Here is a 139,352-nt window from a genome sequence, read left to right as displayed (position 1 = left end):
GAAATTCGTGCTCAGCGCATCGAATAACCCTTAAAAGCAGACTTTGGAGCAGTTTCACCACGTAGTTATTGAGATCCAAAATGCCGGTGAAAAGTCAAGTTTTCCATAACTTTTTTCGGTGAAATTTTTTTGCAAACCGACTTGAAATTCGTGCTCAGCGCATCGAATAACCCTTAAAAGCAGACTTTGGAGCAGTTTCACCACGTAGTTATTGAGATCCAAAAATGCCGGTGAAAGTCAAGTTTTCCATAACTTTTTCGGTGAAATTTTTTTGCAAACCGACTTGAAATTCGTGCTCAGCGCATCGAATAACCCTTAAAAGCAGACTTTGGAGCAGTTTCACCACGTAGTTATTGAGATCCAAAAATGCCGGTGAAAAGTCAAGTTTTCCATAACTTTTTCGGTGAAATTTTTTTTGCAAACCGACTTGAAATTCGTGCTCAGCGCATCGAATAACCCTTAAAAGCAGACTTTGGAGCAGTTTCACCACGTAGTTATTGAGTTCTGACAACATGGCGAAAATGTGACACGTCTGACAGTAACTTTTTCGGTGAAATTTTTTTGCAAACCGACTTGAAATTCGTGCTCAGCGCATCGAATAACCCTTAAAAGCAGACTTTGGAGCAGTTTCACCACGTAGTTATTGAGTTCTGACAACATGGCGAAAATGTGACACGTCTGACAGTAACTTTTTCTGGTGAAATTTTTTTTGCAAACCGATTTCAGATTCGTGCTCAGCGCATCGAATAACCATTAAAAGCAGACTTTGGAGCAGTTTCACCACGTAGTTATTGAGATCCAAAATGCCGGTGAAAAGTCAAGTTTTCCATAACTTTTTCGGTGAAATTTTTTTGCAAACTGACTTGAAATTCGTGCTCAGCGCATCGAATAACCCTTAAAAGCAGACTTTGGAGCAGTTTCACCACGTAGTTATTGAGATCCAAAAATGCCGGTGAAAATGCAAGTTTTCCATAACTTTTTCGGTGAAATTTTTTTTGCAAACTGACTTGAAATCTGTGCTCAGCGCATCGAATAACCCTTAAAAGCAGACTTTGGAGCAGTTTCACCACGTAGTTATTGAGTTCTGACAACATGGCGAAAATGTGACACGTCTGACAGTAACTTTTTCTGGTGAAATTTTTTTTGCAAACCGATTTCAGATTCGTGCTCAGCGCATCGAATAACCCTTAAAAGCAGACCTTGGAGCAGTTTTACCACGCAGTTATTGAGTTCTAACAACATGCCGAAAATGTGACACGTCTGACAGTAACTTTTTCTGGTGAAATTTTTTTGCAAATGACTTTTTGGTGAAATTCGTGCTCAGCGCATCGAATAACCCTTAAAAGCAGACTTTGGAGCAGTTTCACCACGTAGTTATTGAGATCCAAAATGCCGGTGAAAAGTCAAGTTTTCCATAACTTTTTCGGTGAAATTTTTTTGCAAACCGACTTGAAATTCGTGCTCAGCGCATCGAATAACCCTTAAAAGCAGACTTTGGAGCAGTTTCACCACGTAGTTATTGAGATCCAAAATGCCGGTGAAAATGCAAGTTTTCCATAACTTTTTCGGTGAAATTTTTTTGCAAACCGACTTGAAATTCGTGCTCAGCGCATCGAATAACCCTTAAAAGCAGACTTTGGAGCAGTTTCACCACGTAGTTATTGAGATCCAAAATGCCGGTGAATAGTCAAGTTTTCCATAACTTTTTCGGTGAAATTTTTTTTGCAAACCGACTTGAAATTCGTGCTCAGCGCATCGAATAACCCTTAAAAGCAGACTTTGGAGCAGTTTCACCACGTAGTTATTGAGATCCAAAATGCCGGTGAAAAGTCAAGTTTTCCATAACTTTTTTCGGTGAAATTTTTTTGCAAACCGACTTGAAATTCGTGCTCAGCGCATCGAATAACCCTTAAAAGCAGACTTTGGAGCAGTTTCACCACGTAGTTATTGAGATCCAAAATGCCGGTGAATAGTCAAGTTTTCCATAACTTTTTCGGTGAAATTTTTTTGCAAACCGACTTGAAATTCGTGCTCAGCGCATCGAATAACCCTTAAAAGCAGACTTTGGAGCAGTTTCACCACGTAGTTATTGAGTTCTGACAACATGGCGAAAATGTGACACGTCTGACAGTAACTTTTTCGGTGAAATTTTTTTGCAAACCGACTTGAAATTCGTGCTCAGCGCATCGAATAACCCTTAAAAGCAGACTTTGGAGCAGTTTCACCACGTAGTTATTGAGTTCTGACAACATGGCGAAAATGTGACACGTCTGACAGTAACTTTTTCTGGTGAAATTTTTTTGCAAACCGATTTCAGATTCGTGCTCAGCGCATCGAATAACCCTTAAAAGCAGACTTTGGAGCAGTTTCACCACGTAGTTATTGAGATCCAAAATGCCGGTGAAAAGTCAAGTTTTCCATAACTTTTTCGGTGAAATTTTTTTGCAAACCGACTTGAAATTCGTGCTCAGCGCATCGAATAACCCTTAAAAGCAGACTTTGGAGCAGTTTCACCACGTAGTTATTGAGATCCAAAATGCCGGTGAAAATGCAAGTTTTCCATAACTTTTTCGGTGAAATTTTTTTGCAAACCGACTTGAAATTCGTGCTCAGCGCATCGAATAACCCTTAAAAGCAGACTTTGGAGCAGTTTCACCACGTAGTTATTGAGTTCTGACAACATGGCGAAAATGTGACACGTCTGACAGTAACTTTTTCGGTGAAATTTTTTTGCAAACCGACTTCAGATTCGTGCTCAGCGCATCGAATAACCCTTAAAAGCAGACTTTGGAGCAGTTTCACCACGTAGTTATTGAGTTCTGACAACATGGCGAAAATGTGACACGTCTGACAGTAACTTTTTCTGGTGAAATTTTTTTGCAAACCGATTTCAGATTCGTGCTCAGCGCATCGAATAACCCTTAAAAGCAGACTTTGGAGCAGTTTCACCACGTAGTTATTGAGATCCAAAAATGCCGGTGAAAAGTCAAGTTTTCCATAACTTTTTTCGGTGAAATTTTTCTTGCAAACCGACTTGAAATTCGTGCTCAGCGCATCGAATAACCCTTAAAAGCAGACTTTGGAGCAGTTTCACCACGTAGTTATTGAGATCCAAAAATGCCGGTGAAATGTCAAGTTTTCCATAACTTTTTTCGGTGAAATTTTTTTTGCAAACCGACTTGAAATTCGTGCTCAGCGCATCGAATAACCCTTAAAAGCAGACCTTGGAGCAGTTCTACCACGTAGTTATTGAGATCCAAAATGCCGGTGAATAGTCAAGTTTTCCATAACTTTTTCGGTGAAATTTTTTTGCAAACCGACTTGAAATTCGTGCTCAGCGCATCGAATAACCCTTAAAAGCAGACTTTGGAGCAGTTTCACCACGTAGTTATTGAGATCCAAAATGCCGGTGAAAAGTCAAGTTTTCCATAACCTTTTTCGGTGAAATTTTTTTTGCAGACCGACTTGAAATTCGTGCTCAGCGCATCGAATAACCCTCAAAAGCAGACTTTGGAGCAGTTTCACCACGTAGTTATTGAGATCCAGAAATGCCGGTGAATAGTCAAGTTTTCCATAACTTTTTTCGGTGAAATTTTTTTTGCAAACCGACTTGAAATTCGTGCTCAGCGCATCGAATAACCCTTAAAAGCAGACTTTGGAGCAGTTTCACCACGTAGTTATTGAGATCCAAAATGCCGGTGAATAGTCAAGTTTTCCATAACTTTTTTCGGTGAAATTTTTTTGCAAACCGACTTGAAATTCGTGCTCAGCGCATCGAATAACCCTTAAAAGCAGACTTTGGAGCAGTTTCACCACGTAGTTATTGAGATCTAAAAATGCCGGTGAATAGTCAAGTTTTCCATAACCTTTTTCGGTGAAATTTTTTTTGCAAACCGACTTGAAATTCGTGCTCAGCGCATCGAATAACCCTTAAAAGCAGACTTTGGAGCAGTTTCACCACGTAGTTATTGAGATCCAAAAATGCCGGTGAAAAGTCAAGTTTTCCATAACTTTTTTCGGTGAAATTTTTTTGCAAACCGACTTGAAATTCGTGCTCAGCGCATCGAATAACCCTTAAAAGCAGACTTTGGAGCAGTTTCACCACGTAGTTATTGAGATCTAAAAATGCCGGTGAATAGTCAAGTTTTCCATAACTTTTTCGGTGAAATTTTTTTGCAAACCGACTTGAAATTCGTGCTCAGCGCATCGAATAACCCTTAAAAGCAGACTTTGGAGCAGTTTCACCACGTAGTTATTGAGTTCTGACAACATGGCGAAAATGTGACACGTCTGACAGTAACTTTTTCGGTGAAATTTTTTTGCAAACCGACTTGAAATTCGTGCTCAGCGCATCGAATAACCCTTAAAAGCAGACTTTGGAGCAGTTTCACCACGCAGTTATTGAGTTCTGACAACATGCCGAAAATGTGACACGTCTGACAGTAACTTTTTCTGGTGAAATTTTTTTGCAAACCGATTCCAGATTCGTGCTCAGCGCATCGAATAACCCTTAAAAGCAGACTTTGGAGCAGTTTCACCACGTAGTTATTGAGATCCAAAATGCCGGTGAAAAGTCAAGTTTTCCATAACTTTTTCGGTGAAATTTTTTTGCAAACCGACTTGAAATTCGTGCTCAGCGCATCGAATAACCCTTAAAAGCAGACTTTGGAGCAGTTTCACCACGTAGTTATTGAGTTCTGACCAACATGCCGAAAATGTGACACGTCTGACAGTAACTTTTTCTGGTGAAATTTTTTTGCAAACCGATTTCAGATTCGTGCTCAGCGCATCGAATAACCCTTAAAAGCAGACTTTGGAGCAGTTTCACCACGTAGTTATTGAGATCCAAAAATGCCGGTGAAAAGTCAAGTTTTCCATAACTTTTTTCGGTGAAATTTTTTTGCAAACCGACTTGAAATTCGTGCTCAGCGCATCGAATAACCCTTAAAAGCAGACTTTGGAGCAGTTTCACCACGTAGTTATTGAGATCCAAAATGCCGGTGAAAGTCAAGTTTTCCATAACTTTTTCGGTGAAATTTTTTTGCAAACCGACTTGAAATTCGTGCTCAGCGCATCGAATAACCCTTAAAAGCAGACTTTGGAGCAGTTTCACCACGTAGTTATTGAGATCCAAAAATGCCGGTGAATAGTCAAGTTTTCCATAACTTTTTCGGTGAAATTTTTTTTGCAAACCGACTTGAAATTCGTGCTCAGCGCATCGAATAACCCTTAAAAGCAGACTTTGGAGCAGTTTCACCACGTAGTTATTGAGATCCAAAAATGCCGGTGAATAGTCAAGTTTTCCATAACTTTTTCGGTGAAATTTTTTTGCAAACCGACTTGAAATTCGTGCTCAGCGCATCGAATAACCCTTAAAAGCAGACTTTGGAGCAGTTTCACCACGTAGTTATTGAGATCCAAAAATGCCGGTGAATAGTCAAGTTTTCCATAACTTTTTTCGGTGAAATTTTTTTTGCAAACCGACTTGAAATTCGTGCTCAGCGCATCGAATAACCCTTAAAAGCAGACTTTGGAGCAGTTTCACCACGTAGTTATTGAGTTCTGACAACATGGCGAAAATGTGACACGTCTGACAGTAACTTCTTCGAGTGAAATTTTTTTTGCAAACCGACTTGAAATTCGTGCTCAGCGCATCGAATAACCCTTAAAAGCAGACTTTGGAGCAGTTTCACCACGCAGTTATTGAGTTCTAACAACATGCCGAAAATGTGACACGTCTGACAGTAACTTTTTCTGGTGAAATTTTTTTTGCAAACCGATTTCAGATTCGTGCTCAGCGCATCAAATAACCCTTAAAAGCAGACTTTGGAGCAGTTTCACCACGTAGTTATTGAGATCCAAAATGCCGGTGAAAAGTCAAGTTTTCCATAACTTTTTTCGGTGAAATTTTTTGCAAACCGACTTGAAATTCGTGCTCAGCGCATCGAATAACCCTTAAAAGCAGACTTTGGAGCAGTTTCACCACGTAGTTATTGAGTTCCAAACATGCCGAAAATGTGACACGTCTGACAGTAACTTTTTCGGTGAAATTTTTTTGCAAACCGATTTCAGATTCGTGCTCAGCGCATCGAATAACCCTTAAAAGCAGACTTTGGAGCAGTTTCACCACGTAGTTATTGAGATCCAAAATGCCGGTGAAAAGTCAAGTTTTCCATAACTTTTTCGGTGAAATTTTTTTGCAAACCGACTTGAAATTCGTGCTCAGCGCATCGAATAACCCTTAAAAGCAGACTTTGGAGCAGTTTCACCACGTAGTTATTGAGATCCAAAATGCCGGTGAAAATGGTCAAGTTTTCCATAACTTTTTCGGTGAAATTTTTTTGCAAACTGACTTGAAATTCGTGCTCAGCGCATCGAATAACCCTTAAAAGCAGACTTTGGAGCAGTTTCACCACGTAGTTATTGAGATCCAAAATGCCGGTGAAAATGTCAAGTTTTCCATAACTTTTTCGGTGAAATTTTTTTGCAAACCGACTTGAAATTCGTGCTCAGCGCATCGAATAACCCTTAAAAGCAGACTTTGGAGCAGTTTCACCACGTAGTTATTGAGATCCAAAATGCCGGTGAAAAGTCAAGTTTTCCATAACTTTTTCGGTGAAATTTTTTTGCAAACCGACTTGAAATTCGTGCTCAGCGCATCGAATAACCCTTAAAAGCAGACTTTGGAGCAGTTTCACCACGTAGTTATTGAGTTCTGACAACATGGCGAAAATGTGACACGTCTGACAGTAACTTTTTCGGTGAAATTTTTTTGCAAACCGACTTCAGATTCGTGCTCAGCGCATCGAATAACCCTTAAAAGCAGACTTTGGAGCAGTTTCACCACGTAGTTATTGAGTTCTGACAACATGGCGAAAATGTGACACGTCTGACAGTAACTTTTTCGGTGAAATTTTTTTTGCAAACCGACTTGAAATTCGTGCTCAGCGCATCGAATAACCCTTAAAAGCAGACTTTGGAGCAGTTTCACCACGTAGTTATTGAGATCCAACATGCCGAAAATGTGACACGTCTGACAGTAACTTTTTCGGTGAAATTTTTTTGCAAACCGATTTCAGATTCGTGCTCAGCGCATCGAATAACCCTTAAAAGCAGACTTTGGAGCAGTTTCACCACGTAGTTATTGAGATCCAAAATGCCGGTGAAAAGTCAAGTTTTCCATAACTTTTTTCGGTGAAATTTTTTTGCAAACCGACTTGAAATTCGTGCTCAGCGCATCGAATAACCCTTAAAAGCAGACTTTGGAGCAGTTTCACCACGCAGTTATTGAGTTCTGACAACATGCCGAAAATGTGACACGTCTGACAGTAACTTTTTCGGTGAAATTTTTTTGCAAACCGATTTCAGATTCGTGCTCAGCGCATCGAATAACCCTTAAAAGCAGACTTTGGAGCAGTTTCACCACGTAGTTATTGAGATCCAAAATGCCGGTGAAAAGTCAAGTTTTCCATAACTTTTTCGGTGAAATTTTTTTGCAAACCGACTTGAAATTCGTGCTCAGCGCATCGAATAACCCTTAAAAGCAGACTTTGGAGCAGTTTCACCACGCAGTTATTGAGTTCTGCAACATGCCGAAAATGTGACACGTCTGACAGTAACTTTTTCGGTGAAATTTTTTTGCAAACCGATTCTGAAATTCGTGCTCAGCGCATCGAATAACCCTTAAATGCAGACTTTGGAGCAGTTTCACCACGTAGTTATTGAGTTCTGACAACATGGCGAAAATGTGACACGTCTGACAGTAACTTTTTCGAGTGAAATTTTTTTTGCAAACCGACTTGAAATTCGTGCTCAGCGCATCGAATAACCCTTAAAAGCAGACTTTGGAGCAGTTTCACCACGTAGTTATTGAGTTCTGACAACATGGCGAAAATGTGACACGTCTGACAGTAACTTTTTCTGGTGAAATTTTTTTGCAAACCGACTTGAAATTCGTGCTCAGCGCATCGAATAACCCTTAAAAGCAGACTTTGGAGCAGTTTCACCACGTAGTTATTGAGTTCTAACAACATGCCGAAAATGTGACACGTCTGACAGTAACTTTTTCTGGTGAAATTTTTTTGCAAACCGACTTCAGATTCGTGCTCAGCGCATCAAATAACCCTTAAAAGCAGACTTTGGAGCAGTTTCACCACGTAGTTATTGAGATCCAAAATGCCGGTGAAAAGTCAAGTTTTCCATAACTTTTTTCGGTGAAATTTTTTTGCAAACCGACTTGAAATTCGTGCTCAGCGCATCGAATAACCCTTAAAAGCAGACTTTGGAGCAGTTTCACCACGTAGTTATTGAGATCCAAAATGCCGGTGAAAATGTCAAGTTTTCCATAACTTTTTCGGTGAAATTTTTTTTGCAAACTGACTTGAAATTCGTGCTCAGCGCATCGAATAACCCTTAAAAGCAGACTTTGGAGCAGTTTCACCACGTAGTTATTGAGATCCAAAATGCCGGTGAAAAGTCAAGTTTTCCATAACTTTTTCGGTGAAATTTTTTTGCAAACCGACTTGAAATTCGTGCTCAGCGCATCGAATAACCCTTAAAAGCAGACTTTGGAGCAGTTTCACCACGTAGTTATTGAGTTCTGACAACATGGCGAAAATGTGACCACGTCTGACAGTAACTTTTTCTGGTGAAATTTTTTTGCAAACCGACTTGAAATTCGTGCTCAGCGCATCGAATAACCCTTAAAAGCAGACTTTGGAGCAGTTTCACCACGTAGTTATTGAGTTCTGACAACATGGCGAAAATGTGACACGTCTGACAGTAACTTCTTCTAGTGAAATTTTTTTTGCAAACTGACTTGAAATTCGTGCTCAGCGCATCGAATAACCCTTAAAAGCAGACTTTGGAGCAGTTTCACCACGCAGTTATTGAGTTCTAACAACATGCCGAAAATGTGACACGTCTGACAGTAACTTTTTCTGGTGAAATTTTTTTTGCAAACTGATTTCAGATTCGTGCTCAGCGCATCAAATAACCCTTAAATTTAGACTTTGCAGCAGTTTCACCACGTAGTTATTGAGATCCAAAATGCCGGTGAAAAGTCAAGTTTTCCATAACTTTTTTCGGTGAAATTTTTTTGCAAACTGACTTGAAATTCGTGCTCAGCGCATCGAATAACCCTTAAAAGCAGACTTTGGAGCAGTTTCACCACGTAGTTATTGAGATCCAAAAATGCCGGTGAAAATGCAAGTTTTCCATAACTTTTTTCGGTGAAATTTTTTTGCAAACTGACTTGAAATTCGTGCTCAGCGCATCGAATAACCCTTAAAAGCAGACTTTGGAGCAGTTTCACCACGTAGTTATTGAGATCCAAAATGCCGGTGAAAAGTCAAGTTTTCCATAACTTTTTCGGTGAAATTTTTTTGCAAACCGACTTGAAATTCGTGCTCAGCGCATCGAATAACCCTTAAAAGCAGACTTTGGAGCAGTTTCACCACGTAGTTATTGAGTTCTGACAACATGGCGAAAATGTGACACGTCTGACAGTAACTTTTTCGGTGAAATTTTTTTGCAAACCGACTTGAAATTCGTGCTCAGCGCATCGAATAACCCTTAAAAGCAGACTTTGGAGCAGTTTCACCACGTAGTTATTGAGTTCTGACAACATGGCGAAAATGTGACACGTCTGACAGTAACTTTTTCAGTGAAATTTTTTTGCAAACCGACTTGAAATTCGTGCTCAGCGCATCGAATAACCCTTAAAAGCAGACCTTGGAGCAGTTTCACCACGTAGTTATTGAGTTCTGACAACATGGCGAAAATGTGACACGTCTGACAGTAACTTTTTCTGGTGAAATTTTTTTGCAAACCGATTTCAGATTCGTGCTCAGCGCATCGAATAACCCTTAAAAGCAGACTTTGGAGCAGTTTCACCACGTAGTTATTGAGATCCAAAATGCCGGTGAAAAGTCAAGTTTTCCATAACTTTTTCGGTGAAATTTTTTTGCAAACCGACTTGAAATTCGTGCTCAGCGCATCGAATAACCCTTAAAAGCAGACTTTGGAGCAGTTTCACCACGTAGTTATTGAGATCCAAAATGCCGGTGAAAAGTCAAGTTTTCCATAACTTTTTTCGGTGAAATTTTTTTGCAAACCGACTTGAAATTCGTGCTCAGCGCATCGAATAACCCTTAAAAGCAGACTTTGGAGCAGTTTCACCACGTAGTTATTGAGTTCTGACAACATGGCGAAAATGTGACACGTCTGACAGTAACTTTTTCGGTGAAATTTTTTTGCAAACTGACTTAAAATTCGTGCTCAGCGCATCGAATAACCCTTAAAAGCAGACTTTGGAGCAGTTTCACCACGTAGTTATTGAGTTCTGACAACATGGCGAAAATGTGACACGTCTGACAGTAACTTCTTCTGGTGAAATTTTTTTGCAAACCGACTTGAAATTCGTGCTCAGCGCATCGAATAACCCTTAAAAGCAGACTTTGGAGCAGTTTCACCACGTAGTTATTGAGTTCTGACAACATGGCGAAAATGTGACACGTCTGACAGTAACTTTTTCTGGTGAAATTTTTTTGCAAACTGATTTCAGATTCGTGCTCAGCGCATCGAATAACCCTTAAAAGCAGACTTTGGAGCAGTTTCACCACGTAGTTATTGAGATCCAAAATGCCGGTGAAAAGTCAAGTTTTCCATAACTTTTTCGGTGAAATTTTTTTGCAAACCGACTTGAAATTCGTGCTCAGCGCATCGAATAACCCTTAAAAGCAGACTTTGGAGCAGTTTCACCACGTAGTTATTGAGATCCAAAATGCCGGTGAAAATGCAAGTTTTCCATAACTTTTTCGGTGAAATTTTTTGCAAACTGACTTGAAATTCGTGCTCAGCGCATCGAATAACCCTTAAAAGCAGACTTTGGAGCAGTTTCACCACGTAGTTATTGAGATCCAAAATGCCGGTGAAAAGTCAAGTTTTCCATAACTTTTTCGGTGAAATTTTTTTGCAAACCGACTTGAAATTCGTGCTCAGCGCATCGAATAACCCTTAAAAGCAGACTTTGGAGCAGTTTCACCACGTAGTTATTGAGTTCTGACAACATGGCGAAAATGTGACACGTCTGACAGTAACTTCTTCTGGTGAAATTTTTTTTGCAAACTGACTTGAAATTCGTGCTCAGCGCATCGAATAACCCTTAAAAGCAGACTTTGGAGCAGTTTCACCACGTAGTTATTGAGTTCTGACAACATGGCGAAAATGTGACACGTCTGACAGTAACTTCTTCTAGTGAAATTTTTTTTGCAAACCGACTTGAAATTCGTGCTCAGCGCATCGAATAACCCTTAAAAGCAGACTTTGGAGCAGTTTCACCACGTAGTTATTGAGTTCTGACAACATGCCGGTGAAAATGTGACACGTCTGACAGTAACTTTTTCGGTGAAATTTTTTTTGCAAACCGATTTCAGATTCGTGCTCAGCGCATCGAATAACCCTTAAAAGCAGACTTTGGAGCAGTTTCACCACGTAGTTATTGAGATCCAAAATGCCGGTGAAAAGTCAAGTTTTCCATAACTTTTTCGGTGAAATTTTTTTTGCAAACCGACTTGAAATTCGTGCTCAGCGCATCGAATAACCCTTAAAAGCAGACTTTGGAGCAGTTTCACCACGTAGTTATTGAGATCCAAAATGCCGGTGAAAATGTCAAGTTTTCCATAACTTTTTTCGGTGAAATTTTTTTGCAAACTGACTTGAAATTCGTGCTCAGCGCATCGAATAACCCTTAAAAGCAGACTTTGGAGCAGTTTCACCACGTAGTTATTGAGATCCAAAATGCCGGTGAAAATGCAAGTTTTCCATAACTTTTTTCGGTGAAATTTTTTTGCAAACCGACTTGAAATTCGTGCTCAGCGCATCGAATAACCCTTAAAAGCAGACTTTGGAGCAGTTTCACCACGTAGTTATTGAGATCCAAAATGCCGGTGAAAAGTCAAGTTTTCCATAACTTTTTCGGTGAAATTTTTTTGCAAACTGACTTGAAATTCGTGCTCAGCGCATCGAATAACCCTTAAAAGCAGACTTTGGAGCAGTTTCACCACGTAGTTATTGAGTTCTGACAACATGGCGAAAATGTGACACGTCTGACAGTAACTTTTTCTGGTGAAATTTTTTTTGCAAACCGACTTCAGATCTGTGCTCAGCGCATCGAATAACCCTTAAAAGCAGACTTTGGAGCAGTTTCACCACGTAGTTATTGAGTTCTGACAACATGGCGAAAATGTGACACGTCTGACAGTAACTTTTTCTGGTGAAATTTTTTTGCAAACCGACTTGAAATTCGTGCTCAGCGCATCGAATAACCCTTAAAAGCAGACTTTGGAGCAGTTTCACCACGTAGTTATTGAGTTCTGACAACATGGCGAAAATGTGACACGTCTGACAGTAACTTTTTCTGGTGAAATTTTTTTGCAAACCGATTTCAGATTCGTGCTCAGCGCATCGAATAACCCTTAAAAGCAGACTTTGGAGCAGTTTCACCACGTAGTTATTGAGATCCAAAATGCCGGTGAAAAGTCAAGTTTTCCATAACTTTTTCGGTGAAATTTTTTCTTGCAAACCGACTTGAAATTCGTGCTCAGCGCATCGAATAACCCTTAAAAGCAGACTTTGGAGCAGTTTCACCACGTAGTTATTGAGATCCAAAATGCCGGTGAAAAATGTCAAGTTTTCCATAACTTTTTCGGTGAAATTTTTTTGCAAACTGACTTGAAATTCGTGCTCAGCGCATCGAATAACCCTTAAAAGCAGACTTTGGAGCAGTTTCACCACGTAGTTATTGAGATCCAAAATGCCGGTGAAAAGTCAAGTTTTCCATAACTTTTTCGGTGAAATTTTTTTTGCAAACCGACTTGAAATTCGTGCTCAGCGCATCGAATAACCCTTAAAAGCAGACTTTGGAGCAGTTTCACCACGTAGTTATTGAGATCCAAAATGCCGGTGAAAATGTCAAGTTTTCCATAACTTTTTCTGGTGAAATTTTTTTGCAAACTGACTTGAAATTCGTGCTCAGCGCATCGAATAACCCTTAAAAGCAGACTTTGGAGCAGTTTCACCACGTAGTTATTGAGATCCAAAATGCCGGTGAAAAGTCAAGTTTTCCATAACTTTTTTCGGTGAAATTTTTTTGCAAACCGACTTGAAATTCGTGCTCAGCGCATCGAATAACCCTTAAAAGCAGACTTTGGAGCAGTTTCACCACGTAGTTATTGAGTTCTGACAACATGGCGAAAATGTGACACGTCTGACAGTAACTTTTTCTGGTGAAATTTTTTTGCAAACTGATTTCAGATTCGTGCTCAGCGCATCGAATAACCCTTAAAAGCAGACTTTGGAGCAGTTTCACCACGTAGTTATTGAGTTCTAACAACATGCCGAAATGTGACACGTCTGACAGTAACTTTTTCGGTGAAATTTTTTTGCAAACCGATTTCAGATTCGTGCTCAGCGCATCGAATAACCCTTAAAAGCAGACTTTGGAGCAGTTTCACCACGTAGTTATTGAGATCCAAAATGCCGGTGAAAAGTCAAGTTTTCCATAACTTTTTCGGTGAAATTTTTTTGCAAACCGACTTGAAATTCGTGCTCAGCGCATCGAATAACCCTTAAAAGCAGACTTTGGAGCAGTTTCACCACGTAGTTATTGAGATCCAAAATGCCGGTAAAAATGCAAGTTTTCCATAACTTTTTCGGTGAAATTTTTTTGCAAACCGACTTGAAATTCGTGCTCAGCGCATCGAATAACCCTTAAAAGCAGACTTTGGAGCAGTTTCACCACGTAGTTATTGAGATCCAAAATGCCGGTGAAAAGTCAAGTTTTCCATAACTTTTTCGGTGAAATTTTTTTGCAAACCGACTTGAAATTCGTGCTCAGCGCATCGAATAACCCTTAAAAGCAGACTTTGGAGCAGTTTCACCACGTAGTTATTGAGATCTGACAACATGGCGAAAATGTGACACGTCTGACAGCAACTTTTTCTGGTGAAATTTTTTTGCAAACCGACTTCAGATTCGTGCTCAGCGCATCGAATAACTCAAAAAGCAGACTTTGGAGCAGTTTCACCACGCAGTTATTGAGTTCTGACAACATGGCGAAAATGTGACACGTCTGACAGCAACTTTTTCTGGTGAAATTTTTTTTGCAAACTGATTTCAGATTCGTGCTCAGCGCATCGAATAACCCTTAAAAGCAGACTTTGGAGCAGTTTCACCACGTTGTTATTGAGATCCAAAAATGCCGGTGAAAAGTCAAGTTTTCCGTAACTTTTTTCGGTGAAATTTTTTTTGCAAACCGACTTGAAATTCGTGCTCAGCGCATCGAATAACCCTTAAAAGCAGACTTTGGAGCAGTTTCACCACGTAGTTATTGAGATCTGACAACATGGCGAAAATGTGACACGTCTACATAACTTTTTTCGGTGAAATTTTTTTGCAAACCGACTTGAAATTCGTGCTCAGCGCATCGAATAACCCTTAAAAGCAGACTTTGGAGCAGTTTCACCACGTAGTTATTGAGATCCAAAATGCCGGTGAAAAGTCAAGTTTTCCATAACTTTTTTCGGTGAAATTTTTTTGCAAACCGACTTGAAATTCGTGCTCAGCGCATCGAATAACCCTTAAAAGCAGACTTTGGAGCAGTTTCACCACGTAGTTATTGAGATCCAAAATGCCGGTGAAAAGTCAAGTTTTCCATAACTTTTTCGGTGAAATTTTTTTGCAAACCGACTTGAAATTCGTGCTCAGCGCATCGAATAACCCTTAAAAGCAGACTTTGGAGCAGTTTCACCACGTAGTTATTGAGTTCTGACAACATGGCGAAAATGTGACACGTCTGACAGTAACTTTTTCTGGTGAAATTTTTTTTGCAAACCGATTTCAGATTCGTGCTCAGCGCATCGAATAACCCTTAAAAGCAGACTTTGGAGCAGTTTCACCACGTAGTTATTGAGTTCTGACAACATGGCGAAAATGTGACACGTCTGACAGTAACTTTTTCTGGTGAAATTTTTTTTGCAAACCGATTTCAGATTCGTGCTCAGCGCATCGAATAACCCTTAAAAGCAGACTTTGGAGCAGTTTCACCACGTAGTTATTGAGATCAACCAACATGGCGAAAATGTGACACGTCTGACAGTAACTTTTTCTGGTGAAATTTTTTTGCAAACTGACTTCAGATTCGTGCTCAGCGCATCGAATAACCCTTAAAAGCAGACTTTGGAGCAGTTTCACCACGTAGTTATTGAGTTCTGACAACATGGCGAAAATGTGACACGTCTGACAGTAACTTTTTCTGGTGAAATTTTTTTGCAAACCGATTTCAGATTCGTGCTCAGCGCATCGAATAACCCTTAAAAGCAGACTTTGGAGCAGTTTCACCACGTAGTTATTGAGATCCAAAATGCCGGTGAAAAGTCAAGTTTTCCATAACTTTTTCGGTGAAATTTTTTTGCAAACCGACTTGAAATTCGTGCTCAGCGCATCGAATAACCCTTAAAAGCAGACTTTGGAGCAGTTTCACCACGTAGTTATTGAGATCCAAAATGCCGGTAAAAATGCAAGTTTTCCATAACTTTTTCTGGTGAAATTTTTTTGCAAACCGATTTGAAATTCGTGCTCAGCGCATCGAATAACCCTTAAAAGCAGACTTTGGAGCAGTTTCACCACGTAGTTATTGAGATCCAAAATGCCGGTGAAAAGTCGTTTTCCATAACTTTTTCGGTGAAATTTTTTCGCAAACCGACTTGAAATTCGTGCTCAGCGCATCGAATAACCCTTAAAAGCAGACTTTGGAGCAGTTTTACCACGTAGTTACTGAGTTCTGACAACATGGCGAAAATGTGACACGTCTGACAGTAACTTTTTCTGGTGAAATTTTTTTTGCAAACCAATTTTAGATTCGTGCTCAGCGCATCGAATAACTCTTAAAAGCAGACTTTGGAGCAGTTTCACCACGCAGTTATTGAGTTCTGACAACATGGCGAAAATGTGACACGTCTGACAGCAACTTTTTCTGGTGAAATTTTTTTTGCAAACTGATTTCAGATTCGTGCTCAGCGCATCAAATAACCCTAAAAAGCAGACTTTGGAGCAGTTTCACCACGTAGTTATTGAGATCCAAAAATGCCGGTGAAAAGTCAAGTTTTCCATAACTTTTTTCGGTGAAATTTTTTTGCAAACCGACTTGAAGTTCGTGCTCAGCGCATCGAATAACCCTTAAAAGCAGACTTTGGAGCAGTTTCACCACGTAGTTATTGAGATCTGACAACATGGCGAAAATGTGACACGTCTGACAGTAACTTTTTTCTGGTGAAATTTTTTTTGCAAACCGATTTCAGATTCGTGCTCAGCGCATCGAATAACCATTTAAAGCAGACTTTGTAGCAGTTTCACCACGTAGTTATTGAGATCCAAAAATGCCGGTCAAAAGTCAAGTTTTCCATAACTTTTTTCGTTGAAATTTTTTTGCAAACTGACTTGAAATTCGTGCTCAGCGCATCGAATAACCCTTAAAAGCAGACTTTGGAGCAGTTTCACCACGTAGTTATTGAGATCCAAAATGCCGGTGAAAAGTCAAGTTTTCCATAACTTTTTCGGTGAAATTTTTTTGCAAACCGACTTGAAATTCGTGCTCAGCGCATCGAATAACCCTTAAAAGCAGACTTTGGAGCAGTTTCACCACGTAGTTATTGAGTTCTGACAACATGGAGAAAATGTGACACGTCTGACAGTAACTTTTTCTGGTGAAATTTTTTGCAAACCGATTTCAGATTCGTGCTCAGCGCATCGAATAACCCTTAAAGCAGACTTTGGAGCAGTTTTACCACGTAGTTATTGAGTTCTGACAACATGGCGAAAATGTGACACGTCTGACAGTAACTTTTTCTGCTGAAATTTTTTTTGCAAACCAATTTCAGATTCGTGCTCACCGCATAGAATAACCATTAAAAGCAGACTTTGGGGCAGTTTTACCACGCAGTTAATGAGTTCTAACAACATGCCGAAAATGTGACACGTCTGACAGTAACTTTTTCTGGTGAAATATTTTTTGCAAACCAATTTTAGATTCGTGCTCAGCGCATCGAATAACTCTTAAAAGCAGACTTTGGAGCAGTTTCACCACGCAGTTATTGAGATCCAAAAATGCCGGTGAAAAGTCAAGTTTTCCGTAACTTTTTTCGTTGAAATTTTTTTTGCAAACCGACTTGAAATTCGTGCTCAGCGCATCGAATAACCCTTAAAAGCAGACTTTGGAGCAGTTTCACCACGTAGTTATTGAGATCCAAAAATGCCGGTGAAAAGTCACGTTTTCCATAACTTTTTTCGGTGAAATTTTTTTCGCAAACCGACTTGAAATTCGTGCTCAGCGCATCGAATAACCCTTAAAAGCAGACCTTGGAGCAGTTTTACCACGTAGTTACTGAGTTCTGACAACATGGCGAAAATGTGACACGTCTGACAGTAACTTTTTCTGGTGAAATTTTTTTTGCAAACCAATTTTAGATTCGTGCTCAGCGCATCGAATAACTCATAAAAGCAGACTTTGGAGCAGTTTCACCACGCAGTTATTGAGATCCAAAAATGCCGGTGAAAAGTCAAGTTTTCCGTAACTTTTTCGGTGAAATTTTTTTGCAAACCGACTTGAAATTCGTGCTCAGCGCATCGAATAACCCTTAAAAGCAGACTTTGGAGCAGTTTCACCACGTAGTTATTGAGATCCAAAAATGCCGGTAAAAATGCAAGTTTTCCATAACTTTTTTCGTTGAAATTTTTTGCAAACCGACTTGAAATTCGTGCTCAGCGCATCGAATAACCCTTAAAAGCAGACTTTGGAGCAGTTTCACCACGTAGTTATTGAGATCCAAAATGCCGGTGAAAAGTCAAGTTTTCCATAACTTTTTCGGTGAAATTTTTTTTGCAAACCGACTTGAAATTCGTGCTCAGCGCATCGAATAACCCTTAAAAGCAGACTTTGGAGCAGTTTCACCACGTAGTTATTGAGATCCAAAATGCCGGTGAAAAATGCAAGTTTTCCATAACTTTTTCGGTGAAATTTTTTTGCAAACCGACTTGAAATTCGTGCTCAGCGCATCGAATAACCCTTAAAAGCAGACCTTGGAGCAGTTTCACCACGTAGTTATTGAGTTCTGACAACATGGCGAAAATGTGACACGTCTGACAGCAACTTTTTCTGGTGAAATTTTTTTGCAAACCGACTTTCAGATTCGTGCTCAGCGCATCGAATAACCCTTAAAAGCAGACTTTGGAGCAGTTTCACCACGTAGTTATTGAGATCCAAAATGCCGGTGAAAAGTCAAGTTTTCCGTAACTTTTTCGGTGAAATTTTTTTGCAAACCGATTTGAAATTTGTGCTCAGCGCATCAAATAACCCTTAGAAGCAGACTTTGGAGCAGTTTCACCACGTAGCTATCGAGTTCTGACAACATGGCGAAAATGTGACACGTCTGACAGTAACTTTTTCTGGTGAAATTTTTTTTGCAAACCGATTTCAGATTCGTGCTCAGCGCATCGAATAACCCTTAAAAGCAGACCTTGGAGCAGTTTTACCACGTAGTTACTGAGTTCTGACAACATGGCGAAAATGTGACACGTCTGACAGTAACTTTTTCTGGTGAAATTTTTTTTGCAAACCGACTTGAAATTCGTGCTAAGCGCATCGAATAACCCTTAAAAGTAGACTTTGGAGCAGTTTCACCACGCAGTTATTGAGTTCTAACAACATGCCGAAAATGTGACACGTCTGACAGTAACTTTTTCTGGTGAAATTTTTTTTGCAAACCGATTTCAGATTCGTGCTCAGCGCATCAAATAACCCTTAAATGCAGACTTTGGAGCAGTTTCACCACGTAGTTATTGAGATCCAGAAATGCCGGTGAAAAGTCAAGTTTTCCATAACTTTTTTCGGTGAAATTTTTCTTGCAAACCGACTTGAAATTCGTGCTCAGCGCATCGAATAACCCTTAAAAGCAGACTTTGGAGCAGTTTCACCACGTAGTTATTGAGATCCAAAATGCCGGTAAAATGCAAGTTTTCCATAACTTTTTTCGTTGAAATTTTTTTTGCAAACCGACTTGAAATTCGTGCTCAGCGCATCGAATAACCCTTAAAAGCAGACTTTGGAGCAGTTTCACCACGTAGTTATTGAGATCCAAAATGCCGGTGAAAAGTCAAGTTTTCCATAACTTTTTCGGTGAAATTTTTTTGCAAACCGACTTGAAATTCGTGCTCAGCGCATCGAATAACCCTTAAAAGCAGACCTTGGAGCAGTTTTACCACGTAGTTATTGAGTTCTGACAACATGGAGAAAATGTGACACGTCTGACAGTAACTTTTTCTGGTGAAATTTTGTTTGCAAACCAATTTCAGATTCGTGCTCAGCGCATAGAATAACCATTAAAAGCAGACTTTGGAGCAGTTTCACCACGCAGTTATTGAGTTCTAACAACATGCCGAAAATGTGACACGTCTGACAGTAACTTTTTCTGGTGAAATTTTTTTTGCAAACCGACTTGAAATTCGTGCTCAGCGCATCGAATAACCCTTAAAAGCAGACTTTGGAGCAGTTTCACCACGTAGTTATTGAGATCCAAAAATGCCGGTGAAAAGTCACGTTTTCCATAACTTTTTTCGGTGAAACTTTTTTCGCAAACCGACTTGAAATTCGTGCTCAGCGCATTGAATAACCCTTAAAAGCAGACTTTGGAGCAGTTTCACCACGTAGTTATTGAGTTCTGACAACATGGCGAAAATGTGACACGTCTGACAGTAACTTTTTCTGGTGAAATTTTTTTTGCAAACCGATTTCAGATTCGTGCTCAGCGCATCGAATAACCCTTAAAGCAGACTTTGGAGCAGTTTCACCACGTAGTTATTGAGTTCTGACAACATGGCGAAAATGTGACACGTCTGACAGTAACTTTTTCGGTGAAATTTTTTTGCAAACCGACTTCAGATCCGTACTCAGCGCATCGAATAACCCTTAAAAGCAGACTTTGGAGCAGTTTCACCACGTAGTTATTGAGTTCTGACAACATGCCGAAAATGTGACACGTCTGACAGTAACTTTTTCTGGTGAAATTTTTTTGCAAACCGATTTCAGATTCGTGCTCAGCGCATCGAATAACCCTTAAAAGCAGACTTTGGAGCAGTTTCACCACGTAGTTATTGAGATCCAAAATGCCGGTGAAAAGTCAAGTTTTCCGTAACTTTTTCTGGTGAAATTTTTTTGCAAACCGACTTGAAATTCGTGCTCAGCGCATCGAATAACCCTTAAAAGCAGACTTTGGAGCAGTTTCACCACGTAGTTATTGAGATCCAAAATGCCGGTGAAAAGTCACGTTTTCCATAACTTTTTCTGGTGAAATTTTTTTCGCAAACCGATTTGAAATTCGTGCTCAGCGCATCGAATAACCCTTAAAAGCAGACTTTGGAGCAGTTTCACCACGTAGTTATTGAGTTCTGACAACATGGCGAAAATGTGACACGTCTGACAGTAACTTTTTCTGGTGAAATTTTTTCTTGCAAACCGACTTGAGATTCGTGCTCAGCGCATCGAATAACCCTTAAAAGCAGACTTTGGAGCAGTTTCACCACGTAGTTATTGAGATCCAAAATGCCGGTGAAAAGTCAAGTTTTCCGTAACTTTTTCGGTGAAATTTTTTGCAAACCGACTTGAAATTCGTGCTCAGCGCATCGAATAACCCTTAAAAGCAGACTTTGGAGCAGTTTCACCACGTAGTTATTGAGATCCAAAAATGCCGGTGAAAATGCAAGTTTTCCATAACTTTTTCGGTGAAATTTTTTTGCAAACCGACTTGAAATTCGTGCTCAGCGCATCGAATAACCCTTAAAAGCAGACTTTGGAGCAGTTTCACCACGTAGTTATTGAGATCCAAAAATGCCGGTACGTAAGTTTTCCATAACTTTTTTCGTTGAAATTTTTCTTTGCAAACCGACTTGAAATTCGTGCTCAGCGCATCGAATAACCCTTAAAAGCAGACTTTGGAGCAGTTTCACCACGTAGTTATTGAGATCCAAAAATGCCGGTGAAAAATCACGTTTTCCATAACTTTTTTCGGTGAAACTTTTTTCGCAAACCGACTTGAAATTCGTGCTCAGCGCATTGAATAACCCTTAAAAGCAGACCTTGGAGCAGTTTTACCACGTAGTTATTGAGTTCTGACAACATGGAGAAAATGTGACACGCCTGACAGTAACTTTTTCTGGTGAAAATTTTTTTGCAAACCGATTTCAGATTCGTGCTCAGCGCATCAAATAACCCTTAAATTCAGACTTTGGAGCAGTTTCACCACGTAGTTATTGAGTTCTGACAACATGGCGAAAATGTGACACGTCTGACAGTAACTTTTTCTGGTGAAATTTTTTTGCAAACCAATTTCAGATTCGTGCTCACCGCATAGAATAACCATTAAAAGCAGACTTTGGGGCAGTTTTACCACGCAGTTAATGAGTTCTAACAACATGCCGAAAATGTGACACGTCTGACAGTAACTTTTTCTGGTGAAATTTTTTTGCAAACCAATTTTAGATTCGTGCTCAGCGCATCGAATAACTCTTAAAAGCAGACTTTGGAGCAGTTTCACCACGCAGTTATTAAGATCCAAAATGCCGGTGAAAAGTCAAGTTTTCCGTAACTTTTTCGTTGAAATTTTTTTGCAAACCGACTTTGAAATTCGTGCTCAGCGCATCGAATAACCCTTAAAAGCAGACTTTGGAGCAGTTTCACCACGCAGTTACTGAGTTCTGACAACATGGCGAAAATGTGACACGTCTGACAGTAACTTTTTCTGGTGAAATTTTTTTGCAAACCGACTTTAGATTCGTGCTCAGCGCATCGAATAACCCTTAAAAGCAGACTTTGGAGCAGTTTCACCACGTAGTTATTGAGATCCAAAATGCCGGTGAAAATGCAAGTTTTCCATAACTTTTTCGTTGAAATTTTTCTTTGCAAACCGACTTGAAATTCGTGCTCAGCGCATCGAATAACCCTTAAAAGCAGACTTTGGAGCAGTTTCACCACGTAGTTATTGAGATCCAAAATGCCGGTGAAAAGTCAAGTTTTCCATAACTTTTTCGGTGAAATTTTTTTGCAAACCGACTTGATAGATTCGTGCTCAGCGCATCGAATAACCCTTAAAAGCAGACTTTGGAGCAGTTTCACCACGTAGTTATTGAGATCCAAAAATGCCGGTGAAAAATGCAAGTTTTCCATAACTTTTTCGGTGAAATTTTTTTGCAAACCGACTTGAAATTCGTGCTCAGCGCATCGAATAACCCTTAAAAGCAGACTTTGGAGCAGTTTCACCACGTAGTTATTGAGATCCAAAATGCCGGTGAAAAGTCAAGTTTTCCATAACTTTTTCGGTGAAATTTTTTGCAAACCGACTTGAAATTCGTGCTCAGCGCATCGAATAACCCTTAAAGCAGACTTTGGAGCAGTTTCACCACGTAGTTATTGAGATCCAAAATGCCGGTAAAAATGCAAGTTTTCCATAACTTTTTCGGTGAAATTTTTTGCAAACCGACTTGAAATTCGTGCTCAGCGCATCGAATAACCCTTAAAAGCAGACTTTGGAGCAGTTTTACCACGCAGTTATTGAGTTCTAACAACATGCCGAAAATGTGACACGTCTGACAGTAACTTTTTCTGGTGAAATTTTTTTGCAAACCAATTTTAGATTCGTGCTCAGCGCATCGAATAACTCTTAAAAGCAGACTTTGGAGCAGTTTCACCACGCAGTTATTGAGATCCAAAAATGCCGGTGAAAAGTCAAGTTTTCCGTAACTTTTTTCGGTGAAATTTTTTTTGCAAACCGACTTGAAATTCGTGCTCAGCGCATCGAATAACCCTTAAAAGCAGACTTTGGAGCAGTTTCACCACGTAGTTATTGAGTTCTGACAACATGGCGAAAATGTGACACGTCTGACAGTAACTTTTTCTGGTGAAATTTTTTTGCAAACCAATTTCAGATTCGTGCTCAGCGCATCGAATAACCCTTAAAAGCAGACTTTGGAGCAGTTTCACCACGCAGTTATTGAGATCCAAAATGCCGGTGAAAAGTCAAGTTTTCCATAACTTTTTTCGGTGAAATTTTTTTGCAAACCGACTTGAAATTCGTGCTCAGCGCATCGAATAACCCTTAAAAGCAGACTTTGGAGCAGTTTCACCACGTAGTTATTGAGATCCAAAAATGCCGGTGAAAATGCAAGTTTTCCATAACTTTTTCGTTGAAATTTTTTTGCAAACCGACTTGAAATTCGTGCTCAGCGCATCGAATAACCCTTAAAAGCAGACTTTGGAGCAGTTTCACCACGTAGTTATTGAGATCCAAAATGCCGGTGAAAAGTCAAGTTTTCCATAACTTTTTCGGTGAAATTTTTTTTGCAAACCGACTTGAAATTCGTGCTCAGCGCATCGAATAACCCTTAAAAGCAGACTTTGGAGCAGTTTCACCACGTAGTTATTGAGATCCAAAAATGCCGGTGAAAATGCAAGTTTTCCATAACTTTTTCGGTGAAATTTTTTGCAAACCGACTTGAAATTCGTGCTCAGCGCATTGAATAACCCTTAAAAGCAGACCTCGGAGCAGTTTTACCACGCAGTTAATGAGTTCTAACAACATGCCGAAAATGTGACACGTCTGACAGTAACTTTTTCTGGTGAAATTTTTTTTGCAAACCGACTTTAGATTCGTGCTCAGCGCATCGAATAACCCTTAAAAGCAGACTTTGGAGCAGTTTCACCACGTAGTTATTGAGATCCAAAAATGCCGGTGAAAAGTCAAGTTTTCCATAACTTTTTTCGGTGAAATTTTTTTTGCAAACCGACTTGAAATTCGTGCTCAGCGCATCGAATAACCCTTAAAAGCAGACTTTGGAGCAGTTTCACCACGTAGTTATTGAGTTCTGACAACATGGCGAAAATGTGACACGTCTGACAGTAACTTTTTCTGGTGAAATTTTTTTGCAAACCAATTTCAGATTCGTGCTCAGCGCATAGAATAACCATTAAAAGCAGACTTTGGAGCAGTTTCACCACGTAGTTATTGAGATCCAAAATGCCGGTGAAAAGTCAAGTTTTCCATAACTTTTTTCGGTGAAATTTTTTTGCAAACCGACTTGAAATTCGTGCTCAGCGCATCGAATAACCCTTAAAAGCAGACTTTGGAGCAGTTTCACCACGTAGTTATTGAGATCCAAAATGCCGGTGAAAATGCAAGTTTTCCATAACTTTTTTCGGTGAAATTTTTTTGCAAACCGACTCGAAATTCGGTGCTCAGCGCATCGAATAACCCTTAAAAGCAGACTTTGGAGCAGTTTCACCACGTAGTTATTGAGATCCAAAATGCCGGTGAAAAGTCAAGTTTTCCATAACTGTTTTCGGTGAAATTTTTTTGCAAACCGACTTGAAATTCGTGCTCAGCGCATCGAATAACCCTTAAAAGCAGACTTTGGAGCAGTTTCACCACGTAGTTATTGAGATCCAAAAATGCCGGTGAAAATGCAAGTTTTCCATAACTTTTTTCGGTGAAATGTTTTTTGCAAACCGACTTGAAATTCGTGCTCAGCGCATTGAATAACCCTTAAAAGCAGACCTCGGAGCAGTTTTACCACGTAGTTATTGAGTTCTAACAACATGGCGAAAATGTGACACGTCTGACAATAACTTTTTCTGGTGAAATTTTTTTTGCAAACCCATTTCAGATTCGTGCTCAGCGCATCGAATAACCCTTAAAAGCAGACTTTGGAGCAGTTTCACCACGTTGTTATTGAGATCCAAAAATGCCGGTGAAAAGTCAAGTTTTCCGTAACTTTTTTCGGTGAAATTTTTTTTGCAAACCGACTTGAAATTCGTGCTCAGCGCAGTGAATAACCCTTAAAAGCAGACCTTGGAGCAGTTTTACCACGTAGTTATTGAGTTCTGACAACATGGCGAAAATGTGACACGTCTGACAGTAACTTTTTCTGGTGAAATTTTTTTTGCAAACCCATTTCAGATTCGTGCTCAGCGCATCGAATAACCCTTAAAAGCAGACTATGGAGCTGTTTCAATACGTAGTTATTGAGATCCAAGAATGCCGGTGAAAATGCAAGTTTTCCATAACTTTTTACGTTGAAATTTTTTTTGCAAACCGACTTGAAATTTGTGCTCAGCGCATCAAATAACCCTTAGAAGCAGACTTTGGAGCAGTTTCACCACGTAGCTATCGAGTTCTGACAACATGGCGAAAATGTGACACGTCTGACAGTAACTTTTTCTGGTGAAATTTTTTTTGCAAACCGATTTCAGATTCGTGCTCAGCGCATCGAATAACCCTTAAAAGCAGACCTTTGGAGCAGTTTTACCACGTAGTTACTGAGTTCTGACAACATGGCGAAAATGTGACACGTCTGACAGTAACTTTTTCTGGTGAAATTTTTTTTGCCAACCAATTTTAGATAATTCTGATTAATAAACGTAAAATAATACAAATTTTATTATGGCATATTCTGCAGTTTTCTGTGAAAATCTGTAAAAAGCGAAACTGGGGATAATAATTATTATAGTAATGCCCATAAATCAAGGTTTCAGTTTTTTTGCAAACTGAATATGACATCGATTATTAGAGCGAGTTGCGAGCGAGTTATATTGATGTAAGCGAGTTATATTGATATAATCTTCTCCTTGGCGTTTAATTTCCCTACGCCGACCAAATCGGGGTAGGAACCCTCTTGGTCTGAAGGGTGGCTTGGAGGATGTAAACGTGCTCGGGGGCTGCGCCGCAGAAGGGGACCCGTTTGCACGCTTCGGGTTTCGCTGCTTGCAGCGGCCCGGTCCTTCAAGTATCCAGCTCGTTCCAGGACTAATCAGGTTAGTCGCTCTACGTTTGGCCGGTTTTCACGATGACTAACGACAGAGTCCCCTGCCCGTATTGCAAGCAACTGTATTGCAGAGGAGGAGGCCTAACCAGACACAAGAAAAAGTGTCCACTACGGCCAGCTGACTCCGTGCCTTCTACTGCTCCTCCTGACACCGCTTACAACTCTGCAGGAGCGGCGCCAACGCCACCACCGACGGAAAGTTTCAAACCGTCGAAGGAGCGGGTGATGCGTCGCATTCCACACGGAGCACGTACCACGGCAAGGGATTCGCTCAGGACGGCGCTACAGCAGGTCGCCATTAAGAACGATAAGTCTTCTTGGGACAAACTGTTCTCCTTCGCCCCTGCCGCTCTCCGTGCCCCGCCGAAAGCCAAAACAGACCGGACAGAATCTTTGGCGACATTTGTGAAGAGAAACGTGGGCAGCTACGATAACGGAACTCAACTACCCCCGACACCGCCCCCGCCTGCCCCCAAGAAGAGATCTGATGAGGAAGATCTTGTTCGCCGAGTCGGGCAGAAAATCGACGACGGCAGCATTTCTGGAGCTATGCGGCTGATTCTATCAACCGACGCCGTAGTAGCTCCCTCTCCCGATGTGCTACAGGAGCTACGGGAGAAGCATCCAGAATGCCCACCGCCCCCGAACACGGCTCAGCCCGCCCCGCCTGTAGACGCAGCGCCACCCATAACAGCAGCTGAAGTGTTCTCCGCGGTTCACACTTTCCCCCGTGGTTCAGCAGCTGGTCCGGATGGCCTGCGTCCGCAGCATCTCCTGGACATGGTTGGCCACAAGTACAATGAACATTGCCGCCCTCTTTGTGAAGCGCTCGCCGCTGTGTTAAATTTAGCTGTCAATGGAAGTATCCCAGCCGAAGTCAGGCCTTTATTTTTCGGTGGCAAATTACTCGCCCTCAGAAAGAAAGATGGCGGCCTCCGTCCGATAGCGGTAGGACTAACTCTGCGCCGCCTGGTAGCCAAGATCATATGCCATCGAGTGGCCGACCGCATTACTCCAGTTTTATCTCCACAGCAGCTTGGGTTTAACGTGCGGGGCGGTGCCGAGGCTATTGTGCATGCCACCAGAGTCTTTGTAGAATCATCTTCACTGGAGCCGACGGCGGTCTTAAAGATTGATTTTAAAAACGCCTTTAACACCGTCTCCAGAGAAGCTATTCTCGCCGCCGCGGAACGCCACTTACCTGAATACAGCGCGTTTTTCCGATCCGCATACGGTGACCACTCATCACTCTTCATCGAGCAGCTGATGATGTCATCCGAGTCCGGAGTGCAGCAGGGAGATCCTCTGGGCCCGCTACTGTTCTGCCTTGCACTCCAGCCAGTTGTGGACTCCTTAAACGTTGACCTGAACGCATGGTTCTTAGATGACGGTACCATGGGCGGTAAGCCTGCGGCTGTAGCAAATGCCTTTGACCAGATTATAACGAGAGCCCGGGCGATCGGACTAGTGGTAAACGAAGGAAAGTGTGAGCTTTACGTTTCTGGTGGAACGGAAGAAACACGGTGTGAAGTGGTCGCAGAATTCCGGCTGAAGTACCCAAAATTGCGCATACTATTAAACGCCGATTTTATGCTGTTAGGAGCACCGGTTCTCGACGAAGCCATTGGCCCAGCAGTAGTTGAGAAATGCTCCACCCTAAAGACAGCATGCGAGCGTTTGGGGCTTTTACCACGTCATCATGCCCTATTTCTCCTGAAGAATTGCCTAGGAGCACCTAAAATTGTTTATATGCTCCGTTGCTGCAACGCCTGGAGACAACCGCAACAACTGTACCAACTGGATGAAGTTATGCGCAGCTGTTTTCAATCTCTCTGCAATGTGCGCACTAACCACGATGACTACCCGTGCTGGCGGCAGGCGACACTACCGGTGAGCAGAGGTGGCATTGGCATACGACGAGCGGAAGAATTAGCACTCCCAGCCTTTTTGGCATCGATTCACTCCGCGTCCGATTTAATGTCAAAGCTGCTTCCTGATCACCCATCCGTGGACGCTTCTGCCCCCATGGAATTGTGGAAAGCCAGCGCACGCCTTACCGATCTCCCCGAGTCCCAATTTCGGAAATCGCAACGAACCTGGGACCTACCGCTGTGTAACGCGTCATTATCCACACTTCTTGATGTTTTCCGCCACGACGAAGTAAACAAAGCCCGACTCCTGGCTCAGTCTACACCTGAAGCAGGCTTATGGCTAAATGCCCTTCCCTCGGCACACATCGGCAATCTTCTCGATGATGACACCGTAAAGATATCTGTCGGACTGAGATTGGGCGCAACAATTTGTGAACCCCACATCTGTGCTAAATGCAACAAGCCGGTCGACGTGTACGGTCACCACGGGTTGTCCTGCTCCTTTTCTGCTGGGAGGCATGCACGTCATGGTGGCTTAAACAATATCGTTTGTAGAGCGCTAGTGTCAGCCGGCATCCCTGCAAAAGTGGAACCTCGGGGAACGTCCCACACGTCCGATCGACGTCCCGATGGTTGCACCACTTTTGCCTGGAAACGCGGGATGTGTCTGGCATGGGACGTTACGTGTGTGGACACGGTTGCTGTGTCACACCTAAGATCAACATCAACGACCGCGGGATCTGCGGCTGCACAAGCTGAAGAGAAGAAAGTGCGATTCTACGCGTATTTAGATGGTAGATACATCTTCGCACCGCTGGCTTTCGAAACACTTGGACCATGGGGAAAGTCAGCTACCCTTTTAGTGAAAGAAATCGGCAAGCGGCTCCAACAGCACACCGGAGAGCCTCGCTCCCACGAGTTTCTTCGGCAACGCCTGTCGTTGGAAATTCAGCGTGGCAACGCCGCTTCCGTACTCGGAACAATGGAAGCAGCGGCAGCATTAAATGAAATTTTGTTTTTATGATTAACTATTTCTGAAACTGTGATGGTACCGCTTTTAATACGAGTACAAATAAAAGCTGCGGAAACACAAAACGTCGCACCGTAATCGCTGACTTTTAATATTATTGAAAGTCTGGAGCACAGAAAATCAACCACTGATCGGCGCAGCTCGATCGTCAATCGCAGAGTCAATTCTACAGTGTGCATCACTGTGCAGCACGTGCTATGCCGCGCCCACTACACAACTCAAGCCAATCAGAGCGAGACACAACACAGACCGTAATCCATCGGCGTAGCGCCTAGCGCCACAGGCGTGAACGCTAGTGAGCCCTCGTCTCACATGCCTCTGGGGGGATGCCGAGCTCCGTTGAGGCTGGACACACTCCCAAATCCACGAAAAACGACGGTCGCCGGTGTCTATGCGTGCTCGAAAACATCAAATTCTCTTATTCCATTTATCACATCAATTCCATAAGGCACAATTCCATTTAATACGATGTGAATAAAGAGATCCATTTATAAAAATACTATTCCATAGCAATTCTAATACAAAACAGATCAACAGTTAAAAAGATCAACAAAAGTATTAATCAAATGTAGACTAGGATCCTCCATTTCTGACTCGTAAAGGTCACAGGTCCTGTCCACCGTTTTCCGCACTTTGGCCCATTCCGCTCTGTTGAGCAAGTCCGCGCATCCGTAATGCGACTTGTAATCACAATCCGCTTGAGAGTCAGGTGCGTATCAAGTACGACTTAGGAATACTGCTTCATCTTTGGGATATGGTGCGTATCAATTGTACGACTTCAAAGTGAGATCCAATAAAGGTCATGGAGGGACGTCATGTAGACAAGCGTAGTTCGCTTCCTCCCTGGTAAAGGTCATCCTTTGTTAAGATGATCCGTTGAGATGTGCGACTCATTATGGGTTAATGGTCCCAAAAGGTCATGCGACTTGAACTCCGGTACGGTGACTCGGTTGGACATTAGTAATTCCAAAGGTCATCCGACTTCATTTAAAACTTCCATTAAAGGTCGTGGAGGAACTCAGCCGATTTTTAACGACTTTCAAGCACTTCTTCGCTTGCCTCCCTGGTAAGGCTTTCACTTTGACCTTTCCGTCGCACATCCAACTTCAATATGCCTCGAGCGGCCAGAGTGCCGGCAAAGTTTACCGTAGCATCTCTGATGGGGCCGGCTAACTACCGCATTAAATTTACCCCACGACGCTTCCACATTAAATCTTTAACTCTTGTTCGCCGCTTGTGGCCCAGCTTCGGTACGAGAGATCCGGCTTGGTTACCGCTATTTCTCTCGTTAATTTTCAACACTGAATCGCTCGGAGGGATTGCCGGCATAGTTTACCGTAGCAACTCTAATGAGGCCGGCTGGCTGCCGCATCAAATTTACCTCATTAATATTTCCACCTGTTGTCTTTCTCTTTTTCGCCGCTTGTGGCCCACTTTCGTATTCAAGAGATCCGGCTTAATTACCGTAGTTTCTCTTGCCAATTTATAACACTGAATCGCTTAAGGAGGAGGGCCGGCTAACTGCCGTAGCTACTCCCTTGGGGCCGGCTTTATGGACCGAATCAATTTCAACCCCAATCGCTGCTCCACATGATTTCTTTATCCTTTGCGGTTCTGTGCTATAAATGCTGAAAACAACAAATACACAAATACAGTTTATGGTAATATGTCATGTCGCCCTTATATACCACACCATATTTCATTTTTGTGACGTACCGACATATGCCGTAGACGCCCTTTTAATAGTGTGATCCTAGCGATCAGCACTATCCCATTTCATTTGAATCGTCCTCGCCATCTCTTGGCGGGCGTTTCTTGGCACTTTCTGGTTGATTTCGGTCAGACGTTCGGTCAACTGGTTCCGTGGGACCAACTGCCATGACCTTTTCCGGGTCAACTTCTCGCTGACCGCGACCTTTCCCTTGGCGACTTCTTTTGACCGCCTCTACCCGATGGCGTGCGTCATTCTCTTCCAACCGCAGTCTCCGGTTGTTAGGGTCATCCGCCAATCGCCGTTGCACATCAGCGAGATTATCGCGGAGTTGCTGGTTTCTTAGACCGCGTCGTTCTATCTGGTTAGGAGCGCGTTCTGGGCGTCGGTCGCCTTTGTTCACCAAAAACTCATTAATGTAGACGTCTACTCCGTCCACAGGTTCGACGTAGTCGCTTCCCATAGTATCCTTGATCCGGTTAATCCTTTCTTCAACTTGGAAGGCATGGCGCTGTGTAAGATTACCCTTTTCCCTTCTTGTCTTACACTTCTTCAACGCCTTGCGAGCCGTGTGGGCTATTCCGACATGTTCCATAGGCTCTCCCAGTTTCGCCACATGAGGTCGGAAGAGCGGTGGAATATCATCCTTCATGGTGTTAGAAACCAATTGGTTCTGTGTTTTATAGTGTGCCAATCTCGCAGCGAAGACCTTCTGCCCCATCCTTTTTGCGGCATGGTCTGTGGGATCCACCTGTAATCCGATCGATGCTCTAGCTGCAAGCAACTTGAAGGCCGGATTTACGTGTCGTAAGACGAACTGAGCCGCATATTCCTGTCGTTCATCATAGTCTGTGTAATAAAATTGTGTCATCCCGACTGGGTCAGTCGTGTCCAATGGCACGTCCAATAGGCTCAAATCCAGCAAACTGTGTAATCCATTTCGTCGGATGGGGAGATAACAATCTCGCGCAGAGTCACGAGGAATGTATAGTCGACGAAAAGTTCCTTCTTCCACTCCCCTCTTAATCTCTCTCGCGTACCCAGAATCGAGTAAAAACTGGCGAAGCTGATTCAGAATCGTGTGAATCTTATTCGCCTCCGCCGAATCATCGTCAATTCCCTTGTATCGGCAAATTTCCGTCTTTTGTTCGTCGGTGTCGCGCATATCGTATATCATGTCGATTGTGTCGGGGTGTCGGTTATTGAATCTGGAAGTCGTTCGCCGATCGCGTTCATCCGGCTCGCGCAGACTTTCTTGTGCGCTTTGTTTTCCAGGTTCTAACTGCGGCGGTTCATTACTCGCCGGTGTAGCCGGTTGAAGGTCGCTATCCAGAATTACGTTCCGTCGATGGGTCGCGTTATCTTGGGGCGTCAAATCCGCAACTGAGCTGGCCCCTTCCATCGGGTCGTCTTCTTGTGCCGCACTCACGATGGGATTCACCACATGGATCGTGGACTCCATTCTTTGATACTTTGGGGGTGAATCTTCCCTTTCTGCGCTCGATGACCTTTTACTTGCGCCAGACTCAAAACCCGCATAATACCTGGCTCTTTCCTGCCATCGCTTATCTTGTGGGTCTGGCGTTCGATTCCGGGTATGTTCACGTCTTTTATCCCATGACCTTTCCGGTGTTGACATTCGAACATTGCGGTTGCGGAATCCAACTTCCAACGGCACCTGATGACCTTTCTTTTCAGGCTCTGTACGGTATGTCTCCGCACGCCGTTGCTCTTCGCGTCCTCTTGTCGCGGCCAAAATCTTTGCCGTATCGATTTTCCGCTGAATACTTGTCTCGGTTATCTCGTTTCCATGGCGCACCCATCCTCTTCCGCCACGGTAATCTCTGTCGTGAGAACGTTCGCGTGACCTTTCGCTTCGTCTTTCAGAAGTCCGTTCGTGTTCGCGTGAATGTCCGCGTGACCTTTCTCTCTGCGGAGGCGAACGGGGTCGTGTAAACACGTCATCTCGTCTAAATCCTCTAAGCGCCTGTAGAACATTACTCTCGTTCTGGCGGCATAAGTGAAACAATGTGTGGGTCCCCCAACTTGTGAACGCATGTGTAGCACGGGAACTTCTTGTCGACCTTTCTGTTATTCCGTAAACAGTCCGGACACTTGGAGTTATAGCCCGTAGATCTGTTTATCTCCGATGCCGTTCCTGAACTTTTAGGAGTGGCTTGACCTTTTGTGCCATTTTCTTCGTTTGAAATCTGCAATTAAAACAATCCGTCATAGAAACCTTTCTGTGTAACTCGTTTCCATTCTTATCCATTATCAAGGCTTTTCTATCATTTTTACGCCTATTCCGTTACTGAGCTGAGACTTTCCTAGCTCATGCTGCCCTCTCTGTCACTGTAACGTGGTGACCTTTCTCACGTTATCAGCACTTTCTGACTACTGTGACCTTTTCTATTAGTCTTGTTGTCGCTATTTCTGAGGTTGACCTTTTCGCTCTTATTTCCCGTAAAGCTTTTCTCTTTCGTTTTTAACTATTTTATGCTTTTTCTGTAATATGCAGGGTTCATTGCTCGCTGCATATTACACGCTTCTCATTCACTCAGACTCCTTCGCCGGCGGTTGATATGGTTTGAAGTCAATTCGGCCATCCTGTTTGATATGAAGCACGTCATCTGCAATCAATGCTTCTACGGCATTCTTTATCCATTCTTTATCGTTCTCAATATTCAATTCTCCCAACTCATAATGGACGGCCATGAAATTCGAAAGGTCACCCCATGACGCTCCATTGGTGCCGCCAATGGCGTCCAAAGCCACATCTGTAATGGCTATTTTCCAAGCTTCCAGTTCCATTTTTAGTCTGGGCGTGCGTTCCGTGCCCTGTTTCGGAAGATAGTAGATGACTTTGTTATCTTTGTTATATTTACATCCCAGTCTTCCTTCCTTATATGCCCGTTTCAGGACTCGTTCGGTCATATTTAGTGACGATCTTCCGTTCGAGTTTACCGCGAATTGTCTTTTGAGGTCGGTACCAAGCATTTCTTTTTCTCGAATACTCTGGAGCGCAGCCTGTACTTCGTTCCATGTCCGATTATTCACATCTAACGGCACTCCGAGCAAATAATCTGTCGCCTCTTTGGTTTCCGTTTTCTGGGGGGGGTTTTGCCGAGTCCGTTGCATCGGTCGCCTGTTCATCTATCTTCAATTTTGCCAACGAGCCTGATGATGACTGGGCAGATTTCGGTTCAACCGTTTTCTCTTCCTGTGGTAAAGTCTCATGACCTCCCAGTTCATCCGCCGACTTTGACCGTTCTTTCTCGAAGGCATCCTTCAGTGGTGCGAACAATGATTTCTGATACACTTGTCGCGCGGAGGCTGCTTCTGCTTCTGCCGCTGCCTTGTCCATCGGGAGCATGACCTTTTCTTTCTCCCGTTTTTCTGAAGTCCCATGACCTTTTGGTTGAATTTCTTCCGTCGCAGTTACTGGTGTCTCTTGACCTTTAGGCTTTTCTGTGTCCGGTTCCAGAGGCGTTCCAGAGGCACGGGCAGCAGAGTTGTCGTCGTCACTCTCCTCGGATTCGGAATCCATGGGTCCCTTCTTTTTCGACACTTTCGGTACTTGTGCTTTAACCCGTACGGTTCCTTCCTCAGCTGTTAACTGCGCGATTCGGTTCAATATGGGAGTTGTCGGGTCTCCCCTCGATGGCACCCTTTCCGTCTCCTGACTGTCGGACATATTACAGTGGCCTTGTTTTTCCGGCGGTATTAGGCCCACTCTTGTATATCGGATCGGATATCCTTTATGTGCGTTCGTTGTGGACAGGATATTCTGTTTTATCATCCTTGGCAACGCGCGTTCAGTGGCTGTATCGATTTCCTTTATCAATCCTTTTCCGTCATTCCAAACAGCGTTGATGTATTGGCTGATCCGGTGACTCGTTGACCCCAACGGGCTTGTCATTCCCGCGATTGCCCTTTCTACTCGCATTGCGGTATCTTCGTTTGGAGTCGTCAGCGACTTATCCGAGCTTGACGGTCTGAACAGTTTAGCCTAATACGCGAAATTCGGATGTTTCTGGAGAAGTTTTCCCGCATTCCGAGCGTATTCCAATACCACATCGAACTTCTGTTTGGTAAAACTACGGTGCTTATCCTTCCTCAGATATTTCTTTAAACCCGTTCTGAATTTCGACGTTACTGATGTGGTTCTTATTCGTGTAAAGTTTTTCTCCGCTCCGTTGAACGCATCAATAATTTCGTCAATCGTGGTCATATTATCGCTGTCTGGATCTTCGAATTCCGCTTCATCGCCCGAGTAATCAAGTTCACTGTCACCGTCCGGTTCGATGTAGTTGGCCATTGCCAATGCGTCGATTTTCATGGCCTCTTTTCCTTTCTTTTTCAACTTTGCGGGTTCGCTCTTTGCTTTTTTCCCTCTCTCAAGAGCCTCCGCTAGGCTTCCTGGCTCCGCGGTTCTGGGTCTAATCGTTTTCGGGTCCGTGTGTGACCTCGTACTAACCGTCGAAGTACTTGGAAGGCTCACTTCCGATGCTTCCGATTCACGAGACGTCTCTCGTTTTGCCTTTTCTCGCGTTCCTTTTTCCCTACGCTCTTTCGTAGAAGATGCCGAGATGACGACTGGAACAAGCTGTTTCACAGCTATGACCTTTCCTTTGGATGTTGACGGCTCAGGCTCGGTGACCTTTGATTTTGATGTAGCCGATTCGATAACGAATTTCTTAGGAATGATAGGTACGGATGACCTTTCTTCCGCTTCACCGACTGATTCGTCCAATATCTCGACATCATGGGACGACGGTTCGTCTTTCTTCTTTCTTTCTCCCTTTTTCTTCCGGGCGCTCGTACTCTCGCTTTCATCACCACTCTTTTTCTTCTTATCTTCTTCTTCCTTCCGTTTCTTTAGGAATTCACCTTTCTTGACCTTCTCACGGTTCATGGCCTCTTCTAGTTTAGCCGCTTTCCTCGGTTTAACGACCACTTTTGGAGGCTGTTTATCTTCCTCGGGCTCCTGGGCCCTGTCGTCGTCTTCGTCGGCCTGTTCCTCTGCCGAATCATCGTTAGCTTCCTCCTCTTCTGATTCGTCCAGTTCCGATGGTCTCCGGGTACTCTCCGTTCCTGCCTTTTCGGCTACGGAGGCCTCTGCCATCTCTCCGGCTCCACTTTCTTGTGCCGGGTTTTGGGCCTGAATTTCCAAATGTGGTGTTTCTTTAGCCGGTGCCTGTGTAACGATCTCCCACAGGGGGTTTTCCTTCGCGTCATAAAACACCGTTTTATACGCTCCGTTTTCCGTTTTTCTTGTAAGTCGAAAATGGGCTTCGTCTATCTCCGCTCGATGTCGCATCATGCTGATCAGCGTATTCGCTTGAATCAAAGAGTCTTGACGTTCACTTACTGGTATCAAATTCCACAACTGTTCAAGTGCTGCCCGATTGGCGTGTTCGGCACTCTCTTCTGACGCATCCCATGGAGCGTATGGGATCGGATCTCCCGTTATCGGGTCGACGATTACTGCGGTTATGCAATCCGTTGTTCCATCGCCGAAGTGGAGTGTTAGCGTCATTTTCCTGCTTGTTCCATCGGTGTACTTCAGGGTTGATTCGTAATCGTCTAATGTTCGCCTACTCGGGTCTGGGTCTGCTGTTGGTTTCGGCCGAATTCTCTCTTTCGTCAGCAATTTCCCGTCCACTGTGTATGTATATGCTAAGTGGTCGTCATTTGTGCCCACCTTAATACGGATCCATGCGTTTTCTTCGACCGCAACTTTGGACACCACGTGCTTCATCATCTGAATAAGGACTCTCGGATTATGGCGTTCCTCCGGGGGAATGAACTGTAACGCCTCATGGACTTCTGTCTTTGCCCTTTCTCCAATTTCAGTTTTGAATGACTTGTCCGCTAGGGGATTATATGAATCAATCTCCTTATTCGTTCTTTTATCGACTATCCGAGCGGTGACCTTTCGTTCGTTATGGTCAGTTCCAGTGTATTTAACTGTAAAAGTCCGGCACTTCGGAAGTCGAACTGAAGCAGCTTCAGGATCCGGCGGCGTGGGTGGTGCACTCTTTCTACCCACTGGAATCGGTGCTTTACTCGTCGTGACCTTTTTCGTCCGTTGGTCCTTCTTGTCACTTTCTTTTGGACTTGTCGTCGGTGACCTTACTCTTTTTCCGCTTTTTACGGTCCCGCTAGACGGCTCTGTAACCGAACTGGTACGTCCGCGTACTGATCCTGCGGTTGAACTGGTTCGTGACCTTTCTGCTCGTTCGGTTAATTCTGTCTCAATTTTTCTCTTTGTTTCCAGGAGAGCACTGTCCGACATCTCCTCTACTGGTGCTTCGACTGATGTCCGTGATGGCCCCGCCGCGCTGCTTGCTGAGGGTCCCCTTTCTTTGGGAATCGTCTTAAGGAATATCTGTATCTTCTCGATCATCGGCGGCCATTTTCTGTTGGTTAGAGCCGGATGGTACTGTTTCATCGAAGCGATTCTGATCGCCAACTCTTTACGTTTCACTTCGATGCTTTTAGTCTTTTCCTTCATCGCGATATGGACTGCTTCAATGATCGCGTCCAGACTCATCAACCTTCCATAGAATGCATGTTCGTCCTCGACTCGCATGTGGATTCTATAGAGATCCCGGCACATTCGGTTAAAGTCCCCAATGGCCGCTGTATCAGCAGCTGTCAGTCCTTCTTCGTTGCCCACTATCACGTTCAGTCGCGCATCATCTTCTTTCATGTCCAACGGAAGTTTCGGTGAGTAATCGTGCACCGTTGGTTCACCCGGGGGCGTTGCCCGTAGACCATCTGGTCCGACCTGCTCCAAGTTTGGGCCCAGCGACGGCAGTACGCCTCGCGGTCGTGGTGAGTCGAACCTATTTCCTCCTCGCCTCGCTCCTTTTTGTGGCGAGTTCCTGTGAAGTCTTTGCGCTCCCAGTTGCTGCGGTGTTCTCATACGAGGCGTTCCGATGTCTAACAGTGACAGGCCTCCCGATTCTGGGAAAGGCGGCAATATCGGGGATGACCTTTGCGACTGGGCCGCTAGTATTCCGCCAAATCCTCCATGTCCCAAGTCACAAGTCTGCTCGGTGTAGTCTGTTGCGGTGGCGGCATCAACATTCTTGCCGGTCCCATCATTTGCGGTGGTCCCATCGGTGGGGTATACGATCCCGGATGCGGTGGATAAGGGGCACTCATTATTTGTCCCGCATACTGGGTTCCGGCAGGTAAGCCGTGGTGCACCCAGTTAACCGTGTCTTGGTAAGTCGTCTGCTGTCCCGGATCGTGATACACGTAATACTCCGGGCCGCCATAATAACCTCCCTGGCCTGGCTCGTTCTGTGCCGTTCCTGCTGACGACGTCGACCCTTCGCCATATGAAGTGTCGTATCCATATTCCCCTTCCATTCTTTTTGGGGTCGATGTCTTTAATGGATTTCCAATACTTTCCGAATCCGAATTCTCTGAATTCTGTCGTTCCAATCTATCCATTAACTGGCTTACCTTCTGTAATAATGAAACAATATTGATTAGCTCTCATAGCGGTGGTGACCTTTTTACGCCTTCCCAACTCCTATTTTTAGTGAAGTAAAAACCCCTTATACTTTTGGGTTAATTTTCTTTGCGTCCTTTAGTTATCCGATCAAGAAGTTCTTTGTCGGCCGCATCTTCAACTTCACCATTTTGGGTCAACAATTCCGTAGGAGTCAGTTTCTTTTTCTTCTGTTTAGCCTTTCTCTCCGCGATGGCTTTCGCTATATCACGGCCCAATTGTTCAGCTTTTGATTTGACCGCTTCTATTTCCTCTTTTCTCGTTTCTATGAGGTCATTATCATTCATCGTAGCAGTGCGTGGTTTGAAAAAGGATTGTTGCAAATCCTTTTTGGAAGTACGCTCTGGTACTTCGCCATCCTTCTGGCGATTTGGTAATGTGGCAGGAAGGTCACCAGTTTCTGGTGACCTTTCTGCCAGATTCCCAGCTTCTGCGTTCAACTTTATTGTAACCGCTGTCTCAAAGTCTTTATCCTCTTTCCTCGGTCTCCCTCTCTTCTTTTTTGGTTTATCTCCACCTGTATCAGGTAACAGAGAGCGTGGTTCGAAAAATTGACTGGTATCGTTTTTCGTAGCCTGCTCGGCTTCACTGGGTTTATCTTCTTCCGACTTTTTCTTTTCGGGTAGCAGAGGTGGTTCGAAAAATGATTTGCGTTGGGAATTCAAATCATTTTGTGGACTTCGCTCTGATTCCATCTCTCCTTGAGGATCGTCTTCCAACTTTTCATCTGGCAATGGTGGATGCCATGGTTTAAGACGGTCGATTGAGACGACCTTTAAGTCCGCTTCCTTCTTTGGGTTCTGTTCAATGACCTCTGCTTCATTTGCTCGCGGGAAGCTAAGAATTTTCCATACTTTATCGTATTTTGACTTAAAGTCTGACTGGTTCTCCTTCTTCCCCTGTTTCGTATCCTTTGGGAGTCGTATCAATACAAAGTCGCCGACTTTGAAGTTCGGCTCCGATTTCTTCTTGTTATAAATTTCCGCGTTCTTTTCGTACGCATCTTTGATGTTACATCTCGCCACCTCTTCGGCAAAGGTCAAGTTCTTCTTCATGGTCTCTACCCATTCGTCTGGGGTCCCATAATCGTCCGGGATGTTCGTTTTTGTGACCACGTCCTCCGGCATTGTCATTTCTCTGCCGTGCAGCATATAATATGCTGAATATCCGGTCGTGGCGTGTACAACTCTGTTCATCGCCGAAATGACATATGGGAGGTACTTGTTGAACTTTCTTTCGTTTCACGCTTTCAAGTATTGCGCCAGGCCATCCGCAATCGTCTGCATCTGTCTTTCAACGTGGCCTTGACCTTCTGGATGGTATGCTGTTCCAAATGTGTGTTTAATCTTAAACACATTGGTGACCTTTGTCAAAACTCCAGCTGTAAAGTGCCGTCCGCGATCTGTATGTAGGATGTGCGGTGCTCCGTGTACTAGTATCACGTGCTTCACGAACACTTTTGCAAATTCTTTAGCTGTAGCCGTCTTCATTGGTACGGCAATCACGTATTTCGTCAACTGATCGATGAACACCGCTATGTACTTATATCCACGTTTCTTCGTCGGTAGCAACGGTCCTTTCAAGTCCGCGTAGACTCGGAAGAACGGATGTCCCACTTTAATCTCTTGCAGTTTTCCGGGTGGGCATTTCCTTGGTGTTTTACGAAATTGACATCCTTGACAGGCAGTTATGTAATTCTTAACATCTGTGCTCATTCGATCCCAATAATATCGGAGTCGGATTGCTGTCAATGTCTTTTCGAATCCAAAGTGTCCTGCCGCTTTCTCGTCGTGCAATGCGTGGATTATCGCTCTTCGCATTGACAACGGTACCACATATGACCTTTCAAGTTTCCCATTTTTGTCCTTTACTCGGTACAATATGCCGTTCCATAACTGGTAATGCACTTCAAATTTCGATCTCGTTTCAGCATCTGGTAGATGTTCCAATTCGTCTATTATCATTGCCAGATGGGGATCCTTCAACTGTTTATTGCGCAACTGTAAGTTCGAGTCATCTTCCTCTTCCTCATCACCTTGCAGGTTGACAATGCGAACTGTCGCTGTGCTGAGTTCTTTCCAATCCTTGATGACCTGACATCGCGGTAACGGATTGTATCTCTTTTTCGTCTGTTTTGGGAATCTCAGCAACTTAATCGGGCATTCGTTCAGCGCCTGTGTCACTTTGTCCGTTTCCCAAAGGTCATCTCTATTCTCCGTTGTTTCATGAAGTTCCGTGACCTTTCCGTTTTGAGGTTCGGATTCCGCTTCGAGTCCGGTGACTTTTAGGTCACTCACGGTGGGCAACCAACTTTTTACCCGGTTCACTTTTGCTTCGTTTTCAGCCGACTCATTCGCCGTAGCTGAAGTGACCTTTAAGCGTTCTTCTCTCTGTTCCGCCATCTGTAAGAACAGCTGTCCAATTTCAATCGCTGGTTCTTTCGTGTCAAATTCTTTCTTGTAATCTTCAAAATTCGGAATTTCGTCGAATTCTTCTTCATGGCACGTTGGACCTTCAATTGGCGCTCTTGATAGTGCGTCCGCATTATCGCAGTACTTTCCCGGTTTATATTCGATTTTGAACTGGTGACCTTGCAGCGCCATTGCCCATCTCGTCAAACGCGGGTTCATTCCAACTTTATTCGTTTCCGACCTCAATAGGTTAGTCAGCGCCTGGTGATCCGTTCTTACGGTGAAATCCGCATAATCGATAAATGGTTTGAATTTCCTGACAGCAAACACTACTGCCAGACATTCCCATTCCGTTACACCGTAATTTCTCTCGGCTCCGTGTAAAACGCGACTCGCGTATGCGATGGGATGTCCATCCTGTGACAATACCGCTCCAATTCCTTCTTTGCTTGCGTCACATTCAATAACGGTCGGTTTCGCGGGGTCAAACTTCGCCAATACTGGACCTTCACACAACAGTTGTTTCAAACTGTTGAACTCGTCTTCGTGCACTTTCGTCCAGTCTTTCTTTACTTGTTTGTCTTGTCTCAGTAATTCATACAAATGGCAAGTCTTCTGTGCATATCCCATTATGAACTTGCGGTAATAGTTCGCTAGTCCGAGGAATGACCTTAACTGCCTTTCTGTTTGTGGTCGTTTGAATTCTTTAACTGCGGTGACCTTTTCAGGATCCATTCGAATTCCATCTTCGCTGAGTATATGACCCAGGAATCCCATTTCTTTCATTCCAAATTCGCATTTCGTTGGCTTTATTGTAAATCCCGCTTCGACTAGGCTCATCAATAACTGTTTATCATCAATAACTGTTTATTTCGCAACTGCAAGTTCGAGTCGTCTTCCTCTTCCTCATCACCTTGTAGGTTGACGATGCGGACTGTCGCCGTACTGAGTTCATTTCAATCTTTAATGACCTTACAGCGTGGTAGCGGTTTGTACCTCTTCTTCATCTGTTTCGGGAATCTCAACAACTTAATCGGACATTCGTTCAACGCTTGTGCCACTTTGTCCGTTTCCCAAAGGTCATCTCTTTTCTCCATTGTTTCGTCAAGTCCGGTGACCTTTCCATTTTGTGCTTCAGATTCCGCTTCAAGTCCGGTGACCTTTAAGTCACTAACGGTGGGAAGCCAACTTTTTACACGGTTCACCTTCGCTTCTGTTTCAGCCGACTCATTCGCCGTAGCTGAAGTGACCTTTAATCGTTTCTCTCGTTGTTCCACCATCTGTAAGAACAACTGGCCAATTTCAATTGCTAGTTCCTTCGTGTCGAATTCTTTTTTATAATCTTCGAAGTTCGGGATCTCGTCGAATTCTTCCTCCTGACAAGTTGGCCCTTCGATCGGCGCTCTTGATAAGGCGTCCGCATTGTCGCAGTACTTTCCTGGTTTATATTTAATTTTAAACTGGTGACCCTGCAGTGCCATCGCCCATCTTGTCAAACGCGGGTTCATTCCCACTTTATTGGTCTCTGACCTTAGTAAGTTGGTCAGCGCCTGGTGATCCGTTCTTACGGTGAATTCCGCGTAGTCGATAAATGGCTTGAATTTTCTGACAGCAAAGACCACTGCCAGACATTCCCATTCCGTCACATCGTAATTCCTTTCAGCTCCATGTAGAACACGACTCGCGTATGCAATTGGATGACCTTCTTGTGATAGGACGGCTCCAATTCCTTCTTTACTCGCGTCGCACTCAATAACGGTCGGTTTTACCGGGTCAAACTTTGCCAATACTGGACCTTCACACAACAGTTGTTTCAAACTGTTGAATTCCTCTTCGTGCACCTTTGTCCAGTCCTTCTTCACTTGTTTATCTTGTCTCAACAGCTCATACAAATGACAAGTCTTCTGTGCATATCCCATAATGAACTTGCGATAATAATTCGCCAGTCCGAGGAATGACCTTAACTGTCTTTCTGTTTGAGGTCGTTTGAATTCCGATACTGCGGTGACCTTTTCCGGATCCATGCAAATTCCGTCTTCACTGAGGATATGTCCCAAGAAACCCATTTGTCTCATTCCAAATTCGCACTTCGTTGGCTTTATTGTAAATCCCGCTTCGACCAAACTCATCAATACGTTTCTCAAGTTCTGCATGAAGATCGCCCAAGTTTTTCCGGCGAAAATCACGTCATCAATGTATCCGAAGACGCAACCTTTTCTTTTCGCCTTCGAAAGCACTTTATCCATGCACAATTGGAATGTCGCTGGTCCATTGCAGACTCCAAATGGCATTCTTTTAAATCGGTACATTCCGTCTTGCGTTACAAAGGTCGTCTTGTTGATTGACGCTGGATCCATTGGAATCTGCCAGAATCCACTTTGTAAGTCCATTTTCCCATAGTATTTGTTGCCTGCGCACGCATCGAGCAACTCATCCGGATTCGGTAGCGGGTAGTTATTCTTTCTCGTCAGTTTGTTAAGCATAATGTAATTGACGCAAAATCGCGTTCCCATTGTTCCGTCGCCATTTTTCTTCACTGCCAATACGACTGGGAAACTCCATTCGGCATCCGATGGTTCAATCACATCTTGTGCCAGCATCTCTTCTATATGCTTCGTTATGAACTCGCGGCCTGTCCAACTCGTTCTGGCCGGGTTAGATTTAACTGGTTTCGCATCTCCCGTATCGATTACGTGAGTAACCCCTTTCACATCTCCATATGGTTTCTTTGATGTGGGTAAGACCTTCCAGAATTCCCAGAACGCGTTATACACGTCGTTCTTTTGTTCCTCAGTTAGGTCAGGTCCTAGTTTCAGATTTCCAATTATCTTTGTCAATTCCGCTTTCGTCGTATCATCCACCTCTGGGTCTTCGAGTACGTTCTTTACTGTCCCAGCGTTGACCTTTACGTTTTCCATATGTTCATACGGCTCAACGTATCCGAGGAGCTGATTTTTCTTTACGACTCGGTATTTGCTACTGTGTTTCGCGATGACGATTTCAAAGTATTTTCCCCTGTGATCCGTCACTCCTGCCAACGGTTGTACTTCAGTTTCCACTTGTGGGACCGGTGTAAACATCAACTTGTTCTGAGCCGGTGCATATTTTCCCATCTTGACCTTTACCCGTGTGCAGTTTGACAGTTTCAATTTAATTCTTTGGTCACTGTAGACTTTAATCACATCTTTCGACATTCTAGCCTTTTCCACTTTCAATCTTCTGACTTTAATTTCTTTTTCTTTTCCTTCGTCCACTTCGTCATCTTCATCGAAATCCATTAAGTCCTCCTGTTCTGAAAGGTCACTTACACCTGAATCTTCCGAAGTCGTCGAGTTATCGCTTGAACTCGTCCATTCCGAGTCCGAATCGCTGCACTCGTATTCTTGTGCAGCGGCTTGACCTTTATCAGCCGTTTCGAGTGGGCGCTCATCAACTTCTTTATCTTCTGATGAAAGGTCACTCTCGTTTTCCCGCGAATCACTAAGTTTTTTCACTTTTGAATTTTTGAGCAGGGGTTTGTCCCCTTCTTTTGCCTTTCACCCATTTCGTGCAGCGACTCTTGGGTGACTCCTTGCTACCCGGATTCTCGTTGGTGACCTTTCTGATTGATCGGAGTTTGACCTTTCTTCGTCCAATTTTGACTTTTCTATTTTCTCGAGGTTCGTTAATGGCTTTTCGGTCGACTTGACCGGCGGGCATTCCTCACCGTTATCGAGTGACCTTTCCCCGTTTTTTGCCTCAGTTACTGGGTTTTGCTGTTCATTCGATATCCTTTCGACTTCCTCTTTGAACTTCTTCCACATTTCTCCTCTGTCCGTTAACATCTGTGCAATGTCGAAGGCTGATTTCGGACTTTCTTCTGTTTCATTTGATCCTCCTTCAGCTGTCTCTTTAACTGTTTCCTCCTTCTCTGCTTCTTTTATAGTCTCTTTATCAACTCCATCCTGTTGGACCGTCTCGTAACCTTTAGGTCGTTTGGGACCAACGAAGACACAATTTGCCATCAGCTCTTCGGTGACCCAATCATCACTCGGAATCGTTTCATACATGCACCACGTGTCGCCACCCCGTTCAGGGTATTCAACTCCGTCAGGGTCTGGTGCAAAGGTCACCTTTTTCTTCTCCATCAGTCCCGGTAACCTTCTTTTCCGGGTCACTTGCAATTCTCGCATCTCCTTTGTATCAAATATAGGAATCTCCGCTTCGAATTTCCTCCAGTATTTGCCGAATATCTCCCAGTTATCATCTTTGAGTGCTTTGCAGAATACCACCACCGATTCGTGTACCGGTGTACCAAGTCCTGTTGGAAATATAACTGTTCTCCCTTGACCTTTGTACATGTGATTTATGCGGAAGTCCCAGAACAATTCTATTCTAGCTTCTTCCCATAGCTGTACTTTCTCGTTCATTGAGTCTATCTCTCTTTCAAGTTTCCGCTCAGTTAATACCGGGTCAGGAGGATCTTGGATTCCGTTGTCCACACGGTGCTGCCAATGGTTCAGCCATTTTCCTCTCCCCGTAATGAAGTTTTTAACACACGACAACCAAGTCCGATATCTATTCCAATGATACCGCTCGATGTGTGGCTTCCACATTTCGTTTGTCCGCATGATGCTTTTCGTTTTCTTTTGGACTTGACCTTTAAGATCTGATAATGCAGCGTTACATCTCGGCCATTCTGAAAGGTCATCTTGGGATGCATTTTGACAACATTCAGTGCATTCCCGTTGTGGTTGCACTCTACACGGATCCTCGTAGTAACCGTGTCCGCAACTCCCCATTCGTTCTTCTGGAGTTAATATCCTTCGGTTCGTTTGCGGGTTGGCAACCTCCTTCTTTTGTGTTGTGGCTTTTTGCTCACATTCGATTTATGTTATACTCGCTTCGTCGGAGGATATTTCAATAATTTCTGTTTTATTGTCCAGTTGGTGACCTTTCAATTGTTCAAGTGCTTTGTTGCGGATTTCGCTCACGAACATCTGCTCTTCTTCGGCTATTCGTTTCAATATCCGCAACCTTTCACTCTTTTTATCCTTTGTGACTTTAGCCGTCTTTATTCCCAGTGCCTCTGGTACTGGGATAGGCTTTGCCCACTCCATGCCAGGCACAAGCGATTCTTTCGCTGCAGCTGTCGCTTCTTTCTGTGTGGCAGCAATCTCTTCTAGTGTTGGTGACCTTTCGTCATTTTCAGTAGCAGATCGAGGTTCGAAAAAATTCGGGGTACGCTCTGGTACTCTTTGCAAATCTTTTTCTTCGGTTTCATTTTCGGTAGCAGGTCGTGGTTCGAAAAGGTTCGAAGTGCGCTCTGGTTCCAAGTTCGCAACTCTTGTCGCTGGTGACCTTTCGTTTTCCTTTCCCAGTGCCTCTGGTACTGGGATAGCTTTTTCGACGTATTCTTTTTCTGTGGCTCCTTGCTCACCGTTATCTGCGATCATACTTCTCCCGTCCGGGAGAAATATGATCGCCTCTTCCGTGTCTGGCGTAAGCGGTTCCTTTTTCCTCTCGTTCGCTTTTTTGGCATTTCCACTTTCGCTTTTCTTCTCCGGTGCCTGTGGTACCGGGATTGTCCGTTGGCTAATCTCGTTTTGCTGCACTCTCGTCATTCCCGGTGCCTCTGGTACTGGGATGACCTTTTCTCTTCCCTTTTGTGTCAGCATTGTCCGGTTTAGTGTGTTTTCAATCTCCTGTTGAATCATTTGTAGCTGCTCAAATGGTGACAATTCTTTTTTCGCCCTCATTTCCTTTGCCTTTCCCGGTGCCTCTGGTACTGGGATTAGCGTTTTATTAACCGTTTGAGCATTTCCCGTCTGTTTTACAAGTTCGGTGACCTTTCCGACTTGAACTTTGGCAGCTGGTTTCGGATCATCTTCTGTTTCTTCTTCGCCTTCGTTATCCATTAGTACGAACTTCTTCTCTAAGAAGTCGAATTCCAGTAGCACCTGTACGTCGTCGCACTTCGGTCGGACGTAAAATGAATGTTCGCTAGTCTTTTTCCTTAAGGTCACTGGTGCTACGCAGTAATGCGTCACCAGGAATCCTGACGTTCCGCTAATTCCGTTTATCTTCACCAATCTGTCTGGTGGCAATGGGAGCATATGAAGTCCATTTGTTTCGTAAAACGGTTTACTGATCAGCGACGTCTCGGCGCCGGTGTCCAGCATTGCGTTGACCTTTATATCTCCAACTTTCACTTCGTGAGTGTACGCTTCGATTCTCTTAGGCAATTTTCCGTTTTGAATCTTCAAGGTGTGAATCTTGCATTTCACAGGAATTAGCGATACTGGTCCCGGATCCATATCGGGAAGCGCTTGCCCTTTAGCTAGAGTGCTATGACCTTTCAGTATCTCGCTCAACTTATCAATCCTGTGTGGAACGTCAGCTCGAACGTCGTAAAATTGTCGCGTTTTTGTCTTGTCAACTTGCTTTTCTGTAACCGTTTTACCACTGGTGACCTTTTCAGCCTTCTGCACTTGCTCGCTCGCTTTTGTGCTGTCCACGTGACCTTTAGTCACTTCATTTATCGTCTCGTGGATCAGTTCCTCTTTGCAGTTTTCATTTCGTTTGTCTCGCAGCTTCTCAATGACTTCACTTGTTATTTGGTCAGCTCGCTTCAATTCATCTGCTTCGCTATCTTTCATCTCATTTGGTGACCTTTCATATGTTACCATATCATATCCCTTTTCGGTCATCCATTCAATGACTTTTGCTGACACTTCATTATTCGTTTTCGTCGGGTTAGTCTGTGAAGACATTCCATCCGTTCGGGCTGGTGATTTGTCGTTGGCATCCTTTTGTAATGCTTGCGATAAGTCCCGTGACCTCTCAGCTGCGCTACTCTGTTGCGTTTGCGCCATCTCATTTGACCGTCCTTTTTGTTCATTTTGCGCTAAGTCCTGTGACCTTTCATTGCGCTTTATAACAAATCCGCCGCCTGTCAGCTTTTGTTTGGGGACTTTTTCTCCATAATTCAGCGGTTTGTTTTCCGGCGGTGCGTTTCGCGGGTTATTCAGGTCAGCTTGTGCATTCTTGTATTCAGTTGCGTTGAATACTGGAGCAAGGTTCGGTGACCTTTTAACTTCTTTCCCAGTAACCAATTCTTCCAGTCGTTTTCTCTCATATTGCGTTCGCAATTCCTGCATATCCCTGTAGTCTTCTTGTGACATTCCCGCCTTCTTTTTTGCTTTTGGCGTCACGGGTATCCACATCCCGTGATTCCCATTCGGTCTGTAAGCTACTTTTTGCCATATTTCCTTCCGTTGCAGCGTTACTGCATCCACAAGTGAGTCGTCGGAGTTCTGCTGTGCCGGTTCGCTATTCTTCTGCTGCGCTGTTCGCAGTGTCAAGTCTGTTTCTTGACCTTTTAACACGGCGCTTTCACCGTGACCTTTAGCGTTCGCACTTGCTCCTTTACTTTTCACTTGGACTGTTCCTACGGAAAATGACCTTTCATCTTTACTGGTAACAGGGATATTCTGTTCCATCCATTTTTGCCTTATCAATTTCTCTTCCTCGTCCTCGGAACAATTCCAAAACTTTGGCTTTGGTTCTCCGTAACAGTCGCAACTTGGCTCATTCCCTTATCGTTTTCTGCCAAGTATTTCCGGAATTTTGCATGTTGCTTATTTACCTCTTGCGCAGTGTCGTTCTGCGGTTTCTTCTGGTTCAGCAGCGCCTGTTTAATCTTTGCATTCCGTTGTGCGCGTCGTTGCGCTAGCACTTCTTCGCTGCAGTACGGTGACCTTTCATTTTGCTGTGCTGTTCGCAGTGTCGCGCTACCGTCACGACGATTTCCACTCGCAGTACCATTCTGCGGTGACCTTTGGTCCCGTTGCGCGTTTCCACTCGCAGTACCATTCTGCGGTGACCTTTTATCCACTTGTACTGGTTTCCCGATAACCAGTTCTTTTTGCTGCTGTGACGGCATCCTTATAGCCGTTTCAATTTTCTTTTGCAATGACGACATCCATTTAGCCGTTTCTATTTGCTGTGGCGGCATCCATATAGCCGTTTGCTGTGGTTGCGGCATCCATATAGCCGGTCCACTTTCTTTTTGCGCTGACGGCATCCTTATAGCCGTCACAGTGGTCACATTCACTGCAGTACCATTCTGCAGTGGTGACCTTTCCATTTCCCTTTTATCCGGTGGTTTCGGGTCGGGTCGATCAGTAGGCTCACCGGTGCCTACTGATCTTGCCCGTTTCCCTGAACCGGCGCACCACCTTGTTGCGCGCCCTGCACATTTCCTTGCACATTTCCTTGTCCGCCGTTATTCACCGGGACATAATTTTGTCCGCCTCCGTTATTCTGGCCACCACCATTGTTTTGACCACCACCATTATTTTGGCCACCACCCTGTTGGTAGTTTCCTTGGCCACCCCCGTTTCCACCGTTTCGGTTGCCGCCATTCCAATTTCCGCGGCCGAAGCCTCTGTTTCTTCCTCTGAAGCCGCCGCGGCCGAAGCCACCACGGCCGTAGCCACCATTCTGGCCACCGCCATTTCCGTTATTCCCGTTTCCTTGTTGATTTGGGAAGTTTGCCCGAGCCTGGTACCATTGCGCAATCAGGTCATATCCGTTTGCCACCGCCTGACGCCAGCCGCCTGTGGCGCGAAGGCGTTGCCACTCTCTGAAGGCGAACAGGTTCGGATTCTGGTCTGGCGGCGTGTTCGCGAACTTACATCCTTGGGTCTGGTGGTTACCGTACATACAGTACTGGCACATCTGCACGCCGTTTGCAACCCATCCGTCGATCATCTGAAACTTGAACTCAGTTCGTGACCCTTGATTCTGCTGGAAATTATTCTGATTCCCTCTGTTTGGCTGAAAGTTGCCTTGACCTTGACCCTGATTCTGGAAGTTCCCTTGACCTCCATTCCAATTTCCATTTCCGTATCCGTTTCCACCGAAATTTCAGTTGCCCGTTCCCTGTTGTGGTACCCCAACATTCACAGGGGCCACATTCTGTGGTGCCGGTGGAGCCACATTCTGAAGTGCCGGTCTCACTTGAGCCGCTGCTTGGATTGCCGCCACCATAGCGTACGTAATTGGTTGTCCCGTCTGGCTGTCGATAAAGGTCACCTCCTTTGTGACCTCTTGCACCGGGGCTTCTCTGCGGTATTCCACCGCCTGTTGAACCGGCGCTGCCGCAATCCTTTGTTGTGGCATCGTTTCGACTTGTCCAGACCGGATGGTCACGTAATCTTGGTTACGTTGACTTTTGGGAGCCTTGTATTTCTCTTCTCCAGCTGACCAATGTCGGAAGAAATCTTTGATTTCGGTTGGCGTTCTGCACTGCTGTGTACGCAGTGCTCTGTAAAGGTCACCGTCGACTCTGCATCCTTCGATCAGGAAACCAACTGCTTGTTTTTCGGTTATGATTCTCTTTGCCTTGAATTTCATGATCGCTTGATAAAACTGATCAAGCGATTCTTTACCAAGGTCAAATTTCCCTGCCATGGCTTCCCGTAACCCAAGAACTTCTTCGTCACGGTCACCATATTCATCCTTGAATTTGGTCATCCATTCTGTAACCGTATATTCGATCTCTTCCTGGAGTGCGATTTCTCTCTCTCCTTCGAACCAGGTTTTTGCCGGTCCCTTCACCGCACTAGCTATTTCGATTAGGATTTGATCGTCAGTAAGTCGGTATGTTCGCTGCGTATCCCTGACCAATTGTGTCCAGCCATTAACTGCATCGCGACTTCCATCAAAGGTCACTAACGTCGTTTTCCGAGCCATCGAATTGAGTGCTTTTGTCAATTGTGCGGCTGTCGATTCTGCTGTCGGGTCATCCTCCTCTTCGCTACTTTCATCGTCGTTTTGGTTTCGTTTCGCCTTTCCGTAGCGGGACTTCCGTGGGCGCTCTTGCCGGCTGGGCGGTCGGTCTCTTCTCCCTTCATCGACGAAGACATTCGTTTCGATGTGCGGGGGAAATTGGGAGGGATCACCGTGACTCGTTTGTGGATAACCTCCTAATGGTAGTTCTTTGTCCTGGTCACCGTTCGTTTCATTTTTGACATTTCCTTTGCCGGTACCAGTTCGTAGCGGCATTTCAAAATGGAAACTTTTGCCCGTGCCCGTTTCATGTGCTTTGCTGTAACTGGGCGGCGGTGATTCCACTGCTGCTGTTCTGACTCCATATTGCAGAAGCTGTTCATCCTTGTGTTTGTTTGACATGTTGAGGGCCTTATTCTCGTCTTCAAGGCGTCTGACTTTCAACTGATATTCCTCCTTTTCAGTTTTCAATTTTTGATTCTCTTCGTTGACCTTCAACATGTGCTGATGTAGTTGGAACGTTTTTTCCTGGGTGACCTTTTCAGTATCATTTTCCACTTTCCTGATGTGTTCCGCCAACTGGGTCACGTCTCTTTCCAGTTTCGAATACTCATCGGCTGCCGCTTTCAGTTGGGTTTTTGTCTGATTGACCTCATCTTCTCTCATCATTGCCGTTTGGGTCATATCGATCAACTCCGTGTTGAGTTTGATGATCTCCTGTGTCTTCTGATGGACCGTCTGTTGCCACTCTTTATCTTTCAGTTCAAGTGCCGTGACCTTTGTGTCCAGGAGGCGCGCCTCATGCTCCCATCTCAAGCCCTGGTCGGCAATTGTCTTCGCGGCTTCTTTCAACTCTTTGATCTCTTCAGTGACCTTTTTGTTGTCCTCCTTCAACGCCTTGTTCTCTTCCATCACCTGTCTTATTTCATTATTCAACCGTACACCTTCGGTGGCTGTAAGATCTCGCAAGTCCTTTGCCACCTTAGCGGCTTCATCAGCCCTTCTCTGGTGGTCGTATGACTCCTTCTGGAGGGTCCCGATATTCTCGTCGCGCAGCTTCAGGTCATTCCTGAGCTTGAAGACTTCAGTGGTGTTCGTCAACAACCTCTGAGTAGCATCGGCGAGTTTGTTTGCATATTCATCTCTTTTCGTTTCAGCTTCGGTGACCTTTGACTTCAGCGAGTCTCATTCGTCCTTCAATTCTGCTAAGTGCCGTGACCTTTCCGCTGTTTCTTCGGACATACTCTCATTAAGATCACCGACTGCGAGATGACCTTCCATTTCTCTGTCATCTGTCATCTTCAAATATTCTTCCGCGAGTTCTCTTTGACGTTCGTATTTGATTTTCCATTCATCCGCTGCGCTTTCCAAGTCAACTTGTTGTTGTTCCAATTCATAAATCCGGGCTTCCAGGGACGACAGTTTATCCCGGTTTTCTTTCGTTCGTTTCATTGCCTGACTCCCCTTGGCTTCGAATTCGCTTTCCAACTCCCTCACGCGAGTCCTCAAAGTCGTTGTGGGACTGTTCGGTGATGGCGGTCGAACATTGATGACCTTCCCGTTTGTGTGCGTTCGATAAGGTGTTCCGGTATGTCTTTGAATGGTGTTATCCCTTCAGCACGGTCAGCTTCCTTCATCGCGGTTTGGAAGGACATGTTCATTGTCGTCTCGTCATCCGTGAAATATGATTCGTTTAATTCATCGGAGACCATTGGAGTTGCCCAAAGGTCATCATCCGCCGTTTTGTCATTCAGCGAAAGGTCACTCAATCCAAGTTCAGCCAGTTCCGCTTCGGTGACCTTTGTGTTTCCACCTTCCGATTGAGTCAGGTTTGCCTTTTTATCCTGCTCTTCTATTCTGACAATGGTAGCATCCAGCTGTGATGCCCCGACTGCTTCCGCTTCCGTTTTTATGGTTCCATCCTCACCAGTGACCTTTTTCTGGTTCATCGGTTTTCCTCCCGCCACGAACGCGGGGGTTTGCTTTCCATCTCCGCTGGAGCTCTCTTCGTTCTCTGTAGCTCCCAGCGCCACTTTGTATGTACTGTCACTGCCTTTGCTGTCCTTCCTTGCAAAGGTCACGGCTGCTCGGGTCTGTCTGTCATGTCCGACTGGACGCGCGAGCGACTTGTATTCTTTTCTATAAGGATCAACTGCGCCTTGCTGTGATCCGCGGGAGCTCCTGCTTCCCTGGCTGCTGTTAGATGTCCGTTCCGCGTTGTCTTTATCCATGTTGATCGGATAACTTTGACGCTCCTGCCAATTGTTCTCACACACACGTTATTGTATGGTTTATTCGATTGCCCTAAAGGTCACTTTACGCTCTACGAATTTTTCAAAGTTCCTGTTAAAGGTCACTTTTCGGTTGAAAAAATTCGTCTAAGTCCCGTTTAAAGGTCACTTTTTCGGTAAAAAGTTCGAGAAATTTGCCCTAAAGGTCACTTTCCAGACGAAACTTCGACACCGCTTTTACAATTCGGAACGCGTTTACGAACAATTTCCTACAGCTGCTGATATCGCTGTACTATTACACAATTCAACTTCGCTTCGATAAAGGTCACTGTTTGTCAGTTTCAGGTCTTAAAGGTCACTTCCAAACTCAACTCAGCTCAAAGGTCACTTTCCAGCTCAATTTCTGTTAAAAGGTCACTTTCAGCTAAATTCAAGACAAAGGTCACTTTCCAACTCAATTTCAGTTAAAGGTCACTTTCTAGCTCAATTTTAGTTAAAGGTCACTTTCCAGCTCAATTTTGGTTAAAGGTCACTTTTCTTTTCAAATATCTCGTCTCATCTCAATTTGCCTTTTTACAGTTAAAGTTCAACGGAAAATCCCCATTTACGTTGTTTACTCCGTTCCTATTGGTCCGCTAGCTCAAATGATTCGGTTCAAATTTTGACCAATCACGGCTCAGATAATCGACCAATCACGTTAAACCATTAAGATTTTATAAGTGCCTGACGTCACGGTCAACGGCCAGACATGCGCACCGTGTGCAAATCCCGCCTACGTCTACGCTCAGCTCAGTATCGGCCAATAGAAATTGCGGATTTTACTGTCTAACCAATCCCGTAATTAATAACGGTTTCTACCTGTTGACCGTCCGTTCCACGGGAAAATGATCCAAATGATCCAATTTCTTCTCCACAATCCGCTCCTGCGTTGCCGCTTTTCCGTAGCGGTTGTGCCGCACGCTTTTAGTCTGCTACTGTGCCGGCTGACTGCCGTAGCAACAGTAGTAGTGCTCTACTCCAGTTTGGAGGAGTCTGATCTGGTCTTTTCCCGTGCGCCCCTTTTGGCGCTTCGCCGCTTGTGGCCCACGGCTTAGGCTTCGCTGAAGCCTTGCCGAGTATCAGTGACACCAGTGTAGGTCTTCGCTGAAGACTCTACACCGAGGAACACTGACGACTGAAACTCTTGAACTCTTGCACAGCTAAGGAAACAGCACGGTTCTTCGCTGAAGATACCGTACCAAAAACCGAAGCTGGTAATCCACGTCCGATGGGGGAAAATTGCACCGCTTGTGGTGTTGCGCTTTGCTTGTGGACAGACCTGTGCCTTACTGGTCACGGTGAACACGTCAAATAACAGGCCAACTTTGCCTGATACCAGTCAAATCAAATCAGATCAATTAAAATCAGAGAACCGCTGTCGGCTCTGCTACCATCTAATGCTAGATCCAGAATGGATCCAGGGACGGAGACAGAAACGGAATCTATCCCGTAGAGTGAGCGAAACGATCTGGTTCGCGAACTATGCGGAAACACAAAACGTCGCACCGTAATCGCTGACTTTTAATATTATTGAAAGTCTGGAGCACAGAAAATCAACCACTGATCGGCGCAGCTCGATCGTCAATCGTAGAGCCAATTCTACAGTGTGCATCACTGTGCAGCACGTGCTATGCCGCGCCCACTACACAACTCAAGCCAATCAGAGCGAGACACAACACAGACCGTAATCCATCGGCGTAGCGCCTAGCGCCACAGGCGTGAACGCTAGTGAGCCCTCGTCTCACAAGTTCATGTATGATGTATGTAACCCTGTGTAAATGTACGTATTACAGAACTTTGGCAACTTCTGACAAGCGTAGTGTTTGTTAGCTGAATAATTGGTGAGTTACTGAGCGGGGCCGTTTTTGAAAGGTTAATTAGCCAAATAAAGCATATGTTTTTGATAAATTTGCTCATAGTGCTCATAATACGAAATTGAATTTGCTATTTTTTCAAGTGATTTCATAATGTGCCTAAACCAAGCATCGGATCCCAGTAGCACTCGTGCTGTTACAAGCAGCACAGAACGGCGTGGCGCTATTGGAGTTCTTGCTCAGCGCATGAAGCGCATGTTGACCAGCGGAGAGCTCAGCGATGTGGAATTTGCAGTGGGACGCCAATACGGCCCAGTGAAAGTTTTCTCCGCGCACAAGTACGCTTATAAGTTAACTGTAGGCCTTAAAGCGATAAAAGTAAATATGGAGTAATTAAGCGATCCATTCAGACTTTAGCGTATCCCAGGCTATGCTGGGTTAAATGGGTTTCTTAGCTGAGCGAGCGTCATTTTGCAGGAATATTCTGTGCAACAGCAGCGATGTGTTCTACACCATGATCTGTACCAGTAACACTGAACCTTGTCCGCTGGTCATTCACTTTCCCGATATTCCTTCCGAAGCATTCGCCAATCTGCTTAATTATGTCTACTCTGATTCGTTGGAGAACATCACAGCCGACAACGTCTTCCCGACATTGCACTGCGCAGACAAATTTGGTTTGCCGTTTTTGGTGGATGCCTGTTGTGACTACATTGGGAAACATCTGAATGTCGATAACTGCCTGGCTATGCTGGACAACGTTGGTTGCTTCAGCTCCCTCTATATACTGTGCTGTTTTTTAAAGCTTTCGACAACATGTTTCTTCCACAGGCTAACCGGTGGACCCCCACTTCCGACACGATTTTAGAGAAATGCTTGGAGACCGTGGATGGTTTCGGGGATGCTATTCTGCGCTCGGAGAAGTTCAGTAGCATTGGACACGAAAGTCTTAAGATGATCCTGCACCGTTCAACTCTTGCCGCAGACGAAAATGTCGTGTACACAGCAGTGCACAAGTAAGGGCAATTTCAAAACGGTTCGTTCAAACGGCGTATCAGCAATTTCAAATAATAACTCGCTGCAGTTCGTTGAACTTTTTCAATGGAAGTTACTGTAGAAAACTTTTGTAACAAATCAAAATTGAAAGGAAAGGGAATTTTAACATTTTCAAGAGCCTTCAGACAAGCGCATGTTGCCATTTAACACCGAGCGGCTGTGATTACGTCAAGCACCGGAAGTGGTTGAATTTCGTGCATTAAAAATTATCAGTATAGATGTTTTCCGGAAATGTTGTAAGAATTGATGTAACACAGGAAAGCGATTTTCCTTGAAAAACAGACCCGCATAAAAGTCTTGATTGCTCTTAAAGTTATGGACGAATACGGATTTGCTTGTAGTTGTGAATGTTGCACAAAATTTGTGCCACAAATTTCTTCGCCTCTCAGGCAGTGATTGTTGATTGACGAGTGACAAAAACCATCGACCATCGATTAGTTTTCTCATCCTTTGCTAACAGGTGGGCGGCGCAGACTTGTGAGGAACGCAGCTTGGAACCGTCCCCCGCCAATCTGCGCGAGGTACTGGGTGCGGCGCTCTTCCTCGTCCGTTTTCCGCTTTTGAATGATGTTGCACTGGCAGTGGGGCCAGTCCAGGTGAGTAACGAGCTGCGGCGGTAGGTACCTTGTCGGACCGAATAGATTTTTGCCCTTGAAAGCATTTTTTACAACTTCCCGATTGACCTTGTCATTAATAAAGGATTTTTCATTAATTATTATTGTCCACATTAAATTAGTTAAACTGCTTGATTATTACTAAGTCTGAGTTACTGTACATGCTGTATATTAGACTGGACTACTACTGCCCACTGAGGTGCGCGACATATTTCTGCACAAGCACGCCCTGGAGAAGCCGGCACTCCCGTTCCGCGCGGAGAAGCGCCACCAGCGGTCCACCCTTATCATTTGTGCCGGCGGTCTCCGGGACGGGACCTGGACATCACTCGTCGACAGTGTCGAGTGCTTCAAATCCGCGAACTGCAACATGGATGGATCTGGAAAAATTACCTTACGCTGTGGGCAAAGGCGGTATGGTGGTCGCTGGCAGTGACTTGTTCTTTTGCGGAGGAATTAACGGTCATAGCGACGCTGATGTGACAGCGCGGACTCTCCGCTACAATCCTTTAGCGGCTAGCTGGAGCGATGTGGCGCCGATGCACACTGGCCGATGTGATGCCGGTGTGGCCCTTGTGGGCGGTCACATTTACGCCGTTGGCGGCCATGACAAATATTCCGCAAAGTAAGCCACCGTTGAACGGTACGATGTGGTGGCTAACCAGTGGAAGTATATGGCATCCTTACCCATCCCCTTAGAAAAGTCAGCTGTTATCAGTTGCGAGGGTCAGGTGTTCGCGTTTGGAGGTCACACGACGGGTATGCACACTGCAACCGATTCTGCTTTCTCACGATCCGCAATCGGATGTCTGGAGTGAGTTGCCTACAATGCCGACGGCACGTCTGCGCGCTTCGGCATGTGTTGGACCGGACGGATGGATCTATGTCATCGGTACTTAACTATCAAACTTCATGCGACTACGAAAAAATTCGCGCCACTTACAGTCACTCAACGTTCTGCTTGCAATTTGTAGGTGGAAGCAAGACGAATTATGGGGAATTCCTTGGTTCGGTGGAGGCCTTCAATCCAGTGACCAGAGAGTGAATGAAAAAATGTACTTACAGTTAGACCCGGACACATTCACAATATGGATTCGCGAACCGGGCACCAGAGGCCACGGTATTCTTTTGCGCTGGCCCACATAAGAAAACTTGACAAGCTTTTATTAGTCACCTGTACCAGTTGGTATAAAAATAAGAATCATTACTTTGTCAAATTTTGAAAAGCTTGCGTCATGTGGAACAATCGAAAATACCGTGTTTCTGGCGATACGCCAATCCATATTGTGATAATGTCCGGAATTCGCAAAACGTTGAAGTACTGTACAAAATCCGATTTTTTAAAACGATAGCACCCGCGGTTAGCTAATTGGTTGAGCTGACCCATACGGTCTGTTATGCCTTTTGTAGGTGGTGTGGGCCATCCTCGACGTTCGGCCGGGACTTGCTGTGTCGGAGGTAAAATCTACGTGCTGGTTGGCTGGGGTGGTGTTTGCCACCGACTGTGTGAAGTGTACGATGTGGCGTCGGACACATGGACAACGCTAGACAATAAGCTGAACCAACCGACGGAAAGATTGGCTGTGCTGTGCTGTGATTGACGGGCTTTGGCTGTGCTGTGATTGACGTCGTTAAGGAAGTTTGAGAAGCGCAGTAAGCAGTCGAGTGTCCGCTTTGAAGCCCCGCGGTTGCCTTATAACGCGCATGATTAACCTAATTGATAAAATTGGACATATTGCAATCGGAAGTCATCTTTGGTTGAGTTGTATGAAGTATTCTGTTTTGCTGTTTTTAAAATACTTTACGAGCGCATCTTGCGTGCGACTGCTTAATCACTGATACTGTGAAAGGCAGTAAACCACAACCAGTAACTATAACGCCATTGAAAATGTATTATATTACGTAATTCAAGTAGCTAAAATTTTACAATGGCTGGTTTCGGGATTAGCTTTGCCAGTAACAAATGTCTTATTTTAGAAAATGTCTCCCTACGATGGAGTAAGTCACTGTTAAGGTCCACAATACTTATTCATTTCCACAAACACGACAGTGGCGTGAAGGTGATTTTCTTATTATTTTACTTATTGTATAACGCTTGTGCTTCCCGTAATGTGTGCGAGGAGGTGAGCATGGGAGCAAATTTATTCAATAAGCAAATAAGCAGGTTGCGGTATCAACGAAGGGGTACGATTGACGATAGAATTAACGACGGAGTACAATTAACGGACGTTTAAACGGCAATATCCGTCGTTATTAACGAAACGAAGGGGGTATCGTTTCGTTAATAACGACGTTGAAATTCAGTAATGAACGACCGGGCCCACATACACCACTGAGCACGAAGACTGCGCAGGCGAGACAGTCTACCCAGTGAATTTCTGCCTGGGCATTCAATCCTGAGTTCTCCACTCGACTCGAATTTTCGAAAATCGTACCAGTTTCGACGTTTGCACTGCTGTCATTTATTTTTTTGCCAGTTACATTGAAAAGAAAATAATTTGCCTTTTCATAAATGTAAAAATTAGTGTTGTGCTACTAAATAAAATTAAATAACGGCCATTTACTTAGTAAAAGTCCGCCTAATATTAAAAGTCTAGTAAATAGTAAGGTTTTGGAAACAAAGTTAGTAAAAGTAAGTAAATGTGCTGCCGGAATAGTAAAAAGTAAGTAAATATTAAGGTTCAGTGTTGAATAAATAAAAATCAATTACTAAATTATTTACTAATTCGTTTTATCAACGTTACGGAAAATTGGCGTGTCAGCCGCCGCCACTCGCAGGTAAAGTGGGTGTGCGCAGTAGTCGGCTGCCAGCCTGCCGTCCTCAAAAGCAGCAGTATTTACTTTTCAGTATGCACCTGTATAGCTCGATTAATGCATAAGAAATTTATCTGCATTATTTTCAGTAGTCTGTTGCGCTCTGAAACTAGCGAAATTCGAAACTGTCAATGCTAAATTACATTTATTTAGTAAATTTACTTTAATTTAGTATGTAAATGTCCCTGCGAAAATTGAAATAAAAAGTAAAAGTAAGTAAAAGTCCCGAAAAATTTTGAATAGTAAGTAAAAATAAGTAAACTTTCCAAAGCAGATAGTAAAAATAAGTATATTGGCAAGGACTTTTACTACCCAACACTAGTAAAAATCATTGCAAAAACTAATACTTTACTGTTGCAGCAATGTGCTATAGCAAGTCTGTAGCCTGTGCTGTGCATATTCACCATCTTTCAAGTGCAACAGCGAGTCACGCATTCCAGAATGGAATGATAGTTCTGTTACAGTACTTCTGTATAACGTCTGTGCGGAAAACTCAAATCGCATTTCCTTCTAACGTGTTTGTACCACATAAAAAAATCGTGCATTTTGTTATTTTTGCGCTGGTAAACGAAATTGTTTTGACATTGGTACAAAATATTGAGCGGAGACCGTCTGATACAATCATGGTTCCTCACGTTAATAGCAGGAGCAGTAAACTGCTTAGTTTATAACGCAACCTCTTATTCCAATCAACGGCACATTAAATTAACAACGTTAAAATCGTCGTTAATTTTGCCGGTAATCGCAGGGCCGTGCAAAACGCAACCTACTTAATATGTCTCTTGGCGGCGGAAACAAAAAACTGAGCGGACAAACAGCATTTATTTCGAGTGACAACAGCAAGGAAACAAATACATATGATGAGTACAACAGAAGAAAACTAGGCGTTCATATCGGAGCGTGGAGTCGATGCGTCCGACAGGAGAAATACAGGAGAGGGTGGGTGGGGACAAAAATTTGCAGACTGATCTCTTGGTACAGATCATTCAGTCGCTTATCTAAGGTCAGCTACGCGGATGCATGGTCCCAGCGTGGAATCCGGTTAATGGGCATGCAAAGAATGGTGACAATGGCAAGAGGGTCATTCCACCGTTATAACCGAACTTGCGCGTACCGGGCAGCGCACGGCCGTAACAGAACGAAAAACACCTCCGCAGAATGGTCCTTCCGAATATGTGGTTTGGCAACATACTGTCTTCATAATTTGTCAGTTTTTCAGATTAAAATGATCTCTCAAGAACCTACTCAACATTTCGCTGTTGCCAGTACGTTGAACTTCTCCATCGAATAGGCCATTCTTTTTGAAACCAGGAGCACTGTGCAGTTATTTGGCTTACTTCGCAGAGTAATTCGCATAATTTGAGATGGCAGTCAATGGTGAACAAGTAAAGTTAAAAAACCACGAGGAACAGTGTTCACAGCAAGATACGAATGGCACTCGTGTTGCGGCGAGTAGTGTGGATATGCGTCGGGAATGGCAAAATCTGCGAGCTTTGAGGGTATTATGTGATGTGGAGCTGCGTGGGGCCGAAGTACAGTCTACAGGGATTCCATGTCATCGCAGCGTCCTCTGTGTGCACAGTGGGTATTTTCGCACCATGTTTCTGTCGGGAATGAAGGAATCCACACAGGAAGTTATCCAGCTGCGGAACATCTCCCATACCATTCTATCCGAGTAAGTCTCGTTTTCTCCAAGTTGGACGTTTAGTTACGCCGTCTTGCGGTTGCGATTAGGCAATTTTTTCTAAAATGTACTGGGAGTTTGACGTTCAGTCTGTTTTCCGTGTGCTTCGTGCGCGCGGACCTTATTGCGGGTTTTTTTCTTGCTGCACAAAGTACTTCGTAATACTATCAAGTTATGTTGGCAGGTTAATTGACTATTGCTACATGGAAGATATCCTCCTCACCGACAGTAATGTGCAGTCATTGCTTATTGCCGCATCGTTCCTCGACATTGTCACCATCGTAGACGCCTGCTGCAAGTTTATGGAAAACCGCATCGACGTTCAGAACTGCCTGATGGTGTACTGTTTTGCGGATTCCGCTGGGCAAAAGAACGCTGCGTTAGCACGCCAAGCCAAGGCTTTGATTCTCCAGTGTTTTGTTTCTGTTTCTCAGCAGCCGGAATTCCTTGAAGTGCCAGACGAAAAGGTATTTATTTTACGCCATGCTACGATTCTATCAGTAGCGTAAATTTTACATTATTGGATAATAATACTGAATATGAAGTTGCGAGATCGTTCAGCGAAGCATATCAGATGGGCCCACATCTTTGTATTTGGCAGGTTATCGACATCATTCGCTCCGACGATCTTCAAGTGCCTTGTGAAGACCAGGTTCTGCTCGCTGTCATCCGCTGGCTCCAGCATGATCCAGTGCAGCGTCGCTGTAAGTTCTGGGAGATCTTGCAGTGCGTCCGGCCCACCTACCTCAGCCCACGGTGCAGCAATGATTACTTGCTGGCCTGCATCAACGCATTCAAGGATTGCGCCGGTGGAGAAGCACTGCTGCGGCAGTCGGATTATTTGCAGGTTTTACCGGGATGCGACGCGGGGGTACTGTCGTCGCGCAGTGTTGCTCGGAAGTCGTATGGTAGGTCTGTAGCCGACAGAAGTATTCTAACGCTTTTCTAAGTTGCCGTGATCGGTGTAGGAATTGAGAACATTATTATTTGTGCCGGAGGGCATCGCGATACGTCCTGGACATCTCTGATGGACAGCGTCGAAGGCTTCAACCCCATCACTTCCAAATGGAGGCAGTTGGCGCAGCTTCCGTACAGCGTAGCCAAAACCGGTTTGGTGGTCATCAACAATGAGCTGTTCCTCTGCGGCGGCATTATCGGTTTTGATGATTCGCGTGTGACGCCGCGAGCGATTCGCTATGACCGTACTTGTTGGACCGATGTGGCGCCGATGCACACTGGCCGAGGTAACGTTGGTGTTGCTGCAGTTGCTGGCCACATTTACGCCGTGGGTGGCCATGGGACCGATACGCACACGCTGGCCACCGTGGAGCGCTACGATGTAACCACCAATCAGTGGACGTATGTGGCGTCCTTACCAACGCCACTGGTGAAGTTCGCCATTGTCGGCTACGACGGTCAGCTGTTTGTTTTCGGTGGCTGTACGTCGAATGTTCTTACGGCTACCGATTTCGCATTCTGCTATGACCCAAATGCGGATGTCTGGTTTGAGTTGCCCAGGATGCCAACTGCACGCTTTCGCGCCTCTGCCTGTGTCGGATGCGACGGGTGGATTTACGTTATGGGTGCGAACGGCGCGAAACATTTCCGAAGCTGTACGAATTAACAGTTGTTTCTTTTTATTGCATTGACAGGTGGAAAGAGCGGTAGCGCCTTGAGCTGTGTTGAAGCTTACAACACCACGACGAAGCAGTGGATTAAGAAATGTAAGTGGTACCGCTGTTGTGGTACAATACACTAGTTTGAGGAATTCTTTTTAAAAAAACTAGCAGTACAGTAAACTAGCTACGCTTAGATAGCGTGTTGGAAACTGTACGATGCCGCTTTATCATTGGGTTGCAGGTGATATCTGCCGTCCGCTGCGTTGTGCCAGTGCTTTCTGTGTGGAAAACAAAATTTACGTTCTGGGTGGATTAAACCAGGCCAGTGTCGCTACGAACACGATTTACGTTTACGACGTGTTTTCGGACACATGGACAACCTCGGAATGCCAGCTTCCTGTTGGGAAATGGGCGTTTGGCTGTGCTGTCGTGGGAATCGTAAAGGATAACAGCGAGCACTTGTATTAATTTCACTGAATATGGTCGATATTCATTTGGATGTCACTCATGTCAGTAAGAAACCGCTTGATGAGATTTCTTTGTGGCCGTTTTATAAAACATGCTAACTTTCACGAATAACAGGAATGCTTGAGTTGGTTAAATAAACGACATAATCATTGGTTAACCCTTTTGTTGACTATCTGAATTGTTGACTATCTGAATTGTTGACTATCTGAATTGTTGACTATCTCATCATAGTGCGCTGTTCGTTACTCGCATTTTGTTAAGGTAACGTTTTAAATCAACATCAGTGAAGGAACTAACAATTAACATGACTTAACAGCATTCGCAAAACACAAGAAACGCAAAAGACCGATGAAGGAACTGCAGTGGCAAGAAGCCCGACGCCGGAAGCGCCACGTTAATTTACCGAGTTGTCATTGGGTTTCATTCCACTTTACGGAAAATCTTAAAATCGAAAACGTTTGTTTTTAAGTTTTTGAGTAGGAGAGTAGGCTTTCTTCCGTGCCTTTAAAATGCAGCAGAATTTTCCTCCGGAGTCCTGACTGACATAGGAGGCGAAAGTAAAGCTGTCCAAGATTTTGATGCCCAGAGCTTGGTACGTAGCAACTACGTCAACGCAGTCGACGCCGTTTCGTGCTATCCGCCGCCCGCCGGACATTTTCTTGTTGTGCATGCTAAGCCGCCATCTGACAATTAGTGATTCTCAAGCTGCTAAATGGCTGTACAATCCGCACGTATTGGGCTCCATGCAAGTAGACGGTGTGCTCATTGTCCCCGCGTCCAGCCCCAGCCAGGTAAGTGCCTCCGTGATACGACGCCGAATGCCGCTTTGTGATCCGTTGGCCATTTGTCAGGATATCCACGGCGCGAACCACCGGATTGCCAGCACAAAGCTTCCGGGCTCTTCCTCCTTCCATCGCCACGATCACATCTGGTCCATCTACTGCGAGAACTGTGGTCGGACACCAGTATGGGTTTTCGGAGTCAAAGTTCACGAAGACGTTGTCGCGGTAGGTCAGGTTGGCGGGTGGACGAGGAATCTTCACATTCACGTACTTGCCTTCTTGCCTAAGATGGAAAAGCCTTCTGGCTGAATCTCCGGGATTTCAGTGAAACTCTCCGTTCTCGATAAACCTCCGCTAGGTATTGCGTGAGACACAGTTCCTCTCCAGTTCGAACGTGTGACACAGCCATAAACCAGCATTCTGCGCCTGGCGTAGAGTAGTGCACTGATTAACTTGTCAGCTCAGAGAATGTTCGCTCACCGACCTAGAGTAGACGTTCTGCTTGGGACTGTACAAGAGAAACCGGAAGCTTAGATTGTTATTGACTGCCAACTGTAATCGCATCACAACACGGGTGATTATGCTTTGACAATGCATTCGAACCCTTAGAGAATGAATATAAAGACAAGGCATCATGGGAAGTCACAAAAATAAAGTCATACAACAACCATTCCGCAACAGATACACCCGAAGCACAACAATAACATTTCTCTGTACTGTCTTGCTCGGGAATCGGGCCCATTACGCATATTGCATTCCCGCGCTGTGACCTCATCTGCACGATAGAAAACCCAAGTACAAGTTCATTTTTCAATCCAACGCAGGTAAACAGCCAGAAAAAGGAAAACTATTCTGCCATATGTCTAGTGCAAAAACGTAGAAAATTAGGCGAGATTAGCGGCATCCAGTGAACGCTTCCTCTTCCCATTCTCGGTATTTCCTTCACCGTCATTCTTGTGGGCCGCTTTCCATGCTGCTCCGACAGCATCCTCCAAGTGCAATGCCCCGAATGGCGCTTTACACGGCACACCGGCGTACCGGACAATGTGCTCGCCTGTGGTGGAGTGAGGCATTTCGTACGTTGCATCTTTAACGATGCCGCTGTCATACCAGCGGACCGGTCGACCGCGTGTCAAGATATCCGAGGCACGAATAAAGTGGTCCAATTGTGCTTTTCGTATGGCTCGGCTACCGGCAACCATACACACGACTGCCGCCCCACGCGAGCCAAGCACAGTTGCCGACTGCCAACGGAAACTATCCCATACAAATCCTTCTTCATCCGCCTTGAATTCTAAATGCTGGACGCGGATGACCGGTGGTCGGCGGGGCACCGTGGAAAATCTCAGTGGTTCTGTTTTGGCGGTGGCGTGCTTGTATACGTATACACTCAGCAGTACTGATTCTGACAGCAGATGACTCTGTAGCGAAACACAGGATTTTGTTTTTTGTTTGTACAGTCAAGTTATGTAGGCTTCTTGTTGGAGTCTGGATTATATACAGGTTTTCCTGGTGCATGCGTATAAACAACCGCAAATAGACATATTATGGTATTTATGGGGACACCGTACCTTGGCAGGACCGTCCGCTAGTTGGGTATCAGTGAGAAGAGGGAATCTGACCAGATCCAGAAGAGGACCCAAGGCGAGACGGAGACTCTGGGGCAGGGATTTGTCTGGCTTCCCCGAGTTGAAAGGCACGCGGCCCGAGCCCATCTGCAATACATACTAAATACTGATCTATCGTCGGTAGCAGTATATATCAAAGTTGGCGCTTGAATGATGGACACTGCACTGCGTTACCGCAGTGTGTTACTGCGGTTACCACAATGCGTAACCGCGCTTCGCAGTTCATGCTATGTGTTTAAAAAGTGTGACGTGGCGCGCCGTAGTGCGAATTTAAGCTTTATCCGTAAATTTCTGATGTTCGCTGGGTTTAATAATGCTTAATTTGTCGACAGGCTTGTACTGTACATTTAGTATTGTGGAGGTTAATTATACAACAGCAAAATTTGATCGACATATGATATGTAATACTCTAGCAAACCTAGAAAAGGGTTGACCGGCTCATCCACTTACTTCTCGACTGCTTTATAGATGACATTCTCCTCAACAAAGAGAGTATCTCGCTCCCAGATCATCTGCAGTGCCTGTTTCCCTAATCCACGGAACTGTGCCGACGGGAGAACGATGTCAGCCTTCATATCCACGAAATGCAGACAGTTCTCCACGACACTTTCTGCACTTGCACATACACCCCACTTCAGTGCCTACAGGAATGCGCATATGTACAACGGCACGCTGCAGCGACTATACTGTTCAGTTTGTAAAGTACAACTTACATTTTCCAAAAACATCAGGCACGTATCAGCGCTAAGATAGCCGTGGATGAATTCGTAGCATTTCTCCACCAACACCGGCAAATCATACTTGTCGGCGCACTTCATCGTGGGAAAGACATCCTTTCCGTCAATCGAACGCAATCGGTATAGACAAAACTGCAAAGCGGTGAATTTAACCATACAATTGGACCATTTTTCCCACATAAACGTACCTCAGCATATTTTCAAAGGCTCTGGGAGGAATGTCGGGTATCTCGATGGCAGCGTCCCCATTTTCAGGTAAATTTCCGTAGAACATGGTGTGGAACACGTCGCTGCTGCTGCCCAAGACAAGCCTGCAACAGTCCCACCTTAATCAGCTTCTCGACTCCATACATTGCTGCAGTTTGGGAACAGATCGTATTCCGCAGATCTTTACGTACTTGTGGGCTCGTATTGTTTTAGGTTTTCCAAACTGTCGTCCCACAGCAAACTGCACGTCACTTTGTTCGCCACTTGTTAACAGCCGACGCATCCGCTGGTCGATCTTTTCCACTGTACCCCGCCGCTCCGTGCTGGCGGCAGACGCTGTTGTCAAAGTCTGAGACATCGTTAGTGCTGCTGCAAAAAAATGGAACGTGATGAAACTTATACTTGTACGGTGAATTAAAAAACAGCTTTGCAGCAGCAGAAAGTCTTTAAACAACAACAGCTCAGTGACTCAGTCAAACCGGAACCAAAACAACTGGAATTCCGCTACACTGTTCTGTCACGATTTCCCACACAACTGAACGCATGCAGGTACAGTACTTACCGTTAAAGCAAACAAGCAAGACGATTAAGTCCTTGTAATTGTAGAGAACTTACAAAAACCGACTGCAGGCTTGGTTTAAACGCTTTGTACTACGTTTTTTCCTCTAGACAGACTTGTCTAGAGTTCTTGTTTTTCCTTACAATTCAATTTATTTTTGGTAAGCTTTTTCGAACAAATTACAAGCCCTGCCATTTCTGGTTCATACCAGATTGGCAGGGACAAACCATCTCGCGGAATTGTTCGCCACGAGCCCATCGTACTGGATCAACTCACTTACTGCCTTCCAGCACATCTCTCATTCCTTGATACTCTTTACTGCTCTTACTCATGACTGTTGATCTGATGTCGTACTGTTTTTCTGCCTGTTTTATGGAGCCATGCGGGGCCTGGAGTTGGGGCCACGGGGTGAATTTAGCTGGCCATGGGGGCGGACTGCGGGGGATTTCTGGGCGCTGTGCTCGATGTGATCTGGGGTTAGTAATTCAACGCTCTGCGTTTCGACCATTAACCAGTGACCTAGCTAGTGCAGTGCTTTGGCGTTCCGTGTGGGCTCCCTCGTGTTTGGTGAGGGTGCGAACCGTGGATCTGGACTCGGGAACCCTGGAGGACCCTGGCATTTTCGTCATTTCGTCGCTCATTTCATTCAACTGTCTGTGGTCATCTTCGCGAACCTCCTGGCTGGTGAATCTTCCGAGCTCTGTGGACTGGCGAATGGGACGTGGAAGTCTGGAGCGGGATTTTCTGCTTGTTGCGCACGATGTGATCTGGGGTTATTAATTCAACGCTTTGCGTTTCGACCGCTAACCAGTGACCTAGTTTGTGCAACATGTGGGGAATCTGTCTTTTAGACTGCTGCTTATCTCAGTTGTCATGTTTTCAGGACTGGTAGATTAGCTGTCTGCGAATTTTTGGTTGAAAACCTGTATTCCATGTGGTTAATCATTAATAAACTGCAGGCAGTCGGGCTCGATCGAACGGAAAGTTTCAACGCCTTCTGACACCAAGGTATGACTCATACGAGGCAGCCGACATGACGACCGCAGCGCCTGCGCCGGCCATCAAAGAGCACTGCCGCGCCAAGGAGGTTGCGTCCGAGCCGCACATTTGTGATGTTTGCGACTTTGCGTTTTGCTGCCAGCAAACACAAACAGCACAAAACCTGTAGCAGGTACAGTACTCTTACTTCAAAAACCATAACGTGTGGTGTGAGTCCGTTTGATTAATTAGTTCTCAATCTTTCTGGCTTGCTACAGGAACGGCTTTTCTGTCGCGTTTCATAATACGAACTATAAAACGGGAACATCCGTACTTAGCTCTCTGCTTGTTCTGCATCGTCCGCATTTGTTGTTCTGTGCTTTGGTAGAGTGATTCCACGTGACGTTCGAGGATGTCATCCATTGGGGCTGGTGAACAGGTCGGCCAAACTGACCATTGTTCTCAGAAAGATGAGAGTGCCACGCGTATTGGAGCTAGTAACGTGGATTTGTGTCGCGAATGGCAGAAACTGCGGGCTGCAAGAACGTTCTGCGATGTGGAGCTGCGAGGTGCCGAAGCACAATCTCCCAGGGTTCCTTGTCATCGCAGTGTTCTCAGTGTGCATAGTGTGTATTTTCGCACCATGTTTCTCTCCGGGATGAAAGAGTCCAAACAGAAAGTCATTCAGCTGCACAACATTCCCCACGCTGTTCTGTCCGAGTGAGTCTTATCTTTCGCAAGCGAAACATTTTGAAAACCTAAAAGTGCTTTTTGACCAAAAGTGGTGAACCGACAACCGAATTTTTGGCTAAGGAATGTTTTTCAAGTGTGATCTGGACTACATAAACATCAGATCGTATAATTATTATTTCGTGCTTGCGCAGCTCTTTTAACACTATGTTTAATTTCATGATGGCGCCTAGGTGGTGAAGATGTTTCCGTACGAGCACTGTCATCGTTTAATCGTTGTTTTACAGGTTGATTGACTACTGCTACATGGCGGACCTGCTTCTCACCGAGAACAACGTACAGTCGCTGCTGATTGCGGCTATGTTTCTGGATATTGTCCCCGTCATGGATGCCTGCTGGAAATTTATGGAAGATCATATGCATGTCAAGAATTGTCTGATGCTGTATTGTTTTGCCAGTTCCGATGCTCACAAGAATTCTGCACTGGCCGACAAAGCCAAAGAGTTGGTTCTCAGACATTTTATGAGCATCTCGCAAGGACAGGACTTTCTGGAAGTGCCAAAAAATACGGTAAGTGGTTTTGATTTAGTTATCATCACTGCAAATAAGATTCCGTGCAACTATACCGGACTTTTCCCATTGCAATGGCACTTGGGGGTTTGTATGTTATTTTTGCCAGGTAATTGACCTGATTTGTTCCGATCGGTTATGGGTTCCGCGGGAAGACGATGTGATGGTGGCCGTTGTTCGATGGCTGCAGCACGATTTCGAGCAGCGACGTGGGCACTTCTGGCAGATTTTGCAGAACATTCGGCAGTCATATCTCAGTCCGCAGTGCAGTGATGACTAGCTGCTGGCCTGCATGAAAGCGTTCATGGATTACCTTGACGCAGAAAAGGTTGTGCGGTCTGACGCCATCGAAGCTCTGCATTCGTTTGATTATCTAAATGAAATGCCGGGATATATCAGACAGCCACCCTCTGTCCGCCACACTGCAAGAAAATCGTATGGTGAGTTTTCTTTGTACCAGCGTCAGACCGAATCCAGTATTCCGTGTTAAAATTTAATTTAGGGACATTGTTCTGGCTTTTTAGCCTTCGAGAATATTATCGTTTGTGCCGGCGGCCGTCGTGATTCGACCTCGGCATCGCTGATGGACAACGCAGAATACTTCAACCCGCGGACTTCAAAGTGGAAATGTTTAGCACGATTACCGGATAGCGCTGCCAAAGGTGGTTTGGCCATCATTAACAACGTCCTGTTCCTGTGCGGTGGCATTATCGGTCAACAGGACACGGATGTGACAGCAAGGACAATTCGCTATAACAGCCTTTACGATCACTGGAATAATAGGGCGTCGATGCAAACAGCCCGTGGTGACCTCGGTGTTGCCAGCGCTGATGATCATATTTTTATTTTGATCATATGATCATATTGGGTGGTCATTGTGGCCTGGCTCACACTTTAGCCACAGTAGAGTGCTACAGTGTGACCAACAATCAATGGACGTATGTGAAATCTTTACCAACACCTTTGGTGAAGTTCGCGATTGTCTGCTGCGATGGTCAGCTGTTCGTGTTTGGAGGTTGCACGTCGCACGCACAGATAGCTACCGATTTGGCATTCTGCTACCAGCCGACTTCGGATATCTGGATTGAGCTGCCCAAGATGCCTACGGCGCGCTACCGCGCTTCAGCCTGCGTCGGTTCTGATGGATGGATTTACGTGATTGGTACTCAGATACTAACTTTACTTCGTTAATCGTCCAAGGCATAACATGGCGTCCGGTAACTGATTGTTTGAAGCTTATGTAAAACAGTAAAAGTTACCAATGGCTCTTCAGTGCCGAAGTAAGGCGATTTCACTGGCTGCCCCTCCGTACATATATACCTTCCTAAAGCGTTTCACTGCAGCTTATTGCTTAAGTGTTAAGTTTTTTTATTTCACAATTAAAACTCGATCGCTTTTTAGGCAGATGTGCCGGCAGTCCTGTGACCGCTTTAAGCTGTGTCGAGGCTTTTCATCCGCGGACTAAACGATGGGCCAAGAAATGTAAGTTGTCTTTATCGGATCTGTGATTTCCGCACAACTAATGCAGGCCATGGCGAGACTTTCTTGGTCGCAGGTGACATGAATCATCAGCTGTATTCCGTCGGCGCTTGTTGCATCGGCGACAAAATATATGTGCTGGGCGGCATGAGGAAGTGAAGCTCAAAAAACGATCGATACGTATGATACATTTTCGGAAACATGGACGATCAGTGAACACCAGCTACCACGGGGAAAATGGGCCTTCGGCTGCGGGGTACTGGAGCACAACCAAGGGTTTCATGTGTAAATTGGCGAACTGAGTAGAAAGGCTAAGAGTGGACGCTCGAAAAAATGTGCTGGTTTATTCTGTTATATATTGTATGGTTTCTGCAAAGCGGTGTAACCAAGTTAAGAGTAGACGTTTTCTTATTTTTGCTGTAATGGAAACATTTTGTGCAAGCAAAAATCCTGAATCTAAAAGGCCGGCACAAACCGTATGAGACGCATGTTTGATCACCCTTGTTTACTTAAGCAAATGTCTATGAAGACAGATCAAGCACCCAAACGCTAGTACTGTAGTCATCGGTTACGCTTTACCGTTATGAGGATGGGTGGGTGCTGAACTGATTGGTTAGCACAAGGTCATTGCTGTTTTGCTGTCCAGGCAATTTTGATGAGGCTTCGCTACAATTAGTTGCGATCGAGCAATATAAAGAGCACTGAGCGATCGAGCATTACTGTTATGGATCCATTACAACAAAATGCTTTTTGCAAATTTGCGGAATTCAAGAACGAACGGTACTGGTATCATGGCATATTGCACCGCACAACATTAGTAGATATGGACGTCTTCGTACACATTAATTTTTCGAGACGTGATGTTTTGCTTGTATCCACAGTATCCCGCCCGCCGTATCCCACGGTATCTTCTACGTCTTCCTCATGTATCCCAACCATATTTTTCCTTTTGTTTGATTGCTGAAGTATTTCTCAGAAAAAACGTCAATTAGTCAGGCTGCCAAATAACAGCGCTGCGCAGTAGATTGTTAGTTCTTCAGAGTCGGATTTACTTTGCTCGAGGACCATACAATTAAAAGAACTATTAAGGTAAAGAAAATTATCTAATATGTCAGAATTTGGGCCAGAAAACCGAAAAGAACTGCTGCAGACGCTTGAGCAACTTAAAATCCAGATCACAAGAATATCAAAACTAGAGCAGCCTCCGTTGACAATGCGATGCAGTTTAGCTACCGTGGCTGCATTCTCATTATTCAAAATTTATTTAAATTCCCACGTATGCTTTAGTCCACCGGCTTCAATTTGGGTAAGTTACCTACCCAGTGGCCCTTCAGAGTGCAGTTGACAGACTTGACTTAAAGTCCCTCCTGGGTCAGGGCAGCGGTTTAGCGGTGGGCGTGGTCAAAATGTAGAGCGGTCTCCTTCGCGAGGTCACCGTGCAGCCGTGGGAAGTTCTTTTTGACCATGCTTTGCAAAATACAATTCAGGAGAAAATGGGTGTCAACTTTTGCATCACCGTTCGCAAATTAAGAGCGCGACCTTGGAGACTGAGAAATCCCAATGGCCACTTCAATTTTTTTCGGGCTGAGCTTTGCTTTGGAGTAAAAACGATTTTGCTCCCCGTCGCGTTTTGCGGGTTTGGTCCAGCAAACGAATTTCAGTTTTTCCTCACGAAACAGTCTCTCAATTTTCCTCAAAATAACCCTAATTTCAAGCGCCTAAAGTTGTTCCTGAATTTCTGGGTGAATTATATTCGTTTTAAATGCTGCCATGCATCGTGCAATCGATGCCTTCGATTCGGAAGGTGCTGGTCGCGGCACCGCAACAAAAAGCCGAGTAAATTTACACCCAGAAAATGCGCAAGAGAAAACTGCACTGTAAACTTTTAAAATAGAGGATATTCACGCACAACACGATTCGGCAGAAAAATAAAATGTCGTGCCGCCAACTTGGAGTGGACAGGGTGTACATACTGTATATTAGGAGTTCATCACGGCGTTTTCGCCTGGTTTGTAGGTGCAGTGAGTCGCCCGGCATATTCCTCCAAAGCGTGCTGCTACGGAGATAAAATCTACGTCCTGGGTGGTTATTCCAGGATTACTCAGAAAGTTATGGAAGTTTACGACGTATTCGCCAATACGTGGGTGACCATGGAAAGTCAGATGGCAACTCCAAGGTGGGGCATGTGCTGCGCTGCGGATATCCCAAAGGACAGCGGCGAGCAGCTTTAAATTGCTGGTTAATGGTTCGACTGCCTTGTGTTATTTGGTCTCACTGGAAAGGATCTTTTGTTTGATGCAGTTAATACTGACGAGTGGCACCAACGCGATTACATTGGGAACGTTGCATTTGCATTTACTCTGCCGTTTGCGCTTCGCGAGCTCTTTATAATGCGTTAGTCTTTGCTTTTTCGTATATGTACTATTAAAAAAATTACTTGAAACTAACATTTGTCAGAGACCGCACACTCGAGGCGGTAGACACCTCTTGTGGCTTTGCTCTGTCGCCCGCTCGCGCACGGCTACTCCATTCGTGCCGCGCTATTACGCTGCTCACTCAGCGTATACTTTGTCTACGCTGACCAATCAGCGCATTTCCGCACTCTTGGGGGCGTAGCCCAGCGCCTACGAGCGATCCCATGCTTTACGGCATCAGCTGTTGCGTACCCGCAGCACGCTGCATCATTACCATTTTACTGACTTGCGCGCTCGCAGCTACTTTTTCCACAGTGATACCGCATTGGTTTTCTGTGTTTGTTTGTGGTTGCTTTATTGTTCCCAATAAAGGCGATATTTGCCCCACTTTTCGTTCTGCTTCTGTGTCATATCTGACATGGTAGCAGATTCGCTCGGTTTTCTTTCCTGGAACCTCTGATCCCCAGTGAAGGCATAATCGGTCGAACTACGCTGATTGCCTATAAGTAGGCCAGCAAACCCGCGACCATCATCCCCTGCATCATACAGGCTTCATTGGAAGTCTGCTGCGCGACGGATTATTCATACGGGTCGGTGCCTATAAGTAGGTCCCCCGCAGCTTTGGCTCCCCGCTCAAAAACTGAGTTGGGTACGTCGCAGTTTACCAAATAAGCGCCCTACCGGGTTGCGTTAATACGGGTCAGGCTCATAAGTGGGCCTCCCGCAGCTTTGGCTCCCGGCGCAAAAACTGCGTTCGGTACGGTCCTGTAACCCCATTACGCCCTATCGGGTGCGCTGCGGCCCTTACGGTTGAAAAGGGTGAAGTGGAACGACGGAGCAGCAGTTTGGATCGAAAAACGACCGGTAAGACCTGCTGTGGCGTCGTAGGGCTTTCGTAGAACTTTGAAAAATTCGAGGTTTTCGGAAGAACCCGTAACTTTAACCCTGCATAACTTTTGAACCTTAAGTCCGATTTGCATAGAAGTTGCTTTCTCGGATTCCTCGTAAAATTCTGTCCTAGAAAAATAGAACAGAACTCTCGAAAAATTTTTCCATAATTTTTAACGAATTATCGGCGAAAAACAACCGCCATTTTGTCCAGCCGGAATTTTCGCGAAAAGTCGCGTGACGTCAGCGTGGTTATTTTCCATAAATTTCTGACCAATCAGAACGCGTGGGAAACTTCCCCGTGTTATAATAGTCATAGTGACTCATACTTTTTTTGCAATTTTTGCTCACGGCACGCTACTCGTGACGTAGAGCTTTTTGCAAGACCATTTTGTAACTGACGTCACACTGGTCGGTAACGTAACATAGGGCCATAGGAAGCTAACGCTAAACCTGAGCTCTAGCGTACCTGACCAGCACCGACAGCGATCCAACCCGTTCCGGTCCGGACCAAGACCAAAGATTTACCTAAGTCCCAATACCATGGGCCAAACTCAAAGCGCCTTGGCCAAGGTGATGCCTTACACCAGCCATGAGCAACTCCAACGGAGATTGCTTAGTCCTATGGACGGGCGCCAGCCAAACGAATACACCCGGCCTCGCGGGAAGAACTACGCCATGCGCCAACCAACGGGGCCTTACGGGCTTCGTAGCGCCAGGCCAACCAGCTCTGACCCAGACGAGCCAAACTCGGCCGGCTCTACGAGTTCGGTCGAGGCCAGGGCCAGGCGGGACAAACAAATCCTGCCGGCTGACCTGGAGACCAGCGACGAAAGTCTGGACGCCACCCGGGACGACACATTCCTGGAGGCATCCGACGAGTTGTCCGAGGCCAACCAGCCTCAGGACAGCCAACCTGGTGCCGATAGGACGGCCCAGGCCAACAGTGTCCCTCGGGACTTGGCACAACAACCGGCCATACCTGGTCCGGGCCAAGTCCAACTTGAGGCGCCAACAGCGGCCACAAGTGAGGACAAGACACGCATTGATGGACCAGGGCCAAACGACTTGGCCCGGTCCAACCTTGACGTCCAGGGTCTGATAACACGTCCAACCCTATCGGGCTCGGACCAGATCCAACCTGAGGCACCAACGGTGGCCAAAGGTGGACGCAAGGCAAAGGGCCAAGCCAAAAAGGCTGGTCCAAAGGCACATGACCAGGGCCAACAGCCCGTGAGTCAATCGCCAATCATGTTTGAAGTCGATGGCTCAACCCATACAACGCCATCGCCGACCAATGACGTCATCGGCGCGTCTGGCCCGTCCAAACCGGACCAAGAGCCAATTGTGGACCTGGCACAATTAAACAGGGCCACAGCCAGGATGGACCTTAATCAGCCCGCCTGGGACATAAACAGCGCCAGCGTCACCCCGCCAAAGCTGATCCAGGCAACCCGGCCCGAGGAGATCGACGAAGTCGACCAACTTCGGACCACAGTACGGGACCTGACCAAACAGCTGGCGGACATAGCAGAGGCCGCCCTGGCATCCGAACGTTGGATGCAGGACGAAGTCTCTAAACACAAAGACCTTGCGGTCCAATCGGACGCAGAGGCTAAACGTGTCTCGGCCATACTGGCCCAGACCCAACTTGAGCTAACCCAGCTCAAGTTGTCACCATGTCCCAATGCTGAGCGGGACCAGCTCGGCAGGACAATCCACAGCCTAGAAATGGCTGTGGCGGGACTTGAAGCTTTGCTCACCTCTACGAGGACTGAGCTGGCCAAAGCCAGGGATGACCTGACTGCGGCCCGGACCACAATCGATGAAACCGATTCAGAGGCGGACCGCCTCTCGAATGAAAATGAGCGTCTTACCGACGACTTGGCCAACCTGCAGGACGAAATCAATCGCCTGCGGAACGGCTACAATCTTCTTTATGAGAGCCACCAAAATCTCATGAAGACGATTCAACAAGGAGGACTGTTGAGCCAAACGGTTCAACAGAAGGAGGCACAGAACGTGCAACTCCAGCAACAGATCGTTGCCCTCCAGAGCCAGCTCAAGACCGAATCAACCATTCGGGTCCAACTTGAGCAGAACAGCGCCATTGGACACCAAAACTTTGTCCAACTGGAGCAGGCCTTCAACCAAGCCAAACAGGTGATCCAGGGCCAACACGACCGGATCATCACCTTGGAGGCCAATAACGCTGGCCTGGTCAAAGATTACCAGGCGGCCACCCAACGAATAACCGAACTGAACGAGGACCTGGAAAGGCTAAGCACGGAAAACGCCTGCTTAGACGCGGAGAAATCGCATCTCCAGAACTTACATTCTGAGATGTCCGCGGAACCACCATCCTATCATACCTTTCCGGACTCGGATACACAACGTCGACAAGACAAAGTCGACGAGGCTCTGCGGCAGGGCCAACGCTTCTACCGAGAGCCAGTGTATCATCAGCAGCATTACCAAGCGAATATGGCTGTGGAAGGACCATCGGTTGGACATCCCCCAACGGGGCCAACCATACCTACGCCTCCCAGCCCAGTGAACCAGGGATCATCAACGGCGACAGTAACGCTGCCGCCACCACCAGTCCCGGTCACTACATCAGCCACTATCGGTCCAACGACGATAGTGACACCCGCAACGCAGACTCATCCGTCTACGTCAAGCGGGCCAGGCTTCGACCCAAGCCAGGCAATACCCAGCCACAACTACTTTGGGTCAAGGCCACAGTATCCGTCGTTGTATCCGTCCATATTCCCGAACATGGACTTCACTTTTAGTCCACACCCGGCTACAAGCCAGGCTCACACCAGCGGCATGGATCCAAACCGGACCAGCCTGCCGAGCCCAATGTTCGGGCCACCAGCCACACAAGGACAGATGGGAGGCCAAAGTGGTACACCAACGGTGCAACCACCACTAGTAGGCCAACTAAGCCTATTTGGCCCTCCTACCACGGCGGCAGCCCCAACGGGCCAAGCTCAGCCGCAGATGGGCCAAACCACGCCCACGGGCCAAAACGTGCCCAACCCACCAGGCATACCGCCAACAGCGGCCATGCCACCAGGACCAGCAGCCCAACCAGGCCAGGGCCAAAATGCGCCCATGTTGGTCCAGCTCCCGAATGGAGCATACGCATGGATGGCGTCCAACGGGGCCATCCAGCTTATACCGGGACAGCGAATGTTGGCTCAACCCCAGCAGGTGCCGCAGATACCACTGCAGCTAACACCTGCCCCGTCACCACCGGTCAGTCCAGCTCTCTCAACCAGAGAGCAAATCAAGGAAATGGCCCAAGAGATGGGTAAAGCCACCGCGAGAGCTCAAGTCCGCACCGTGTTGCCAAAATTTGACGGCAACAAAACTATGGTGAAAGGATGGCTTGCACAGGTCCGACGGATCTGTAAGCAGTCGTCCGATCTGAACAAACCAGATCCAGACTTTATGAGCCGCATTTACATGGCCCTATCGGACCCCGTAAAGGAATGGTACACTGGCCAAGCCAACCGCGAAGATGAGGATGGCTGGACAGTGGAGGAGTGGCTCCAGAAGTTTGCCACTCGATATGGTGATGATAATCAGCAGGCCACTGCCATGGGGGAAATTACCCATCGGTACTATCAACACTTGACCGAAACCCCTGAGCAGTATTATGACGCCATGCTGACTCTCCAGACGCGCGCTGGCTTGGACGACACCATGACCCTCCACTTCCTGAGGGAGAATGTGAAAGAGCCAGAACTGCGCCGCGCTCTGGACATCCGGATACCAAAGTCACCGGCAGAATTCCGGGACTATGTCCGGCAATATACCATGGGAAAGCCGGAGTACGAGGGAAAGGCAGGCCGCGGATACCCAACAATCCGAACGGCCATACAAACGCCACTAGCCCAAGTCGTACCACAACAACCGGCACCTTATCCCCCGCAGGCTACGCAAGCCCAAATTGAGGCAACATACGCCGCCATCGCGGCCTTGAACTTGGCCTCCCCACAACGTGGGTCTACACCGCCCAACGGCGGTACTGGCGGCTATGGCCAGGCCCGAAACCAGGGCAACTATGGCTACAGCCAGGGCAATAGCGGCGGAGGACCAAAGGGCAAGTTCTCCAAGGGCCAAAACGCCAGCTTCACCGGAAGCCAAGGCGGCAATAGCCCTGGGGGACAAAACCGAAGCCCAGGAGGCCAGAGTGGCCAACGCCAGACTCTGAGCCCGGAAGAGGCCCGCAGACAAGAGGACATGTACATTGACCGAGTCGAGCGCATGTTCGAACGATGGGCCAAAGATGGAATAATCACTTGCAGCCACTGCCTGTGGGGAAACCACACAACCGAAGGCTGTGGCTATGCAAACAGGCCATACGGCGAAAATCCAAACCGAAAATGGTACTTGGATTGGCGAAGCCGTTACACAAAGGGCTACCCTACCGGGTCAGCAAACCCTAACCGCTTCGGCTTAGTGCCACCCAAACAACCCAGACCACAACGTGGTAATGGGGAATGGCAGCCGAAGACAGTCCACCGGCTCAGGAAATGGGTCCGGTGGCGGCAACCGGCAGAATGGTCCAAAACAGGGATACCAGACGCCAGCCAATGAAAGGCCAGCGCTCCCACCTATACCGGACCAGCTGGTGAAGCCAAATGGTAGCGGAGGCGGCCCCAACCGGGCCAGCCCAACCGCGGGAAACGCTTAAGGTCGGGGAGTATCGGCAACTCACCTGACTTAAGACCGGAACCTAAACCGCCGGACATAACCCCTGTACAGTCACTAACCCACATGGATCCCAAACTAACCCACATGGCTCAACAGCCTACTAGCGGATCCAGGCTTTGCGCCAAACCAGCGCCTAAGCCACCTGGCTCTAAAAATGATGCCAGGCCGACAGTCGTTCAGCTGGCGACCAAGTCGTTTTTCGGAGCCTCAACTAACCCTAAGGCCAACCGATCCCCAAAACTCGGAGCCTCAACCAACCCTAAGGCCAACCGAACACGTGGCAAAGCGAGACGTCGCACCACGAACATGACGTATCCACAATCGGCGTCAGACACATCCTCCGACAGCGCACCGGAAGGATGGTCCGTACAAGATACGGACAGTGAGGTCGGATCCTTAAAAGATTGGACAGCCGAACCTCTTGAGGCGTCAAGTCCCCGCACCTGCTGGCCCCAGACCGGTGGACGACAGCTCGGCACCACACCAACGGTGCGAACTATCAACAGCTCACGGACCTTCCTAAACACCAAAAATATGTTTTCGACCCTACGGGTAGCGGAAACATCACCACAGGAAGAGTCCGTCCAACAGGAGCCTCCATCACCCCAGTACGCTCCTGACGATCCAGGACCAGTGTCGCTAATCCCCATTGTACCGGTGATGCGGGAAGTGACAGTTGGTCTCGACGAAAACCGCAAACCAAAGACCGTAAGAGCATGGACACACAAAGTCCAAATTGGACTAGTCCACACGCTCGCTATGCTGGACACCGGAGCGGAGACATCCCTCATTAGCCAGCAATTCTGCACCGCCAATGGCATCAAAATGGAGCCATTAGGACGGAACACCAAAATCCTTGGTGTTGGCGGTCAAACCGCCTTTGTGGTCTCCCACTGCTGCACCGTACCGGTGACACTGCAGGGATACAAGAGCCACCACACGTTCTTCGTCCAACCGACGTTAACGGACGTGCACGTACTACTTGGTTGTGACTATCTCCACTCCAAGTTTACGTTCATCCTCAAGCCAAACGAAGAAATCGTTTGGGACGCGGTAAAGTCTATCCCGATACCAGAGGCACCGGGACCCGATGATGAAGTGAGAGTTAATCGGCTTGATCACCCGACGAGTTCTCCTTCTACCTGCTGGGAATGCCTGGACACCATTGAAAGCCTCATATGGGAGCTGCGCGTCCATAACGCAATCGAGCGTTACATGACTCAATTCCGTGCAGGCATACTCAAGCCAAATCACGGGATAGTAAAGACTATCCCGATACCAGAGGCACCGGGCCAACGGCCGGTGCCTGACAGAGAAATTAAGGAGAAACTGGTCCAGCGATACAAAACTTGGTTTACGGGGGTTAGAAACTTCCTCGAATACCGCGCTGGCCGGATCCTTGCCCTAGAAGAGGGCTGGCTTGAAGAAAAAGGCGCACCACTAACGTGGCCGCAGATTGCCGAACAATATGGACCATTCGCCCAAGAACTGGATGACTTGGTCCAAGAAGGAGCTTTATGGGAGGACGAACGTCTAGCCCTAGTGTGGGAGTACAGAGAGTACCACATGGAAGCCCCGAAAGCACTCCAAAAGATGTGCACGGAACTCTTCGATGACATAATAACACTTCGAAGACAAGTGGCCCAACATCCTGGCTTAACCGTCAGCATATGGCCAAAGTACGACCTGAGCCTGACTAACGTCAGGACCATACCGGAACCATTGCCGGAAGCTGCACCGCATATAGCGACAAAAGTGCGCTTCAATGATGGCCCACACCCTGAACAGGGAGGCCACCGAAGGGACACCAGCCAGAACGAGCAGGACCCTTCAGCGGAGGAAGTCCAACTGACTTGTCCTCTATGTGGAGACGGCGTTGAAGCAGTAATACGGGCCATACAGACCCGTTCGACTCAACGTTGGGCAAGAGGCCGACCAGCCTCGCCACTCCCTAACGGGAGCCGTCCAACCACTTCGGCGGAACCGGACGAACCTGAGAAACAGGAAATCGCAACCGGGACGCCCTAGATCCAAAAGGTGGATCTCATGACCACACCGGCACCAACGGTGACCGGCAGGCCGCCAACCTCTAACGAGGACAATGGCGAGCCAAAACATGAGCAGGACGATAAACCCGAGTCTACTGATTCGGACGTCCAAAGCTCAAGTGACTCACCGGACACGGACTCCGATAACCAATCATCGGAGGAGTCAAGTGATGACGAGGAGGACACAGAAATTCTCCAACTCCGAGCCGAGGCAACGGTAATCCGCAAACTGCGGACCGAACGTCCAACTGACTGCCTTAAGGAGGAGAGAGAAGTTGTCTTCGTCCACCAGCGGTACACCTTACCAGCATACTCAACCTGCTGGATTAAGGTCCGGTCCTATCGGACTATGGACCCGGGACGGCCAATCCACTTCAAATCGCTGAGACGACCACACCGCTTGGTCTTACCGATCGAAGCGGAGGTCCAAACTCGAAATAGCGAACACGCGTGGATTCAGGTCCAAAACAAGTCCCGACGCGACCAAATCCTCCGCAAAGGTGCAAAGATTGGCCATATGTACTATAGCGACATATATGAGCCAGACATCAAGGAGGACGGCGTAGATTGGTCAATTCCCAACGCCGACGCCTTACCATGGCCAAAAGCGGCGGGGAACAATCCAAATCGGTACCGCACCATTAACGACCATGCTATGGTCCGGGCAACTGTAAAAGTGGAACTCCCACCGGAGTCCATTACCCCGGTCCAAGTCAGCATTGACTTTCCTGTCGACCCAAGACAGAGACTTATGTACCTCGGAAGCCAAGACACCAAACGGAGTCTGGCCATGCTCGACGGACCAGTCCAGCATGATGGCACTAGTTTCACCATACTGGTGTCAAACTACTCCAAAGAGCCCCATATACTCCGGAAAGGAGTTAACATGGGCCAAGTGGAGCCATACGAGGAAATCTCGGACGAAGAATACGCCCGAATCAATTCCCTCCAAACCGGAGAGGAAGATCCAGAAGTGGAGCGTGAAATCCGCGCCCACATCGCCAACGCACATTTTGGCGATCACCTGACCGAGGAGCAGACCGCTCTACTCCGTCAGGACTTATGGGAACTCAGGGCCATATTCCCGACGTCCAAAAAGCCTTACGGCGACGTCAAAGGAGTGACCCACGTCATAGAAGTTGGCGACGCTGCACCAATCAAAATGAACCCAACCCGAACGAGTTGGAAGGGACGAGAGTTCATAAATAAGCACGTCCAAGAAATGTTGGACCAAGGCGTGATTGAACAGTCCATGGCAGCGTGGAGTTTCCTAGTGGTCCTCGCTTCAAAGAAAAACGGCGACGGGACCATGGGCACCAGGTTCTGCATAAACTACATAAAGCTGAACACGGTGACCAAAAAGAACAATTACCCATTGCCCAATCCAGACGAACTCCTGGATCAATGCGCAGGAAACGCCTACTACGGCAAGGTAGATTGTCAGTCCGGATTCTGGCAAATCCCTATGGACCCAGCGTCCATAGACTACACTACCTTCGTGACTCCAGAAGGGATGTTCCGGTTCAAACGAATGCCGTTTGGCGTCTGCAATGGGCCAGCCACATTCCAAATGACTATGGACAAGATTATGGCGCCGGCCCGCAAACAAGGCGGCGTCTTCGCATACGTCGACGACGTGATATTCTTCGGCAAAACATTCGAGGAATTTAGGAAAGCGTTCAGAAACACGCTTCTCTGCCTCAGAGACGCCGTATTCACGATAAAACCGTCGAAATGCGAGTTTGGAATGGAAAAACTCCAATTCCTTGGACACATCCTCAGCAAGGACGGTGTCCATACCGATCCCGAGAAGGTAGCGGCCATCGCCGAGAAACTACCGCCCAAGACCGAGCGTCAACTTCGCTCGTTTCTTGGACTCGCTAACTATTACCGGAAGTTCATTCAGGGCTACGCCCAGAAGACTTCCAAGATGTATGAACTCCTGCGGAAGGAAAGTTCGGTTAAGAACGACTGGACTGATGCCCACACCGCCGAGTTCAATGAAATCAAAAAGGCCCTAACGGAAGCCCCAATATTGGCCAAATTCGATGTAACCAAGCAGACCACCATCGAATGTGATGCAAGTGGCGCTGGCATCGGAGCCATACTCAGCCAGGACTCGAGGCCAATTGCCTACGCAAGCCGTGTCCTACATGGAGCTGAGAAAAACTACGGTGTGACCGAATGGGAATGCTTAGCCGTAGTATGGGCCGTCCAAAAGTTTAAACACTACATCGACCACGGGCCATTTACCGTAAGGACGGACCATAGAGCCCTAACCAACCTGCTCAGATGCGAGTCCAACCGACCCGGCATCAACCCTCGTCTTACTCGATGGGCCCTCGCCTTACAGGGACGGGACATCACCATCGAGTACAAGCCAGGCACATTCTGCGACAATGCTGATGCTTTGTCCAGATGGCCACTCTAACGGGACGATGACAAAGGCCCACACGAAGAGTTGGACCAAGTCCCTTCGAGGATTATAAAGACGAGATCCCAGCACGCATCATAAAGGTGCGCAGGCTGCAAGTAACTGACGAGGACCCCGCAGATGGATGGGACAAGCCTCTCCTTCCTGATTGTAACGCAATCAGTGACTGGAATGAATTCAGCACGGCGGACATACGGGTCATTAACGTACCGGCGCCCACACCGGGAGAGCCAGAGCCCGAAGTCCCACCGTGTCCAGAAAAAGTCACGGACCGCACCGCGCAAGAACTGCGACGGATGCAACATCGTGACCCAACTCTGGCCAAGAAAATCCACGAGTTGGAACATCAAAGCGAAATGGACAAGAGGTCCAAATTACTTGAACATTATCAGATGGACAAAGGTGTGCTCTACCGACTCACCGAAATCAATGCGAAACTCGAAAGGAGATTCGTTGTCCCTCTGTTTATGCGGAAAAACATTATCCAGTCCCTCCATGATGGAAAAACAGGGAACCACTTTGGATACCGCAAGACCATTGAAGCAGCCAAGCTCAGGTTCTACTGGGACCGAATGAGCTGCGACATACACGACTATATCGACCGATGTCAGACGTGTATCTTCGGCAAAGTACCGCGGCGAGCTACCTACGGTAAGCTGCAACCGACCGAAGCTGTTGCGCCTTGGTACCGCGTCTTTGCCGACTTCAAAGGACCTCTACCGGTGACCCAGACAAAGAAATACCGGTACATCGCTGTGGTGGTCGACCAAATGACGAAGTTCACCATAGCCCGGCCGACCAAAACAAACTCGGCCAAGGAGTTTGAGAAGTTCTTTGTCGAAGAAGTCGTACTAAAGTACGGCATGCCACACACAATGCACTCCGACCGGGGCACGCATTTTACGGCAAAATCTTTCGCCAAAGTGGCGAAAATCTTCGGCATCGAGCAGACCTTCGGATCCGCTTATCATCCAGAGGGCCAAGGCCAAGTCGAACGCCAGATGCAGACCATCTGGGACGGAATTCGAAACTTTGGCGGCGCCGGCGATGAACATCGTTGGCACAGGGCCCTACCTTACGTGATTTCCGGCATGAACCGTGCCGTTCACGCAACCACTGGATTCTCGCCATATCACATGCTATATGGACGAGAAATGACGATACCGCAAGACGTCCTCGCTGGGACCAACGTCCCAGAAACATTTACGACTAACAAACGTTACGTCAAGAGGATGCAACAGCGCCTGAACCGGGCGCATGAAATTGCGAAAACGCGGATCGAAGAAGGATTCCTCAGGGACGCGGCTATCTATAACAAAAAGAAGTCGCAGGCCGAGTTCCAGAAGCGGGACTTGGTCACCCTGAAGAACATGGTAGACGACCCGACCAACCTAAACAAGTTCGAAGGCGTCTACATCGTCATCGGCATACCTAAGCCGAATACTTACTGGATCCGAGAGCGGGACACTGGTGTGGAACACACCGTATGTGTCGATCGCCTAAAGCCATACCTTAACCCGGAAGGCCCGAGTCGCAGAATAACTCGCTCAACCAAAAAGAAGGGCGGCGACGCGGAACCTCAACCCACAGAGTCGGAAAGGTGCAACAACAAGGCAGAGCCGGGACAAGATGCAAAGCTCCCACACGCCCAGAATAAACTGGAGAAACTGCTGGAGAAGCAAAAGCCCGGAAAGGGCCCGTCCAAGAAACTTGTGGCGGAGCAGCAAAAGACTCTGCAAATCCCAGGCCATGGCCCACCTGATCCGAAGACATCAGACCCAGCGCCACCAATGAAGCGTGGCCCAGGCCGACCTCGAAAGGCCAAACCGGATTTCGAGACACCGGCCCTTCAAAAGCTTCAAAACCAGCCGTTAACCGTCATTGACCCAACTCTGGCCCCGGCGGAACCAGAAAAAAGGACGTCCGCCACGGACAAGCCAGCGGCGACCGAAGAGCCAAAAGTGGTCGCGACGCCCAAAGAGAAGCCCAAAAGACCAAAAACGCCTAAAAAGCCTAAGGCAACCCTTACGGCCCAGCAGGTCCTAGAAGAGGACGTAGTTGCTGATGATGAGGCGGATAAAGACTTACTCACCCGCATAACCACGGGACGGGAAAAATCTGAGAAAGTCTCAAAGGGCAAAAAGCAGAAGTCCAATACGGTCCTACCGGACGTATTGACAAGTCCAGTACAGTCCCACCGGACGTACTGGACAAGACGGTCGATAAGGCTGGACAGAATGTCGTTTAAAATAATATCCGATAGGATATCTGACACGGTAGACTTAGACGTCTCCGTGAGCTGCTACCGAAATTAACTAACCTAAATTTAACTAACCTAACTCTAAATGACCAGTAGCTTAAAAGTAGCATAACTTGGTCCAATATCTGTAACCTTATCTGACAGGGTAGCTTATAAGTAGCTGGCCGTACATTGAACTAACAAAGTAGGTAGGAGTCTAACACCGCGTGATTCGTCTCATGACAGCGCCCCATTCAACGATGGAAGGACGCCGACGAACTGATCGCTCAGATGACTCCGACCGAAGCAACCGACTACATCCATATTCACGACCGGAATCCCGGTCGGGTGGATCCTCCACTCGGTCGTCTAACCGGCCTCCGAGTGTCCAGGTACCCAATATTAGAGCTAACTTAACCGCTGAGCAGCTGGCAACTATGTCAGTCGGCCCCAACCCTCGGGCTGACACACCGCTACCGCGGGTCCAGCCTCTGCCACCTCGAGCCATTCCGCCACAACTTTGGCCGCCAGGGACATTCTCTGACGTCACTGGACTCTTGGTGAACGCAGCAGTAGCTGGCAGCCAGCCAAGCTCTACATCGGGCCAAACGGTCCGACGTTACCCTCGAGGCCCAACCGGCCCACCTCAACCAATTCTGTATGGTGGCCTACCGACCACTTCGGCAAATCAGCCGGTTTCTACAACTGCGGCAGTCGGGCCAACGGTCATGACTACGCCGGTCCATACTGGACCGCGGCCACAGTTTACCCCGCCGCCATACTACAATCCACATTATGGATATCCACCGTATCCTGCGCCTGGACCTTCAAACCAGCCGCAGCCGGACCCAAACTCATGGCGATACCCACCACCGTGGATGTATCCGCCAGGACCTTATGGATATCCACCGCCTTACGGCGGATATGGAGCATACGGCCAACCGCCGTATAGCCCACCTTCAGCGGCACAACCTGACCCTACGGGCCAGGCGCCGTCTGACTCATCCATTGAACCTCCACGAGTGGGACCGGAGGCGTACAGAACCCCAGCGCCGCCGGAACCCCAGCCAAGCACATCACGGCCCGACGGGTTACGTGATTACCCATTACGGGTATTCGTGGACGGACGATTAACCGTTTACAACCGGCCAGAAGAGGTCCCAACAACATTGGCGGCCCAACTTGGCCTAGCCGAACCGGAACCAGCGGCACAGCCAACGCCTAACCCAGCGTTGACTGTCCCATCAACCTGCATCATATCTGACATGGTTGAACCTATATCATCGCCAATGCCAGACGATGATGAAGATGAAGGGGACGTCCAGGTGGACCCAACCACTCCACCAATGAGGATTGAATCCCCTACAGAACTTTTGGCCGACGGCCGGACTCCACTCTACCAACTTCAGGACAATCTGAAGGACGTAGAGGACGCCATCCAAGAATTGGAGGCCATGATCCGAGAATTGGATAGGCGCAGCCCTCACTACCGTGAGTTGGTCCAGTGCATCCTCCTCGATCAAGAAGAGTTCCGGCGCCTCGCACATGAACTCAGCGAGGAAATTGCGACCCGCCAGGCTCAGCACGAGATATTTCCTTTGCATGACCAAACCGGTCAGGCATTGCTGGCGGCATCTCGCAGGCTGAGGGATCAGCTGGTACAGCACCGGACGGACAGACAGCTGAGGACAGAAGGATCCGCAGCACCAACATGTCCGCCACCAGCACCATCAGCACAGCCTCCCCCACCGAACCCAACAGTCGTAGTTACCACTACGACTGGGGAATCTTCCGCTCCACCAGTGGCCCAGCCTACGTCTACCGACGAGGCAATGTTAATGGCCACTGGATTGGAACCGCGAGAACCAGCATCATCTCCGTACGACCTGAGGGCTTATCCAGACATACCGCCTCTGGAACGCGAACTTCACGCGGCGGAACTCCTAGAGGAGGAAATCCGCAAAGCCATCACCAGTCTGAAAGGCGTGGACATCGCCATTATGCGGAGAAAAGTCGCGTTGGACTTAGAATTCCAACGCGTCCTGGAATACATAACCAGGATCCGACGGGCCATGCTGCGGTTTATGGACAAGCCATTAAACACGGCCAATGACGCGCCAGCACTGTGTGACTTCCGTAACCGGCAATATCAGCTTGGCCTGATCGATGAAGCACTTAGGCGCGTGTTGCCCAGACCACGCCCAGACCCAGGCCGAACAGCCTGGCCCAGAAGTCCAGCCGACCAGCACATCCAGCCAACATCAACATAACCTGACCGAACAGGAATTGGCGGATATGGAGGAAAGCGTCGTCGACCCACTCAACCCAAGGTCGGGCAACGGCGACCAAGCCGGACAAGGAGGGCAGGAATAGGCCAACGGCCATTCCTGCATGTCGGCCCTAAAATTAGACCGGCATCGGCTGAACCGGACTTGAACACCACGGTGGGTACAATCCAACGGTTGTTACCCTCGCCCAACAAACGTGGCTTACAGCCATGTATCGTCTACTTTACCGGACCTTAATCCCTGGATCTTAACCGGATTCCCCGGATTGGATCTGGCTTAGCGGCTGGGACCATGAATTTGGCTCGGCCATCCCAGACCATCCGACGGAGTCCACCGGACCGAACTTGGCGTAACGCCCGGTTCACCGGCATGGAAAGGATCCAGCGCCCAGAAGGCGGCGACGGCCCGCATAGAAGTTGCGACAAGCCGTGGATCGATCCTGGCCCGCATAGAAGTTGCGACAAGCCAAGGATCAGCCTGGCCGGCATAGAAGTTGCGACAAGCCAAGGCCAAGTCCTGGCCCATAGAAGTTGGACCAGGCCCGCTGTGTGTCCAACGGACCATACGCGGCTCACGAGTTTAGTTGCCATACCAGGCAACTGGGACAAGTGAGTTCGGGAGCCACATAGAAGTTGTGGTACACCCACTTTGCACGCCACGTCCAACATCCTCACCACGGACCGCCCAGAGGCCCATCCAAAAGATGCACCGCCCCGAGGCTGAATGAGGATGCTTCCAGTCAGCAGACCGACTCCTTTGTGGAAAACGCCTACCGGCGCCCACAACTTAATTTTTTGGAGTTTGGCCCGGCCAACCTGACGTTTTCGTCAGAAGTCACTTAATTTTGTTATGGCCACGGTCTCAGGGAAACCTATCTGACTCATCGGACATGGTAGCTAACTCATGGCCCACGGCCAATGAGACGGACCAGACCTAACGAGTCTGCAACTTTGGCCCGCCATTAACCTTGGACCGTCGAAAAAACGACTAAGTCCTTTTGGCCCGCCATAAACCTTGGACCGTCGAAAAAACGACTAAGTCCTTTTGGCCCGCCATACACCTTGGACCGTCGAAAAAACGACTAGGTCCTTTTGGCCCGCCATACACCTTGGACCATCAAAAAAACGACTAAGTCCTTTTGGCCCGCCATCAACCGCGGACAGTCGAAAAATCGACTAAGTCTTTTGGCCCGTCCAACGACGTGGCCCACCGAAAATTTTCTAAGTCTTTTGGCCCGTCCAACGACGTGGCCGACCGAAAATTTTCTAAGTCTTTTGGCCCGTCCAACGACGTGGCCGACCGAAAATTTTCTAAGTTTTTTGGCCCGTCCAATGACGTAGCCACTGAAAAATCGACTAAGTTTTTTGGCCCGTCCAACGACGCGGCTCATCAAAAAACGACTAAGTCCATATCGGAGAGCCAAAACCTGTTATACAGGACCCCCACGTCCCACACCAGCCGGAGGCGAGCCACATCACAATGGAACCCCGTATCCCGGCCCAGAGCATGTCAGAGACCGAGTTTGGACCGCCCTAACGGGTTTGGTCCTCTATACCACTTCGGTCCTGGGACTTAGAAAATTTTTCCATTATGGCCCTCTTGGACTTAGAAGATTTTTGGACCTAGGCGCATGACCAAACTGGCATGCAAGGCCAAACCGGTCCAAGTTAGAGACCCATGTGCACCACCCTAACGGGACTGGTCCAAAGCACCAATGTTGGGCCACTGGGAAGGAATCCGACAGGACTCCCACTCCCGCCACACCAGGGACAACCCTAACGGGTCAGGTCCAACAGAGGCATGTCAGACCAAAGCATGGCCATCCTAACGGAATTGGTCCAAGCATACTATTTTGGTCACAGGAGCACCTCTCCTGTCCAGAGGTATTACTCTGGCCCTATATGGACAGCCCAACCGGGCTTGGTCCACCATACTTAAACCAGGAAGGGGACAACTTGTCCTTGCGAAAGCAATAGTGCCTTCCATATACCGCACCGCTGGATTTACTTCACTGGACCCCTGTGGACATCTCTGGGAACCGTCGCCCCGGATCTACAGGACCAGACCAATCCTATCGGATCAAGCGGACCGTTGACTAGGACCCGTGTGGACAGAACCTGGCCCTGTGGTAAACCTAGTCGGAATGAGCTATTTTACGTCTAGTTTTTTAACCATACCTGGTTTTTCTAGACTTTATTAACCAAAGAATTAATGTTTTTATTTAGCCAAATAACCAAAGGAATTGGCTTTGGGATCTCTAACTATGATCTTACTTTCTTAAATTCTCACCGAAATTGTGATTTTTCTATTTCGATGTTTAACCAATGAGCCTTATAAACTTTATTTTTTACCTGGTCGACCAACCAAGCCTTCAAACCACACTGGAACCCCCTGCAACCAGAGTGCACTCCAGATTTCGGCCGTTCGGTGCACTGCACCGCGGGTCTGGAGCAACCGACCCTACCGGGTTTAGAGACAAAGTGGCATCCGGCCCTACCGGGTATCGGATCCTGGCACCCTACCGGGTTGGCCAGGGGCAGAGTCGGAAGGTGCTCGCAGGAGCTCCCACTCCCGCCCAGAGGCATGTCAGAGACCGCACACTCGAGGCGGTAGACACCTCTTGTGGCTTTGCTCTGTCGCCCGCTCGCGCACGGCTACTCCATTCGTGCCGCGCTATTACGCTGCTCACTCAGCGTATACTTTGTCTACGCTGACCAATCAGCGCATTTCCGCACTCTTGGGGGCGTAGCCCAGCGCCTACGAGCGATCCCATGCTTTACGGCATCAGCTGTTGCGTACCCGCAGCACGCTGCATCATTACCATTTTACTGACTTGCGCGCTCGCAGCTACTTTTTCCACAGTGATACCGCATTGGTTTTCTGTGTTTGTTTGTGGTTGCTTTATTGTTCCCAATAAAGGCGATATTTGCCCCACTTTTCGTTCTGCTTCTGTGTCATATCTGACACATTGTATACTAAGACCTGGAAAGGATTTCATTTGGCCGTTCGGCGCACTTTTCATCGCGCATGTCACCACTGTCTTAGAGAAGCGTCAACTGGTCAGCAACTGCGGGAAGCGGTGTTCGTTATGCAAACGATTTTCTGACATGATGGAAAGAAGAAACCGGCACTTAGTACACAATTCTGGCAGAGCAGGATTTCAGAAGCATAATGTGCTGCAGCTAGAGTGCCGGAGGTTGAGATTGTACTAGTAACTGCGATCATACGATTTGAAAACCGTGTGGTGCGCATATTCCACTGCCAAAAACGTTTACCAACAAATCTGCAAAAGTCCGACGAAAATGTAGCTATGGTTTGCATGGTTCCGGAAAACACCGGTTGCCGGTTCAAGCCACTCCACGCCAGCCAGTTTAAGCTTAAATCGACCATCCCGTTCTATCAACTATATACGTGTGTTCATTTAATGTTTTCCTTCGTTGAACCATGCGTGAATTCTAAAACAGATACAACTGTTTGTTTTGGCTAATTGATACCAGTTGTAAATGCGAAAGTGGAAGACGGTTGGGGGAAGGAAATGGGTTTGTTTTTTAAACGGTGTTCCGTGCGGTGGGTGTGGAGACAGTGGGACCACTCAGACCGGAAGCCTCCCGGCTGTTCAGCGAGGTAGGCAGGATGATATGGCAGGAAACGGGCGGGATACGCGCAACGGAGTATCTGCGCCAGAGGTTCAGCATCGAAATTCAACGTGGAAATGCAGCATCCATCCTGGGAACGACACCAGCCTCGGCTAACTTAGATCAAATGTTCTCTGTGATTCGGCCGCATGTTTCCGCTGTCTTTTGATGCTGTGTGACGCTTGTGTGTGTTTTGGATGTTTAAACTGGCTTAGCAAGGTGAAAAACAATTAAAAAAAAGAAGTGAAAAAACTCACAATCCAGTTGCATGAAAGAATTTTTGGCCTTCTTAAGTCCATCCTGATCAACCTCAGCAACTAAGTTCTTTCAGCACCTGTCTTCCAGCGCCGGCAGATTAGAATTTTGGCGCAGTAAATCACACACACGTTGTCGGGCATTAGGCCATTGTCCACTGGGTTGGTATACCGAATAATCACAATTATACCTGGAACAAGAGTTTTATTAGACCTTTAAGGTTTTCTTGAGTGCTCAGCGCATTAACCCTGAACAGCCTAATAAAAAGTACCGGCGCTGTCCTGGCACGCGCACCGCTTATGCCGCCGGCATGGTTACATCTGAAAGAAGTCGCCGATCAAAGCCGACAGTTTTTCCCACCACTGTGGTACTAGTAATTTGGGCTCGGTGGGTCGACTTTTATTTGCGTTTCGGGAAACAAAATTTTACACAAACTCTACGTAAATCGTGAGAAACTGAAAACACAAGCGAGCTACACGGCAACATTTATAAGAACAGACGGACGAATAACAGAAAAAAATTCGTCAAAATTCGCTGCCGATGGTGCTGTCCCATTACAGATTCTGCGTTTCCTCGCTGAATCTCTATGCTGATCCGTTGACGCAAACTCGAGTGCTCGCAGTTCGCCTGATTGCTAGTGGATCATGTTTCCAAGCACATTAGCGGTTTCTGGTCCGCATGTTCCGTAGGTCTCGAAGGCCAGCGGCGAGAACCAGTAATCCCGGGTGATGTTGCGGTATTTCTCGGTCTTGCTCCGCTCGGCTAGCGATGCTGCTGCTCCGGCTTGGGTGGATGTGGCTGCAATGTACGACAACGCCATGGTGCTGCAGCAGGTTACATCTCAGGCCAGCGCCTTTCCTCTTTCCCACGGGAAATTGTCACGCCGTCGGGTCGTTTGCCATCTGTACGGAGGATTCCGGCAGGTTCCAGTTCAGTTTCGATTCCCGCCGACGCAAAAGCGCGCTTGATGACCGCTTTGAGGCTGTCATGGGCTCGGTGGTGATCACTGATCAGCTGTCAGATTACAAGCATTGCTTACCTGAGCGTATTGTTGACCGCTGCTGGCAGATTGATCACGGACTCGTCACAATGCCTTTCCAGAGGCGGCGATCGCCCTGTTGGTAGGTTGTACAGCCCATTTAAATGCTGGCCGCAAGTAAGTACTGTACACACCGTACATGCTTTCGCTTGCGACCAATCGCAGCCTCCATAATTCCACTTAACTACAATTGGCTGTAAGGATTATGTGTGCTTGGCCTTGATCATTCTAATCCAGTCGGTTAAATTAATCAGCTGTTAGACATTCAATCTGGCATTTGATTTTTTCAGCCACGTTACGTACTGGAAGAGTGCTAAGAGCGTTCGTATTCCAGTACAGTACAGTACTAGTAATTATATTGGGTTGCTTCCTGGTGCTTCCGCAGCGAATTTTTTAAGGAAAATTTGCAATATCTCGAACAGCTTTTCGTTCAAGCATTTATGGTGTAGCCTGCTTACTGTTATTTGCAACCAAACGATCGTACTGCAGAAAGATTTCTCCAACAGCCGACACTGTTAGAGATGGGTAAATTTATCTTTAGGGAATTTTGCGCTTGTCACCATAACGAATCCGCATGACGCAAAATGCACTTTTGGGGGTTATTATAGCCATACAGAGGTCCTAGGTCTTCCCTGTTCGTAATTATGCACGAATTAGGTTTGAGACGTCAGAATTTCCGCTGGAGCGCCGATAACAGGTTTTGGTCACCGAGCGCTTATATCCACGGTGCCGTGATGATCACGGCAACCGATGCCTTGTTCGTATGCAGTTCAATGTGCGAATGTGCAGTTCAGTGTTCAATGTACTGCGAAACCGTAAATCAAGTTCCACATGCAGTCGCTACCCTGGACGCCAGCAAAGTTTTACCACGATCTATGTTGCACAAAGGAATGTCTGTACAAATAATTAATAATTTCTCTTCCTGCACAACTACTGCATCGCAGTGTGCAGCTTCCGAAGGCACACACGCGCTGGTTTGCACAAAAACTAACATTCCTGCCGTTTATGCATTCTCATTAGTTGATGTGCCCGGTGTGTGTGCCAAAATTGTGCCGTATACGACTAAAGGCACGAATCTTTTCCGACAGTTATAAAAATGCTTAAAGCGCAGTTAAGTGTCATATGGAACGTACGCATGCTAGTTTCAACATGACAGTTGCGGAAAAACCGCGGTTTTCCGAGCGAAGGCTGAAGAACACCTCCGACCAAAGTGCACATACCCTTTGCCATGACAATTTCCATCCACTGGCTTTTGGGCCGGTTCTCAGTCCGACGAAAAGAGAATACATATTGATAATGTCCTAAGCTAACGCAATGGTGTTTGTCTACTGATCAATTGGCTGGCTGATTCAAATCAGCCTGATCGCCATCGCCAGATAACAGACCTCGTCGTGTAACCGGTACATGGAAAGTTCCCTTAATACTAATAAGTATTATACACAGCAGTAAAGCGTAGAAAGGTTTGTTGGCCGGTATCGTTTAGTATCGTTGCTAATTCCTAGGCACTGCCGATTGTTTTGCGCTTTCGACAATTAACCGTGAAAAACTTAAAACATGGCAAATATTGCTTTTCTGTTATGCGCGTCGGTTCTTCTGTATGCTTGCAGCGTTCATTGTGCTCCTAAGAAACTGAAAACCGGATGCCGTAAGCACATGTATTACGTATTAATATGTCGACAACTTTCGATCTGCATTGGTTTTAGCAGGACAATTAAAAGTGCTGGCAGTGAGCGTTGTTTTCTACAGACGGTACATTACGGTACATTGCTTTCCTTTGCGTTGTAGTGGACTGCGAGTACGGTGTGTGCGACGACGGTCAGCATCAAACCTGCGACACAGACCAGGAACGCTGTGTCTGCCCGCCAGCGCGCTCATCGCCGGCTAAGAGCGACCGGCGCGAAAAGGGCGCTCACAGGGGAGCGGCGTCCACGGAAGAGCAGACCGGCCAGCCGCCTCGTGGCAGCGGTGCGGCGTCTACGGAAGAACAGACCGGCCGGCGCACTCGACCGCTTAGCGGTTGCAGTAAGTACACTCTTCTGATTAGCGATAAGATGATATCATTCTATCTCCGCTGATTTGAATGTTTGTTTGGGCTAATAACGTTGCATGAAATGAATTAATTACGAGTTTAACTGATCGTTACAGTCGATTGCGGCTACAATATGTGCAGCAACGGTCCCATGCGCTGCAACCGGGAGAAAAACCAGTGTGAATGTCGTGCCGGCGGATTCCGTTCGTAATGAAATCAAGGGCATCGCTATCCGACCTGCCGTCATTTTGATAGAGTAGAAGGCTTGGGTTTTATAGCGCAAATGTGGTTTCGCTGTTGCTGCTTTCGTATAGGCATTCGTTCTGCGTTTTGCTTTGTTACCGGTGCTCTTAGTTGTGGCAGGCCGTATACTGTATCTGCCCATTTAAACGGCTTCCCAGTTCCCAATGAAGTCGGCATTCCACTTTGATTGAAATTCTGAGTGATTTTTGGCATCTGCACGAGTACTAATTATTAATATTTTCTTTTCTACATTTCCTCTTTTTTTACAATGAACCCTATATTTAAGACCACTTGTATAGGGGAAAGACTTAAACGACTGTAAAAGTTCCTTGTGTTGCTGATGCCAGCTAGCTTGTGGCTGAACAGCGCTTTAGGTAATGCGCAGTTATTAAGACTGCATGTATATCGGTTAAATTTTCCAGTGTACGACAAAAAGAAGTTGAAGTAGGCCAGTCGGAAACTCGCACCAACATGCCACCAGTAAGACGTCAGGTATTTGTGCATGATGCCTGAAGGTTTGTTACGCTGCATTTTTCTTCATTCACTTTAGCGATGTGGCCGAACTGCACATGGCGCAAGCGGCTTACATAACAATAGTCATCATCACGTTACGAGGGCCTGCGCCTCCTCTGCAAGCACGACTTCATCGTACGTATGCTGCCACGTACTCCTCAGACATGTTTTGCAGCTCGTGTGCAATGGTGCTGCGACATAAAACGAATCAACCCAGCACCATGTTTACTGTGGCTTGTGACACAAGGTTGTTGTGGCCGTTTCAGTGAGCAGGAAGGTGGTCGAACTACTACGAGTACTTGGTACTGGGTAGAGACCCGTTCGACTGAGGTAAAGTTGACATGTGCGGTTTTGTGGGCCCGCGTTGCTGCGGTGTCGCTATTTTCCTTCCAAGTTTTGCAAACGAAAGTGTCGTGCTCGCAGAAGTTCAGTGCCACCACATTAAACCCAGCACCCTACAACTAAGTATTTTAATACAACTTGGCTTGCAAGACTTTTTTTGTTCAAGGAAGAATAGGGAAGGAAGAAGTGGTATACTGATATATCGACCAGGAAAGAAGTTAAACCAATTTTTCAATTTTTTAAAATTCATGACTCGTAAGTATGCAGCTTTTGTCGTTAGCGGAAGAAAGGAAAAACGTTTCCCAGGTGGATTTTTAAAAATAAAATAAGTCAGTGTAAACGATGGTGGTTGCGATCGCACCTATACCCACGTCTATTAAAAAAGTAAAAGAAAATTCTGTTACAGAGCTGCCTCTCATAATTCGTCACGATATGCAGCATACTTCTACAGTTACTGCAAAATGATAATCTGACTTCCATAAAATGCTTTCAACAGAAACTATTCAAACAAACTGTCAAAATGAGTGCAATCATCGCTCCTTCAGGGAAACCTTATTGAATTAGCAAGCATCCTCGCAACGTACTCTACAAGTGAGAACCATGAGACGCCATCCACTCCATCATTTGTCCGCTGCTTAAACCAAGATCCTTAAATTTCCTCCGATATCGTTGGCCTTGATGTTTTACTGTGTAGACATTTTTCTGGTGTTTAACCAAAGTGACGGTAAGATAGCGACGGGAAAAAATGGGCGTTTTAATTTTCTGTCCGATTCGCAAGATCTCCGCGGCACGAGCAATCTGATGGGGCTGACAGTGTAGCGTACTGCGGCCTCCGTCCTGCGACACGCTGACCTCCGATCCGCGGATCCCCGTCACCACGGCCGGATACCAGTAGTGGCCGGTGTCACTCTCCACAAACACCTGTTCCAGGCGCGCGAGCTGCGCATAGCCCCGCGGGATGCGGATAATCGAACCGGTTCGATGTTCCGTTGAAAAGGGAAGCGGGGGTTTGCTGCTGGCATGGCGGAACCGGTATATGTCTAGCATTTCCTTTTCCAACAGCAGCTGACTCTGCACAGAATATCGATGTAAATAGTGCTGAATAGTTTAAATTCATCAGTTGAATAGTGACCGGCACATGGCACCGAATTCGTGTGCATGCAGGACGACTTCTGCTTTCGCGCACAAAAAAAAGTTTTTGCAAAGATTTATGCATGGCAATATGTGGCCAAGTGATTTGTTTTATTGGCGTTAAAACCGTTTTTGCGCGCAATATCCGGTTGGGGTCTTAAGGCTGTCGGACGTTTAAATGTGTCTTGATGTACGTACTAAGTCTTATTATGAAGAGACTGATCCATCCAGAAACGGTGTTTACCTTGATGTATGAAAGTCACCTGGCTATGCAATGCCATAAACCAATACAGAAAAGTGTTTCAGAGTGCGCGAAAGCGGAGATTCTCGAGCATGAATAAAAATTCGGTAACATGCAACTGGTTACTTCCCTAAAGCGTTCGAAAACAAGTACCAAGTGGAGAGCTTGCACCTGCAAATAAGGCTTACCTTTACGGGACCATCGGCCAGTTCGGCATCGCTCAGCAGTGGAAAACGCACAAGAAACAACGCATCGCCCAGCATCTGGCGCCGGTTGGCAGACCGTATAGCGGGCTGGCAGACCGTTATATCGTTCAACCGCTGGCGTTTGAAACTACAAGCACGTTCGGACCACTGACGAAGGTATTCTTCAAAGAGCTGTCGAGAAAGATTATCGACAGTACAGGCAACCCCCGCTCAGGAGAGTTTTTACGCCAAAGAATTGGTATTGAGATTCAGCGAGGAAATGCAGTGTCTGTTCTCGGTACATTCAGCGACACGGTAGAGACGGAAGATGTGTACTTCGCCTTTCATTTAGCGGAACGGAAATGATGTTATGGTTTTTGTTAATTGATATTCTTGTATTACACTGTCCAATACGAAGCTTCATTAAAGTATATGACATAAAAAAAGTACGAGGCAAGCGACAACTCTTTCCCATCGCTTCAGTAAATTTTATCACTTTCCCTGCTGCATCTTACCCGTGTGCAGGCGCTCTCGTGATACTGATATCGTATCCATTGTAATCAGCGCTTACTGAGCCGGCGATAAAATCTCGCCTGCCATGCTATGTACTTTAATATGTTCTTTATCAGTTTGCACAATCAACTATAGCTGCAAACCGACTGAAACGGCTGAAATCAAGCATCACGTGAGCGCCTGCACACGGGTAAGATGCAGCAGGGAAAGTGATAAAATCTACTAAAGCGATGGGAAAGAGTTGTCGCTTGCCTCGTATATAACATAGCGTGCTTTCGTTACCTGCTATGAACCATAGACAACCACACAACCATACCACTATGCTTTTCAGTAGTAGTGGATGAGTACAGCAGTTAATTGGTTACTTGTAGTGTCGTTAGCATTGCTAGTTTTTTACAAAAGAGTCAAATAACTCTTTTAAAGTGCCTTTAGCCAATTTTTCTAGTTGACAGTAGTGACAATAGTGTTCTGTTGAGAACTGTAGTGACAATAACGTTCGCCATTAATCATTACTGTAAACCTATTGTCACGACTTGAGGTGGCGGTATAATTATGTTTACTATTAATCCGCCACTTAGGGCGCACAAAACCAACTAAATATCAGTGGCATGACAGCACTGACATAATGCTAGCCACCGCAGTTACCATGCCCGACACAGGACACAAAGTGCCACAACAGACACAGTATCTCGTGACAAGCACTACACCACATCTATGATGTTACAGCAAATCGAACGTTTGGTGTTATGTGAGTACCATCTTTTTTCAAGAACAACCATAACCTCAGTAGTGTTTTGAAGAGCAATCCCATGCCAACACTTACAGTATCGAGGTACAGCACACAGTTGACGCCGCTCAGATCCGCCCTGATGAACCTCAAGCACAATTCGGTCAGCGCCGGCAGATTATACTTGTCGGCGCAGTGAATGGTCTCAAAGACATTATCCGTCTTCAGACCATTACTAACAGAACCAGTGTAAATGTGTCTGCAAAGTAATTCATTAACATTTTTTCTGTTTATTTTGCAAATGCCAGTAAAAGTTACAAGCAGTCCGCTGTGGCACGGCTGAATGCCGCCGTGGCCGCATATGTCTGCTGCATTTTAAACCACAATACTGTCGCCGAGCAAAGCGGTCAACCTAGATTAGTTTTTTAGTTTCTCTTGCGCAATAATCGGGCACTTCTTTCGATGAGGGGCATGCCAAGACTAAACTTACTTGAGCATGTTGCCAAAAGCTGCGGGCAGAATCTCTGGAACCTCAACGGGTTCGTCGCCGCGTACATACTTGCACAACGTGCGCAACACATCGCTGCCGCGCAGGCCGAGAATGAACCTACGATGACCAAATATGGGGATCTTGGAAGTCTGGTATCAACCGCATGGACTAATACGTACTGATGCGCTGAAAACATTATCACTTCACCAAGCTCGCTGCCCACTGCAAACTTTACATCACTCCTTTCGCCACTGGTCAAGATCCCCTGGCGGAGATCCACACTCCCCTGTACTGCGAGCTGCCATTCGGCCGGGGCTACTGCTTGTGGCACAGGTTCGGCCATGATGGAATTCTCAGCGTGCTATGTATTGATTAATCTTGGTCGTAAGAAGTATAAAAATACCGAAATATCAAATGTAGGCTTTGCATCAGAGAGCACTTACACAAATTTCGTTAAACGGATTGATTCGGCTATTGAAATGACAAGTTCAACCAGAAACACGACTGCTCGTACAAGAACAAAAACGGGCTTTGACCTGCGCTTATTTTCCGCTGATACAGGATCGAGGTTGTAAAAGCTTTATTGACAAAGAAACAGATAGCCGGTCAAATAAGTGTTGGTCAGTGATATATTAGCTGGGCGGCATAATGGCACTGTGCTCGTTATTTGCTCGCGATGCTATGGAACCTCCCACCCACAGCGTTCCATCAGATTCAAGCAATGGCGCTGATTGGCCAGCTTCGCGCACAGGCGAAAATACCAAATGTCAACACAATGTATAATGTACAGGCAGTACAGCACTGTAGTGACTGTACATTGGACATACGATGGGCAATATGCTTCTTGGTTTTTGTGTGTCTCCTATTTCTTTCTACAAATTTCTTCAATTAAGATCTGGATGGATCGATCCCACGACCGCATGAATGGCCTGACAGATGTGCGGCGCCGCGGTATATCACGAGATTGTGCTGTCCACTGTGGTCAAGAGCGAAGGACTGGATTCTGATGTGAAGCTATTGTTAGCGCAGGTAAAGTAATCAACCGCTTCAGAGGAATGCCGAGCCGAAGCATTTAGCGACAGGATGGTGTAATAACCTAGTTGACCGACGGCTGTTGTCTTAATCTGCATGCGGCGTGCGTGTCTGCCGTCTCAAACCTTTCTGACCTTTCATTTCCTTTGCTCAGCGTTCCAGCTGAAGATTTTCTGTGCTGATCATAGCTCAACAAAACACGGTAGACTTCAAACGCGCGTTGTGAGAAATCAAATTTAATCTCACAGCAAAGCAAAGCGGTTTCAAAAAATTTCTCAAAAAGTTTCATTAAATCGAATACTACTTGCTGAGCTTGTTACGCATACCGTTTTTTGATATGAGGTAAGCTTTAAGAGTTATAAAAGAAAATCTGCAAAAGCCGCACGGGCCGCCTGCACCGCCCCACCACCCATGGTTCGCTTTTCCCACTATAAATTTTCATAGTAATGATACTGGAATTTCCAGTGTGTGATAAGCTTTCACATGGTTTCCGCACCGAATATCGTTTCCAAAAATTTTTTTGGATGAACAGTACTCTGTAACTTTCATCTCAAAATTTTTGACTTTAAAACCGGATCGTTATTTTACTGTGAGTAAAAGTAAAATACACATTTTTCTAACGCTGTAATGTAGCAGAATCATTTTCCTGGTATCTTCAAGTGTGTTTGATGTAAAGTCGTGTTAGTACCCTGTTATATGCGTTACCGCAAAGGGACCCAACCACTGGGAACCTCATGCTAACTGTTATCCAAAGAAGTACGTCTTTTTGGTATCTGACTGACTGGTGTCGTAATACAGTATTCGTGATGATTAGCTGTGGCACGGGAAACGTATAACGACGCCGGCATTGAGGTCAGACATACGTTTCTTGCAAACGTATCTGGGTTTTATCTGGCCTATTTCCGGACGGCCAGAAAAAAAAAGTAAAGAAATGTTTAAGCCGTAGTAATTTATTTCACAACTTGTACAAGCAAATGCCATTTAAATTTAAAACTCAAATATCCAGCAGCTAGAACAAATGAAAAAGCTCTTCCAGATCTTTTGAACAACGAACACTTCCCAAAACAGAAGCGGCATTTCCGCGCTGAATTTCAACACTTATACGCTGCCACAAAAATTCCAGAGCGCGCGCTTCCCCTGTTTGTTCTTTTATACGTCGACCAACTTCGCTGACGAAATGCGGCGGGTACTGACGCCGCAAGTTCCGGTTGTTTCGAATGACAGGGGTTGAAAGAAATAGCGATCAGTCAGTTCTTCGCAATTGCGCCTAATGTTTAAGCTGTTCAGTACATGAAAACGAGAGGCGCTAAAAACTTATTATTATGCAGTTTTCTCGATTGGACTTGCAGCAGCGGACATGGAAAGTTTTTTTAGAATGCGCAACACGATTAATGACAATAGTGACTGATTCGATAACTTTACTTCCGCTTTACCGCATACACAAAATGCACTCAGCAGGCGAACGAACAGTTCGCATGGCCGATCTCGGTCGGCATCCGGTAAGTACCGCGTGCATGTTTTTTTGACTACCGTATGTAGTCTGTTCTAATTACACCCCGGGGAAACTTTGTGAACAAGCGATTATTTTGTTGTGTCTACTTGTGCATATAATTGCAGAGGAATAAGTACTGGCTTTGCTTCCGGTGTTCTTTACCCTATAAGAAAAACGTACAGTTGTGAGGACCTGGGAAGCGTGTTGTTTGAGCGCGATTCTGTTGAACGTTGCAAGATGGTACTGTGTTGTCGGATACGACTCACTGTAAAAAAAGGTGCCAAGTTGACTCGACAACACAGTAAATACTCGTGCACGAAGGTTTGTTACGCTGCCTTGTTTTTCCTCGCACACCTTAGCGATGTGGCTGATCTGTATTTGACGCAAGCAGCGTATATAACGCCAGCTCCTACAAGTACCACTTCCTCGTATTCTACTACATGTGCTCCTCCTACATGTCCCCCCGCACCTAAGGAATGATGCTGCAGCCTCATGATGAGCAATCCGACATCGTGTTTATTACGTTGCTGCAGCCGTTTCACTGCGCAGGACTGCATTGGACCCACTCCTGCCCCGTGCGACTGCGGTGTCGCCGAAACGTGCGGTATTGTGGGCCCGCGCTGCTGCAAGACCACCGATTCCTTTACAAATCCTTGCGACGGAGCGTGCTGCTGCATCCCGTCGTGCTCATTTTCGTCCAGCACCACGGCACCAACGCCCGCATCGTACCGTTACGCATTATAATTTATAATGCAACTTGACTTGCAACGCTGTTTTTTTTACGCGGCTGATATGTAGAGGGGAAAACCATGTCAGTCGAACCAATTCACGGCACTGCTGCCGTCACCCGGCTGGAATGTGACGTTACGGCAGTACATGCGGCTAAATCAGGCGCGGTACATAAGCTCCATGTTTAGCCACAACGTAAAACTGCAGCCGGCTGACGGCAGCAGTACAAAGGATTGGTTCGGCTAGACACATTTTTCCCCCTATATAATACAAAAGGTGAAACCGCTTTTCAGTTTTCTGGAATTTAATAAGTATGCAGCACTTGTAACGTGGGGCCTTATGGGCGCCCACGTACCTTCGACGGCGAAACAGCGGCGAACCCGGATTGAGGCTTTAATGCCGAAATCTAAGGTGCGCACCGTGGCGCAGCAAACACCGACTAATGAGATCGGATCCTACAGCCAGCGCAGCTGTGCTGTAGGTCCGTCAAAACAGCAGCAATGTGTGGGATGGAAATCCCCAGAACAGCAAAACACAATGGCGAATGGCCAATCATGAAGGCGGAGCTATCGGCCTTCACACACTGTGCGCAGATAGTGCAAATGACAGCTGTTACCCAGGTGAATTCTTACAAGCGAAACAACTGTAACAGAGGGTAGCAACCTGTTCATTAAAGATGTAACAGAAGATTCTGCTATGAGGCAGCATGTGATAATTCGTCACGTAATACAGTACCTATACATCGGTAGAAATGATTCTAACAGAAACTTAAATTTATATAAGCATAAAACAGATGAAAATACCCGGAGAGGGTGAGTACAAGTATCGCTCGGCACGGAACCAACATTCAACCAGAATCCTGAAACAATCATGCAAAACCTACAAGTGAGAACCATGTGACCTAATCCAGTCCATCATTTGTCCGCTGCTTAAGCCCAGCTCCATACAACCCCTCCGATATCGTTGGCCTTGATGGTCCACGGTGTAGACATCCTTCTTGTGTGCCACCAGTGTCACGGTCAGATAACGACGGGAAAAAATGGGCGTCTTGATTTCATTCCCGAGTTGTAAGATTTCCGCGGCACGGGCAATCTGATGGGGCTTACAATGCTGTGTGCTTCGTCCTCCGTCCCGCGACACACTGACCTCCGATCCGCAGATCCCCATCACCACGGCCGGATACCAGTAGTGGTTGGTGTCACTCTCCACAAACACCCCTTCCAGGCGCGCGAGCTGCGCATAGCCCCGGGGAATGCGGATAACCGATCCGGTGCGGTGTTCTGTCGGAAAGGGAAGCTCATGGAGCTTGCTGCTGGCATGGCGGAACTGGTAAATGTCGAGGAGTTCTTTTTCCAACAGCAGCTTGCTCTGGGCAGAATACAGATGATTTTAAGAGTGTTAAATAGCCGCACGCATTTAAACGAATCGTTGAAAAAAATAAGTGGGCGCTAGCGAATTGCATATGCAGTTAGGGCTTACTTTGACCGGGCCATCGGCCAATTCGGTATCACTCAACAGGGGAAAGCGCACAAGGTACAACGCGTCGCCCAGCATCTGGCGCCGGTTGGCCTGGGACGGCTCCAGATTCTCCCGATTACAAGCCGCCACGGACCACCTGTATAAAACGAAAAAAAAATTTGCAGTCTGGTTAAAAATTCAGGTTAACGATGTACGGTACTATACTTCTCCACAACCGTATACAAGCTGTCCTCATCAATCGACAAGGTGCTACGTTGCACAATTGTCTTCAGTGTCTCCTGCGCAATTGTGAGGAAATCGGCCGACTGCAGAGCCGTTCGACTGAATTTGTCCACGAGTTCCAAGCATTGTCCCTCCAGGAAAGCGACGCAATCGTGAACACAGCGCTTAATCTACAATTAACCTTCAATTTGCACTTTGTGATTTGAAGAAAAAATGCTAACCTTATCGACTGGTACACCTTATTGACATGTATCTGCTTACGTTATCGAGGTACACCACACAGTTGACGGCACTCAGATCTGTCCTGACGAAACTCAAGCACTGGGCGGTCAGCCCCGGCAAATTGTACTTGTCGGCACAGTGAATGGTCTCGAACACATTATCCGTCTTCAATCCATTATTCACAGAACCAGTGTAGATGTATCTGCAACAAATATTCACTTGCACATTTGATTGGCTTTGAAGGCGCACATTAAACAATAAAAGCTGAAAAAAAAAACAGCCAGCTTCGGCTCGGCTAATTGTCGCCCAGGCCGCACATGCCCGCAACCGGTCTCAAAGGTGCCGCGGATCAAAGCAGTCGCAGCCCAAAACAACTGAAATCAGTTTCTCAGATTCTGCATCACGAATGACTTTCTAGACGAATGGAGGGCTACACTTACTTAAGCATGTTACCAAAGGCGTCTGGCAGGATCTCTGGAATCTCCACGGGTTCATGACCGTCTTTGTACTTGCATAGTGTGCGAAGCACATCGCTGCCACGCATGCCAAGGATAAACCTATAACGACCAAAAACCGGGTTCCATGCGGCATGACACTAACTAAATCAAGTAAGTTGTACGTACTGATGAGCCGAAAACATGTTAACTTCACCAAGTTCGCGGCCCACGGCGAACTTCACATCGCTCTTTTCACCGCTGGCCAGGATCTCACGGCGGAGATCTGCACTTTCCTTAACTGCGCACTCCCATTCGGCCGAGGCTTCAGCATCTGGCACTGGTTTGGCCATGGCAGAATAATTCTGGCCGTAGATTGATCGTGATCGTAAAAACTTACCAAATACGTACACTTAAGAATTATGGAAATGATTTGATGTAGGCGTGCAACACTATGACACAAAGTGGGAGAAGCGAACTAATTCCTACTGAGTCAGGTCAACGAAAGGCCGATTTCACGTACGTACTAATTTTGCTACTGCTCGATCGGCCATGGGATCACTGCCATGCTGCGGTTTGCAACCCTGCCTGAGTCTTCGAGCCTGAGTCGTAAGTTGGAGTGTGAGTAAAAACTCAAATAATTCTGAGTACGTGTACCGTACTTGTATCATAATCAGAATCTGTACTCTGTACTGAAAGTTCGAAGCAATTATTTTGTACTACACTTTACAGTACAGTACTTAGTACTGGTGCGCCGTTCCCGGCTGCGGAAATGAAACTAGCATCAAAAGCCACTCAGACAGTACTGCAACAATGTCCGAAACTGCTATCAGACTGTTTGTGGCTGGTGGTGATGTGGTTACATTAATTTTGGCTATGGAGATTGCTTATTATTTTTTAAATGCCTTATCGTTGTGCAGATCGCTATCCCGGCAGTACCGCAGTAATACCTTGTCTGCCTGCAGGTTTTACCAAATACCAAGCGTAGTTAAAAGTGCTACACCACGGCGCTGCATATCTGACAAGTGCCAGGCCAGCCATGTTGATTTTAAAAATCGCACCAAAACCGTACAAAAACTAAAACGCATAGTCTCATAATGTCCATTGTACAGAGTATATCAACAAAAAGGGCAGCAATTTCACGGGTTCGAGTTAGACAGTAAAAGAATTTTCTTCTATACGCCTCATACAACCACAAAGATGTAGCTAACAGAAACATCAAACCGTAAAAACTGAAATTTAAGCCGAGAAGGAGTACACTTCTTCAGAAGTCAACCATTTACAGTCTACCGCAGATAAATCAAGGGCACCCGTACGCGGGAAGGAACATGATCGTCGCGTCCCTATCGCAACAACAATGCATTATCCAGACAACTAACAATAGAAACACGTGCAGTTGGCCTTCTTCCAGGACTTCATCTGGTCCTGACCGATACGCAGCTGCCGCAGCTGGATTTCATGGTATTTGTGATCGACTTCCACAGTGTAATGATTGTTCCAGATTGTACGCAAGGTAGCGGTGACATAACGGCGTCCCACGCGAGCCTTGATCTCCTGTCCAGTTTTCAGGACATCCGCAGCACGAACGATCTTGTACGGCCGGCAGTGTAGCATGGTTTGTTTGCCTGTTCGCATTACGCTGATTTCCGCTCCCCGGATTCCTTTAACCACGGCGGGATACCAAAGCTCGCCTTGACCACAGTCCACAAACACCTGTTCCCCGTTGGTGAATTCCACATCGCCTTTCGAGAGGCGCAGAACCGAGCCGCTGCGGTGTTGGGTAGGGAAAGGGAGTTGTGGGCGATAATTGGAAGGTTTGTACTGGTAATGTTTGTACCGGTAAAGGTCCGCAACTTCACTTTCCAGCAGCAGACCACTCTAATAAATACAGACAGGCGGTTTCAAAGGCTGGGAGCGTGGTATTACAAGTAAGATATAATGCATCATTCCCTTCCTGTTTGACTACGTCGCAGTTCTCAAAAACTGGATGCTTTTTCTTGACATGTAAAACAACTGGTCCCAGGCACAATATTGACCAAGATTACGTTAGCCGAACGCAGTGTTCTGTATCCCTGCTCTTTTATTCATTTCAGCGAGTAGACATCAAGGCGGGTAAATACTGTACATAGTGGCCGAACGATATCCAGTTTACTGTGAAGCAGGCGTGACCGATTAGTAGCGTGTGCACTAATCTCTATTTGGTATAGTTTGTCTTTGTTGAAGCATCGAGCGCCGACGACTGACCACCAAGACTAGTAAAAAATCAATTACGCTTGCTTTACGGTAAATTTGGTTCTATTCTTCAAGCTGACCACAACTCAATGCCGGTTAACCATTTTAGTAAACTGGTTTGTGTGTGACGTGCAGCGCACAAGATCTCACTGTGACGTATTGTATGAGCAAAGAAACCTGGTTGCCCAGCTTGCCGGTGAGATTAACATGTTAGTCGGCAGGAGAAGATCATCCTATACTGTACTCCGAACGCTCTTGTAAGACCTACTTGAACGGGTCCGTTAGCCAGTTGCGCATCCGTCAGCAGAGGGAAGCGGACGCAGAACAGTGCATCACCCAGAACTGTACGCCGGTTGGCTTGGGTTGGCTCCAAATTCTCTTGAGCGCACTGCGCCACTGCCCACCTACAAGAATGGGCAGTTTACAACCGGAATGCGTGGCTGCAGTTTCCAACACGCCATTAACCGAGCAATGTACGTACTTTTCCACAGCGGAGCAGACGATTTCCTCGCCAGCGGAAAGTGTTCCGCGTTGGACAATCGCTTTCAGTACGTCCTGGCCGATTGCGCTAAACTGGTCCGATTCCAAAACATTTCTACTAAATTTGTCGGCAAACTCCAGACATTTCGTCTCGATGGCGGCGGCGCGGTCTGGCTGTATGCACGCACATCGCTTGACCTAGTGAAGCGTAAACGTTATAAGGTAAAGGCTCATGAACAACGCATCAGAGTGCTGCTGTCGTAAACATACCTTCTCCAAGTAAATCAGGCAGGTGTGGGCGTTGAGTGCAAATAGCTTGTTGTTGATGAAATTTGAGCACAGGTCGCCCAGCATCGGTAGATCATATTTGTCAGCGCAGTATATGGTCTCGAAGATGTTATTAACCTTCAGATCATCAGTGGCATCCACAGAGCCAGTGTACATATACCTGCAAGCAATTTATTATTAACAATTTTGCACTCGCACGCTTTCGTTGTAATATTCAGCGAAAACAGTTCGTCGCGTAATGGGTACGCAACAGCACAGAACACTTACTTTAACATATTACTGAACGCCTCTGGCAAGATTTCCGGGACATCGATGGGCTGCTCACCGCTTTCCTTCCAGTTTCCGTTGAACATGGTACGAAAAACCGTACTATTGAGGCTTAGCACGAATCTGCAAAGGCAGAAGTGACAACTTTGCTCATGGACACTCAGCGTCAGCGTTGACAGAACCGTTTCGAGCATTTGTAGCTTACTTATGAGCTGGGAAGATCTTGGCTTCACCAAGCTGGCGACCAACGGCAAACCGCACATCACTCATCTCGCCGCTGGCCAAGATGTGCTTGTGCAGACCGAGAATACCATCAGCGGTCCGTTGCCAGTCCGATGCTGTTGCAGTGGCGGTAGAAGTGTGCGACATAGTTGCGCTATTGGGTCCGAATCTGAAATGGCAGATGGAGATGCTTCACCTTTCACACTGTTCACACTTCACAGCGTACCCAGTTATGGCTACTTTTTTTAAGAAAGCGTGAAGCGTAAACTTTTAAAGAGCTACGAAGCGGTTAATTAGTAATTTAGTAAAATTAGTAAAACAGTCGGTGGCTTAATTAGTAAAATAGTCCAGCGCACTTCGATTCCATCGTGGATCCAGCCTAACAAGTGACAGCCAGTACGGCAAACCTGAAACCAGAGCTGTCAAGCGTCGATCTGGATTCTGCACGTGGCTGAACAGGCTCTGGCTCTGACATGACAAGCACGCGGAAACACGCATAACACGGGTGTAGCAATGCGTCACCGCAGTGACGCTTTCATTTGTCATGAGTCACATCTACAGTTTAGGGTTATACGCACTCAGCGCCACTCAACAGCACGTGATTACTGGTTTTGACTATGTACTTCTCGTCGGCGGTTATGGTTAATCACGACAGTTACTCGAACGTGCAGCAACGTACGTACGTAGTGTAACTGGCGATTCCGATTTGGGTTAGCTAACAAGTAAGTAGAACATTCCCGAATTTAGTGTTTGTGAATACTCTCAAGATGACCTTTATCAATAATAGAACAGCCAGATACATAGATTTTAAAAACCTGCCGCAGCCACAGGTACGAGCACGTAGAAACATATTTCACCTACTGTACTACAGTAATCGGAATCGTGTACCTAGTGGGATCGCCTACGAGTACGAACCTTTCAAAAGTGTTCGCTGTATCTTCTGTATGCAAAATGGGAAGGTTCAATATTCGCCGCAGCTGATGGTTTCCCACTTTGGGGTGCCTCCAGGATCACTCTGACTCTGTGTTGTGTTTTTCAAAGGTCAAGTTTACAGAGTAGGTAATTTTAAAAAAAGGTAATTTTTAATAATTTAAATTTAAAAAGGTAATTTTTAATAATTTTTAAGTAGGTAATTTTTAAGGTCAGCGATTTTTAACCACCTTCTGACGTTTGGTAATTTTCACTCAGTTTTCGCATGAAAGAATCGTTTATCAAAGAAGACGGACCAACAGCATAGGAAAAAAAAACTAAAACCGACTAAACGTCCCATTTCTGGAAGACAGAGAACCTTCTTTTCGTTTCGGTCGACCGTTATTAAATAACGGTCTCCGAGCGATGCTTTGCTGTGTGCAACCAATACAAACCAACGAAAAACAGAACTCATTCACTGCGCAGATAAAGCTTTCAATGATCATACGATTTGGGCGTCGTTTAAAAAAAAGGAGAACTGCTAAATTTCTTGGTTCGACCCGTCCAGATACCGAAAAAAAAACAAAAGACTCAATTCGTCCACTTTCTAGAAAACCCAAGAATTCCAATAAATCGTACTTATTCTACCTGACACCCGCAACGTTTACAGCGCATAAATGAGAATTATCAACACACGAATTACGTAAATTTCAGGCCATGAAACCCGAGCCCAACATCCAGGCCATTTACGCTAATAAGAAGATCGGTTGGCTTTTTTCCACGCTTCCATCTGATCCCGACCAATGCGCAGCTGATCGAACTTTCTCGAGTAGAGAGTGCCTTTGACTTTCACCCAGTAGATATTGTCTAGCTGGGTGCGCAACGTAGCGATCACGGGCCGACGTGTCTCGAGAGCCATGATTTCCTGTCCAAATTTCAAGAGACTCGCAGCCCGCACAATCTGATGCAGCGCACACTCGACCAGGGTTTGTTGTTCTTTGTCCTTGCGCAAAGCAACAAACCATGGTCCACTCGTTCCCGTCACCACGGCCGGGTACCACCACTGCGTATCCCCCGTGTCAACGAAGACCTTCTCCCCGTTACGGAATTCCACATCGCTGCGAGAGATGCGCAGAAGCGAACCGGTGCGGTATTTCGTGGGGAATGGCAGCTCTGGCTGGAGCGATGAATGCTTGTGCCGGTAAAGGTCCGCTATCTCACTATCCAGCAGCAGCTGACTCTAATGCACAAGATAGGGATAGATTAGTTATTTTGCTATTCTGCCGTACTTTTCTATATTTTAGTGCTTTATGCATTTTGTTTCACAAGTACATTTTCTCTTTGGAAGTCTGTTATACCATCCGGCCTCCACTCAAAACGTCCGACCAGAGGCTCTCATGCCAGTGGAATTATGTACGTATGGAAATCATTTAGGTACACAGTGTCATAAAGATGCAAAAAAGTCGTGGCGAGTGCTGGAAATTTTACGTCTACTTGCATGTACATGAATTTGGTACCATATCCCGGGTCATTTCCAAATTTAGCGCCATCCTTACTTTGACGGGACCGGCGCCCAGTTCGCCATCGGTCATCAGGGGAAACCGAACAAAGTTTAAGGTTTTTCCCAACACCGCACGCCGGTTGTCTTGGGAAGGCTTAAGGTCCTTCCGGATGCATGCCTTTTCAGCCCAACTGCAAGGATACTATTTTCTCGGTCTGGGCTCCACTTTCTCATAAACCGCTCTATTGCACCCTTTCAGAATAACTTAAAGAATTGATGCTGCATGGTTTGCAAAAAAACAATAAAACCCGAGAGAGAGATTGATAAAACATGGTAACCTACTTCTCCACCGCCGCGTAAACGATGTCCTCAGCAGCCGACAAAGTGTCGCGCCGCAAAATGTCCATCAGCGTTTCTTGGCTGATTTCGCTGAATTGGTCCGATTTCAAAACATCTTGGCTGTTTTCATCCACAAATTTCAGGCATATTTCCAGAATCCTTGCAGAGCGATCGCGTAAAGAGGCGCAACGCTTCATCTAATGGAAGCCACATAAACCGTTTTACATGTAACATACAGAACCGAAAGCAAAGGTTGGAGTGCTGAATCAAATTTGACCTACTTTCTCCATATAAACGAGGCAGCTGTCGGCGTTCAGCTGGTCCAGCGTAGTGCTGAGGAATCTGGCACACAACTCGCTTAACATTGGCAGGTCATACTTATCGGCGCAGTAAATGGTTTCGAAAATGTTCTCAGCCTTCAGACCACCATTTTCCTCCAGAGAGCCAGTGTAGATATACCTGCATAGCGCACACGGGCTAAGTTTTAGCATCTCTCAGTGTTAGATGGCACAGTAACAACCAATAAGTTTTAACGGTTTAACCACGCAGAACCGTAAGCGTGTCTAACCTCTTCGTGTTTCGCAAATACTGTTTCGTAAAACGGTAAACCTGTTGGCACAGCTAGCACGTACTTCAACATGTTCCTGAAGGCGTCTGGCAAGATTTCCGGGACATCAATGGGCTTCTGCCCGTTTTCCGGTAAACTTCCGTGGAACATGGTGTGGAATACCGTACTGCTGAGGCTCAAAACAAATCTATAATGTCCAAACGACGACTCAGCTCGCGCACAGGCTGATTGACACGAACCACACATCGATCAGCTTACTTGTGAGCGGGGAAGACCTCGGCCTTGCCGTGCTGGCGCCCCACGGCGAACCGCACATCGCTCATCTCGCCACTAGCCAAGATGTGCTTATGCAGAGCAATAATCCCGGTAGCGGACCTTCGCCAGTCCGATGGTGCTGCCGAATTTTGCGACATAATTGCAGGCGACTGAGTTAGCATCCACGGTATCAAATGTATTATGAAGCTCCACAAATCGTGGTTGATTTTATGCAGAAAAATGTGCAAACACAATCTTCAGATTATAGCAAGTACAAAGAAAATTAGCACAAATTTACAAAATGTGTTTTTACTCCAGCGAAAACCGATAACTACGTAACTCAGTATAACACCAGCACAGTTGACCTGCATTCTTTTTGCAGCTCAGCTATGGCATGTGACCCGCGCTACAACGCCAAACTCACTACGAGAGTCGCCACACTACCTTACCGTAATCCGTATCACGTATTCACGGACCGTGAGTCACCAACCGACCAACGTGCAATCAAAGCTGCCCCGCACTAAACAGTACCAAGTCCTGTTCAGTACATTTTTCAAACTTTTTTAATCGCATAAATGATAATTTTATTTAGGGCAATTTCTGGATTTAGGAATAGTTAATGTATTACAGTAATACTAACTAAACACTTATCTTACAGAATCGGCAGTCCCAGTGCCAACCGCCCCATTCCGCAGCAGGGTGAGTATTCGTCTCACCTGGTTAAGAATCCTGTTATGCGGCACTAACTACTAGTATGTATTGAGCACATTTGGTGCGAGTAGTTTCGTTGCGGTTTTTATGATGTGGAATGTGGATCAGTTTCGGATAGACACCTGTCAGTCTGTCATACCACTAAGTTACTAACACTGTTTGCAATTAGTTGCACTTCTTTCCCATCTTGCTTATATAATCTCGTACTTATGCTATAAGGATCATGCGGTCGAACCCACAGCATTCCGAACGAAATTCCTGATTTGCTTTTGGTAGGCCTTTGGCGTAACTAAACATACCGCCTACACAGTTCTGCCTGTGATATCTTATTCCGTGAAATTATATCAGTCACAGCGAACTACCCGAACAATTTCGAGTCACGAGTCCAATCGTTGCCATGATTATTTGCGGAGACAAGGTGCGTGCGTGGAATGCAGTGGACGTTCTGGTCGACGGCCAGTGGCAGCACGCCGGCAAAGTCGTCAATTTAACGGAGAGCGGCCTGATTATTGATTTCGGGTGCGCTACACAGCGGGCGCAGCCGGTCCAATATGGGGAGATCCTTAACGGCATATACAGCGGGATTGTGGACCGTGACTGGTGCGCTGCCGGTGATGATGTGGTGGTGCTATTGCGCGGTTCCTCCGACGGCGCTTGGACCTGGTACCCGGGAAAAATTATCTCCCTAGATGCCCACTACCCTGAAAAGTTTTTTTTCGTGGAAGTGCAGCTGCCACACGGTATCCTGAAGGAGCTGGTTCCTTGCCAGCAAGTGCGTTCACCGCCGTCGGGCGATGAGCTCGTGCGACGACAGATCGCGAAGGGGCACTTCGTTGTCCGCAGCTTCCCGTTGCCCGTATCCTACCGGTCGGACGGGTCATCAAACCTTACACAGATGTTTAAGCGGAACTTATACAAGGGGCGACATGTGATCTGCACTTCGCTGCTGAACCATACGCTCCATTACTTGCAGTGCCACGAAAAAACGCCCCTCGAAAAGCTGGAGGTGGTAAGTCATATACTGCAAGATTACTGAGACGCTTACAGTTGACAGTTTGTATCCCGGAAATTGAATAACCTACCGTAGAGGACGATTTAGCTAAATGCTGTTTGGACGTCTTGACGGGTCGGTAATATTATCGTGTCTGTTCGACTTAGTGACGGTCGACAAATCTTCGTCGGCGAAATGGCGAGTTACCGAAGGTTTGGTGTTTGAGATAAAAAAACATAACATAAGAAATAACATAAAAAATACATGAAAATGAAATAAAATAAGCAAAGTAATAAAAAAACGTGTTCGTAATCGAACATCGTATTCCTGTAGCAGATGGAGTACTACTCTGCCAAAAAGGAAGCGGTCGGCAGCGGCAGTCAAGATGCGAGTTAGCCACCCAGTAAAAAGCGCAAAATCGTTGACAACGAGGCTGTCTTGAGGTTACCTATTGAGCTGCTGGTGGAAGTCTTCCAGTCACTTGACTCCATCGAACGTATACGCTGTCGACTTTTTTTTTTTTTTTTTTTTTTTTTTGTTTTGGGTTACTATTGTTTCGGGACACATAAATTAACTTTTTTTTACACTTTAAGAAATGATTTTTTGCGGTAACACCGTAACGGCATGATCTGTACAATACATTACTCCCGTTTAGCTAGCTTAAAAGCAAAAAACACATTCTCGTTGTCAACCATGTCGTTAAACGTTCCAAGAACAGAGACAGCGTTTCCCCGTTGTATCTCAATACTGATTTTCTGGCGCAAAAACTCTCCTGACCGAGGATTACCAGTACAATCGCTGATCTTTCGCGACAGCTCCTTGAAGAATTTCTTTGTGAGTGGTCCAAATGTGCCCGTGGTTTCGAACGCGATCGGCTGTACTACATATCGGTCTGCAAGTCCATCGTACTTTCCTAGCTTATGGTTTTCGCGTGCTTCCGCTGCACTTCCCGGCACCCGTGACGTCCGGGCGATGTACGTTTGAGCGAACGTGTCTGCCACTGTCACATCCCATACTAACGGTTTTCCATTTTCCAAGGAAAACGGTAACTCCGTCTGGTCTTTGCCATCTCCTCTGTCCAGTCCCGGCGGCTCGAGGGACGATGGCATTCGTGCAGAGTTCAAGGCTCGCTTTGTCACGTCATTCAACACGGCGTGAACGCCATGCCTTCCTTTCGCTAACTTGCAAACCAAGCCATGGTGTCCCAGGCTGTCCACTACGTTACCGCAACGGCATACATGCTGTTCGCAGACCGGGGCTCCCAACCGTCGCGCAACGGCTATGCGTAAGTGGGCATCTTCCAACAGGTTTCCGAAGAGGGATACTGGCAATGCTGACAACCAGGCGCGCGACTCCGATGAGGATGCAGCCAACAGGCGGGCAGAGGTAATTACGTCGGCGTTCTCCATCATGCGGGATGCTGTCTGGGTGTGCTGTGGCGTAGTCCACGCGGACTGAAACCGGCGACTTTCTGTGCGAGGGGGTTCGGTGGAAAAGCGAGATGTCCACACTTCTATCAGGCGGTTACACCGATCCTTGATGGATTCATTGCGGGTAACATTACACACCATGTCGACAGCACCATGGACTGATGAGGTGTAAGCAGCTAGCGCCACTTCTGTTGCGCTGATCAACCCTAAGCCTCCAAATTTCGTGGGTAACGATGCTTGGTTCCATACTGTGTCCGACATTGCAACATTGGTCAGCTGTTCCGCTTTAAATCGGATGACATCGTCGAATTTCCGTAATTCTTCAGGATACTGCCAGCAGGGAGAAGTTCTAAGAATATATAACAATTTCGGCAGCGACAAGCAATTCTTTAACAAGAAAAACGCCTGATGTGAAGGCAATATACCGAGCTGGTCGGCAAGCACTTGTGCTTGACCGACCTTCCTCATCAACGCGCCCGCAATCGCTTCGCTCAGCAAGGGTGAGCCTAACAGTTCCAGTTCCTCCGGTTTAGAAATGCGAATGTCCGGTACCGCGTTTAGGAATAACTGGGCTACGTTTTCACGCTCTGCAGGTGTTCCGCCGTCCACGAATAATTCACACTTTGCCGTGTTTAGTCTTAAGCCCACTGCGGCGGCTGCTTCTTGGAGATTTACCATATCGTCTTTAACAACTTGAGGATCTCCAGCAGACACACCGTCATCCAAAAACCACAGGTTAGTTTCGGCTTTAATCTGGGAACAAACATCTTGTGTTAGTAAACCATAGAACATTGGTGCACAAGGATCGCCCTGCTGGACACCGCTAGCGGAAGGTATGGTGACACCACTGGCAGGAGAAATGCAGAATAGAACTGAGTCTTCTCCGTACGCAGAACGAACAAAATTATAATATGCAGGTATCCGGTCGAATACTTTTTCCATAAGTTTATCCCGCCGAACGGTGTTGAAAGCGTTTGCAAAATCAAACTTTAAAAATGCGCGCGGCTTTGTCGACGGCGTCTGTAAAAACTCCCTGGCACTGTGCACGATGATTTCTGCTCCCTGTTTCGTTCCAAATCCGAACTGGACCGGGCGAAAATAATTACCCATTTCTTCTGCCAGCCGGAAACAAACTATCTTCGCTACAAGGCGGCGTAACGTGTCGACTTGTGTATCCTCTGTGGAATACTATTCTCACCACTGCCGCTTATTTCCGAGACGTGCGCGTGTCAGGGCGCAATGAGTATAATTTCCCTTCGCGCTTCTACTGTTATGCCTGGTGTGCAGCCTGTCTGTTGGAATGCGTTGGCACCAGCACGAAAGTGGCCGTCATCTCGGATCAAAGGTTCTCCGAGTGTCTGCGTATAGCCGGCCTAATTAGCCACCTTCGCAATGGCACTCGCATCCCGGCACTGGTGTTCTATAAGTGTTATTCCGGCGAGTATGAGTATGGTTATGTGGGCAATATTATCATCGAAGAAATATCGGAGGTTTTCACGTTCTGTGAGAGATTTGTGTGGAAGCAGTGCCGCATCTATGATCTCTTCTTGAGTGCAACCGTAGCCAAGTACTCCTCCGATGATAGTCAGCCGGCAGCTTCCCGGAGAACGCAGCTGTGGGATCTGTTCGAGAATAATCTTTCCGGAAAGGCATTTGATGTGCAGGATCTGCTGGAATGGGTCGCTGCCTGCATTTCCAGCGAGCAGCGCACATGGATTAAGAAAGAAATTGTATAGGTGAGCCTCAAATAGTCAATTTTCTGCACCGGCACAATTACAGGGTTATACTGGCTCGCAGTGCCTTATGAACTACCAGAGTGTAGACCCGCGATTGTCCACTCCGTATCGCAGTGTAGAGTGGACGGTGACCTCCCTCGGCGCGTTGGCTGTCAATAAGCTGACCAAGGTGACTATAGCGGCCCTGCATGCGGTGAGGGTTTGGCTGAACATAGATAGACAAGAGTGGGATCGACTCATGTCCAGTTAAGACATTCTGTGACGTCTTGGCATCGCTTTTCCTTCTTTTACGAAGCCTATTATCGGAGTGATCCCATCTTTCCAGTACAACGGTCTTCAGGACGGAGATGTACGGTCGGTGAAGCATGGTTCTCGTTGTGAGACTTCTTTCGTCGCTCTACGTGTGCTGTCTTATTTTTATCATCCTTCACCGCTCATACATTTGTGTACTGCTTATAAGTGAGCCGTTAGATTTTACGCTTTTGGAGGTCTGCATTGTGCACACCTGTTTTTATTCCATCTGGTATAGAAATGTTTATTACTTACAGGTATGTAAAGCCAAAGGGAACTTTAAAGCTGGTTGTTTGCTTAATGCCGAATGTTTTTTCTTGTGTTTAGTAATGATTTAAAGTACGACGCTCGAGTTATCCGACCTGTTGACTGCATTAAAAATTTAAAAAGAAAAATTAAATGCCAGTTGCTTTAAAATAAACTTGCTCGACCTACTCACTACGAGAAGTGGAATGTCGTACGCTTCGCGGTTTTAGACGGCGGTCGGTGCTGAGCGGTCGCATACTACCACAAAGTGCTCATACACTCGAGCGGAGAATTAAGATACTACGTCAACAGATAAGCATAGAAATCCAGCGACGAAGTACAGCACTTCGATGAGAAGAGCACCACCAGCGGCGAGTTTTGACGAAATTTTTCTTGTTATTCGACCGCCTTTAGTTGTAGTGTTGCTATATAACTCGCTGTCGTACCGTTTTTTAACTTTAAAAACTAAGCGAAAACTTTCAAAAGTTGTAAACGAAAGGAAACTACGTGCGTACATACGTACATATGTTTGCTAGGCGCCGTTGACGTTTTCATCTGCTTGTGATCTTGATAATTTCTTGCTTGCATATTGTGGTGGTTTGGCGGAAATGTGCTTACATGGGGCTGAAGTAGCGGACAGCGTCTTACGCAACAGCGTAATGTTGTTTAGCTGCACATTCGTCCCATAAATCAGAATGCCCAACCTGCATCTACCTCGAGATTATACGGGTATCGCTGCTTCTCATGCATTCAAATAATCTCACTGCTCCATCACCTGCAGCCAGGATGGTGGCCATCAGCCGCAATATAACGCCGTCCTATCTTTATTGCCGGTGCACCATGATTCAAAAACACGTGCAAAGCTGCGACTCCATACGGCATTTACCCCAGATTTAAAAGAGTTACGGCATATGCGGCAGATAGTAGGGCCTCAGACATACCGGTATAAACGTTTCCTGATCACGATGGTTATTTATGCATTAGACGCACGCGGATTGAGGATATCGTAGTCAAGCGGGCACTTGCACTTGTTTACGCACCGGCACTTGATATCTGTTACTCATGCACTTTATGCAACGCACCAACAAAAGCCACACGTATGATGTTGTCGACAGTGCGCAGTAATCAATCATCTCTTCATAATGAACGGTGCGGATAAGGCGGCATTGTTAACGGTTATCGTTTTCCTGATAAGGGTGCCACAACGGAAAAGCAATCAGCGGAAATACGCTGCTGTACCCTGCTGGCAGTCATCGCAACCGTAATTTGCGTTGAATTATGTGAATCTGTAGTCGCGTGTCTAATGTTCACCGAAATACGGAGATTCATTGTATGGAACATTTCCGCATCGGTAACGGCCGATTTTGTAATTATTTGAATTAATTATTCGTACTCGTATCTGCGGTAGGGACAGGTACTTGATCAAGACTTAAAAGGAATACGGGGCTTTCCTGGAAAGCGACGGCAATATGGCCGCATTCAGTCGGAAGTGTTTTACCAAAAATCTGGAGGAGAATGTCAAACTTATTCTGCTGCTTATTGCAATCATCTGTGGCTTCGGTAAGAATAATAAAACAAACTCTGATTAAGGTTGGTGCGTTGGACCTCTGGTGACTGGTGGTACAGTGCAGTGGCCTTTGTGTAGTAAAAAAAATATAAAATGTAAAAAAAAAATTATAAGGACAGGGACGTACGTAAAATCGTGAGTTTCGCACCATAACTGTATTTCAGTTATAAAAATAGGCTCTAATCATAAATTATAGCCTGCGTGACTTCGAAATTGACTACTAATTTTATTTAATTCTGTACTCGTATAATTATCCGAAGTACATATAATTGTAATTATACGAGTACAGAACCGCATAATTATGTACAAGTCGCAAATAAATACGTATTATACAGTTAGATAAGTATTATACACTTATGAATTCTGATTATATGAAATTGTGACTTTTGTATACCACCAGTTAATAAATGAAAAGAATATTATACGAGTATATATTAAAGTCAACGTGAATTCGCTGTATTTAATTACTTAAAATTCTAATAATGTTTATATGTTTTATGTTTATAATTAGTCATACACCAGAGCTTGCTTAATGCAAGTTTTAAGGATTATTTTTCTAAAATACACCATTGAAGAAATTAGGCAATTTTAATAAAAATGAATGGCATTAAATGGAAAAGTAAATGATTTCAAAATATTCATTACAAATGTGTGCAACTGATTAAGCATAATTAGTATCAACATAAAAAGATTTATAGTGCTGATTGCACTGCCGGTTTATCGCAGTATGATTACAACCGTATCGACACGTTAGCGCTAACACGTACGACACTCTAACGCCAATATTTCAGCCCTGGGTATCGGTCTGCGGGAGACGGGCCTGCAGAATGACCCGCGCAACGTTATGTACGTATCCTTCATCGGGAGCATCTTCCTCAACATGCTGAAAGTGGTCATCCTCCCGCTGATCATCTCCTCGCTGATCACCGGCCTAGCACAAATGGACTCGCAGACCTCCGGCCACATCGGCCTGCGCGCCGTCATCTACTACCTGACCACCACCGTGCTGGCCGTCATCCTCGGCATCGTCCTGGTGGTGACTATCCGCCCCGGGGAGTTCGCGGGGTCCCAGATCGAGGACCCCGACAGCCTGAAAGCGCCCGGGGAGGCCGCCGAACCCATCACTACACCGGATACCTTCCTAGACTTGATTCGGAATATGTTCCCGCCTAACATCATCCAGGCCACTATACAGTCCTACCGCACCAAACTGGAGGCGCCCATGAATGTGACGAGCACCGCCAACGAAACGATGAACTCCACGGCGGCAACGACGATCATGACGACCATCACCACCACCCTGGCGGATATTAATGCTACGATTGCGTCAACGTCAGCACCGGCCAAAATTGCGCCAGGTATACTGTATTGACATTCACATTCACAGAACCCCCTTGTTTGCCTCGTAAAAGGAAAAAGCCCGGTGCATGGAACCAAATTCGTACATGCTCGTTAAAACAAGCGCCTCCAATGCATTTCTCGTAATACTTTTTGTAATTGTACAGTAAAAAGCAAATTAGCAAGAGTGTGCGCTTTACAATGCCGAATTAATGTACGGGTAGTGATTATTATGTGGTTTTAATGAGCGACGTTGCAGATTACTACACCTATATTGTCAAATACAAATGGACCGATGGAACTAACATTCTGGGAGTCGTCGTCTTCACCATTGTCTTTGGTAAAAAAATGGTTCGACGCTTTTGTATAGGTAGAGTGCGTATCCGATTGAAGACTAACCAATGCGATGTTTTTAAAAGGCATTACGATCAGTAAAGCCGGACCTAAAGCCAAGCCGCTGGCCGATCTCTTCGAAGCCATCAACGAGGTCACCATGAGGATTGTGGGCTTGATCATGTGGTACGATTGAAACTCACGCGCTAATTTACTGTTTGAAATACGCTGATTGTATTTGTTGCGCGTGATCGCCGTAATTTAATGAATCTAACAACCATACGTACGTAGGATAGCGCCGCTGGGTGTGACCTTTCTCATTGCCGGTCAGCTGCTGGAGGTTAAAGATCTCACGGCCATGATCTCCCAGGTATTACGATATTTTCTACCCAACACTTCACGATTCTCAAAAACCTAAATCTCGACGTTGAAAAACGCATTTTTTATTTCAGTTGGGAATGTATTTCGTCACCGTAGTGGTAAGTGAAGGCAGTATTATTGTAATTGACTGATAAATAACGCATTGTGATGCAGACGGGCCTGTTGATCCACGGCATTATTCTGCTGCCGTTGATCTTCTTTATCATAACGCGCCGCAATCCGTACTCATTCATCGCCGGTGCCGGGAAGGCGCTGATTACCGGTTTTGGTACCAGTTCTAGCTCGGCCACACTGCCGGTGACTATACAGTGCTGCGAGGAGAATAATAAAGTCGACACCCGGTAACTAGCGCTCGTCGGCAGAATCTCAAACATATTAAATGAACCTGTTGCTTTATATTATTTGTATTTTCCTTGTAGGGTCAGTCGGTTCGTGTTACCCATTGGTAAGCAATGTGTTAATATGTATTACCGCGTGCAAATAAGCGATGTTGTTACTGAGCTACTTAAATGTTGTTCAAATATTTAAACGGAGATTGTAGAATCTTAAATTAGTCTAGTTATGTGCAGTTCATATTTCGCTGTATTAAGTCGATTAAAAACCCATCTACCGTATGGGACTAAAAAAATGAAAAGTCGGTCCAGGGTCAGAAATTTATTACAGCAATGAAATAAGCGACCGACGTGCAAGCATGAAGTTTGAGAAAAGCAGCCCTTATTTTACGAAATGTGCTAGAAATTTAGGCATGTCCGCTTTTAGCTTCTACGTTATATGAGCTTTCTGTTCTTTTCAGGTGCTACGATTAATATGGACGGCACGGCACTGTACGAAGCCGTGGCGGCGATCTACGTGGCCCAGACACAAGGCCAGGAAATCAGCTTCGCCCAGATCGTCGCCGTCAGGTGCGTTCTTGGACGTGTAAACTGACTGGCTGATTTTTAACAGCATCTTTTTATCTGGATAGTATCACGGCAACCGCCGCGGCCATTGGTGCGGCCGGAGTCCCTCAGGCCGGCCTGGTTACCCTCGTCATGGTGATGGAAGCCGTCGGGCTGGACGCCAAATTTGTTGGCGCCATTATGGCCGTCGACTGGTTGCTGTAAGTGTAAAGGTCACTTTTCCGCAACCCTTATTAATAAGCTGGATTCGACAGGGACCGCGTGCGAACGACGGTAAATATTTTGGGCGACGTGATCGGCACCGGTATCGTCAACCATCTCTGCAAGAACTACCTGGCTAATTTAGACCAGCAGGCGGCACTCACGAGCGAAAAGACCGAGATCGCAGTGGTCGGCGGGGCGGGGGGTCTACACGAGTCGCCGACTGTGGAGACGGAAATGATGCAGTATCAGGACAAACCCAACCTGCGGAAACGGAACAGCGGCCACAGCGAATCTGAACAGCTTTGAGCTGGTCGTTATGTAGTCCGCTTACAAAAGAAAATTGTTTTATGTACAAAAGAGACTACGTGTTTATTCGTGATCTCGGTCATGTAATTTCCCGGCGCGATTAATTGTTGTTGTTGTAATTAGTCAACGGCTGTCAACGTGCCAAACATTTGATACCATTCTTAAACAACAACGTGAGATGAAAAAGATTACCCTTTTGAAAATGGGATGTTAGTAACTCGGTACGTAAATTAGTACGATCGGGCACCCGATTATCGTTGCCTGTTATTCTCCGGTTTCGCTTGCGCCGCGGACGGTGGGTCGATGGGAGCAGCGGTAGCGTACCAGCCAAAAGGTACACATTTCTTCTTTATCCTGCATATTACCGTAACACAAATCACAGAATTTTTTGTGGATATCAAGACGTTCTGAGTCGCCCAGCTAAAGAAACTACCAAAAGCAGTACCCTCCCTTCTAACAGGAAGCACGGCCGCGGCTGGCCTGGCTGAGAGGGGTGGGCCGCCCTCACCGTGACTGTTTGCACGCTCACCGTGTTACCGAATCTGTGATCTCGTACATGCATAGGCTGATACAGACAGCGTTAAGAGAGGACTGCGTTATTTAGAGCCCATCCTGAAAACGCGTAAACAGTGTGCAAGCAGCACATAAGACGGTTATCAGATTGCGTGAAATGCATTGCCAGACTCCCGGTTTTCTGGATGCTGTAGAGTTTGGATCGTTTTATATTAGGCAATCAAACGGCGATCTTCAATCCGCGCATGCTCTAAGGTAACTGCTTAATCTCCGATACTATATTGACTGTAGCAACCTTGCCGCCTCGGTGGCATTTGGTGCATACGCATTATGTGAAATTATCAGCCATATTCGTATCGTGTATCTTTATTAACCTGTGGTACAACGTATTAGGCATTAACTAACGTAGGAACATCACAATTTTTACAACAATCGTATCTGTATGTCAGCAGTAGAAGTACGTATATCACCAGATGCACGCACATTTAGCTAGATCGTTTTCGCCATCAAATTTATGAATATGGATATATCAATATGGATATGGATGAGTCAGTCGACTCATAGCCAGGCACATAATAATTAATTTTTACGTGTACGCTATCCACTGCCCACAGAGTTCAGCAGCAGCAGCAGAGTACAGCAGTTCAAACATTGCATACGTGACGCAGTCATGCACTTGTTGCAATACATGTCGGTAAGTGCAAATTATTACTGGTTATTGCTTATCTTCGTGGACTTTGCTCTAGAATTTTTTGCGATTTCTCGCACGCGTCTTGCTCAAGGATTTTATAAACTTGTGTGAGAAAGTCTTTGCATTCCTTTACTATCATATAGTTATATTGTTTGCCTTGGGAGTGCTTTTCCATCTCTCGGCACATTGGATTTCGCCCAGAAATTATCCCCAACCTCGATGATCATAAATTTCGGTATTTGGCGCATAATTAGTGGCCACAATTAAATCTCCAAATCTCGATACGGAGTTGGCTGTTTCGGTCAGCGTTGACACTACATACTTTATAATTCTTGAACTGCTAAGCTTATTAGAAGCTACACCAGATTTATTCGGCCATGTCTGGATTTATTGCGAGATCCACTGAATTTGTACGCACCGAAAGGCAGCGCACAGTTCTAAATGATGTGTACGTGGGCCGGCAGATCCTGGCCAGCGACGAGCGAAGCGATGTACTGTTTGCTGTGGGCCGTCAATTGGGTGACGTTAAGATGTTTTCGGCTCACAAGTAAGTGCTAACTTACGAGACCAAGCAGAGCCTTACACAGATTACCTTAAGCCGGTTAAGGTGCCAGTTACTTTTCCGATGAGTTTCTAAATCATATAAAGATCAAATATACGGGTATATAATAAATTAATAATGGTATTATACACTCATAGATGCACTCATAGATATGGAAATTCACAGTGCATCTGGCTTGCAGACTCAAGGAGATAGAATTTGTTCTGTGAAGGCCGATAGCTCCGCCTTCATGATTGGCCTTTCGCCATTGTGTTTTGCTGTTCTGGGGATTTCCATCCCACACATTGCTGCTGTTTTGACGGACCTACAGCACAGCTGCGCTGGCTGTAGGATCCGATCTCATTAGTCGGTGTTTGCTGCGCCACGGTGCGCACCTTAGATTTCGGCATTAAAGCCTCAATCCGGGTTCGCCGCTGTTTCGCCGTCGAAGGTACGTGGGCGCCCATAAGGCCCCACGTTACAGTTCAAAGATTTCCGTAATTACTACTTTACTAAATAACACAGATGCAAGCAAATGCAAATTGTTATATCCTTATAGCGAACTTTGCTTTGTTTTCAAACAATCCTTTTTGGATTGCCACTAGTATCTCAAAATGAGATGTTTTTCGTTACCTACTCGTAGATCCATGCTGAGCCGGGGCAGTACTGTCTTCAACACTATGTTCAATGGAAGTTTAGCGGAAAGTGGTGATACGGCCATCGATGTTCCTGAGATCCTGCCAGAAGCCTTCAGCAACCTCCTCAGGTAAGCGTTGTATGCATTTATAGTTTTTACGTCCTGAGCGGTTTATCTGATTTGGTGCAGTGGAAAAGCGACACCGCACTTTGGTCAGCAATACTTTTGACATCAAGCAGGTTAGCAGAAATACGTGCACACTGGCAGGAGTAAATCATTAAGACGCGCATAAGGATACTAGTTCTTTTGTGCCCAGATATTAACTGACCATATACTGCTGTGCGTCGAACAACATATTTCGTACTAACGTGTGTGTTTTCGCTATTGTTGCAGATACATCTATACTGGCTCGGTTGGCAACGGTTTAAATGCTGAAAATGTTTTTGAGACGGTCTACTGCGCCGATAAGTACAATCTGCCAAGGCTGGAAAATCTCTGCTTAACGTTTATCAAGACAGACTTAAGAGCAGACAATTGCCTTCTATATTTAGAAGCAGTAAGCCTGATGCTTTCGCAGCCTGAGTAGATATTGCCTGTTGGTAACTTGACGAACAAATTGAGAATTATTTCGTTTTCACTACTTATTAATATGATAGTTGCTTAAAGCGAGTTAATTTTGTGTTCGCCCTGACCTGAGCTGACTTGATTTATCTCGCATCAGGTCAAGCGCTGTATGCACGACTCGGTTGCACGCCTAGAGGAAAGCTGCTGGGAAGTCGTAGACCGATTTACTCCATCTGTACTGCAATCAGAGTATTTCCCGACAGTCAGCCGAGAAACCATGAAACTGCTTTTGCAGCGCGACACCTTGTCGGCCGATGAGAACAGCATATATTTAGCTGTCGAAAAGTATGACAGATCGTAGCTTGTGTCTTTGCAAGAGTATTAAACGATCACTTTCAATTGGGAATTTCTTTAACAGTTGGTCAGTGGCGGCTTGCATGCGCGATAATCTGGAGCCTTCCCAAGTTAACCGGCGTGCTGTGCTGGGCGAAGCACTGTACCTTATCCGTTTTCCCCTGCTGACTGACGCGGAACTGGTCAACGGGCCCATGAAAGTAAGGACGTATGTGATACAAACAGATCATCCGTCTGACCTCTGTGGTACAAAAACGCTGCCAACCATTTTGCGCTTATTCATATAACCGTTTGTCTAAAAGGCATTTTCATCGATCACCGGATTTCTTAAGACGAACGATTTTTCCGTAGATACCTGCGTTAACGTTGTACGTGGTTATGATATCATCTCATGGAGATTAAGGTGTTTAAATGTAGAGCCGAATGCTGCTTGAGCCAGAGCTCTTGGACATTTACCAGTTCAAATATGCGAATGACAAGCCACAGCTTCCGTTTCCGGTGGTACACCGTCGCGGCTCGATTCTGCGTTTTCCAAAAGGTTATGCAGAGTTCGTGCAGCAGGAAAAAGTGTTTGTGGAGATGGATATTGGACAGAGATTGTTCTGGTATCCTGCACTGGTTGTCGGGATGCGTGAAGCGGATATCGTTGTTTCACGGGATAAAGGACAGACAACTTATAACTGTGCACCGTACAAAGTCGTTCGGGCTGCGGATATCTTGCAAGTCGGACAAGAAGTTAAGATTCTCATCAAGCGCAAATACCACCCCGCTGTGCTGGTCGCATTCTGGGGAGATTTTTACGATGTCTGCTACCGAGGTACACAGTATTCGAAGCTGTTCACAGAACTGGTTGTCAGTCGCGATCAAATGACGGCCTGGAAAGCGGCCGGTTATGTAAGCGTCTTCTATTGCTAAAGTTCTCTTTGTTTTAATTCCTTACGGGAGCGGTGATAGCGCATTTCTCTTAAAAACTCTTCTGTTACAGCTAACACTTAGGTAATTTAGATATGCAAAATATAGTGCTAGTGATTCTGACGTTTGTTATCACAGATTACGGGACATTTGTATTGCTCTTTGCACGCTTTTTGTTACAAAATAAATGGCGTCTACTTCAAAACAAAATTCTGTATAATTTGGTTGTTAATACGTGTTATGTTCACACTAGAATAATCGACGTAAAAGATGTCAGTTTGATTTAATTCAGTGCAAATATGCCGGTATCACACAGTTCCTTGACAGGCACGGGAATTTTTGCTTTCGCGCACTGCCAAACATTTTTTCCTATGATTTTATGACATTGTGGAGTAGAGCCCTGCGCGAGCGCTCGGCGCGCGAGCCGGATGTGCGAGTTATTACCGGTACAGGCGCGAGGCGAGTGGAATATCGTTAAAAATTTGCGATCTCGGCCATAGAATCTTCCCGGCAAGTTTAATCCTGGTTGCAGGCAGATATCGTATTCAGTTTGAAACAAAATATAACAACATGAGTCAAAGCGCACACCCGCTCCAAGATTAGACTTGGGTGAAAAACTGATAATAAATCGGTACGCCTGCTTCTGCAGACTATGTATGCCAGACGCAAAGTTATGGTAATCGTTCGCTGTCCATTCAGTTCCTGTAGAGTACGGAGTAGCGGGTATGTTAGCGGCGCTTAGAGGAGGAGCCAGAAGGTGCACATGTCCCCTTTGCCCTGTATATCGTTATAGCATTGTTGACTAGTGCGTCCGCCGGATTATAGGTCGATCAGTGCGATGGAAATTTTACAATAAACGAACCTTAATGGACAGCAGTCCCCGCTCTTTCACAGTGAAGCGGCGGCGGGCGTCGCTGGTAGCGAGGAGATCGCGGCTGGCCTGGCTGAGATGAATGCGCCCGCCTTGGCCGTGGCTGTTCATACGGGCCGCGACGTTCACTGTGTCACCAAACCTGCATAACATCCGTACAATAAACTAGCAGCACATCAACCTTCGCCACGTTTAAGATACTTTCTAGACATTCGTCGAGCTTGTCGTTATACCGGATTAGGCAGCAGTAACTGGCCTCGAGTAGAGGATGTTGTTGATCCTATTACTACATAGGTGTTTACTGAGTCGTCAAATCATGTTGTCTTGTTTTTGTAAATTCGACTAGTGGGCACTGTCACACTGTGTGCACCAGCGGCCTACGTTTGTACTTACAAGCAGTAGCGAGGAACGCGCATGCCAACCACCCCGGCAGCACAAGAACCTGCAAGAATCAGCGTACTGTAGAATATGGCTAGTATCTGTATAGAGTAAACTTTCCCGCAAGGAAATACGCTCGGTGTATGATATCATAACATGATAACCACGAACAGTGTGCGTACGGAGCGTGGTTATGGAAGCGTACCTGAGTGGATGCCGCACCGCAATCGCAGCGTAACCGACTCCGATGGGTCCTCATCCTGCAACGCTGCTTGCCTATTGATAGTCGGTCTAGTACTTTCGAACACTTTCATCAGCTTAATAGCCATCCGACAGATCTCCACGGCGTGCTGGTTGTCTCCCCGTTCCGGAATGCCGCTGACTGTCTGCAGAAGTGGCCTGTCTGTCAGTGCATCTCAGTAATTTCTGCACTCAACGGGAGATCAATAACTTACCATGTAGCTGTCACGCACAGTCTCCACCTTGTACACATCCATATCCTGGATGGCACCGTCAAAGGCGCTACATACTGATGTCACCGTGTCGATGACCGTCTCGGGTGGAGCGCAGCTAACCCAGCTGACGAAGCCGTCAAGGTCGGAAAAGAAAATGCTAACACAGGAGTAATACTCCGCTACCATCGTTTCGCGGTTGCGCAGCTGATCGACCACCGATCTACGGACAAGCAAGCACGCATTTAGTAATTTCGTCTCCAAGGCTCCACCAGCAATGTGAGATTTGTGACCAACCTGGGGAGCAGTTCCCTCAGCAAATTGTCACATTTCTTCCGCTCACTCTGCAGCTCTTCGGTCTTCAACCGCACCGCTTCGTTCAACGTCAGCGTGTACGCTTCGAAGCGGCGAAGGATGCTTTCGACGAGATTGCGGGATGTCGGCTGCCCTGGCACGAGTAACCGTCCGATGGTGGTCAGCACCTGCTTGGCGGTGGGGCGCAGCGCTGGATTAGGATGATGACATCGGCTGGCTAAAAGTGTCAGGCTCCGCTGGATATCGTAATTCACCGCGTCACTGTCGCCTTCGTCCGCTTCCAACGCTACCGCCAATGTGGACGGTATCTTGCTCGTGGATTGGTGGATGATCAACAAGAGGATCTGGCCAACGGCGTAGATGTCCGCCGGGAAAGTCAAGTCAATGCCGTCGACGTCTTTGATCGGTAAGAGAGCGTGAGCAATGGCGGCGAAGCCGAACTGGCCGATGCGCAGTGTGAAGCGGTCGTCGATGAGACAGCAGTCCGAGCTGAGGCGACCATGCGGCCGCCCGATAGTGCCGTGCAGGTAAGCCAGACCCTGTTCATTGTAATTTCAGTTTCAGAAACCTTTTGTTATATTACAACTATTTTTATGCTCGTTTTCTTATTTTTTATATGAACTGGGAAAATTATCCGGGCATTTGACCACTTAGTGAGTTGTGAATGGCTCTAAGGAAAGGTCACGTGCACTCACGGCTTACCTTTGCCAGATCGCGTGCCATCGCCAACTGGAACTCCTGGTCCAGTTTTGTCACTTCCAGCAAGGCCATAAGGGAGCCGCGCTTGCAATATTCCGCCAGAAGGAAGGCTCGATGCGGCAGAATAGCAATTCCCAGGAGATCATTGACATTAGGATGCTGTTTATGTAAGCAAGTACGCTCTTAACAGTCATCGAAACGGTAAGTGACGGTAGTAAGCAGTGGCGTTATTTATAGAAGTACTTATATAATTCCAGCGCACTAACCCTTGCATCGGGAACGAGCTGTGCCAGCAGCTGCAGATTGGGCCGTCCTTGGATCTCCAACGCCGTCAGCCAGACTGTCCTTCTCCTCCATGACACTGGATTAGTAACTTCAGCGCCGCCCATAACCAGGCTGACGTCCAGTTCGTCTCCGCTGATCAACCACCAATAGGCATTACGCCGCGCTCGTTTCCTGTGGAATGCAGTATATGCCAACGGTTCTAACACATCGTCTGATGTACAAGCTTGTCCCCGTGACTTCTTTCGTAAAGGCAAGTATTTAGTGCGAAACTTACGCTTTGAACGATAACCACTACAGGTGCAATACATATCTTTACGTTTACGCATGAATAGTCCAGTGGAAGAGATTATTAGACCATGTGAAAGCAAGGAAGGCGTTGCTGTTTGCTAAGCAAACTGCATAAAGTTATTTAGATCGATAGTTCTATGCCAAATGCATGTCGAGCATAAATAGTGTGACGTGGCGCGCCGTAGTATATGGAGTTTGGTGCAACCCGTGAATTTTATATGCCGCTGGGCGCGGTGGAAATTACGAGACAACCTTGTACGCTTGCTTAGTCGGATAGGTTCTAAGCAGAGTGTCCTCAAAATCACAGAGAAGAGAACAGCTCACCTTACACCAAATAGAACTGCGCAGGATGCGGTCAAGAGCGCTACCATGATGCCAATGGCGACGGGAAGAGCGATATTCAAAACCGATCCGGCTGACGCTGTAATAGTTGCCGCATCGTTAAGGCACGTTAAAAATAGAGCACAACGCTGAAAACAAGACACCAACCGCAGGGTCCTTCTCTTCCACTGAAGCCGCAAAGTGGGACATCCAACGGTAGACTGCCGGTCGGCCAGTCCAGCACCGAAGTGTTTCTCAGCTCGAAGGCGCCGCTGACGGAACGATACACGGCGAACATCTGCATTCAAAATAACTGTAACGCTGAAGTTATGGTGCATGTGTGAAGACCACGCCGTGACGGCAGTTGCGGACTTACGGTCATATTTCTTGTCTGCGAATTGAACATCCAGATATCCACGTCCATGCTGGACATTCCGTTGCCGTCGACCCGGACGTCGGCGTGTGGCAGCTTAAAGGTACGGTTGAGGAAGAGCGAAGTCAGGTGGTCGCCGGCGCAGAAGGCTGCTCGCTGTGCCGCTGTAAGGTTGCGGTATCCGTCCAGATTGTCGGCCAGGACGCTGCTGAGCAGCTCGAAGGACCTGTAGGCGCTGCGCGTTGCGTAATTGTTCAGTGGCTACAAAAAAAGCCATGCAATTTAGTTTCCAAAGCGTTTATTATTTGGTCCGTTTCGCGGATTCAGTGGCCGTTAGAATGTTGACGATTACTTATGTAATCGGCAGTATTATTTGTGTACGTCGTGAGCTGGTGAGCAGAATCTAATTTTTCAGTTTACCAGTTGTATGTCTGGCAACTGTTCTTTTAAAACGTTAGCAGGGCCAAGTGCATTTGCTGCAAGCATTGCATTTGCTCAATGTTCGGTGATTGCATGGATACAGCGTAATCAAGAATTCACCAACACCGTCAATCGCCCTGTTAAGAAACGCGTCTCACCTGTATTCCTGGCTCATAGGTCGTATTGTACAGATCATAGGCCATATGACGCAGTTCGCCGTTCAGGTGTTGCTCGTAATCGGAGTTGTCGGATTCATGGAGGATGACGTAGATGAAGTTCCACGTCAGGTTCAACATCTACCGCATCACAAGTTTCTCATATTCAAGCGCTTAAACTTTATCGGTTATCCTTATGTACAATGCTATAATATAAAATAACTAGCTCTCTCTATGACCACAACTCTACAAGTACCTCTGTAAGCTATATAAAATATAATCATGTAATTCATAAATATAACTGAAGTGAAATTAACGGTGTAGGTTAATACGATCAGTACAAGTACACGAAAAAATCTGTTAGGTGCTGACCAAAGGCGTCGGATTGTTGAACAGCGAAACCTTTCCATAGTAAATGTTCTGGACAGTCTGTACACTGATGAACACCTTAATGGCAGAGAAGAACGCATGATTACGTATTTATCCAGCCGCACAGCGACGATGAAAGACAGCAAAGATCAGCAGCGAACATACGTATTCTCCGTTGGTCATTCCGAGCTGACTGGCAAGGTCCTGCGTAAATGTTCATCGTGCTTTAAATGTGCACAACAAAATACTGCCAGGCACAATGTTATGGGCTGATGAACTCGTTAGGTAATCAATGTGGCTAGACTGTAATTTAACTCAAAAAGCTGTATCATAGCCAGCACTGTGCAGCGAAATAACAACGTACCATTATCTTGTAGGCGACGAATGCCGAGGCTCCTAGGATGAAGACTGCAACCGGAGATCCGTTATAAAGAAATTTTGGTGCCTAAGTACTTTATGCCATCGACAACGTATCAAATGCATGTCACCGGGAAAAATCATTAGGTAAGATAAGAAAAAGAGCACTGCGGTGTTTCCCAACCACCGGTCACCAGCAGTGTGTCATATAATAAACTGTTTTCAGTGAGGTTACTTTACCCTGCAGGTGGTAAATTAGATTTCCCTGTAACAATCAGATGAAAATTGGTGACATTAAAAAATTACTTATTGGATTGTGCCATTTTGAGCTTTCACAAATAATCGAATACCCGATATTACAGATGTATAACAATAATGTGACCGGGTGTGGGAAATACCGAAAAACTGCATTACGTAATATGATCCATAATTAATCTATATTTATTTTAGGAAATTCGATTATTTCTGTATTTCAGTCCACACGTGAATTGTATGCGGACATACCACGGCTATTCTGCTTCGCACGCAACAAACTATCAATAACAGAGGCGTTGTCATTGCCCTGGAAAGGATAGGTAGCGATGGTGCTGGTATTGGCGCGGCCATCCTGGAGCGCCAAAACCTTGGCGGCGTTGCAGACGGCGGAGTACAGGATGGTGGGGGCGCGAGAATCCAGGAAGAAGGTCACATGCGACCAGCCAAAAAAGTTCAAGACGCTCCACAAAGTTCGCGCCAGGCCCACTTCGCTTCCCGCCAGGTTGAGCAGATTCGCGGGCGTCGATAAACGGGGAAGCGAGAGTTGCGGTACCATGCCACTAGGTACAATTAGAACTACGGATACTGTGTCGTCAGATAAATTTATCGACATCTGCTTACTTATGCAAAAAGAAGGCATTCCATTCTGTAAAAGAAAAAATGAGTAGTTCGTAGTTGGCCCGGTAATTAGTTGAGAGAAACCGGTCGAGCTGCATTAACATTGTGCTCACCACTGGACAAATACAGCAGCTGCAAGTAGTCCACACACGCTATAGAGAAAATCACATCTGTCAGCTATTTGCCCTCTTTCCATGTTCTCCATTAATATGGCTGCTTACTGTTGGTGAAGAAGATGTTGCAGATGCCCGGCGTATGTTGGCCCAGATTGTGCTGGTAATAGTAACCAGTGAGTAGCTGGATTCCGGTGGAGCCAACCGTCGGGCAGGACTGGTTGTACATATCATCCACAGGCCGCACCACGAACCGCAGTCCCCGTTCATCGTATTGCTCGTTGGCACGCTGCACGGCAAGATGCATAGCCGCGCCTGTCCACGCCAGCCCTAACGACACGCTAGGGTCCAATAACTGCACACTGATTACTCGGACCTCCAGGACCGCGGCGACCGGGGTATCGCGCTGGCTTTGACCGCTGATCGGCCAAGTGCGCAACAGCAGGCACACAACAAACCAGCGAGCGCTATGCAGGCACATTTCTTTACTCGCAACTGGCGCAACGAAAACAGAGGACCAGGCTGCTTTCCGACGAAATGCCCACGGGATTCAGTGTATCATCGAGCCGCAGGCGGTACACGGGGGTGTTATTCATGCCGCGCTTGGTTGATTGCCGATTGCAAAGGTTGGGCTAACCTGTTTTTCGAAGCGTTACTCAAGAAAGCGTACGTGCATCTAATGCGTAAATACCGCATAAGCGTAAAAGCGTAAATGTAAAGCATACATCTGCATAAACTGACTTCTAGAAAGCCTCCTGATGTCTATGTACGACTTAATAAATGACGATAAATGACGATCCTGGTGAGCTACTGCAACAACAACGGCGCTCCTACTGCATGCGCATCAGCAATTTTATTTATTCCCGCAGCGTTTATCACTGTGGCACGTGTGCCCCACTGTGAAAAGACAGCGCGAGGGTTGTTTGTGGCTTTTCTCGTGTGCGAACGGCTCATGCCGGGCTTTGCGCGGCTTTCCTGTCGGTTATAATTACTACAATAAATACCCGTATGATTAGTAATCGAACCCGCGGCAACTAGCGTATCCTATCCTTATTGCCAATTTTCTGGATGGCGTGGAATGCGGACTATGCGTACCGTGATGAATAATTAATGGTCACAAGGCCTTGATCAGCCGTTATGCAATCGAATTATGCAATGAAACCAGAAATAGTTTCGAGCGGTTACTTCTGATTCGACTGCAAAATTTGTTCCTGTCGTGTGCGTGTTGCACAAAACGGGGTTGTGATCCCACGTATTTTGCTTCTTTCGTCCTATTCCTACAAATTACACCGTGTTTTCCTCATACATTTAAATTCACCGTTTTACCATGCTAACCTCAAAGTACCGGGTAGTATATAGCATACCATAAACCGAAAAAACACATCGAAACTGCGACATTTACGTAATTATCGGGATAACTACGTAATCACAATAATTATGTGGAATCACAAGCAGCGAATGTCTATGCAAATACAACGGGGAAACGCGATTTGTGTAATGGGTACGATTCCCGATCAAGATTGCCCAGAGGAAGTGTTTCTGTTATAAATGCTGTTGCGTTTTGGTACATGTTTGTACTCGTATCATGATACTATAACGGATAAATAAGATGACTAACATTAACACTCGTGTCGAATAATTGATTCATTAGTCAACACGAGTGTTAATGTTAGTCATCGTTATAATACTTATTAAAGGTTAAATGTGTATTATGGGGTACACAGTAATACCACGAAGGCTTACCTGCACGCAGCATACAAGTAGCACATCCAATTATAGCCGCAAAAACCATGGGAAAGACTAACGTCATGTAAGCTTGACCAAGTGCCGATATTCAAAGAGAGGTTGAAGATAGCAAGTCAGCGCCGATTAAGGGCAATGTACTGGTGAAGGAAGAATTTCTGCTATGGTGAGCTGGCTGTAAAAATAATTTTGTTAATGTTGCTGGCAGAAATACTTCAATCCTGGCAGCTAAAGAAGTACTGCTGTGAACTTTATGGCGAACCAACACACACCTGGAGAAATCCATCCTAGCGCTACGGGCGTCGCCTGCCTGCGATGCGGTGCGGGTGAGCTACGTGGTGCTAAGAGCACCATGTATGCGACAGGAAAGAAGCGGAAATTGGTGCGATTACTGCGTATTTGGTGTCGCAGAAGAAACCCGTAAACATCCCGGGGTGACCAAGAATTAACGGTGATTGCGTAAATGCTGCTCTTTGGATGCAAAAACGGTAAGGAGATACTGTATCCGTGGGAGCACGTGTGCGTTAGCTAATGATGTCAATGCAGGATACATCACGTCTCTGCTAGTCAAGCGTGCCTTGTTGATCCCCTCCAAGCGTTGAATGGATTTCCAATAAAATTTACTATCGTCATAAAAAAAACTAATACGCATCATATCATAAAGCAGCAAACCTGGCAATGACCGCGACGACTTCCAGCCGCACCCATACCGGCTGTTTTTTTGTTGATTAGTGAGTGGTCGTCAATTCTGTGGGATGACAGTCTCTTATTAGGTTTAAACCAAATTCAACAAAATGTTGGTTTTTCTTTATTCTGAATTCGGACGAATGTTTTCTAACCGGTTTATCATGTCCTCCTTGTGTTCGGATCAGCTCACCGAAGTGCAATATGACTGCGCATATTTATCGGAAGCTAACGTTTCTTCTTTCTGACCTTTAAGAAATGCCTAGCAGCGCTTTGTATCTGCATTACTGTACGAGGTCATGACAGCCATCTATGTCGCCAGAACGCAAGGCCTCCACGTCAGTTTCGCCCAGATCGCCGCCATCAGGTGTGTCGGGTTGTGCGTGGGTTGAGTAATAGTTTTCAGCGACTTCCCAGTCTTCTTATAGTACTACGGCAACCGCCGCTGCCATTGGGTCGGCTGGTACACTTCTGGCCGGTTGATAACACCTGCAATGTCAATTGATGCTTTCCGACTAAACCACGAATTTGAGAGGGCAATTTCGGCCTTCGATTGGTTGCTGTATATTTAAAGGCCCCGTTCCTAAAGCTCTCTCTATTGTAAGGCCATTATTAAGTTCAGTAACAACAGAAAATGTTTTTTATTCCAAAGCAGACAAAGTTTTTTTTCCCCGTTTTCTTATTCGTGATCTCGGTCACGCAATTTTCCCAGTGAGTTTAATTGTTCTTGTACTTAGAAACGGCTGTGAACCTGCAGAACGTTTTACACCAAATCTAAGGAACGACACTCAGAAGAAGCGTATTGCCCCGTTTAGAAAGAAGTTGGAAAGAAATGGTTGAATAACAGCGTGAATATTTTGACTGGCGTCCATTGTCCAGTTTGGTTTGTTCCTCGTACGGTGCAGCCGATGTCACCGACGTCAACGCAAAAGCCAGAACGTGCGCATCTCCCCTTTGCCCTGTAAATAAACGCGTGGATATTGGCAGCCATCCAGCAAAGAGAACTAGCCACCGACCTTAACGAACAGCAGTCCTCTCTCTTGAAGCAAGAAACGGCGGTCGTTGTCGTAACTAAGAAGAAGATCGTGGCTGGCCTGGCTGAGATGAATGCGGCCACCTTCACCATGGCTGTTCATTCGGGCTGCCACGTTCACCGTGTCACCGAACCTGTAAACCGCACACGCATTGGCAGATCGAGAGACCGTTTAAACGACTGCGTTACAACAATCCCATCTCAAAAAAACATATTGAAGTGCACACTTTGACTTTGCAACTGAAACCAGCCTAGGATCCCCTCACTAGCGCTTTTTTTTACTACCACTCGCGCGCAGTCACAAGTATCGCATTACAATGTTCCTCTTTTTCTGAGATGGGCTTGCTGCTACAACTTACAGGCAGTAACGCGGGACTCGCATCCCAATCACTCCAGCAGCACAGGGACCTGTAAGGTATATGAGATGCATCGAAAAGTCACTTTATACAGGAATGTGTCGAATGCGATATGACAAATATAAGAATCCTACCCGAGTGAACGCCGCACCGCAGTCGCAGCGCAACCGGCTCCCATAGTAGATGCGTCGTGTGTACTGCGGCCGAGTTGTCCTCCGTCGATATTGCCGTGTTATTAGTAGACAGTCCGCTGCTTTCGAAGACTTTCATTAGTTTGATGGCCATCCGGCAAATCTCCCTGACGTGCTCGTTGTCGCCAAGATTAGGGATCCCACCGACTACCTAAAACAATAGCTCGAATCGAATTATCTCACCAGTGCGCTTAACTGGAGTTGCAAACTAACCATGTAGCTGTCGCGCACCGTCTCCACTTTGTGCACGTCCATTTCCTGGATGGCCCCGTCAAAAGCGCTAAACATGGTCGTCACCGTCTCAATGACTAGCTCCGGTCGTGCACGGCTCACCCAGGCAACGAAGCCGTCCAGGTCGGAGAAGAAGACGCTGACGCAGGAATAGTATTCCGCCACCATCGATTCCCGGTTGCGCAGCTGATCTACCACGGATCTATTAACATACAAATCCCGAGCTAACTTGGGTTTGACTTCTGTTGTTACACGTGGCCGTAACTAACTTAGGCAGAAGTTCTCTGAGCAGATCGTCGCACTTCTTCCGCTCGGTCTGCAGTTCCTCAGTCTTTATCAGTACCGCCTCGTTCAGCGTCAGGGTGTAAGTTTCAAAGCGGCGAATGATGCTGTCGACGATGTTGCTCGACGCCTTCTGACCGGGGACCCGCAGCCGCCCGATGGCGGTCAAGACTTGTTTAGCGGTCGGACGCAGCGCTACGTTGGTGTGGAGACACCGGTTGGCCAGCAATGTCAGGCGCCGCTGAATATCGTAGTCCGCCGATTCACTGTCTTCTTCGTCGGTCTCAAATCCTGCCGCCTTGGCCGGCAGTTTGGATGGGATCTTGCTAGCGGACTGGTGGATGATCAGCAAAAGTATCTGGCCGACCGCGTAGATGTCAGCCGGTAGAGACAATGCTTTTATGCAGTCAATGGCGTCAACGTCTTTAACCGGCAAAAGAGCGTGACCGATGGCGGTGAAGCCGAATTGACCGATACGCAGTGTGAAGCGATCATCGATGAAGCAGGAGTCGGAGCTGAGACAGCCGTGCGGTCGGCCAATGGTGCCGTGTAAATAACTCAGGCCCTAATCAATGACTGGTGGCTGATTAGTATCAAGGAAAACCATGGAAAGATCACTTTCGCAATGCAACATACCCTAGCCAGATCGCGCGCCATCGCCAGTTGAAAATCCTGGTCCAGTTTCATAACTTCCAGCAGCGTCACCAATGAGCCGCGTTTACAGTAATCCGACAGAAGGAATGCCCGATGCGGCAGAACAACAATTCCCAGCAGGGTATTGACATTCGCATGCTGTTAAACAAGGAAGCATCTCTTTGCAGTTTTGCTTTAATTTAAGTAACAAGAAGGCATGAGAAGGATTCGAGTGCACTAACCGTTGTGTCTGGTACCAGCTGCGACAATAGCGGCAGATTTGCTCGTCCTTGGACCTCCAGTGCCGTCAGCCAAACCGTCCTCCTTCTCCACGAGACCGGATTGGCCACTTCGGCTCCGCTCATGAGATTGCCGTCCAGCTCTTTCTCGCTAATTAGCCACCAGTAGCGCGAGCGAGAATTGCGACGAGCTCGTTTTCTGTTATGCACGGCAGCACTGATTGCAACGTATGTTGCACGTATCAAGATATGCTAGTGCGTAATAGCTTGTTGGTTTCTGAGCAGTATTTATGTATAATTAATGCCACACAATAAAACTCACCGAACACCAAATAATGCCCCACAGGAAGCAGCCAGCACCACCACTGCCACGCCCACGGCAACCGGAAGAGCGACGTTTAAAACAGATCCCGCCAAAACTGCAGTGTCAGCAGAAAATTACAGCGAATTAAGGATACAACGTGTATAATACATTTCATACCGCCATTCCGACAAGGTCCTTCCAATCCAGAGAAGCCACACAGCGGAACGTCCAGCGGTGGAGTGCCGGTAGGCCAGTCAATCACCGACGTGTTCTTCAGCTCGAAGGTGCCATTGACAGAACGATACACTGCAAATACCTGTACGCAAACCAACCAAGCTTCATTTTTTAATGTAACTATACGCACGTTAAAGCCAGTTACGCTCATATTTCTTGTCTTTGAGTCGAACATCCAGATGTCCACGTCCATGGTGGACAATCCATTGCCATCAACTTGAACTTCGGTGAGTGACAGTTTGACGGTGCGGTTGTAGAAAAGCGAAGCCAGGTGGTGGCCGTCGCAAAATGCAGCGCGTTGCGCACTCGTCATGTCACGGTATTTGTCCATATTGTCGGAGAAAACGCGGCTGATCAGTTCAAAGGAAGTGTAGGCCATGCGCGTCGCGTAATTGCTCAACGGCTGAAAAGGCCGTGCATTTAATTTCCCTTCGCTCTGTTTATTGTCCACTTCCGATGCACATATGAAAGCACCGGAAAAGGGTGCACATCCCGCGTTACCTGGGATCCTGACTCATAGGTGGTATTGTAAAGCTCATAGGCCAATTGACGCAGTTCACCGTTCAGTTGGCGCTCGTCATCAGTGCCATCGGATTCGTGAACGGTGAGGTAGATTAAATTCCACGTTAGGTTGAACATCTACCACAAGGCACAATCAGGCCTTTTGCAGCGTTTACGGCTTTCTATGCAGTGCAGCTTCCCATTTACACATGCAAGTAATAATACTTGAGTATGACACGTCGTTAAAATTGTACTGCTGAATATTCTTATAAAACCAATTCTGCAGTTCATATACGAAATACTGGAGAAAAATTTGCTAGTATTTTTTCTGACCAGCGGCGTTGGATTGTTGAAGAGAGAAGCTTTTCCATAATAATCGTTCTGCACGGACTGCACATTGAAAAATACCTGCAAGATGAACGGGGAACGGTCAACGTCACTGTATTCGGCCGCACAGCAACCACAAAAAAGGCAATTTAATCAGCAATAAACGCACGTATTCCCCGTTTGTCATTCCGAGCTGACTGGCTAAATCCTACAAGAAAGTAGATAATAATACAATAAAATTAAGAAACGATTAATATTCTTCTACTTGTAAAGTTTAAGGCTGCGGAAAACTACGAGTAACGTTACAACGGATGTAGCGTCATGAAACGCTACAGCTGAAAATGTGGCTGATCTGAATTAATTGTACATAATGAAAACCATGTGGGTTAATTTATGTCTCCATACCATTA

General features: G+C 46.4%; 13 protein-coding genes and 1 long non-coding RNA gene across 14 annotated transcripts in view; 8 read left to right on the top strand and 6 right to left on the bottom strand.

The window, feature by feature from the left end:
* Positions 1-28,990: 28,990 nt before the first annotated feature.
* LOC129600626 (uncharacterized) lies at positions 28,991-54,039 on the bottom strand. Its single transcript, XM_055499165.1, has 3 exons — positions 53,338-54,039; positions 32,582-32,745; positions 28,991-32,522 (listed from the first exon to the last, which is right to left on the bottom strand). The coding sequence occupies exons 2-3, from the start codon at positions 32,591-32,593 to the stop codon at positions 30,591-30,593; spliced, it is 1,944 nt and encodes a 647-aa protein (XP_055355140.1). The 5' UTR covers positions 32,594-32,745; positions 53,338-54,039; the 3' UTR covers positions 28,991-30,590.
* A 446-nt stretch (positions 54,040-54,485) lies between these two features.
* On the top strand, positions 54,486-56,631 carry LOC129600639 (BTB/POZ domain-containing protein 6-like). Its single transcript, XM_055499178.1, has 6 exons — positions 54,486-54,670; positions 54,810-55,092; positions 55,164-55,348; positions 55,849-55,984; positions 56,178-56,403; positions 56,489-56,631. Exons 1-6 carry the CDS (start codon positions 54,486-54,488, stop codon positions 56,629-56,631), a joined length of 1,158 nt encoding a protein of 385 aa, XP_055355153.1.
* Positions 56,632-56,777: 146 nt separating this feature from the next.
* LOC129600640 (uncharacterized) lies at positions 56,778-57,542 on the top strand. The gene is made up of 3 exons (XR_008692109.1): positions 56,778-56,894; positions 56,977-57,057; positions 57,413-57,542. It is a non-coding gene; the product is annotated as an uncharacterized LOC129600640 (long non-coding RNA).
* A 2,801-nt stretch (positions 57,543-60,343) lies between these two features.
* On the top strand, positions 60,344-62,587 carry LOC129600638 (kelch-like protein 17). The gene is made up of 7 exons (XM_055499177.1): positions 60,344-60,491; positions 60,685-60,967; positions 61,102-61,408; positions 61,469-61,702; positions 61,766-62,083; positions 62,153-62,224; positions 62,361-62,587. The coding sequence occupies exons 1-7, from the start codon at positions 60,415-60,417 to the stop codon at positions 62,585-62,587; spliced, it is 1,518 nt and encodes a 505-aa protein (XP_055355152.1). The 5' UTR covers positions 60,344-60,414.
* A 5,157-nt stretch (positions 62,588-67,744) lies between these two features.
* On the top strand, positions 67,745-70,608 carry LOC129600627 (kelch-like protein diablo). The gene is made up of 6 exons (XM_055499166.1): positions 67,745-68,198; positions 68,456-68,738; positions 68,848-69,178; positions 69,263-69,900; positions 70,140-70,220; positions 70,294-70,608. Exons 1-3 carry the CDS (start codon positions 67,891-67,893, stop codon positions 69,016-69,018), a joined length of 762 nt encoding a protein of 253 aa, XP_055355141.1. The 5' UTR covers positions 67,745-67,890; the 3' UTR covers positions 69,019-69,178; positions 69,263-69,900; positions 70,140-70,220; positions 70,294-70,608.
* On the top strand, positions 69,043-72,448 carry LOC129600637 (kelch-like protein 36). The gene is made up of 5 exons (XM_055499176.1): positions 69,043-69,178; positions 69,263-69,474; positions 69,774-69,900; positions 70,140-70,220; positions 72,234-72,448. Exons 1-5 carry the CDS (start codon positions 69,043-69,045, stop codon positions 72,446-72,448), a joined length of 771 nt encoding a protein of 256 aa, XP_055355151.1.
* Positions 72,449-93,638: 21,190 nt separating this feature from the next.
* LOC129600629 (uncharacterized) lies at positions 93,639-94,644 on the top strand. Its single transcript, XM_055499168.1, has 3 exons — positions 93,639-93,830; positions 93,971-94,207; positions 94,331-94,644. Exons 1-3 carry the CDS (start codon positions 93,740-93,742, stop codon positions 94,423-94,425), a joined length of 423 nt encoding a protein of 140 aa, XP_055355143.1. The 5' UTR covers positions 93,639-93,739; the 3' UTR covers positions 94,426-94,644.
* A 10,939-nt stretch (positions 94,645-105,583) lies between these two features.
* On the bottom strand, positions 105,584-107,845 carry LOC129600636 (BTB/POZ domain-containing protein 6-B-like). Its single transcript, XM_055499174.1, has 6 exons — positions 107,682-107,845; positions 107,477-107,599; positions 107,192-107,369; positions 106,923-107,119; positions 106,710-106,845; positions 105,584-106,087 (listed from the first exon to the last, which is right to left on the bottom strand). Exons 1-6 carry the CDS (start codon positions 107,843-107,845, stop codon positions 105,584-105,586), a joined length of 1,302 nt encoding a protein of 433 aa, XP_055355149.1.
* Positions 107,846-109,052: 1,207 nt separating this feature from the next.
* On the bottom strand, positions 109,053-111,509 carry LOC129600625 (BTB/POZ domain-containing protein 3-like). The gene is made up of 6 exons (XM_055499163.1): positions 111,274-111,509; positions 111,080-111,202; positions 110,729-110,906; positions 110,451-110,644; positions 110,164-110,299; positions 109,053-109,847 (listed from the first exon to the last, which is right to left on the bottom strand). Exons 1-6 carry the CDS (start codon positions 111,450-111,452, stop codon positions 109,359-109,361), a joined length of 1,299 nt encoding a protein of 432 aa, XP_055355138.1. The 5' UTR covers positions 111,453-111,509; the 3' UTR covers positions 109,053-109,358.
* A 2,104-nt stretch (positions 111,510-113,613) lies between these two features.
* On the bottom strand, positions 113,614-117,673 carry LOC129600635 (uncharacterized). The gene is made up of 2 exons (XM_055499173.1): positions 117,199-117,673; positions 113,614-117,083 (listed from the first exon to the last, which is right to left on the bottom strand). Exon 2 carries the CDS (start codon positions 115,510-115,512, stop codon positions 113,614-113,616), a length of 1,899 nt encoding a protein of 632 aa, XP_055355148.1. The 5' UTR covers positions 115,513-117,083; positions 117,199-117,673.
* Position 117,674: 1 nt separating this feature from the next.
* Positions 117,675-121,909, top strand: LOC129600624 (excitatory amino acid transporter-like). The gene is made up of 11 exons (XM_055499162.1): positions 117,675-118,235; positions 119,034-119,600; positions 119,840-119,920; positions 120,000-120,099; positions 120,205-120,283; positions 120,366-120,392; positions 120,448-120,635; positions 120,714-120,739; positions 121,088-121,196; positions 121,259-121,393; positions 121,448-121,909. Exons 1-11 carry the CDS (start codon positions 118,145-118,147, stop codon positions 121,701-121,703), a joined length of 1,659 nt encoding a protein of 552 aa, XP_055355137.1. The 5' UTR covers positions 117,675-118,144; the 3' UTR covers positions 121,704-121,909.
* Positions 121,910-123,079: 1,170 nt separating this feature from the next.
* Positions 123,080-125,954, top strand: LOC129600630 (BTB/POZ domain-containing protein 6-B-like). Its single transcript, XM_055499169.1, has 6 exons — positions 123,080-123,454; positions 124,092-124,214; positions 124,479-124,641; positions 124,807-124,994; positions 125,068-125,203; positions 125,421-125,954. Exons 1-6 carry the CDS (start codon positions 123,285-123,287, stop codon positions 125,916-125,918), a joined length of 1,278 nt encoding a protein of 425 aa, XP_055355144.1. The 5' UTR covers positions 123,080-123,284; the 3' UTR covers positions 125,919-125,954.
* A 578-nt stretch (positions 125,955-126,532) lies between these two features.
* Positions 126,533-132,788, bottom strand: LOC129600634 (atrial natriuretic peptide receptor 1-like). The gene is made up of 19 exons (XM_055499172.1): positions 132,293-132,788; positions 132,185-132,223; positions 132,075-132,099; positions 131,703-132,013; positions 131,206-131,249; positions 131,007-131,045; positions 130,845-130,919; positions 130,476-130,613; positions 129,901-130,158; positions 129,693-129,822; positions 129,528-129,624; positions 128,897-129,086; positions 128,634-128,789; positions 127,914-128,470; positions 127,620-127,839; positions 127,370-127,550; positions 127,180-127,228; positions 126,778-126,928; positions 126,533-126,692 (listed from the first exon to the last, which is right to left on the bottom strand). Exons 1-19 carry the CDS (start codon positions 132,663-132,665, stop codon positions 126,654-126,656), a joined length of 3,072 nt encoding a protein of 1,023 aa, XP_055355147.1. The 5' UTR covers positions 132,666-132,788; the 3' UTR covers positions 126,533-126,653.
* Positions 132,789-135,295: 2,507 nt separating this feature from the next.
* The window catches only part of LOC129600632 (atrial natriuretic peptide receptor 1-like), a 5,475-nt gene continuing 1,418 nt past the window's right edge, over positions 135,296-139,352 (bottom strand). The window contains exons 5-19 of the mRNA XM_055499171.1: positions 139,348-139,352; positions 139,112-139,150; positions 138,949-139,023; positions 138,616-138,753; positions 138,260-138,517; positions 138,058-138,196; positions 137,899-137,995; positions 137,580-137,775; positions 137,341-137,496; positions 136,692-137,269; positions 136,405-136,624; positions 136,135-136,342; positions 136,004-136,052; positions 135,628-135,778; positions 135,296-135,570 (exon numbers count right to left, since the gene is read on the bottom strand). The exon at positions 139,348-139,352 is cut by the window's right edge and continues 39 nt beyond it. Coding sequence (XP_055355146.1) covers positions 135,532-135,570; positions 135,628-135,778; positions 136,004-136,052; positions 136,135-136,342; positions 136,405-136,624; positions 136,692-137,269; positions 137,341-137,496; positions 137,580-137,775; positions 137,899-137,995; positions 138,058-138,196; positions 138,260-138,517; positions 138,616-138,753; positions 138,949-139,023; positions 139,112-139,150; positions 139,348-139,352 — 2,348 coding nt within the window. The 3' untranslated portion in view covers positions 135,296-135,531. The remainder of the gene's footprint in view (positions 135,571-135,627; positions 135,779-136,003; positions 136,053-136,134; positions 136,343-136,404; positions 136,625-136,691; positions 137,270-137,340; positions 137,497-137,579; positions 137,776-137,898; positions 137,996-138,057; positions 138,197-138,259; positions 138,518-138,615; positions 138,754-138,948; positions 139,024-139,111; positions 139,151-139,347) is intronic.

The sequence above is a fragment of the Paramacrobiotus metropolitanus genome, unplaced genomic scaffold (genome assembly GCF_019649055.1).
Source record: "Paramacrobiotus metropolitanus isolate TYO unplaced genomic scaffold, Prichtersi_v1.0 Parri_scaffold0000187, whole genome shotgun sequence".
Classification (NCBI taxonomy): Eukaryota; Metazoa; Tardigrada; class Eutardigrada; order Parachela; family Macrobiotidae; genus Paramacrobiotus; species Paramacrobiotus metropolitanus.
This window is presented reverse-complemented; position numbering and strand designations above follow the sequence as displayed.

Coding starts and splice junctions, on each gene's coding strand:
- LOC129600637 (XM_055499176.1), top strand. CDS start 69,043: ATGGATTACCTTGACGCAGAAAAGGTTGTGCGGTCTGACGCCATCGAA. Junction 69,179..69,262: donor CACTGCAAGAAAATCGTATG/GTGAGTTTTCTT, acceptor CTGGCTTTTTAG/CCTTCGAGAATATTATCGTT. Junction 70,221..72,233: donor TAAACGATGGGCCAAGAAAT/GTAAGTTGTCTT, acceptor CCTGGTTTGTAG/GTGCAGTGAGTCGCCCGGCA.
- LOC129600624 (XM_055499162.1), top strand. CDS start 118,145: ATGGCCGCATTCAGTCGGAAGTGTTTTACCAAAAATCTGGAGGAGAAT. Junction 120,636..120,713: donor AATAATAAAGTCGACACCCG/GTAACTAGCGCT, acceptor TTTTCCTTGTAG/GGTCAGTCGGTTCGTGTTAC. Junction 121,394..121,447: donor ATGGCCGTCGACTGGTTGCT/GTAAGTGTAAAG, acceptor TGGATTCGACAG/GGACCGCGTGCGAACGACGG.
- LOC129600625 (XM_055499163.1), bottom strand. CDS start 111,452: ATGCTAACTCAGTCGCCTGCAATTATGTCGCAAAATTCGGCAGCACCA. Junction 110,300..110,450: donor GTTTACGCGGCGGTGGAGAA/GTAGGTTACCAT, acceptor GTATCCTTGCAG/TTGGGCTGAAAAGGCATGCA. Junction 109,848..110,163: donor TGGGCGCCGGTCCCGTCAAA/GTAAGGATGGCG, acceptor CTTGTGCATTAG/AGTCAGCTGCTGCTGGATAG.
- LOC129600639 (XM_055499178.1), top strand. CDS start 54,486: ATGTGCCTAAACCAAGCATCGGATCCCAGTAGCACTCGTGCTGTTACA. Junction 55,349..55,848: donor GTGTACACAGCAGTGCACAA/GTAAGGGCAATT, acceptor CTTTGCTAACAG/GTGGGCGGCGCAGACTTGTG. Junction 56,404..56,488: donor TGGAAAAATTACCTTACGCT/GTGGGCAAAGGC, acceptor CTGATGTGACAG/CGCGGACTCTCCGCTACAAT.
- LOC129600629 (XM_055499168.1), top strand. CDS start 93,740: ATGGCAAATATTGCTTTTCTGTTATGCGCGTCGGTTCTTCTGTATGCT. Junction 93,831..93,970: donor GAAACTGAAAACCGGATGCC/GTAAGCACATGT, acceptor TTTGCGTTGTAG/TGGACTGCGAGTACGGTGTG. Junction 94,208..94,330: donor TCGACCGCTTAGCGGTTGCA/GTAAGTACACTC, acceptor TGATCGTTACAG/TCGATTGCGGCTACAATATG.
- LOC129600636 (XM_055499174.1), bottom strand. CDS start 107,845: ATGTCGCACACTTCTACCGCCACTGCAACAGCATCGGACTGGCAACGG. Junction 106,846..106,922: donor GTCTGCTCCGCTGTGGAAAA/GTACGTACATTG, acceptor CCATTCTTGTAG/GTGGGCAGTGGCGCAGTGCG. Junction 106,088..106,709: donor TGGCTAACGGACCCGTTCAA/GTAGGTCTTACA, acceptor TGTATTTATTAG/AGTGGTCTGCTGCTGGAAAG.
- LOC129600627 (XM_055499166.1), top strand. CDS start 67,891: ATGTCATCCATTGGGGCTGGTGAACAGGTCGGCCAAACTGACCATTGT. Junction 68,199..68,455: donor CCCCACGCTGTTCTGTCCGA/GTGAGTCTTATC, acceptor GTTGTTTTACAG/GTTGATTGACTACTGCTACA. Junction 68,739..68,847: donor TGGAAGTGCCAAAAAATACG/GTAAGTGGTTTT, acceptor TATTTTTGCCAG/GTAATTGACCTGATTTGTTC.
- LOC129600634 (XM_055499172.1), bottom strand. CDS start 132,665: ATGTGCCTGCATAGCGCTCGCTGGTTTGTTGTGTGCCTGCTGTTGCGC. Junction 132,100..132,184: donor GCTGCTGTATTTGTCCAGTG/GTGAGCACAATG, acceptor TTTCTTTTACAG/AATGGAATGCCTTCTTTTTG. Junction 128,471..128,633: donor TGGCACGCGATCTGGCAAAG/GTAAGCCGTGAG, acceptor TACAATGAACAG/GGTCTGGCTTACCTGCACGG.
- LOC129600638 (XM_055499177.1), top strand. CDS start 60,415: ATGTTTCTGTCGGGAATGAAGGAATCCACACAGGAAGTTATCCAGCTG. Junction 60,492..60,684: donor TCCCATACCATTCTATCCGA/GTAAGTCTCGTT, acceptor TTATGTTGGCAG/GTTAATTGACTATTGCTACA. Junction 60,968..61,101: donor TTGAAGTGCCAGACGAAAAG/GTATTTATTTTA, acceptor TGTATTTGGCAG/GTTATCGACATCATTCGCTC.
- LOC129600630 (XM_055499169.1), top strand. CDS start 123,285: ATGTCTGGATTTATTGCGAGATCCACTGAATTTGTACGCACCGAAAGG. Junction 124,995..125,067: donor ATATATTTAGCTGTCGAAAA/GTATGACAGATC, acceptor TTTCTTTAACAG/TTGGTCAGTGGCGGCTTGCA. Junction 125,204..125,420: donor TGGTCAACGGGCCCATGAAA/GTAAGGACGTAT, acceptor GTTTAAATGTAG/AGCCGAATGCTGCTTGAGCC.
- LOC129600635 (XM_055499173.1), bottom strand. CDS start 115,512: ATGGGTAATTATTTTCGCCCGGTCCAGTTCGGATTTGGAACGAAACAG.